This window comes from Chiloscyllium punctatum, chromosome 22 (genome assembly GCF_047496795.1).
Source record: "Chiloscyllium punctatum isolate Juve2018m chromosome 22, sChiPun1.3, whole genome shotgun sequence".
Taxonomy (NCBI): Eukaryota; Metazoa; Chordata; class Chondrichthyes; order Orectolobiformes; family Hemiscylliidae; genus Chiloscyllium; species Chiloscyllium punctatum.
The window spans coordinates 47,414,549-47,536,444 of NC_092760.1; the positions used below are offsets into that span (position 1 = coordinate 47,414,549).

The 121,896-nt window shown below is 39.5% G+C and overlaps 1 protein-coding gene across 1 annotated transcript; it reads left to right on the top strand.

Annotated features, from left to right (window-relative positions):
• The first annotated feature begins 28,314 nt into the window (after positions 1-28,314).
• On the top strand, positions 28,315-121,447 carry LOC140493612 (MOB kinase activator 2-like). The gene is given in 7 exon segments (XM_072592236.1): positions 28,315-29,100; positions 29,408-29,479; positions 29,482-29,527; positions 88,185-88,345; positions 93,084-93,177; positions 113,601-113,725; positions 119,904-121,447. Coding segments are annotated over 7 exon segments (789 nt in total). The 5' UTR covers positions 28,315-29,078; the 3' UTR covers positions 120,173-121,447.
• Positions 121,448-121,896: the final 449 nt, after the last annotated feature.

A 121,896-nucleotide genomic window follows, 5' to 3' on the forward strand; every position in this document is an offset into this window, starting at 1 on the left:
TGCAGACTATGTTGTTCACATAACTTTACAGGAAATATGACTTAGTGATACAACATGGAAACACACCCTTCGAGCCAACTCGTCTGCGCTGACCAGACATTCCATTCTGAGCTAGCCTCATTTGCCAATACTTGGTCCATATCCCTCAAAACTCTTGTAGCTGCCTCCACCACTTTCTCGTTCTAGACATGCAGCACCATCTGCATGAAAAAGTTACTTGTCAGATCCTTCATAAATCTTTCCCCCCTCACTTTAAACCTCTAGATTTGGACTCGACCTTAGCTATTCATCCTATCCATGCCCGTCATGATTTTATAAGCTTCTATAAGGTCTCCCCTCAGCCTCCGAAGCTCCAGGTCTCTCCCTATAGCTCAAAACAACCCCCTTCCCCCCCCCCCCCCCCCCCCCCCCCCACTCCCTGTCCCAACAACAACCTTCTAAATCTTTGCTGCACCCTGTCAAATTCAAAACCATCCTTGTAGAAGGGCAACCAGAATTGAATGCAGTATTCTAAACGTGACCTCACCAATGTCCTGTACAGCTGCAACATGATATCCCAACTCTTATACTCAATGTACTGACCAATGAAGGCAAGTATGCCATATGCTGCCATCACCACCCTGTCTGCCTGCAACTCCACTTTAAAGGTAGTATGCACCAGCCTTCCTTGGTCTTTTTGTTCAGCAACACTGCTCAGGTTGTACCGTTTGAATATATAAGTCCTTTTCTACTTTGCCTCACCAAAATGCAACACCTCACATTTATCTAAATTAAACTCTCACCTGCCACTCCTCGATCCATTGATCAAGGTTCTGTTGTACTCTTGAGATATTTTTCTTCACTGTCCGCTGCACCACTTAATTTGGTATCATCTGCAGACTCGCTAATCATTCCTCCTATGTTCACATCCAAATCATTTGTTTAAATGATGACAAGCAGCGGATTCAGCACCGATCTTGTGGCACACCATTTGTCACAGGCCTCCTGTCCAAAAAACAACCTTCTATCACCACTCTGTCTCCTTCCTTCAAGCTGATTTTTGTATCCAATTGGCTAACTCCCCTGGATATCATGTATCTAGCCTTTCGAACAAATCTACCATGCAGAACCTTGTCAAATGCTTAACTGAAGTCCATATAGACAACGTCTACCGCAATGCCTTCATCAATCTTTTTGCCACCATTTCAGCAAAATTCGGTCAAGTTAGTGAGGCACAATTTCCACGCACAAAACAATGTAGACTATCCCTGATCAATCCTTGCCTTTCCGAAAAGTGTGTAAATCCTGATCTTCAGAATCCCCTTCAACAATTTACCCCACCACTGACGTCAGGCTCACTGGTCTGTAGTTCCCTGGCTTTTCTTCACAGCCTTTCTTAAATAGTGGCACCACATGGCCAACTTCAAGTCTTACGTGGCTCAGCCATGACTGATGATAAAAATATCTCAGCAAGGGGCCCAGCAATCTCTTCCCTGGCTTCCCCACATAGTTCTGGGAAACACCCTGGTATGGTTCAGGGTATTTGTCTACCTTTTTGTATTTTAAAACCTCCAGCATTTCCTCTTCTGTAATATGGAACTCTTTTCAAAATATCACTTTTATTTCCCCAAGTAACTTAACTTCCATGCCCGTCTCTACAGTAAGTACTGAGAGGGAAAATTTGTTTAGTATCTCACCCATCTCCTGTGGTTCTGCATATGGGGGCCCATGCTGATGTTTAAGGGACTCTATTCTCTCCCGAGTTACTCTTTTGCCCCTAGAATATCTTGTAGAATATCTTTGGATACTCTTTGACTCTATTTGCCAAGGCTATCTCCTGTCTCTTTTTGTCCTCCTGATTTTCCTCTTAAGTATATTCTTACTTCCCTTTATCTCCTCGAGGGATTCACTCGATCCGAACTATCAATACATCTAATATATGTCTCCTTTTTCTTGACCAGAGCCTTAATTTCTCCAGTCATCCAGCATTCCCTAAACCTATCAGACTTTTCTTTACACTAACAAGAAAATATTGTGTCTCAGCTCTTGTTATCTCATTCTTAAAGGCCTCCCCCTTCCTAACTGTCCCTTTGCCTGTGAAGAGTCTCCCCAGTGAACTTTTGCAAGTTCCTGTCAAAATTGGCCTTCCTCCAATTTAGAATTTTAACTTTTTGATCAGTTCTATCCTTTCCATTATTTAAAAATTAATAAAATTAAGATATCTGGCCCAAAGTGCTCCCCCATTAAATCTTCAGCCACTTGCCCTACCTTATTTCCCAACAGAAGGTCGTGTTGGTCCTTCCCCAAAAGGTACATCGACATATTGAATAAGAGAGTTTTCTTGCAAACGTTTAACAAATTCCGCCCCATCCAAGCCCTTAACATTTAAAGCAGTGCCAGTCTATGTTTGCAAAGTTAAATCCCCTACCATTACAATCCTGATATTCTTACAGATATGAGACCTTCATACATATTTGCTTCAGTTTTCTACTAACTATTGGGGGGCCGAAAATACAATCCCAAAAAAGGTGATCAACCCTTTCGTATTTCTCAGTTCCACCTATACAACTTCACTGGGTGATCTCCCAGGAATATCTTCGCTTTGGCTGAAATGCATTTTGAGTAATACATATTTTGTTTACATGTAGTTAAAGCTGTGTAATTGTTGCATTTGAAAACCTGCCTGCAAAAATCTGTATCAAGATAGATCAATTGGTCTGAGGAGCAAATAGATCTGTGCCAAATGCTACTGATCCAAGTGAAGTTCTGTTGTCGCAAAGATCAGGGAGTCATTTGTGCCGTAATTGTTGGAAAGTGAATGTGACAAAATAGTTGACACTGAGAACTAAAATAGATGCAGGCCTTTTATTTACTTCATTTTGATGGCCAACGCTACGTGTCTTAATGTATCTCATCTTTTTGTTCTTGACAAGGACCTGCAATAACCAAAGTCTTACAAATTAGTGAACTGTTACTGTGAATTGCTTCTTTGTAGAGATCTCTGTACCACTGCAGTGGTATTTTTAAACTTATTCAGTGACTTGTAATTGTATGCTGTGGGAAGTGAGCACAAGGTGAATGTTGTAATTGACAAAGTGTGTCCATTTGAAACTATTTTGTAAGGTGCAAGCTGTGAAGAAGCAACTTAGAAGTGCCTCAAAATTGATTTGATATCAAGAAGTCTAAAGTTATAGATGTGGTCCATTTGATATAGTGGAAACTAGTTTTTGCTTAGTATTTTGTTCCCATGTCCCTGGTAGATACAGTTGAACACACTAAAATCAAAAATACCAATGTGTGCAGAATGTTCCAGAATAGTACAGAAGCTGCTGAAAGATGTGAGAGTTTTAGAATCATTGAATGCGTTGTTGTCAATATCACAGAAATCCTTGTGTGTAAGTATGTAGCTGCATATGAAGAATAACAGAAATATTATTTAACAACTGTAGTTACATCACATTTTTGACTGTTCCAATGAATAGGTGTCCAGATTTCACCCTGGAAATTTAAGAAGTTGGTTTCACTTTTTTTTAAAGATAAAACTTGACATAAGAGCTGGTGTCAGTAGACGTGACTGAGGTTGTGGTTGCGAAAACTGCCATCTTTTCTCAGTTTGTCCAAAAGGAAAAAGAACAACAGAAAATGCTGCAAGTATTCAATAGATCAGGCTGCATCTTTGGGGAGTGAAAGAGTTAACTTTCTGCCAAGTTATTGTCCTGAAACACTAAAATAGAAACAAAATAGGACTGCTGTCTCTCCACACTTGCTAATCAATCTGAGTATTTGTACAAATTTCTGTTTTTCTTTTGAATTCTCAGCACTTGCAATATTTTCCTTTTCTATTGGCCAACATACTATTCTGGTTGAATCTTTTGTGGTCTCTGAAAGAGCTGAGCAAACTGCACTGAATGGCAAATCACTGCAGACATTCGGGATGGTACACCACCACCACTCTGTCTAAAGATATTTTGGGACTGGAAATATATCTGGCTTGATCAGCAATATCAAAATCAAAACTAAGAAAAATAACTCTTTACTCTTGTTGATTATTTACTTGGAAGCTTGGTTTGGTGAGGGGCTGATGGAGTCTTTTATGGTGAAAATTGCCTGACTGCCATGCATGTTCAGTGCGCAAGTGTTTGTAACTCCTAGGTAGATCATACATTTTAGCTGAGGTTATTGATATATTTTGAAAAAAATAAGGGATCGATCCTGCTTGGTCAGATATTTTTGGCAGTTGGGGCAGCACTACAGGAATTAGATTTGCTGTTTGGCTGTATTAATAAAGTATTAGGAGATATAGATAGCAATGACCTATTGTTGTATAAGGCAGTTAGAATCTGAAAGGGTTAACTGAAATCACAAGTATTAGAATTATAAGAACTGTTTTGAGAAGGAACAAACTAGAGTTCTGTATCCTATAGGTTTTGCATTGTTCACCAAGGGTGAATAGTGCTACAGTGATTATTCTTATCACTTTAGTTACAAGCTATTACTGCTAGGGTGTACTACTTAAGCCTATAATGATCCTCTTGTGAGACTGTCATGTAATCCCAGATGTAATGTAACAACCCAAGTAATATGAAAAAATCATTTTTATTTCTCTCTTTAATATTGAACCTATCTTCTGCCAAAGGTTCATATGGGCATCCTTCCTCACAAGGTATCAGTTGCATGGACTGATATCAGCAAGAAGGACATGGTTGTGCTGAATTTACCCAGTGCATCCTAGATGGTTGTAGGGGAAGCCACCCAATCCAAGGTGCTTGTAGTGCTTGCATAAAGGTTTCAAAAGCAGGGAGAAAGTGTGGACCGTAGATGCTGGAGATTACAGTGAAAGAATATGGTGCTGGTAGCATCCAAGGAGAGTCAACGTTTCAAGCATAAGCTTTTCAACAGGAATGTGGCATACAATTTTATAATATGGTAGCGTTGGTGAGCACAGCCTGACTAACTCTCCCGTTTTTCAAAAATCACAGCAATCTGAGGAGAAGGTACAAGGGAGAAAAAATTCCAATTGGAAGACTGAGGGGATATCTTTAACTAATCATGAGTGTCAAAGCCACTCAAAGCCAATCAAACTAATCAAAGCCAGTCAATTTCTAAAAGCAATATCTGCTATTTTAAAAATTGTGGAAATTTTATTAGTACTAAATCTGCATCTAGAAATTTGAAACAGTTGCCAATAATGAAAAATATTGCAAGAGCTTGCAGAGACCATGGAGGCTTACCAGATCAGCATGGGGAAGAATCCACATCATAAGTACCGCACCTGAGAAGAAGGGTGACAATCCTCTTGGTTGAGAAAAAAAATTCTGAAACCAAAATATAAAGATAGGCTTAATTCATGACATTAAGCAAGCATTGTTGAAATTGTTTAGCATTGTTGGCAAAACCTGCAGAAAGAATATTTGCAAAACTGGATACTTGTTAAGAAAACCCTGAAAACAGAGTATAATTTGACCAATTAATGAAAAACTACGACAGAACATTTTAATAAAAATCAGCCATTTGAGGGAAAATATTTTTATAATTCAACTGAAGTTATAGCTTAAAGATGCAAGACTATTGCAACATCAGTTTTCAATTTAAACCAATGCATGAAGCTCTGCGAAAAAGCGCAAAGGGTGTGAGTCTTAAAATGGCATGAAAATCATTAAGCAGGAGAAAATGGTGTGTAATAGAAATCTTTCCTCTATCTTGGGGAGGGGCAATTTAAAACACAATGTTTCTTTATTTGAAGACATTTCAACGAATTTTAACTGCTTTAACTTTATTTCTCAGCAGGCAGAGGAAATAATCCTGAAATGCCTCAATTTTTCCACATTAATTGGAAATTAAATAAATTTCACGAGAGGGAAAATAAGATAGAGTTTATAGCTTTTATTAAAGCCACAAAACTTCACAATTACAAAGCTGTTAACAAATCTTCAGGATATGGCAATTAACAAATAACTGCAATATTTAGAAAAAAAATATTTTTTAAATGACAACATTATTGCTGCTGAATAATTGTGCAATTGAAAACACTGAACAGTGAAATTATCTACATTTATAAAAAAGTATTATGATGCTTTTCAAGTAAAGCAGTTGAAGAGGTGAAACCACAATAGTAGTTAAATTTAATGACAGTAGAGAAAGATATACCAATAAACAGATTTAAATAGACACAGAATTAAACTGGACTTTATGGAAGAGCCAATTCTTGTGCTATTGAATTACTTCAGGGTTATAAAAGATGTCCAGCAAAAAGCAAATGCAGACATTTCTTTAGTCTGATAACAGATCATGAGTTAAGAAGACAAAAATTGAGACATGCATTTGACAATATTATAATTTGACAATTCTTTTATGTCAAATATCCATCATATAATTGAAAAAGCAAGATTTAATTGAAGGCTATAGCTATTGGGAGAACCAGATGGAAACTTTATCAATGGTCTTTACACATTATGCACAAATTATGATGATATCGATTTACAGCCAGATGTATTTGAGGTGGAATTAGTCATAGAGCTGTGCAGCACAGAAACAGATCCTTTGGTCCAGCTCATCCATGCCAACCAGAGATCCTAAATTAATCTAGTCCCATTTGCCATCCTTTGGCCCATATCTCTCTCAACCCTTCCTATTCATATGTATATCCAGATGCCTTTTAAATGTTGTTCTTGTACCAGCCTCCTCTACTTCCTCTGGCAGCTCATTCCATACATGCACCACCACAATTTATTTCTGATCCATCTCTATCAGAAATGCTACAAACAAAAAAGAATCTTAAACTGGAAAGAAGTATCCACATACTGGTTGATCTAAAATCTGAAAGCAACAAACAAGAATGATGAGAACAAAGTTGACATTGCTGAAAATGTTCATCAAACTTTGACAACTTTCTAAGACACAATTGACCAACTCAATGTATTTTATGGATCCAGATGTGAAGTTAAAAATAAAAAAAAATTATAAAGTCTTGTCTTATCACACCGATGCTTGAAACTGGGACATTTCCAGAGAATGCAAAAATCAACAGCAACCAGTCAATTGTAGGACTGATCATACTTTCACACATGAAAGCTTTAGCATCCTAAAGCAAACCTCTTTGGAAGAAAACCCAGATACCAGGACTTACTTTCATTAGAATACACATCATGTTATTATGAAATGTCAGCTTTTAGAATGATATGAATCAAACTTCTCTTGGGCGAATAGGTGACTTACATGAATCAGATACAACACAGATCACTTAGGCTAGCAGTCTTCCAAATAATTTTCCAACTTGACTTGAGCAAGTGTTACTATATTATCTGAAATTTAGTTCCAGAAAATTAAATGGCAGTTTTCTGTTAGAGAACTGCATGGTGCAAGCAGAGTACTACTCAAAATTAAAGGAATGTTGTAAGTATTCTTAAAATATTGAGACCTTTGCTGTATGGAACAGGTGTCCATAATTATAAAAGCTGAAAATATGTTGCTGGAAAAGCGCAGCAGGTCAAGCAGCATCCAAGAAGCAGGAGAATCGACGTTTCGGGCATGAGCTCTTCTTCAGAAAGGAGGCTCATGCCCGAAACGTTGATTCTCCTGCTCCTTGGATGCTGCCTGACCTGCTGCGCTTTTCCAGCAACATATTTTCAGCTCTGATCTCCAGTATCTGCAGTCCTCACTTTTTCCCTTCCATAATTATAAAACAATGCGTCTCACTTCCAAACAGAAATTATTCACCTTCACCATATTGTAGAATTTTGATTAAACCTCATTCAGATCAGAAGTCAAATAATATTATCAATGTAACTCTACTCAACAATAAGACAGCTTTGTAACTCCAAGAAGAACTTCTGGAGAACATAAGAGAATGAATACAGAACTTGACAATAATGACATTGCACTAAACATTCTTGCCACCAAAAGATCGGAAGACACTGCCAACTTCACAGGTTTTTAGAGGAATTATTCAACGATCTTAACCACAGTTGATATCCTTGACATAAACCACCAAGATGTAAGACACTTGTTACAGTCAATTGAGTTGTTTAAAAGAAATGGTCAGATTTCCTGTTTATGATTGAACCTGATAAAATGGTGTTATCCAAAGTATACAAGAAAGAATGGACGGATTGTGCTTGTGTCTACCACATTAATGCATCAAGGTTTCTTCTTTCAGAGAAACAACTATGTTCTCTTCGAATGGAAATAAATGTTCACATCAGATACCAAAGCATCCTCCGTGAGAACGTCCAAGAAATCAAAGATCATCATGGTTGCAATGAAGCTACAAACCAAACCTGCAGCACCAAGGCTCTGGGATAGAAATTAACTAAAATTAAATGATCTGATTTTGAGCAACAGCCTTCAATCCAACCAAATTGTCACTTACTTGTAAAATCAAAAATCGCACAATACCAGATTATAGTCCAACAGGTTTATTTGGAAGCACTGGCTTTTGGAGCATTGCTCCTTCATCAGGTGGTTGTGGAGTGAAAGATCATAAGACACAGAAGTTATAGCAAAAACTTAGTACGTGATGTAACTGAAATTATACATTGAAAAAGACCAGGGTTGTTGAAGTCTCTCATCTTTTAGAATGACCATGTTGGTTTCAGTTTTTTCATATATAAGTCCTAGAACTTTTTAAAAATTACATTTTCAAGTGAACTTTAACAATTGGTGTGATGTCAATGTTCAGACTGATTCTAATCTTAAAAAAAAGGATTAACAGAATCTTAATGCACCTTCAGTGCATTATCTGGGCTGACATGACACCATTGTCAAGTGACCTTTACCAATGTAATTTTTAAAAAGTGCTGGGATTTACATATGAGAAAATTGAAACCAACATGTTCATTCTAAAACATGAGAGACTTAACAAACAATATATATAATTCAGTTACATCACACTGTAAACTTTTGCTATAAATTGTGTCTTATGATGTTATACTCCACAACCACCTGGTGAAGGAGCAGTGCTCCGAAAGCGAGTGCTTCCAAATAAACCTGTTTGACAATAACCTAGTGTCATGTGATTTGTCATTTTGTCCACCCCAGTCCAAAACCGGCACCTTCAAATCATGACTTGTAAAGTCAGTCACTTGGAAGGGGATATGAGGAGTTGTATGGGTATTTATGTAACTTAGTAACTCAAAAAGCTTAGAAGATGTTGTATAAGGTAATGAGTATTTGAGAGATTTAACTGAAGTTTATTGTAAGATAATCTCAATCCATAAACATATAATGTACTCCTCCTGAGAGGAGTACATCAGGATGTCTGTGTCCTAAGAGTTGTGTATATTTTGAGTAGTGGGTGGGTAGTAGGACGGTGATTGACTGTTCCTAGCATTAATAGTATGTAATTGAAATAGTGTGCTAAAGTTGAATCTGATTGATCTAGTATTATGTTTATTTTTGTCAAGATTGAGCTTGTGGAAGTGTTTGTGTGGACAATCTTACCCACATGGTATCAGTGGCTTAGACTGATGAGGGTTGGTGACGGTGAATGTAGTCGGTGCATCTCAGTTTTGGCAGGGTTAGGGTCGGCACGGTGGCTCAGTGCTTAGCACTGCTGCCTCACAGCACCAAGGTCCCAGGTTAGCTTCCAGCCTCCGGTGACTGTCAGTGTGGAGTTTGCACCTTCTCCTCGTGTCTGCGTGGGTTTCCTCCCACAGTCCAAAGATGTGTGGGTTAGGTGAATTGGTCATGCTAAATTGCCCAGAGTATTAAGGTGCATTAGTTAGAGGGAAAAGGGGTTTGGATTACTCTTCGGAGGGTCAGTGTGGACTTGTTGGGCTGAAGGACCTGTTTCCACACCGTAGGGAATCTAATCTAATCTAAAAATGTTGTTGTGGGATGTGGATCTGACCAGGTAGTCATGGATGGAGCGGTCTTTGCGGAAAGCGGATAGGGCTGAGGAGGGAAATATATTGCTGGTGGTGGGGTCAGTTTGTAAGTGGCAGAAATGTAAGCAAATGTGGCTGTGGTAATGAGTCTGTTGCAGGACATGGTTGAAGAGCTTCAGGGCAGAGGAGACGACCTGGCGGTTTAAGTGAGAGAGAGACTCGCTGAAAGAGAAGGAGAACGTCTTCAAGGTAGGCATCCTTGCAAGAGGGTTCGCAGTAAGGTTAAAATCAACTATGTGGAAGTGAGGATTACAGATTCTGGAGATTAGAGTCAAGATTAGAATGTTGCTGGAAAAGCACAGCAGGTCAGGCAGCAACTGAGGAGCAGGAAAATCGACGTTTTGTAAATCACTTGTCTACTGTGCGCATCTAGCTTATGTACTGTATCCTAGGTTGCGTGTTTTTGATATCGATTTTTGTCATCCTTAATCGGTATATTGACTATTGTACATTAGAATAATAACTGGTCTCTGAAAGAAAGGGCATGTTGTTATTTCCCCTGTGGATTTGAGGGGCTAATTGCAAAGAAAGAATGAGTAAAATAAATAAGCCACTCAAATGTTTTCTCAATGGGAAAATGCCATCTACGTAAGAATTAATGATGCAACACTAACTTGTCAAAGGTCTGTGGTACTTTTTTTTAGAAAATTGATATTTATAAAGGGCATGGTAATTCAAGGGTGGGTTGATGGGAGTCTGAAGGTTGTTCTTAACTGCACACTTATTTTGGAAGGTGGAGCAATAACCTGGGCGAGTTCTGTATTTGCTTTATTCTGTTATCATTGCTTGTACTTAATATTGGAATTCTGCTATTAATACATTGTGATTATGCAATAATGCTTTGACTTGTGAAATCCACCATTCCTATGTGCTACACTAAGCTAACAGAGCCTGAGTTTGTGCTCAAGGTGTTGGGAGCCATGTACAAAGTTTAACTGCTTAGCTATCTTTTAGGCATATATTTAAAACTAAATTGAAGCAAGGAGCTGCATATGAGTGGAAATGTCACGGCTTAGAGAGTGTAAGTTCTAAGGTTTTATTGCAGTGTGTGTGTATCTGTGTGTATTTCAAAAAAGTGATATTTCTGGATTTCAGAGCAATATAGTCAATTTATTGAGTTGTATTATGTGATTAACAGAATCATTATCTAGCACCAACATTCATAGTGTTCAGTACAGCACGAAGGAAAGGATATCAAACCCACCATTTGACATATATTCTTCACGCATCTTCTACACTGGGATGAGATAGTGGGGACATTATCTTTGTCTTAGCTTATTAATTCTTAACATGATAATGAAATAAGTACCTTTTTTTTGAGTTCATTTAAATTATAGGTATGTAAAGCACATGCAGCACTCAGATTATTTCAAGTATTTTTGTCTTTGTATTATATTTTTCATTGAAAAATACTAAAAGCTTTTCTTTGATAAGTATTTTTCTCATCTCCAGGAATCTTCACAATGGGCTGTTTAAGTGTCTAGCACCGAGATTTAATTGTGTAACCATTGTTAAGGCTATCTTAAATGATTCCCTCTCAACATGCATGAGGTTTTGCATGGATCTCAGGATAGTGCTGCGTGTGAAATAAACTGTTGATATACAATGCAAATGAAGGTAAAGTTTCACTTTGATATTTGAATGGAATCTATTTCTTAAGAGGTTATGTTACTTTGTGGGGTGACTGACTAAAGCCTTGTTTGCCTAACAGGGAGTAGGCTTTAAAAAACAATTTATTGGCAATTAAGTACTTTGAGAATTCACAAGAGCATAATAAGGTGCTTAAAGTCTTCACTCTTATAATATTCTAGTTCCCTTTCCTTGCAGAAATAATTTTCAGTCCAAGTTTTGAAGCAGCCAATATATTAAAACGGCTCAAAGCATGAAGAGCATTTAATCTTTTAATCCTAATAAACCACAATGTTCCCCACTTAATAACTTGCTATTTTTCAGATCATTTACTTACTATATCCATTTTGGCAGTTATCAAGATTATAATGTTACAAATTATTTATGTCTGCCTTGCATTGAGCAGAATTATTCAATTTTCTCCTTTACAATAAAACAAGAGCATGTCTATCAACTAACATCCTCCCAAAATAATTCTAACTTTCTGCTCTCAAACGTGAGAGCAGTCTGGGAGCAATGCCAGTGAATGTACCCAATCACTTTCAAGCCTCTCCAAAATCAATGTTATCTGCATCCAGATTGTTGATTGCATATCATTTAATTTTAAAACTAATTGCAACATAAATTCGTTTATCCAGAGTTGATATTAACTTAGCTTACACTTTAAACAGTATTCAAGAAAAAAAAGATCCACTGACTTAGATCAATATGTTGCAAATGAAATTGTTTTATTCATTTGAGTCTGGTGCTTCAAATGATAAGAGTAGGTCAAGACTTAAAAGGGTTGGTATAAATTGTTCAAAATAACAGCTAACCAAGAGATATGGGAAACAATTTGTTGACAGCTTTGAGTTTAGATAAACATTTTTAATAATGTTTGCTGTTCTGTTTTTTCCTAAATAGGATGTTGTGCTATATCTGTGCTTTTCTTGATAGCTGTTAACATTTTTCCCAATTATTAACCTAGTATTGATAATGTGATGCATATTTAGGTTTCAATATATTCAATAATACATTTCATAAACATTAAAGTGCAAAATAGTGAGATTTTTCTATTGCATTATCAGCAGCCAATGATCAAGTAATCAAGGAGGTATATTTTATTGATAAGGAATGGAGAACAATGATGAGCAGTTTAGTGATTCTGAATGTTCATTTAATGCTTGTTTGAATTTGGATTGATAGTGTTGATGGTGAAGTGCATGAGAAATGAGATGAACCCAAGGTTTGGAGAATTGATCAAGATAGAAAATAACTATAATCTGTGATCTTGATACAGAAGACCCTTGATTATCTGAATGAGATGGGCGGGCACTATTTCATTCAGATAATTGATTATTCGGATAATCGATTTTACCTTAAGCAAGGGAAACCATGCTGATCTAATGCTGTGCTCTACCAGAGAATTTATTTAAATCCATAATTTTAATGTATTGAGTACAAGAGGACACAGATTTCACACAGACTTGATGAACAAATGAAAGCAATGCTAACATGAGAAAGTTTTTTAAAAATGCAGCAGTAGTTACTATTTGGCAAGAAGTGGTGAAGACAGCATTAAGCAGCATTTTTCAGTTTCCAGGAATGCAGTCTCACAATAGAAAAACAAAAGCACCGCCTCACGTATGTGTTTACATTTTCAGACAATTTTTTTTTAAATGAATGGTCCCATAAAGTGACAGGAATACCTGTACAGTAATGTACAACTCTTACTTTTGTAAAGGGCTGTGTAATAACCCTTATCTAAAAAAAATCCAGTCGCTGATGCTTGAGCTGCTTGTGTTTTTGTTTTTGCCAGTGCTTGCGCATGTTCTTCAGTACAGGTAAATTGAATACACTTACCTCTTTGTAACATTTTTGCAGGGCCTTGAAATCATCTTCGGATTATCCGCAATTTGGATAATCGATATTCGGATAATCATGGTTCCTCTGTATGTGACAAATGTGTACACAATCAAATGTCTGGAAGCTAGAGATGTCTGATGTCCTCGTGTCTTTGCTTGCCCTAGTGCTCCTACACAATAACATCCCATAGTCTGCAACATGGCTGATGGAGACAGTGACTGTCACAGTGGGGAGGCTGTCGATTTGTTGGAGGACAGCTGGAAGCAGATTTCTGCAGGGGTGGCAGCAATTTGGGCTAGTTAGCTGATGTGCCACAGCAAGACTGCTGGAGAAGCAGTATTGGGCAAACAAATGGTATCCTGGGAGATGAAAGCTGTTTTGTGTTGTAAGGTGCCATTGTAGGCCCTCAGCAACTTATGTAATTTGTTGCAAGGCAGATTGCTGGACTGCTCTGAAACTGTACAAGTCACTTTGCAGTCGTACTTGTAGCATTCTGAATTTGCAAGGAAAACGTTAATCTTAAATGACAGAAGGGGGAATGGCTTCTGTGTGTTCTGTGATGAGACATTGTCCATCAGATGCTACATTATTTTTGAGTCCACAATTGTGTTCATGAACCTGGACACTACAGGCATGCTGGAAAGATGGCAATCTAGCTTTGCACAAGCCTTCTGTCAACGTAGGGCCAGATTGTGTTGTTGAAATTGCACTGAGGATTTCTGACAGCCATGGCAATGCACTAAGCATTTCATTGTATGTCCGTTTTCTTTTATAGCCTGCCCTGGTAAACTGTTAATCTGTATACTCAGCTTTACCCGTATAAAAGTTGACATCCTTGTTCTGACTCATACCTAGTGTCTCATTGCATGTAATTTGTGCTTTAAATTATGTATAGCATCCATAACAGAGCTGCCAGCTTTATGTGAGAAATTCAGAAACTGTTTCATTATCATTATCTCCTTATTATTCCAGCTACTGTCTTCTGTCACTATCTGAGTTACAATTCTTGGGTTTCTGAAGGGAAAAAAGATTCAAGCGTTAGGGTGTGGGAAGGGAAAACATAAGAAGTGCACCCTTATACTATATAGAGTTTATTAATCTGAAGAGATCTTGTGATCAAGAGGTGGTTGATGTGAGGAGGGGGATTGGAACACATTGTCACTTTTGCTGATTTAGATCTTGCTGGCCAAGACCCAATAATAGCCAGGATCATGCCTCCTAAATCTGTAGGTAATTAACCAAAATGACTTAATCCTCCTCTTCACACATTTTCCAGTATTGAAGACTCCAGTTATCAGCTGTCTTTTAGAAGCAAGAGCTTTGCAGTGGTTGCATTGCTGGTGCGGTAGTAGAATTCTTGCCTACCACATGGGAGGCCTGGGTTCAATTCCCGCCAATGCATGGTACTCTTCCTTCCCTACTTACCACACACTTTTTTGAGGGAGTCTTGTGGTGTAGTGGTCATGTTCCTACTCCCGGACCGAGAACCTGGGTTTGTGTCCCAGAGGTGTGGAATAACCTATCTGAACAGGTTGATTAGAAAAGAACTTGTGTGGAAATTGAGATTTAGGCCATGAGTAGTTGAAAGAGTGTAAGTGGAGAATGCATAGCTAGTGGAAATAGTATAAGAGTGATATAGGAATTCGAGAAGAAAAATAGTATTGCCAAGAAAGGAGTAAATAAAGACCCAGAAGCTGAGAGTGATACTTTGGGGTTGAGAATGAGAGGGGAGAAGCTAAGATAAGAGCATTGTCACAAGGGAAGAACAATGTGTTGGCATTAACTGGGACAAAAAAATGCAAAGCATAGGTACCAGCGTGAGCTCTGGGAATGAAGGAGAAAAGCCCCTTGAACAAGAGGGAAATCAGAAGAGGAGAAGAGTGTCAGAGTGAAAGAAGTATTGGAGAAAAGAATGTCTCAACTCGTGGCAAATTGCATATGGTGCAGTGTTTATCTGGAGAGAGTAGAATGCCTTTGTGATTGAGAGAGATGGCTGGAATAGATTTTAAAATTTTATTTGATGCTCCTGTCACCTTATTTAAGTATTAGGTATTTTTCATTCCTTAATTTAAAGTACAATGAAATATCTTCTCCAACTTAGGTGATTGTTTGATTTATTTATACGCCTCAACCCACTAGCTGCCAAGACATTTTTCCATACCTTTGTTACCTCCAGACACAACTATTACAATGTAATCCTGAAGTGAATTTATTGCCTTAACTCTTAGAGGCAATTTAGATCAGGAGTATTTCTCTGTACTTCTGTCTGCTGTGTTCAAACAGTCAATCCCACAAACATTTGATGTCTACTTCAACATTTTCTTTTCAGTGATTAAACTATTGTTTCTACCTCTTTGTTGTCTGTGCTGAGTACTATTTTGTGATATAATTAATAGCATGTGTTGCCTCCATGTCGTCTCCTAGAAATATCTTAATTTCAAAGCGAGCATTTCTAGCTTTTCTTGCCACCTGCAGTGCAGTCTTTAATGATTAATTCTTTTGTCGACATTAATTTTTATCTTTTAATATCTATGTGTGTCCTACCTAATTAGTTTTTTTTTTCAATAAAAGCTACATTTCTAACCAAATTTAGTGACATTACTCCAACCATCTTCTGTTTCCCACTATCCATAAACTTCAATTCATTCAACGTTTTGTGCCTTGGGTTAATACCCTACCAAGTACTGCTCACCCATCACCTCTGCGCTAACTGACTTAAGATAGCCCATTGTTCTCCAGTAGCCCTACCTTTGATTACTTTGTCCCTTCTCAGCTCTTTAACCCTATCTGGCAATACAGATGTTTTGAGAATTCTGCATTGTTCTAACACTGGCTTGTTGTGTATCCCTCACTCCCTTTGTCCCCCAATTCACAACCGTCAAAAAGTTTTGTTCTGGAATTCCCTCCCTAAACTAATTGATCCCTGCACATTTCTCCCTGTTGTTGAGACATATCCAAAGATGGACATCTTCGATCAAGCTTCTGATTATCTCTTGTAATTCTTATTAAGTCTCCCTTTGGTTGAATTATATTTGATTTAAGCATTTTGGATGCCCGTCTTGTTATACCACAAGTTGCTATAGAAATAGGATCTTTTTCCCCATTAAAAGCTTTTGCATTAACTAGTGCTATCATTTATATCTGATTTAATAATTTCATTGAATCCATTGTGCTATTTCTCACTGTTCTTCATTTAATTCAAAAAACCTATTTCTCTATTGATTTTTCTATCTTGCTTGGACGCTTATTTAGCTACCCTTTGGACACATTGGGTTTAGGTCAGTTGAAACTAACATAGTTTCCTACTACTTAGCATAGTCGTACACAAAGTTCTCGTAAGATCTACATCAGTATAGTTTTTACTCCTCTGTCTGTTAAGATATTAGCATAGTCCATCATTGTGCAGTTTGGATGACCAATTACTGGTACTGAGTCAGTTTTGGCTAGATCACTAATTACTGACTGCAAATGATTTATAGTGTTTCAAGTAATTTCATGACTTGCACAAATTGTAATTAAAGTGAATCTAAAAAGTCTTGTTTAGTAAAAATTCAGCCAAGTGCTGAAGTAAAATGTAGAACCAGCATTTTGCTGCTTAGTTTACATCCTTAGTTGTGGCTCTTTTCCTTGTAGTCTTTTTTTCCTGCCTTACTCCAACCTCTTCAATTATTTCCTAAATCACTTTTCAGTTTGGAGAAAGGAAGCAACTTGACTGTTGTCCAATACCAATTCCTTTGTTTCCATTCATAACCCAATGATAAGATGACTGATTTCAAACTTGACTGAGCTAGATGTTTGTTGGCAGCTATAGCACTGGAACAAGTTAAACCCTTCAAAAAGATGCTTGTTCATGAACTTGACTCTGACTTCCCCAAATGCATGATCATACTTCAGCTGAGAAGCAGTTTTCAGAGCCTCTATGACACAGCCTTTATGATTTTAAAAAAAAGCCAAGGACAGCATATTGTAGCAGGTGACCTTAACGTATAAAGGTCTAATCCTCCACCTTACCTCTGATCACTTGGGGCTCTAATAGAAGCATGCTACTCTGTTTTAACCTAATAACATTACATTATCCTGGATATTTGTGTGCCGGAGGAAAATAATGCTGTTACGTAGTTGTTGTATAAATGTCTATTGGATTCTTCACGAATCACTATATCCATTCATAGTTTCTTACATCAAGGGAGATAACTTAACTTAATTATTTCTATATTAGATACAACACCTTGTTGGAATTAGTGGGTTTGCTAACTTTAAAACCATCAAAGATTTATTCTTTGTGGTGGGAAAAGAAGCTATTGCGTTTGAAGTGCTGCCTGCATCAAAACGGAATGTTCCATGGAGTTTAGTGATGAAAGACAACAAAGACGAATACACTGTTCAAAATTTAAAGAGCAGAAAGAGCATTCAGCATGATAACAAACACAGAAGGATATCTTTTGTATCCTGTCCAGGCCAGTGTCCATTCTGTGCAAAGGCGATAAGATGGCTGCAGAGAATTAAGCATAATTAGTGCAACATTAAAGGACCAACAATATATCTTCAAGCAACAACTAGCACTTCTCTTTTCCAATTAGAGGATATTGCTACGTCTTCTAAAAGGCACTGTTTTGCTTTTGCTATTGCTATTGTCACCAAAAGTAGTTTTTCCATTTTTTATAAAACATAAAAGTATAAAGAAGGGGGAGCATTCTTGAGAACGACTATTTGAAATCACTTGAGATATGTCCCCATCGCCTTATGATACCAGCTTTGAATGGTCTTCATGGACTCCAGTTATTTTGTAAAATTTTTTAAATCATTTTTTAATGTACAAAAAATGTCAGTCATAAAGTCATTGAGTTGTACAGCATAGAAACAGACCTTTTTGTTCAACTGATCCATGCTGAGCAGATATGTTAAATTAATCTAGACTCATTTGCCAGAATTTGAACCATATCCCTCTAAACCCTTCCCGTTCACGTAACCATCCACATGCCTTTTAAATGTTGTCATTGTACCAGTCTCCACTACTTCCTCTAGCAACTCATTCCATACACACTACCCTCTGCATGAAAAAGTTGCCCCTTAGGTCCCTTTTAAATCTTTCCTCTCTCACCTTGAACTTCTGCCCTCTAGTTTTAGACTCCCCTACCAGGGAAAAAGACCTTGGCTATTTACCCTATCCATGCCCCTCATGATTTTATAAACTTCTATAAACTCACCCCTTTCAGCCTTTGATGTTCTAGGGTCAATCTTTAAAATTTATTGACCACAGATCACACTCTTGGTTTCAAGCAGTTCTAATCAGGCACTATAAATCAAGAATTGCCAGTTTTTAACTAATTCTATATGTAATGGTTTTGGATAACTAGCACATATATAACTTTGGGGTTATACTAAAGAGCTTTGTGAAGCACTGTTTAACAGTCATGCTTGACTGCCCTTTTAAGCTGATGGGATAATACATTGTGTTTTCTACTGTATTTCTACTCTCTCATGGTCTGCTCATCTACAAGTGCTTATGGGGTCAACTATGCATTTGCTTTCCTAAGAGCATACTAATTTCAAGTTGGAAAAGTCATTCAGCCCTTCAAACGTGTTCTGCTATTCAATCAAATCATGTTGATCCATTTGTGTTCCAAATTTCAGATTCATATCAGCTATTGATCGGTTTTTATTCCCTTGAATGACCAGAATATATCTAACTCTGCCTTAGAAATACTCGATGAACCTGCCTGTGCTACATTCTAAGGCAGAGGCCCAAAACCTCCCGGCCCTCAGAAATTAAATTTTCTAATATCTGTCCTAAAAGGGTCACTCATTAGAAGTGTTCCCTCATTCTGAACTCAGAAGTAAACATGTTTTCTGCATCTACCTTGTCAGGATCATTCAGCATTCTTTAAACTTCAATCAAACCCCCTTCACTCTTTTAAGCACCAGTTAAAACAAGCTCAGCCAGTCCAACCTATGCTCTAACGACAATCTCTCCTTCCAGGTGTCAATCTAGTAAACTCCCTCTGAACCAATTCTAACGCATTTGCATTCTTCCTTAAATAAAGACAACGAAAACTGCACACAGTCTTTGAGATGTGGTCTTGCCAGTGCCCTATATAATTGAAACAGACGTTAAAATGTTATGTTCAATTTCTTTCATAACTGTGTATAAAACATTCTATTTGCTGCCTTAATCACTTGTATCTGCATTTAAAATTTTGTCACTCATGCACTGGTACATTTCAGAATCCTGTAGTTCTTCTATATGTAAATAATATGGTCTTTATTCTTTTTGCCAATGTTTACATTACATTTGCTAGATTTTTGTTCATCAGAATTTATTCCTGATGAAGGGCTTTTGCCCGAAACGTCGATTTTGCTGCTTGTTGGATGCTGCCTGAACTGCTGTGCTCTTCCAGCACCACTAATCCAGAATTTGGTTTCCAGCATCTGCAGTTATTGTTTTTACCTCACACACACTTTCCTGCCTATCTTTGTCTCCACTGCAAATTTAACCACAATCAAGATCATTAACATAAATTGTATAAAGGGTCCAGCACAGACCACAATGGGACTTGCACGACACATCCTGCCAATTCAGGGAAGAGCCATTTATGCATACTGTTTTCTGCTAGCCAGCCAATCTTCTAGCCATGTTACTGTTACCCTTGCACCACGAACTGTGTGCAATAACATTTTATGAAACCTTGTCAAATGCCGACTGGAAATGCAAGTACAGTACATCAATGAGCTCCACTTTATCCACAGCACATGTTACTTCAAAGAATTGCAGCAAACCTGCTGAACACAGTTTCTCTTTCACAAAGCCATGCTGACTTTTCCTGATTAATTTGAGCTTTTCCAAGTGTCTGGTTGTAACTTTCTTAATCAATTTTAACATCTTCCCTATGACAACTTTAGGCTAACTATATTGTTTCCTGTTTTGTGCAAGCCTTCTTAATTAGATTTGTGACTAATCTAAGAATATTTTAAAAGGCAAACATAAAATAATTGTTCAGATATAATTGAAAATAAATACCCCAATATCTGATTATAATAATTTTTAGATTCAAACCAAATTAGTTACTAGCCTGTATGAGAAATTCTTCTCTAAGGTACCCAATTTCCACAAAGATCGGGGAGAGGGTGGGGGGAAGCTTTTATGTCCTGATCTAAATGAAGTTTTATCATGATAGAATGTTTGTAAATTTTATAGGGAAATTATTCTTCTTCCGTTAATTTGTAACTGAACATTTTGGGATATCTGTTATGGAAAAAAAATGAATGTTGTATAAACATGAAAAACGACACACACTTTAATCCATCCAATCTGGCCCAATTAATTGTGTTTCACCATACTATGGGGACTTAAGCCTGACTTGAAAGCTCTGATCTTTTTGGCAAAGTCAGCTGAGATAAACACATGCCAATTTGAGAAAACAATCCAGATAATTGCTCTCCATCCCCAACACATTGGTTGTGTATAAGACTCTCATTCATATTGATGTTATTTTCTGTACAAAGTGATTTGTAACATTGTTAGCACATGACATGCTGCTTTAGGGGAAAGGGAGCGGTGTCTATTGATACCGGTGTTCTGGGCAGTTTGTGTAACTTCCTTTAAAAGAAGAAATATCTTGTTGATGCTATTAAAATAATGAGGTTTATAAGATTACTGTGAGTCAGGATTGTTCTTTTTTAATTTAGAGTAAAATGAAGGGTTGCATCTGACTTGTTCTGAAGTCTGCCAGAAAATAAGCCTGGATGGTTTGATTGTTAGAGATCAAAGGAAGACTCAGATGGTTCTTTTGGAAAAAAGGTGCAAGATATTTATACTTGTAGACCATGGCAGAAGCCTTTGAGTTTACAATGGGTTTGTGTCTCCCAAAATCCTGGAATGGTGCTAAAGTTTGTAAGCAGCTTTGCTGCAATCTGTTCATTCAGTTCTAAGGTGTAAGAGAATTGGGGTCTTAAGGATAGTTAATCAATATATCTATCTAACAAGGCCAGTGTGTTTCACCTACTATTGGGAACAAGGCAGTGGATGCCATTTGAGATCAGATTACAGGCTTGCCTACAATTACACAAGTTCCAGACAGACAGGAATTCTGCATGATCATCAGAGAAAAGGGGGAAGTTATCATCTGTACATGGAAGGGACATGGTGTCTCATTCAAGAGAGACATCCTGCAGTCTCCTTGGAATTCCAGGAGATTTGTCCTGGCTGGGTTGATCCCTGGAATGACAGGTCTAGCATATGAGGAACGGCTGAGGATACTGGGATTGTATTCGTTGGAGTTTAGAAGATTAAGGGGAGATCTAATAGAGACGTACAAAATAATACATGGCTTGGAAAAGGTGGATGCTAGGAAATTGTTTCCGTTAGACGAGGAGACTAGGACCTGTGGACACAGCCTTAGAATTAGAGGGGGTCATTTCAGAACAGAAATGCGGAGACATTTCTTCAGCCAGAGAGTGGTGGGCCTGTGGAATTCATTGCCACAGAGTGCAGTGGAAGCCGGGACGCTAAATGTCTTCAAGGCCGAGATTGATAGATTCTTGTTGTCTAGAGGAATTAAGGGCTACGGGGAGAACGCTGGTAAGTGGAGCTGAAATGTGCATCAGCCATGATTGAATGGCGGAGTGGACTCGATGGGCCGAATGGCCTTACTTCCACTCCTATGTCTTATGGTCTTATGGCCATGGGGGTAGAAAAATCATTGGAGCAGGCTTTACTGTTGTTGGTGGAATAAAGAAATTCTGAAAACTGAGCAAAGTGCCTGGTGAGATTCATATTAAGTTCATGCTCACAAGTCTGGGATACATGTACCCATTGGAAGCCAGGAGCAACACCCCAAAAGGGCTGTGAAGAGTGTGACAGACAATGTGTATGAAAGGAGAAGTTACTTTCTACAGTTACAAAGTGCTTGCAAAAAAAAAGTTTATTTAAAGTATGAAATCTTGCTACAATGAAAGTTATTTTCAGTTAGCAACTGGAAGTCTAAATTTCTTTTGAAGAATCTAGTCTCTATGAAGATCATAACAAACGCTATCAGTAAAACAGCTCCATGGCTCTAATGTGAAAAGAAATGGTTTATGTTCACATTTTGCAACATTATATTACTAAAATAACGTAAGACCATAAGGTCTGGGAACAGAATAGGCCTTTCAGCCACTCAGGTCTGCTCCACCATGTGAACATGTTTGATATGTTTCTCAACTCCATGCTCCTCCCTGTAACTGTTGATCCCCTTACTAATCAAGAACCTATTTATTTTGTCTTAAATATGCTCAACAACTTGGCCCCCACAGCGTTCTGCAGCAATCAGATCCACAGATTATCAGATTTTGGCTGAAGAAATTTCTCCTCATCTCTTCACTTTGAGGCTGTGCCCATGGGTCTTAGTCTTTCCTGTTGATGGAAACATCTTCTTTACATCCACTCTGTCCAGGCCTCTCGGTATTCTCTAAGTTTCAATTAAATTCCTCACCTCATCCTTTTAAACTCTGTTCAGTAAAGACCCAGAGTCCTCATATGACAAGGCCTTCAACCCGACAATAATTCTTGTAAACCTCCTCTGGGACCCCGCCAGTGGCAGCACATCCTTCATTAGATATAGGGCCTAAAATTGCTCATATTATTCCAAATGTAGTCTGGCCAGAGCTTTATAAAATCTCAGCAGTGCATTTCTGGTCTTATTTTCCACTCCCCTTCAAATGAATGCTAATATTACATTTGTTTTCCTAATTGCCAACTCAACTCGCATGTTAACTTGAAGAGAATCCTGAATTGGGACTTTTCTGGCATGTCCAAGGAATCCTGCCCTGGGAATAGCGATGATCATGCCGATGAACCAGAAGGCCCAGGTTCTATGGCCACTGCCGACTTGCTGACCCTGCGATGTGTCCAGGTTCTGGGCATATACCAGCTAGGAGTCTCCACTCTGAGTACAGCTACTGTCAAGCATTCAGGTTGTGGGCCTGCTGCTGACAGGAGACTCCACTCTGAACACTACTACCGGCAAGAATCCAGGCTTCGGGCCTCCCCATCCCACCACTAAGAGACCAGGCTCTAGGCCTCACCGCCGCTGCCACCAAGAGTCTAGGCTCCAGCCCTGCCACTGCCACCAGAAATACATGGTCTAGGCCCCGCTGCCAGGAGTCCAAGCTTGGACCCTGCCACCATGGCTGCAGCCACCATCCTGCCATTACCACTCTGGTCTCAAAGTTGAAGAAGAAAAAGAAAAGGAGGCCAGAAGTGTAAGGAGAAAATATTGCTGGAGCACAAGGCTCTGACAAGCCAGAACACCACCTCCCGTGCCGGCGCTATATTGTAACATGACTGTTGGTGGATCTTGCATCATTCCTGAAATATCTTGTCATGAATAAATTAGGCCTTGCTTTTTCAGGAGTTTCACAAAAGTTAAAGAATTTTAAATGACAATACAAAATTTCCCAATTTTTGATTTTCAGATCCATGTTGACAGAAAGCATGGACCAGGTTTCTGTATTAACCATAAATGATTATTTATTAAAAGTAATTCATTTCTAGCTGTAAGTGAAGCATTATAAACCATTGGTATATAACACTACAGATTGAAACCCCTACCCTTTTATGAACTCGTCATTGCATACATGGACAGATAAGGCAAATAGCTTATGGATGAAGGAAAGCTGGACAGCAACTCCTATTCACAGGCTGCTGAGTTGATCCGCTTTATTCTTTTGCTGGTGAGAACGTGCTTTTCAGTTATCTATCTTTGGCTGCTTCCACTGGTTTGCAAGAGGCACAAGATATTTAGTTCACATATAAAAGGTTTCTGTCTTAGCAGTTAAAATTTACAGCTTACCATAACTGCTGAAGGAAAGATGAACTGGTTATCTTCAGGTTTAAAAAGTGTTTTGACTACAGGCAGTAGAACCACTTTGCTTTCTGTTGTGGTGGAGTACAAAACACTTTTCTCTATATTGTTCCCAGCCCCAAGCTGTTCAGCTACTGGGGAACCAATCTCACAGTTGGTGATGAGCAAAAAGCTATGATCATTATAACTAGTCACTAGTACATAGACCAATAAACTACTTGGTGCCAACCAGCCGCACCTGTATGCAGAAGCTCCAATTTGTCTGCAACCACTTGGACACTGTTTCTTCAAACAGCTAATTACACAATTCTTGGCATAGTGTCAGGTGACTTGCTTTACAAAACATACAGCAAACTTTTTAAAAACCGTTTTTCCCCATTTCAGTCCACAGTTTTCAAAAGAACAATTATTAAAAGACATAGTCTTTACATTTGTCACAATCTATATATAGTTAAATGATAATCTGATCCATACTCTTCCTCTGCAAATCTGCACTTTGTTAAAGGTGGTGGGACATGATATTCAAAATCTGAATGCATCCTAATTTTACATGGAATACTTAGCTTTCAAATAACAAAGATAGTTTTTTAATTTTTCCAATTTTATTTTGGGCCTGAGGTAAAGATCTCTCAAGGTTGAGAGATAAAGCTGATGCCAGCGATGGCGCTTAGGCTATCAAACCCTCAATGAGGATTATTTGAAGCTTGTAACCTATAACCTAGAAACGTGCTAGACTGGTGTGTGGCTCCCTCCAATGTTAAAGTTATATTGAAGTGGCATGCGATCCTTAAGAATGCATACAGTGACTCAGGTATTATCTCCTAAACACATAATTTTAATCTAGTTTATTGTTGAGAGAAATATAATAAGTTTAACTATTCAAAATATAAACCTTGTAAAATTCAATTTGGTAACATTAAAACTAAAAATCATCATATTGTATAAAAGTGTAATTGACCTCAAAATCTGAGACACTGCAGCAGTTTTAAACGTCACTCGAAACTAGTACAGATTGGAAAAATTGCTGAACACAGTTCAGTATTCCTTCCCAAATGCTAAATCTGGTGCTTGCTTGAAATTTTTAACCACTATTCTTCCTTCCTAGCAATTTTTTAAAAAGAAAATCGTAGCTTGCCCTGATGCAAATATCAAATAACTTGAGTTCAAGAAAACAAAATGCAAACTAACAATTGAAAATGCTGGAAACCGGAGTCAAAACCAGAAGTGTTGGTTCATTAGATTGTGAGGAGAGAACAAATAATTAATGTTCTAAAGTTTCAATGAAAGGATTGTACCTTAAATATTCATTCCAAGAACATGGTGTATTCAGAAAATTTGTTAAATTGCATTCCAAAACACTTGAACTTGAAAATTACAGAAAAAGAAAACAATTTCAGCTTGTCTCCATAAGTATGTTCCACTTAATGCAATTCTAATAATCATAACATTATTCCATGTCATAATCATTCCATGTCAAGCATACAGTCTGAGGGCAAAAAAAATCAAATTGCAAATTACAAGGAGTTGCAATAGAAATAAACTAGCCTCAATACAACTTCAATGCTCTTTATGTTCAAAAGTATAACAGGCATACAACCCCAAGGGGTCCTACAATCTCCAGCTCCATGGTGTAATATAGCTGAAAGGCTTTAAAGTGCAGTTTTGTCCAAATGTGCCATTGCAGCAACTGCCTTAAACTTTAGCTTATTCGTGAGCATGAAATGCTGGACTTTGGAATGTGCTAGTCCATATCTGGAAGAAAGGGCATCTCTCATTAGGTTAATGGCCCTTCAGCAACACTTGATGTTTAGTTGGTGTGCAACCGTGGGAAGAGTCTGTAAAGCATCTTGCCAGATGAACCTCAAACAGCACTGCATATCTCTCTAGAATTTCTTTGTCGGAGTGCATTCTACAGGAGGTGGTCAATTGTAGCTTCTTCACCAATGCAATCTCGAGGGCTCTGTGTGGAAGGGGTGAGCCTCTGGGCATGTGGAAAGGATGTGATCTGGAGTGCCTCTCTCTCACCATTGATGAAGCTACATTTTGGCGCTGCTTCGTAAGACATTCAGCCAAATGACAGAGGTCTGCTCAGGGATTATCTGACAGGGTCTACTCTCCGCATTTTTTTTTCTTTATTCATTCATGGGATGAGGGTGTCACTGGCTAGGCAGTATTTATTGCCCAGAGAGCAGTTAAGAGTCAACCACATTGCTGTGGGTCTGAAGTCACATGGAGATCAGACCAAGAAAGGATGGCAGTTTCCTTCCCTCAAGAACATTAGTGAACCAGGTGCCTTTTTTTTTCTGACAATCAACAACTGATTCATAGTCATCATTAGATTCTTAACTCCAGATACTTACTGGATTCAAATCCACCATCTGGTGTTATCTGGATCCCTGTATTAACAGTCCAGCGATAATACTAGGTCAGTGCCTCCTCTAACTTCTGTCAGCCTCTAGGTTGTTACGTACAGACTGCTATCTGATGGGCGTATGATGAAATGTGTTTTATCTACATAAAACTTTCCAAAACTGACCAGCATGAATAAAACTTTGGCATGTAATTATATTTTCCATTTGCATACTGAAGGTGGTTATCAAGTGAGGGTAATGTTTAGTTGCATTTTCTTCCTCCCTTTTATTTAGAGGTTTGTATAATGTGACCATATAAGTATGGTCTGTTTTCAACCACTAGATAAAACAGATGATCGCTCAAGTGATCACCATCACACAGAAATGAGAAAGGGTCAGACCAGTGTAAGTTATGGCAACAATCAGAGCGCTTCACACCAAAGTTCTACAATGTTCCTCAAGCACAAATTTTGTTTTTGTAGCTGTTTACCCCTTCCAGGATTTAGGGCCTGCCCGACAGCTGTTAACCATATCTCCAGCAACTTCACCTGATGGTGAATGGGACAAAGCATTGGTTAACCCAGATTCCAAAGAACATAGCCTTGCTATTGCCTTTATGTATCTTAATTTCCAAGATAAGTGACATGTAAAAACTCTACATAGTGTGGAGGCAAGCAATTTGGCTCATTGAGTCCACACCGGTCCTCCGAAGAAACTCCCATACAGTCCCACCGTATCCCTGTTACTCCGTATTTCCCATAGCTAACTCACCTAGCCTATGCATCCCTGAACACTATATAGGCAATTTATGGCCAATCCACCTAACTACCTTGAAGATTCTTCATTGATATGAACTGACCAACTAAATGTTGCCAGCATTTTCTGCTTCTCAGGGTAAATACTATTACCTAGTTGTAGATATTTGCCAGAAGCAAAAGAGCAAAGGCACATAGAAGTCAAAAGACCACATTATCTGAACAGTGGTGGAGGAAGAATTCTGTGGTGTTTTCTTTCTAGGAATTGCAGTACAATTTTTAAATGCTTTTTCATGAAAAAAAGACACATCTGTGCTGCATCAATTGGTAAAGTATCCAACAAGAATGAAATGTTCTTTAAAGAAGAGGAAAAACTGACTCGCCAGTCAAACTCCCAGACTGACGCCACCTGGCTCTGTTTATGGAAAGATAAAGCCAGGGAATCTTTTTTTCCCTGTTTTCCCCCTCCCCTTCTGTCTGGGAGGTTTCTATTGAAAAGATTTCTGTTTCATTCAAAAAAGTTTTAAGGTAATCCTGGCAAATATCAATTTTCAAAATGGAGCGTATTTTCTTCTGAACACGAATATGTTCTTGTTACTTTATTTAAACAAAGTTCTGAATATGCACTTAGCTTCAATGGATCTCAACTAGAGCCAGGAAGAGACATTTCAAATGAGGTTAATTAATGACTGCCAGCTGTTTGAAGTATATATAATGAAAGCTTCTTAAGAATGGTTAAACTATGTAATAGTCTATAAGGTTATAAGTTTAATAAATACTAGCTATGTAATAGTGTTAGGGCCTTACATTCTAGACCGTTTTACTTGGTTAGAGAAAGACATGAAACTTGAGATGGCCATATACAACAAGTCATTATTTATAGGCCCTGGGGTCTTAGGCCTTTGTATCTCATGAGGGGGTCTTAGGCTTTTGCCTGGTTTAAGATAAAACTTTATTTTACTCAGTTCTAAATTTGGTTCCTACACGATTATTCGCGACCTGAAAAGTCTGTCGACAGTTATTGACTTCCTTTAAAATGAAAATACTTTTTAAAAATTGTTTCCCCCGACCTGTTAAAATGCCCGTTGACAGTAAATTTCTTGTTTCAATCAGGATCCAAGTGGGCAGCTCCATTTGAGGGGATATTAAGTAGACAGGAAGGAAAACTGAACAGCTTAATCAGAAATCCTAAGCATCTGTGATTTATGCAGGGCAGCCTGCCCAGGGGAGAAAAAAAACAGTTCTAAGTCTGGGAACTTGTAACGGCGTTCAATGTTTCTTATTAGACCAAGAATTGTTAGTTCACAGGAACGCTGCTCCAAAATTGTTCTGTTCACCCAGAAGGCAGGCTGAAGATCTATCTTGCTGTTTTCCCTGGGAGTGCAGTGGAGCGATTTGCAGTTATTTTATGTCAAGTGGGATTCAGTGGCAGTGAGGAGGAGGTGATTTCGAAACAAGACCGAATCATTCAAGGGAACAGTCGTGGCGAGCTATCAATGCAAATCGGCTGGGAGGTTTTATTATTTTTATTTACCTGGCCTTTTGGTGTATTTGAAGGAAATTTTGGCCCATCACCCTCGGAGACAGATTCTGGGCTGGATTTGGTGTTTGTCTCCAGTAATTGTTTCTCACTTGTACTTAATTAACGTACTCGCCCTGTTTTTTTAAAAAAACTCCGCTCGTAAAAAGATTGCTAATTAACGTCAGCAAGGATTCCTTTTATCTATCTATTTGACAAAATCAGTCTGGATTTCATCCTAAGACTCCTGTCAGCAAATATGAGGCTGAAGAGGAATGGATCGTACACACTGCACAGGTACAGTTAATATTCCTGACCTCTGTCTCGGTGCCTTTAAAAGTAAACAGTGGTAGAAGGTGGGTGGAGGGGAAGAATGAAAACGCTGTTGGTTAGCGATTTGCATTTTGTTCTGATCGTCCTTGGCTCCGCTGCCAGCCTGGGTAAACACGCAGATGAGTGTTTGAACTCTGCGCAATTCCTGTCACTGTTGGGTTAAAGATTCTTCTCTTTCGGAAAGTTAACCGCTTGTGTGTATTTGTGAGAAATGTTTCTGTCTTTTCCTTCCCCACTGCATTCACCGGGGGTTGTACGATCCTCTGGGCAGAGCAGTCGAGGAGGAAGTTAGTGCAGATCTTGGGAACAGCATGTGAAGATCAAGAGGAAGCAAAGAGACCAGCTACAGCTCGATGGACATCCTGTTCTGCTTCGACTGCGTCTTGTTTAGGTACAATATGACGCTGCCACATGTATTTTATAACACCCCCCCCAACTCATTTTTCGCTTTTATCGGATCATCCATTGCCTTCGTTTTTGATTTTGTTCAAATTGTTGTTACATCGTGTGCCCAGACCGCATAATGGTAACGAGTTTAGTTTTAGTAACCGTCCTCACGTACATTGCAGATTCAAACCTCACTGGTTGTACATCATCATTGCTTTGGTTGCTTTGTTCACTGTTGCATTTTACTTAAGATTATTAAAAGTCTAAAGCTTTTTTATTGACATGATCGTTGCGTTCCGGCGATTTTACTTAAGATCTAACTGAGCACGAGTCAAGTTAGTTGACATCAGCTATGACATTAAAACTTTATATTCTCTACAGGTAATGATTAAAAGTGATAGAAAGTTGTCTGTTAATGATCCATACTAATGCAAAATTAGATTTTTCTGCTTTGAAACTCAGCTGTGTTAATGGTTGTTGACATTATTCCACCTTATTTGACCTGAACTGACTAATGTAGTACTAACACAATACTTGTTTAAAAACGCATTTATTTCGGGAGAGCATCAGCTAGTCATTTTTATTCACAACTGTACAAAATAAGTTTGGGTGGTTTCGAGAAAGGACGACGGTTGAAAGCAACTGAACATTACAGTTCGGCAGAAGGCGTTGCTGCAGCTACCTTGAAGATTTTATCCTTGGCCAACTTTTATGCCTATTTGAGAAAGATAATAGATAAAATAATACATAAGAATCAAACAAGGATAATTAACTGCTGTCTGTCATGATTTAGAATATATTTTACAGTAGCATGATTTGAAATACATTATTAATTTTGTCACAAAGGTCCTAATCTATATACTTTGATATATTTCATATTTGAAATTGGAAACAATGAATGATTCTTTCCCCTATCATATTCATTTTGTGTGTTCCTGTGTTTTTTTCAATCCATATGTTGAAAGTTAATATTTATTGCTGGTATAAAACTGCAATATGTAATGCAGTATTTTGTTTCCCCATAATGTCAGTGGGATCAGTAAGTTGCATTGACACTTTTTTTTCAAAATAAGACATAAGAGCAGGAGTAAACTATACAGCCTATTGAGTCTGCTCTGCCATTCAGTGAGATCATGGTTGATCTGATAAGCCTCGACTCGACTTCTGTCTTTTTCTCTCCACCCACCCCCACCCTCACCCCCACCCCCACCCCTACCCCCACCCCCAACTCTTGATTCTCATATGATTTAAAAGTACATGTATTTCAACATTCTCAATGACCCAACCTTAATGGTTCCATGTGAAATGAATTCCACAGATTCACTACACTCTGAGACAATAAATTCCTCCTCAGCTGTCTTAAATGAGTGATCCCTTGCACTGAGGTAATGGTTTTGGTCAGAGAGTCTCCCGCAAAGGGAAATGACCTCTTTACATCTACCCTGTCAGGCCCCCTTAAGACCAATATTGTTATAATTAGTTGAGAGTTGAATTATGCAGACATAGTCACCTACTTGGAATTCAAAACCATTGGTTTATTCAGTTGACACCTGTTGGAAGCTCTTGAACTAAAAACTAGGAAATCCTGTTCACTGCATTAAACTCAACACCTGACTATTGATGTCTTCAGTACTAGTTTCTGTTCGAAAGTCTATCTTCTTTGTATGTCACTTTTTCACTCTAAGAAATCTTTCAAGCACTAGATCAAATTGATTGCATTAGCTGTAAGTTGTGCACACGAGAGAAGGTGCAAAACTTGACCTAATCTTGGGAAATAAGGTAGGGCAGGTGACTGAGGTGTCAGTGGGGGAGCACTTTGGAGCCAGCGACCATGACTCTATTAGATTTAAAATAGTGATGGAAAAGGATAGACCAGATCTAAAAGTTGAAGTTCTAAATTGGAGAAAGGCAATTTTGACGGTATTAAGCAAGAACTTTCAAAAGCTGATTGGGGGTAGATATTCACAGGTAAAGAGACAGCTGGAAAATGGGAAGTCTTCAGAAATGAGATAACAAGAATCTAGAGAAAATATATTCCTGTTGGGTGAAAGGAAGGGCTGGAGGGTATGCTGGATGACTAAAGAAATTGAGGGTTTGGTTAAGAAAAAGAAGGAAGCCTATCTAAGGTATAGACAGGATAGATTGAGTGACTCCTTAGAGTATAAAGGTAGTAGGAGTATACTTGAGGGCAATCAGGACGGCAAAAAGGGGACATGAGATAGCTTTGGCAAATAGAATTAAGGAGAATCCACAGGGTTTTTACAAATATATTAAGGACAAAAGGGTAACTAGAAAGAGAATAGGGCCCCTCAAAGGTCAGCAAGGTGGCCTTTGTGTGCAGCCGCAGAAAATAGGGGAGATACTAAATGAATATTTTGCATCAGTATTTACCGTGGAAAAGGAGATGGAAGGTATGGAATGTAGGGAAATAGATGGTGACATCTTGAAAAATATCCATATTACAGAGGAGGAAGTGCTGGATGTCTTGAAATGTATAAAGGTGGATAACTCCCCAGTACCTGATCAGGCTTACCTTAGAACCCTGTGGGAAGCTAGAGAAGTGATTGCTGGACCTCTTGCTGAGATATTTGTATCATCGATAGTCACAGGTGAGGTGCTGGAAGACTGGAGGTTGGCTAATATGGTGCCATTATTTAAGAAAGGTGGTAAGGACAAGCCAGGGAACTATAGACCGGTGAGCCTGATGTTGGTGGTGGGCAAGTTGTTGGAGGGAATCCTGATGGACAGGATGTACATGTATTTGGAAAGGCAAGGGCTTATTAGGGATAGTTAACATGGCTTTATGCATGGGAAATCATGTCTCTCAAATTTGATTGAGTTTTTTGAAGAAGTAACAAAGGGGATTGATGATGGCAGAGTGGTAGATGTGATCTACATGGACTTCAGTAAGGCGTTCGATAAGGCTCCCCATGGGAGACTGGTTAGCAAGGTTAGGTCTCATGGAATGCAGGGAGAACTAGCATTTGTATACAGAACTGGCTCAAAGGTAGAAGACAGGATTGCTTTTCAAACTGGAGGCCTGTGACCAGTGGAGTGCCAAAAGAATCAGTGCTGGGTCCACTAGTTTTCATCTTTTATAGAGATTATTTAGGAATGAGCATAAGAGGTACAATTAGTAAGTTTGCAGATGACGCCAAAATTAGAGGTGTAGTGGACAGCGAAGAAGGTTACCTCATTTACAACAAGATCTTGAGATGGGCTGAGAAGTGGCAGTGGAGTTTAATTCCGATAAATGCGAGGTGCTGCATTTTGGGAAAGCAAATCTTAGCAGGACATATACACTTAATGGTAAGGTCCTAGGGAGTGTTGCTGAACAAAGAGACCTTGTAGTACAGGTTCATAGCTCCTTGAAAGTGGAGTCGCAGGTATATAGGATAGTGAAGAAGGCTGGAATGCTTTCCTTTATTGGTCAGATTATTGAGTACAGGAGTTGGGAGGTCATGTTGCGGCTGTACAGGACATTGGTTGAATCACTGTTGGAATATTGTGTGCAGTTCAGGTCTCCTTCATATCGGAAAGATGTTGTGAAACTTGAAAGGTTTCAGAAAAGATTTACAAGGATGTTGCCAGGGTTGGAGGATTTGAGCTATAGGGAGAAGTTGAACAAGCTGTGGCTGTTTTCCCTTGAGCATCGGAGGCTAAGGGGTAATCTTAGAGCTTTATAAAATTATGAGGGGCATGGATAGGATAAATAGGGAAAGTATTTTCCCTGGGGTTGGGGAGTCCAGAACTAGAGGGATAGGTTTAGGGTAAGAGGGGAAAGTTATAAAATAGACCTATGGGGCAATATTTTCATGCAGAAGGTGGTATGTGTATGGAATGAGTTGCCAGAGGAAGTGGTGGAGGCTAGTACAATTGCAACATTTAAAAGACATTTGGATGGAAATATGAATAAGGAGGGTTTAGAAGGATATGGGCCAGGTGCTGGCAGTTGGGACTAGATTGGATTGGGATATCTGGTCGTCATGAACATGTTGGACCAAAGGGTCAGTTTCCGTGCTGTACATCTCTATGACTTTATTTGAGTGCTGTTTGCATTTTTACTGAGCATTGTTCCAGGAAAAAGGAGGAAGCTGCTTGTAACTAAAGGCAGGGACTAGAATAACTCGTAGATTCTTAGCTTCTGAGTTCCATTTTGCACTTATAAGCCAAATAATTCATGGAGTGCAGCATGCAAAAGTCATTCTTGGAGCATTTAGTTTTCTCCAGAATCTCTATGAAAGTGTATTTATCTTTTTAACAACTAATCAATTTTTGTAAATATTACACTGTCAGTCAAACAACCAAAGGTGAACAGCAGTGGTAGCCTGGATACTTTTGAGAGTTTCTGGCAACAGCCAGTTCTAGAAGCAACTGGATAGCAAGTTGTATCAAACTTGGTATTGCATAATGAGACAGGATTAATAAATTACCTCAGAGTTAATTAACCTCTAGGTAGCAGTGACAATAGTATGATTGAATTTTCCATTCAGTCTGAAGAATGGAAATATATGTGTAAGATTGCTATTTTAAATTTAAATAAGAGTAATTATACGGGCATGAAAGCTGAACTAGCAAAATGAAATGTGATAGCTAGTATGAGAGAGATCAGAAGTGTGTCAGGGGCAGATACTTAAGGAGAACGCTTAATAAGTATATTTCTATGAAAAAAAACACTATCCATCATTACCTGAAACTTAAGAATAAGCTTATAATTAAGCAAAAATGGATGGGAGGTCAGATGATGGTGAGAATGTGAAGAATGGCAGAAAAGTATGCAGTAAGTCAGGAGGAAGTAATTAGTTTGAGAAGTGTGCTAAAATCGTAAACCCTCTAGCTAGTATTTTCAAAGTATCTAAAAACAAAAGAGTTAATAAAGTGAGATTTGGACTTGAAGATAAGCATTAGTAGTAGATACAATGGAAGTGGTAGGTGAAATGAGCAAATACTTTGATCCTGCCTTGACAATAGTGGTGACAAGAAAATGTCCCAGTAATAGATGTAAATCAGGAGAAGGAAAGAGGAAAACTTGATGAAATTAAAGGAAAGTAGTGCTGACAAATTCCCAGGTCCTGATGGACTTTCTCTAAGGATATTAAAATAGGTAACTCATGAGATAGTAGGTACGCTGGTGTAAATTTTGCAAACTTTGCAAGATTCAAGAAAGCATAGGCCAGTTGGCTTGATCTCTTTTGTGGACATAATGCCAGAATCGATCATTAAAAAGATTATAGCTGGAAAAGCCAGTCTTATTAGGGAGAGTCAGCTTGGTTTTGAGTGAAAAATTGTGTTTAACCAATTTATTGGAATTCTCTGAAGAAGAAAATGTTCTGTGGATAAGGGTGAGCCTATTAACATGGTGTAAGTCAAGATGATGGTGCCAGCACAATAGGTAGGTTCAGGCTCCTGCGCCTGTATGCTCCAGGATGACCACATTCTTTGTTCTTGCTCGCTCGTGCTGTCTCGCTTGCGCTCTCTCTCTCTCTCTCTCTCTCCTCTCTTCTGCAGCACCAGTTACTATGGTGGCATTACCTGAAGTGAGGACTCCTTGAGACGTGTTTGAAGACTCATTGTACAAAATATGAACTCTTTGTGTAATTTTAAAAATCTTTTTCTGTAACTCAAAGTGGCACTGAATTGTGGCAACAAAACACTTTTCATTGTCTCTTTCTAGATAATATGTGACAATCATGGTTGTGGGTAGATTCGCTGAGCTCGGAGGTTGATTTGCAGACATTTAATCCCCTGAGTCGGTGGCATCTTCAGTGTTTTGGAGCCTCCTATGAAGCGCTGCTGTACTGTCTTCTGGAATTCATGTGACAATAACTAACTCTCACTTGGATTTCCTGAAGAGATTTGACAAGATGTTGCACAAAAGGTCTGTGTTGGGGCCACACCTAGTCATGCTACACGCTAATGACATGGATAAAGGAACTGAAGACATTATTGTTTGGTTTGCACATGACCCAAATATAGATGGAGGGGGCAATTATTATTGAGGAAACGGAGGCTGTAAAAGGTCTTGGACATGCTGGGCAAAGAAGTGACATATGGAATACAATGTAGGAAAATGTGAGGCTATGAACTTTGGTAGGAAGCATAGAGGTACAGTCAGTTTTCTAAACTAGGGAAGGCTTTGGAAATCTGAAGCACAAAATAACTGAAGAGTCCCAGTTCAGGATTCTGTTAAGGTTAACGTGCTGGTTCATTTGGCAGTAAGGGAGGCAAATGCAATGTTAGCGTTCACTTACAGAGCTGAGATGTACTGTTGAGGCTGTATAAGGCTGTGGTCAAATCACATTTGGAATATTGTGAGCAGTTTTGAACCCCATATCTGAGGAAGGATGTGCTAGTGTTTGTGGCGATACAGAGCAGAGTTACAAGAATGATCCTGGAAATGAAGGGCTAGACATATGAGGAGCAGTTGAGGACTTTAGCTCTGCACTCAATGAAGGGTGAGAGGGAATTTGAAACTTAGAGAATACTGAGAGGCCTAGATAGAGTGGACGTGGAGGAAATGTTTCCATCAGTAGGAGAGACTCTGGCCCAAGGGCACAGCCTCAAAGTGTGGGGATGATGCTTTAGAATGAGATGTGGAGGAGTTTCTCCAGCCAGATAATGTATAATCTGTGGAACTCATTGATATAAGGTCAGGTTATTGAATGTATTTAAGACAGAAGTAAATTGGTGCTTAATTAGTAAGGGGATCAAGGGTCAGAGGGAGAAAGCAGAAGAATGGGGTTGAGACACACATCAGCCATGATCAAATGGTAGAGCAGACTTGATGGGCCAAATGGCCTAATTCTGCTTTTGTGGCTTTTGGCAGGAGTATTACCTCAAACAGAGGACACCTGCAGAATTTCAAGGTGCAGAGGGATCTAGGTATTGTAGTGCATGAATTATAAAAAGTCAATTTGCAAGTACAAAGATAGAGGATTATTTTTTATACTGGAGGCCTGTGACCAGCGGTGTGCCAAAAGGACCGGTGCTGCGTCCACTGCTTTTCATCATTTATATGGATGATAAGAGGCATGATTATTAAGTTTGCAACTGACACCGAAATTGGTGATGTAGTTCACAGTGAAGAAGGTTATTTCCAAGTAAAATGGGACCATGATCTGTTGGGTCATATAAGGAGTGGCAGATGGAGCTTAATTTAGATGAATATGAGGTGCTGCGCTTTGGTAAGGCAAGCCAGGCCAGGATTTATACTATTAATGATAGGGCTTTGGGGAGTGTTGCCAAACAGAGACCTAGGAGTGCATGCATAGTTCTTTGAAAGTGGAGTCGCAGGTAGATAGGATGGTGAAGAGGGCATTTGGCACGCTTGCCTTCATTGGTCAATGCATTGAGCATAGGAGTTAGAATGTCATGCTGTGGCTGTACCGGAAATTTGTCAGGCCATTTTTAAAATACTGCATAGAATTCAGGTTGCCCTTCTATAGGAATAATGTTGTTAAACTTGAGGTTGCAGAAAAGATTTACAGGATTTTGCTGGAGTTGGCGATTTGAGTTATCGGGAGAGGGTGAATAGGGTGGAGTTTTTTACTCTGGAGTGTCTCAAGCTGACAAGTAACTTTATAGAAGTTTATAAACTCATGAGGGGCATGGAAAGGGTGAATAGCCAAGGTCTTTTCCCCAGGTGAGTGGACTCCAAAAGTAGACAGCATATATTTATGGTGAGAGGGAAAAGATTTAAAAAGGACCTGAGGTATCTTTTACACGCAGAGGCTGGTGCATGTATAGAATGAGAAAGCGGTGCAGGCTGGTACAATTATAATATTTAAAAGACATCTGAATAGAGATATGAATAAGAAGAGTTTAGAGCAATCTGGGGCCGAATGCTGGCAAATGGGTCTCTGTCAAATAGCGATGTCTGGTTGGCACAGATGACTTGAACTAAAGTGTCTGTTTCCATGGTGTATGACTCTGACTCTTAATTGATCAAGAAGGTTTATTGAATATTATCCTTCTTACAAGAGGAATTATACACAAAAGTAAGAATGCTGTTTCATTTGTGCAGGGCTTTGAGGCCACATCACAAAAATCTTTGTTCTTTAAACGTTTAAAGGAAATCAAAAATGCACAAGATATATGTATTGGGGATGGTTTAGAAGTGATTTACTGTATTGGAAGCTGGAATAAGCATCTTTGCATATGAGGAAAGATTGTGCCAACTAGGCTTGCTCTCATTGGAGTTTAGAAGAGTCAAAGGTGATTTAATTTCAACGTCCATGATGTCCGGACAAGGTAGACTTCGAAATTATGTTTACTCTTGTAGGTGAGTAAAGAATGGGGGCATTGACTTAAAATTAGCGATTACCCTTTAAATTCAGAGATTAAACATTCTTATCTTCTGAGCAACTTTGGAACTCTCTTCATCAAAAGGTGATGGCAGTAGGGTCCTTGAATATTTCTAATGCTGAGATTGATTCCATTGTATAACAAAAATTTAAGGTTATTGAGAGTAAAAGGGAATTCAGAACACAAATCAACCAGATCTTAATGAATGCAAATAATCAAAGAACTGCAGACACTGGAAATCAGAAACAAAAAGAAAGCTTCTGGAAAATCTCAGCAGGCCTGATAGCATCTGTATAGAGAAAACAGAATTAACAGATCCAGTGACCTTTCTTCAGAAACTGACACATTAGTGAAGAGAGAGTTAACGATGGAAACATGGCTCAGAGATGGGCAGGACTGGCAGCTTTATGTTCCAGGATCCAAATGCTACAAGGAGGATAGAAGGGGAGGTAAGACAGGAGGGGGAATGGTATTTTTGATAAGGGATAGCATTACAGCTGTGCTGAGGGAGGATATTCCCAGAAACACATCCAGGGAAGTTATTTGGGTGGAACTGAGAAATAAGAAAGGGATGATCACCTTATAGGGATTGTATTATAGACCCGCCAATAGTCAGAGGGAAATTGAGAAACAAACTTGTAAGAAGATCTCAGCTATCTGTAAGAATAATAGGGTAGTTATGGTAGGGGAGTTTAATTATCCAAACGTCAACTGGGACTGCCATAGTGTTAAAGGTTTAGATGGAGAGGAATTTCTTACGTGTGTACAAGACAATTTTCTGATTCAGTATGTGGATGTACCTACTAGAGAAGGTGCAAAACTTGACCTACTTTTGGGACATAAGGCTGGGCAGGTGACTGAGGTGCCAGTGGGGGAGCACTTTGGGGCCAGCAACCAAAATTCTATTCATTTTAAAATAGTGATGGAAAAGGATAGACCAGATCTAAAAGTTGAAGTTCTAAATCGGAGAGAGGCCAATTTTGACGGTATTAGGCAAGAACTTTCAAAAGCTGATTGGAGGCAGATGCTCACAGGTAAAGGGACGGCTGGAAAATGGGAAGCCTTCAGAAATGAGATAACAAGAATCCAGAGAAAGTATATTCCTGTCAGGGTGAAAGGGAAGGCAGGTAGATATAGGGAATGTTGGATGGCTAAAGAAATTGAGGGTTTGGTTAAGAAAAATAAGGAAGCATATGTCAAGTATAGACAGGATAGATCGAGTGAATCCTTCGAAGAGTATAAAGAACGTAGAAGTATACTTAAGAGGGAAATCAGGAGGGCAAAACGGGGATGTGAGATAGCTTTGGCAAATTAGAATTAAGGAGAATCCAAAGGGTTTTTACAAATATGTGTAGGACAAAAGGGTAACTAGGTAGAAAATAGGGCCCCTCAAAGATCAGCAAGGCGGCTTTTGTGTGGAGCCACAAAAAATGGGGAGGATACTAAATGAATATTTTGCATCAGTATTTACTGTGTAAAAGGATATGGAAGATATAGACTCTAGGGAAATAGATGGTGACATCTTGAAAAATGTCCAGATTACAGAGGAAGAAGTGCATAAACATGGATTAATCCCCAGGACTTGATCAGGTGTACCCGAGAACTCTGTGGGAAGCTAGAGAAGTGATTGCTGGGTTTCTTACTGAGATATTTGTATCATCGATAGTCACAGGTGAGGTGCTGGGAGACTGGAGGTTGGCAAACGTGGTGCCACTGTTTAAGAAGGGCGGTAAAGACAAGCCAGGGAACTATAGACCAGTGAGCCTGACGGTGGTGGGCAAGTTGTTGGAGGGAATCCTGAGGGACAGGTTATGTACATGTATTTGGAAAGGCAAGGACTTACTAGGGATAGTCAACATGGCTTTGTGTGTGGGAAATCATGTATCACAAACTTGATTGAGTTTTTTGAAGAAGTAACAAAGAAGATTGATGAGGGCAGAGCAGTAGATGTGATATATATGGACTTCAGTAAGGCGTTCGATAAGGTTCCCCATGGGAGACTGATTAGCAAGGTTAGATCTCATGGAATACTGGGAGAACTAGCCATTTGCATACAGAACTGGCTCAAAGGTAGAAGACAGAGGGTGGTGGTGAGGGTTGTTTTTCAGACTGGAGGCCTGTGACCAGTGGAGTGCCACAAGGATCGGTGGTGGGCCCTCTACTTTTTGTCATTTACATAAATGATTTGGATGCAAGCATAAGAGGTACAGTTAGTAAGTTTGCAGATGGCACTGAAATTTGAGGTGTAGTGGATAGCGAAGAGGGTTACCTCAGATTACAACAGGATCTGGACCAGATGGGCCAATGGGCTGAGAAGTGGCAGATGGAGTTTAATTCCGATAAATGCAAGATGCTGCATTTTGGGAAAGCAAATCTTTGCAGGACTTATACACTTAATGGGAAGGTCCTAGGGAGTGTTGCTGAACAAAGAGACCTTGGTGTGCAGGTTCATAGCTGCTTGAAAGTGGAGTCACAGGTAGATAGGATAGTGAAGGCAGCATTTGGTATGCTTTCCTTTATTGGTTAGAGTATTGAGTATAGGAGTTGGTAGGTCATGTTACGGCTGTACAGGACATTGGTCAGGCCACTGTTGGAATATTGCATGCAATTCTGGTCTCCTTCCTATCAGAAAGATGTTGTGAAACTTGAAAGGGTTCAGAAAAGATTTACAAGGATGTTGCCAGGGTTGGAGGATCTGAGCTACAGGGAGAGGCTGAACAGGCTGGGGCAGTTTTCCCTGGAGCGTCGGAGGCTGAGGAGTGGCCTTATAGAGGTTTACAAAATTGAGGGGCATGGATAGAATAAATAGACCAAGTCTTTTCCCTGGGATCAGGGAGTCTAGAATGAGAGGGCATAGGTTTAGGGTGGGGGGTTGGGGAAGATATAAAAGAGACCTAAGGGGCAACTTTTTCACGCAGAGGGTGGTACGTGTATGGAATGAGCTGCCAGAGAATGTGGTGGAGGCTGGTACAATTGCAACATTTTAAGAGGCATTTGGATGGGTATATGAATAGGAAGGATTTGGAGGGATATGGGCCAGGTGCTGGCAGGTGGGACTAGATTGGGTTGGGATATCTGGTCAGCTGGGTGGGTTGGACTGAAGGGTCTGTTTCCATGCTGTACATCTCTATGACTCTATAATGACAGACCTGAGTTTTTCTAGCAATTGTATTCTTATGGTTACATTGAATGTTTGACTTCGTTCGTGGTGATCAGAATTTCTTAGTGACATTTAGTCAGCATATAGCTTGAGTAGCAGACAGCAATATGAAAACAGACAATACTATGCTGATTGTGTATAGATGTTGGTCAGCATTATCGTAGATTCTGTTTCATTTTCAAAGTGTTACGGAATGTTGTGAAGTCATTACGTTGCATGAGGATGTTGTGTGACATTGCATTTATATTGCAAGTTTAATCACTTACAATATTCGGAAACATATCATTTGAATAGATGGAACTTAAAATCCTGTTCTGACCGAAAACTATTTGTGTTGCAAATACCAAAAACTATAGTAACTGAACTTGTAAGCCTAGAAGGTAAATTTGAAAGACAGTTGAGTCCTTAGTGAGTAAATTCTCTACCTCGGGCATTTGGTATTGAAGTTTCCATGCGACTGTAGGGCAGTGGGTAAGGGAACTCTAAAGAGATAGAGGGGAGATTTGTCATTCCATTTCAGTGTCGCAGGGCCAGAATGATAAAAGGCAAGGATTTGCAAAGTCTGTCGTCTTTGTTAGAAAATGTGTATGTTAGGGAACCACATTTTACTGGCTTGTTGGGATCAGAATACTGATATAAGAATAACGGTTGGCAAGTAATTGCAGGGTGGTGCGAGATTGCTATATTCTCGAGGAGGATGAGGGAAGATTGGAGAAATTTGCATTCAGTTACTTGGCTTACCTTTTTTACATCTATGTTCATGTTTGATCTAAATTTTTACTTTTTGATTTGGATCACCATGCAACTAGCAGCTCAGTATTAGAATGTTCCACGCAACTAAAATGTCAGTTCATGTTATATAAATGTAACCTTTCATCACACAGGCACCTTCTGGCTGACTGTGAAAGAATGTACAGTTCCTTCCACCTTCTTACTCTTCTGCTTTTCACAAGAAATGAAATAGACTGATGTAAGATTGGCTCCATACTTTTTTTTCATCCACACATTGATTCATGATGACATCATCCAGTCATTTGGTCAAACTCCAGATGAATAATAATGACATCTGGTTCAATCTCTGCAACACTTCTCGCTGACCTCACATCCATCTTCATACTATCAGCAGACCTGTCAGATAATTCATGGATGGAATTCTTTATTTACTTATGTTGAACAGACTTTTCAAAAACATCTTACCCAAGCTTTTGGTCAAAACCTGTGCTTTGCTTTATACATTAAAGATATCATATAAAATGCACGTTGGTGCTGTAATTTAACGGACTTTTAAAAAATGTCAGTTTATGTAATTTGGAAGGACAACGTTTGTTTCTAAGTGTCTCTTTTGTCACTAAAATAAAACTTATTTAATGGAGAAAATTGTGTTTTTTCCTGGATTTGAACTAGCTACATTGTTTTATTATCTTTGTGCTTAACCACTGCAGTTCAAGCTCAGTATGAAGCTCTTGAAAATTTAGTGAAATATTTATGTAAAACCAATAAGTTGCAATATTTCTTGCACTAATGATGTAAGTAAAATTCATAAAAATATGTATAGTTCTGGTCCCCATATTTCGGGAAGGACGTGGAAGCATTGGAAAAGGTTCAGAGGAGATTTACCAGGATGTTGCCTGGTCTGGAGGGAAGGTCTTATGAGGAAAGGCTGAGAGACTTGAACCTGTTCTCATTGGAAAGAAGAAGGCTAAGAGGGGATTTGATAGAGACATAAAGGATGATCAGAGGATTAGTTAGGGTAGACAGACAGTCAAAGTCTTTTTCCTAGGATGGTGACGTCAGCTTGTACGAGGGGGCATAACTACAAATTGAGGGGTGATAGATTTAAGACAGATGTCAGAGGCAGGTTCTTTACGCAGAGAGTGGTAAGGGTGTGGAATGCCCTACCTGCTCATTTAGTCAACTCAGCCACATTAGGGAGATTTAAACAATCCTTGGATAAGCACATGGATGATTTTGGGATAGTGTCGGGAGACGAGCTGAGAATAGTTCACAGGTCGGTGCAACCTCGAGGGCCAAAGGGCCTGTTCTGCGTTGTATTGTTCTATGAGGAGAATGCACTGACCAGGTTTTGAGTCTCATTTCTGCTGAGCCGGTGATTTTCTAATGGCAATTTTTGTTCAATTGTTTGGCATAAACAGGACTCTTTTCTGACCCTTCCAAATGTGAAATTACATTTTTAAACAGAGTGGGGACTTTCAAACAGCACATTTATTTAGGAAAGCTTTAATGGCCTTTCATCTTCTACTTTACATCTTCATTATAAAGGTATAGTTGAGAGGTGAATAAAAAAATAATTTATAGCTATGGATTGACATATGTACATGTTTTTATGAGTGCTTTATATTTAGAAGTTGCTGATGTATTTCCTTGCAGTCATGAAGGGGAAGGGCGGTGTATGTGGAAGTCTGCCTCTCCCTGGAGATTTGTGGTTGTATGGAATGTATGGCTGTCTACATCTGTTTTACAAGATCTACCGTGGCCTGTATATGCTCAACTATGAAGTTATTTTGTCTGCTTCCCAAAAGAGGCCATGCTTAAGTTTTTTTTTGTTTAAGTGTGCATGTTTTAAAGTCTAGCTGGTTTAATTTTGAAGGTAAATACCCTGTTCTGTTTCTTTTACTCTTTTTCTCCCTGGTGTGGTCACCAGAATTCTTGTAGGCGCATGATTTTTATTGCTTTCCTGAACTGTACTTTGATGCGAAGAGTCGAAGACATATTGCACCATATTACAGCATAACTTCTGAATAGTGAATTCAGTAGACACAATGTTATCTTTATGCACCAGAAAGTTCCTGTAACTAGGCTGAGAGGAGGAAGGAGACTCAATGGAACACTGAGTTAGAATACAGCCCTTTTCATTTTTGTCATCTGTGATGGAAGTCCCGTGCATTTAAAATGAAAGTCTTCTGACTCTCAACCACAAAGGTCCTTTCTGTTTCTGCTTGCTTTAAGTATTCCTCAGTAAAATTACGTAGACACCCTTAGTAGCAAACATTTTTAGAACCTTCAATTGTTTTAAAATAATTCTTGCTTTCACTATTATTGCATTGACAGGCGCAATGTTAATATGCCAATTTTTCTTCAGGTGGATGCCATTCTTCATAACTTCATCAGATCCAAAACATTTCTAACATGTTTATATATGTGCTGAATTTTGTTCTTTCTTCCGGGCTCTACGTTCAGAATAAGGAAATCTATGTGGTTCAAATAATTCGCAATCATTTGTTCTTGTATCTTTAAGAAGTAATTTTTTTTATCACCATGCTTTTGTTCATGAGATGTGGACGTCAATGGCAAGATAGTTGTTGATTGGTCTTCGGTTGGAACATGTAAATAATGTTGTTTGTAGATGTTAGAGGCCAATCTTCTCAGCTCGAGAACATTACTGCAGGAGTTCCTCAGCCATGACCTAGGCCCAAACATGTTCCACTGCTTTACCAATAGCCTTCCCTCCACTTTAAAGTCAGTCATGTTTGTGCTGATTGCACCATGTTCAGCATCATTTGTGATTCTTCAGGTACTGAAGCAACCATGTCCTTCTGCAGCAAGACCTGGTCAGTGTCCAGGGTTGGGATGGTAAGTGACAAGTAATACTTGTGCCAAACAAGTGCCAGGTACTGACCATCCCCAACATCAATGAATCTAACAATCTCTCCTTGGAATTCAGTAGAATGATAATTGCTGAATCTCCTAATATCAACACCTTGAGAGTTACATTGAACTGTACCAACTTACAACAGCTCATCAGAAGCAAGGAATTCTGTTAGAAGTAACAGCTGCAGATTCCCACAAACCTGTCCACCATCTAGAAGGCACAAGTCAGGGGTGTAATGAAATTCCCTCCATTTGCCAGGATGGGTGCAGTTCCAGCAAAAGCAGCCTGTATGATTCGCACCCCATTCACCGTGTTAAACATTCACTTTCTCCTCCACATTGCACTGTGTATCGCCTAGGGAATGCTCTGCTGCAACCCCTTTGACAGCACCTTCCAAACTCTCAACCTCGCTGAAAGTCAACCGGAGAAAGTAAGGACTGCAGATGCTGGAGGTCAGAGTCAAAAAATGTGGCGCTGGAAAAGCACAGCTGCCAGGCAGCAACTGGGGAACAGGGGAATCGGCGATTCGATTTAGAGCTTATGCTTGAAACATCGACTGCCCTGCTCCTCTGATGCTGCCTGGCTGGCTTTGCTTTCCCAGTGCAACACTTTTGACTTAAAAGCAACACTCCAAGCTTAATGCCACCCCGAATTGGAACGATATTGTTCCTCCATTGTCACTGGGTTAAAATCCTCAAACTACCTTCTTCACAGCACTGACCCTCTATGGACTGCAATGATTCAAGAAGGCACCTTTTCAAGGATAGTTAACCATGTGTAATAGAAGGGCAGCCTAACCAATGATCCTACATTCCATTAACAAACTTTTTTAAAAAAACCCTTCAGTGAATATATCTGGTCAGCTTTACCATTGGCTGCTTAATGGAAGAGAATATGGTGTTTGCTGTTGGGCAAACAAAATGTTATTAAGTTTTATTTTATATGCTGTGCCCTCTTGCGGTTGAGGGACAGTTTATTCGCAGCAGAGTCGATGGAACTTGGATGTGCAAAAATTGTAATTCTTCTGAACTAACTTCTTTCGGCTTGATATGTTCAGTCAAACTTGAAAACTTTTTTTCTCCTTTTAAATAATTGCTTGAAAAATAAATTAACCTGATTGACTTTTACATTTTTGTTTTTAACAAAGAGGAATCCATTCATACTCCATAAAATTCTAAGAATATTGTTATATTATGAACATGGTGAATAGAATGCTGATTTTACTATGCCATGAATTAATATAAAATCGACGTTTACGTCACATGGCTTAAAACACTTCCTTGATGCTATCATCAGTTATTTGTGGTCACTGTTTGACTGTTTATAAATTCAATACAAAGAATACGTGAGGCAGGTGGGCAATGTTACCCATATTGAGATAAGCAAAGCATTCCTTTGCTACAAATTTCCCAATGCTGCAAATAATTATTTTTGGCAACCCATGGTCAGTTCATCAGACTTTGCTATTTGCTAATGGAGACACAATGTTGATAAAGGCAAATTCTTCATCTGATGTTGCAACTCAACTGACTTCTAATGTAAATGATGCGCAGGTCGAATTCCTGCCTGGAATGGTAATTCACCCCCAGCTGTGATACTATGTACATTGGCATTTCCCATATGAGGAGGCACTCTTTTAGAGATGGTACAGATTTTAAGTTCACCTGATTGAAGTTTCGTTTAAGGGAACTGATAGAATTGATGTCAGCAATTGTGAAGGGTTCAAATACTGAGGAAAATCAAATTGCTTGTGTTTTAAAATGGAAGGTTTACTCCATGTTAATATAAACTTGGGCTGTATGAGAAGGCAGTTGTAGTAACTTTCTTCTCCCCTCACCTCCATGCACTTTTTGAGTACTGGAAATCCTATATGTGTGCAAACTGAAAAATGCTGTACTCAAGTAAAATCCAACCATCAGAGCAAATTTTCACTTAAAACTCAGTGAGATTTTAAATCTCATTTATTTCATATGAATTTTTCTATGTATTTTGACCTCGACAAATTGGTGTTGCAAAGCATTTTAGAATAATCTAAGAAATTTGAAGTGAAGTCACAGTTGTACTGTAGGAACTGTGGCAACCAATGTGTATTTGACAAGCTTGCACAAACAGCAAAGGAAGAATGACAATATAATCTGTTTCTTGTGATATTGATTTGAGGGATAAATATTGGCCTAGACATCATGAATAGCTCAAAAACAATTCAGAAATGTCTCTACTGGCTAAGCAAGTATGAAGAAATTTAAATTTAAAACCATGACTGTTTTCCATTTAACTTTGAATATTGGAAATAAAGCTTTCACAAATGAAGCAGGCATAGGATCCCTACAGTGTGAAACAGGCCCTTTGGCCCAACAACTCCCCAATGTCTCTTTGAAGAGTAACCCATCCAGACCCATTCACCTACTACTCTACATTTACTCCCGACTAGTCCACCTAACCTACACATCCCTGAGCACTGAGGGCAGTTTAGAATGGCCAATTCACCTAACCTGCACATCTTAGGATTGTGGGAGGAAACCCACGCAGACACTGGGAGAATGTGCAAACTCCACACAGACAGTCACCTGAGGCTAGAATCAAACCTGGGTCCTTGGTGCTGTGAGGCAGCAGTGCTAACCACTAAGCCACCATGCCACCCATAAGAAGAACTTAAATCCATGACGCAAAAAGACTTTCAGCATTTTAAGGGGTGAAATATTGCCTTCACTCCCCTATCTTCCCAAAATGGTGGCAGTGGACCAAGGTGAAAACTTTTTAAGAGTAATTTCTTGAAGTAAGGGCAAACAGTTGGGCAAGGTTTGTCCCCCCTGTTACTTATGATTTTGGGAACAATGTAGAAGGTTACTGTAAGAGGTCAATGGGATAAAGAAATAGGAGGGTTAAGAAAAAGAAGAAAGCATATGTCAGGTATAGACAGGATAGATCGAGTGAATGCTTAGAGTATAAAGGAAGTAGGAGTATACTAAAGAGGGAAATCAGGAGGGCAAAACGGGGACATGAGATAGCTTTGGCAAATAGAATTAAGGAGAATCCACAGGGTTTTTACAAATACATTAAGGACAAAAGGGTAACTAGGGAGAGAATAGGGCCCCTCAAAGATCAGCAAGTCAGCCTTTGTGCGGAGTCACAGAAAATGGGGGAGAAACTAAATGAATATTTTGCATCAGTATTTACTGTGGAAAAGGATATGGAAGATATAGACTGTAGGGAAATAGATGGTGACATCTTGCAAAATGTCCAGATTACAGAGGAGGAAGTGCTGGATGTCTTGAAACGGTTAAAAGTGGATTAATCCCCAGGACCTGATCAGGTATACCCAAGAACTCTGTGGGAAGCTAAGAAAGTGATTGCTGGGCCTCTTGCTGAGATATTTGTATCATCAATAGTCACAGGTGAGGTGCCAGAAGACTGGAGGTTGGCAAATGTGGCGCTACTGTTGAAGAGGGGCGGTAAGGACAAACCGGTGAACTATAGACCGGTGAGCCTGACCTTGGTGGTGGGCAAGTTGTTGGAGTTTATCTAGAGGGACAGGATGTACATGTATTTGGAAAGGCAAGGACTGGTTAAGGAAAGTCAACATGGCTTTATGCGTGGGAAATCATGTCTCTCAAACTTGATTGAGCTTTTTGAAGAAGTAACATAGAGAATTGCTGAGGGCACAGTGGTAGATGTGATCTATATGGACTTCAGTAAGGTGTTCGACAGGGTTCCTCATGGGAGACTGGTTAGCAAGGTTAGATCTCACAGAATACAGGGAGAGCTAGCCATTTGGATACAGAACTGGCTCAAAGGTAGAAGAGAGAGGATGATGGTGGAGGGTTGTTTTTCAGACTGGAGGCCTGTGATCAGTGGAGTGCAACAAGGAAAAGATTTACAAGGATGTTGCCAGGGTTAGAGGATCTGAGCTACAGAGAGAGGCTGAACAGGCTGGAGCTGTTTTCCTGGAGCGTTGGAGGCTGAGGGGTGACCTTATAGAGGTTTACAAAATTATGAGGGCCATGGATAGGATAAATAGACCAAATCTTTTCCCTGGGGTGGGGGAGTCTAGAACTAGAGGGCATAGGTTTAGGGTGAGCGGGAAAAGATATAAAAGAGACCCAAGGGGCAATTGTTTCATGCAGAGGGTGGTATGTGTATGGAATGAACTGCCAGAGGATGCGGTGGAGGCTGGTACAATTGCAACATTTAAGAGGCATTTGGATGGGTATATGAACAGGAAGGGTTTGGAGGGATATTGGCCGGGTGCTGGGAGGTGGGACTAGATTGGGTTGGGACATCTGGTTGGCATGGACGGATTGGACTGAACGGTCTGTTTCCATGCTGTACATCTCTGACTCTAAATGGAAATGAATTATGGGCTACATGAAGGACAAAGAGAATCAATGTTTTGACAGTCAAAGCGGAGGGCAGTCTCTGCTGAAATTAGATAACTAGCTGGTGAAATGAGGAATGAGGGGTGACCCCTGGGCAGTGTATGAAGGGGCTTGTTATAGGAGGGACACTGAATTGTGGAGGTGAAGGAATTAAAAGCTGTTGCCCTGGATAAGTAGTGCATGACTTTCTGTATGACGTAGATGAGCAGGATTAGAGATATCAATGGAATGCTTTCACCCAAACAGATTCCAATAGCTTTCGCAATGAAGGTAAACTTCGATTAACTCCTTTTGAAGGTTTGATTTGACTTTTCTAATGGTGGCTTTACCACCTTGTTCATCATCTGTGAGACTGCTTTCGCAGTGGTTTAGTTAACAAAAGGATCTTGTGATCATAAAATTTTATTTATTAATTCAAGGTTTGAATTAACCTGTAGCAATGTTAATCCACTACTAACTGTTAAGAATAATACATGTTTGAACAGCAAGTGTTAGTTTTAATGACATGACTGACAGTATACTGAAATATATTACAGAAATCTCCTGGTCACTGGTACGTTAGTGAACTTGGAAAGCAATGTAAATTTGAAAACAAAAACAAAGCCAACAGGTCTGGCATCTGTGGAGAGAAATCCGAATTAATCTTTTGGGTCCCATGACTCTTTCTGAGGTAGCTAGGAAAAAGTTAGTTTTTATGCAGAACATAAGGTTGGGGGGGGTGGGGGGGGGAGGGGGGGGGCGGAAGAGATAGAGTAAACAAGAGGTGGAGATAGAGCCCAAAGCGAGAGAAGAAAAATTGGACAGGCAAAGGAGTGGAAAACAATCAGCCTACAAAATGAATAGCAGCTAATGGGAATAACTAGTGGCTACCATTGGGTAGTGTGAAATAGCAGACCATGTGATGGTAACACTTGGTGTGTGGCCGTTGGGGTAAGGACATGGGAGAAGATGCCTCAACCCTAAAATTGTTGAATTAGAGATTAGTCCAAAAGGCTTTAGAGTTCCCAAGCAAAAAATGAGGTGCTGTTCTTACAACTTGTGCTGTGTTTCACTGGAACACTGCAACAAGCCGGAGACAGATGTTGACCAGGGAACAAGACAGCATGTTGAAGTGCCATGCAACTGAAAGCTCAGCGTCTTTTTTTTGTGTGGGCAGAATATAGAAGCAGTCTATGCTTCACTCAGTCTATGCTTCGTATTCCCAGTGTGGAGGCAATCACATTGTGAAAAGCAAATGCAGTAAAAATGGTGGAATGAAGTGCTGGTAAAATGCTGCTTCACCTTGAAGATGTGTTTGGGTCATTTGATATTGAGGAGGGAGGAAGTAAATGGGTAGATGTTACAGCTTCTGCAGTTGCAAGGGAAGGTGCCATGGGGCTGTGGGAATGTGATGGGAGAGGAAGAAGAGTGGACCAGGGTGTCCTGGAGGGAATGTTCCTTGCAGAAAACTGACCAGGGGAATATGTGTCTTGTGGTGCTATCCTGCTGGTGGTGGCGGAAATGGTAGCTAATTATCCTCTGGATGTGGTTGCTCGTGGAACAGTAGGTGAAGTGGGAGGACACCGAGGAGGTGAGGGCTAAAGTGCAGGAGGTGGGTCAGACAATGAAGGCCCTGTCAACTATAGAGCTGAGGAATCCTCTGTTGAAGAAGTAGGATGTTTTGGATGCCCACATTTGTTGAAGTTGGCATCCTCAGAACAGATATGGTGGAGTTGGAGGAACTAGAGGAATGGAATAGAGTCTGAAAGGAAGTAGGGTGTGAGCATGTATGGTCAGGGTAAACATCGAGGTTCGTGGGTTTATAGTGGATGTTGGTGGCCAGTCCATCCCCAGAAATGGAAACAGATGTTGAGGAAAGGAAGGGAGGTGTCAGATGAGCCCGGTGAAGGTGAGAGCAGGATGAAATTGGAAGCAAAATTGATAAAACATTTCCAATTCTGGAAGAGAGATGGAAGCAGCACAGATGATATCAAAATACTAGAGAAGAGTTGTGGTTGGGGGCCAGAATAGGACTGGACAAGGAATGCTCCTTGCTTCCCACAAAGAGACAGGCTTAACTGAGGCCCATGCCGGTACCCTTGGCCCCTCCTTTTGACCTGAAGAAAGTGAGAGCAGTTAGAAGAGAAGTTGTTCAGGGTGAGGATGAGCTTAGCCAGGTGGAGGGTGGTGGTGGTGGTAGATGGGGACAGTTCAGACCTTTTTCTGAGAAAGAAGCAGAGACCCCCTGAGACCACCCTGATGCAGAGGGACATGTAAAGGGATTGTACATCCACAGTAAACAGGAGGCAGCTGGAGCCTGCAAACTGGAAATTCTGAAACTGATATCAGGAGTCAGAGGAATTGCACATGTAAAGGACTGGACAAGTGGAGGAAGAAAATAGAGTTGAGGTAGGAAGAGATGAGTTCTGTGGGCAGGAGCAGGCAGAAACAATGGGTCTGCCCATACTGTCCTGTTTGTGAATTTTGGGAAGGAGGTAGAAGTGAGCTGTGTGGGGTTGGGAGACTGAGCTTGGAGGCAATGTGGGGGAGGTTACCAGATGAAACGAGATTAATGACCATAGAGGACACATTCCTGATGAAGAGTTTATGCTCAATGTCTACTCTCCTGCTTGGATGCTGCCTGATCTGCTGTGCTTTTCCAGCACCTCATTATTTTTTTTTTACTCTGATCTCCAGCATCTGCAGTCCTCGCTTTCTCATAGTGGACACAGTGGTCTGATAATCCAAGCGGGGCTCATGGTCCGGTGGAAGTCGGTCTGTCAGACAACAGCAGCATCACCCTTGTCAGCAGGCTAATTACAAAATTAGAGCAATGCCCAGCAAAACGAAGCTCAAGCTGGAAGAACAGCAGCTTATTTTCCACTTGACGGTTTTCTAGACTCAATATTGAGCTCAACAATTTTAGGGCTTGAAGCACTTTCGCCTGTGTCCTGACCCCAATGTCCATATACCAGGTCTTTTTAACACATGGTCAGATATTACACACAACCTATTGTTAGTCACGCTGAGGAGACAGGGACCATAATATGAGAGAATTTACTCTGCAGTTTGAGAGGGAGAAGGTGGACTCAGATGTTACAGTACTACAATTGAGTAGACAAATGAGGGAGCAGCTGACTAGAATTGACAAGGAGAGGAGCTTAGCAAGAAAAACAGTAGAGCAACAATGGCAGGAGTTTCTGGAAGTATAATTCGAGAGAGACAGCAAAACTTCATCCTGAGGATAAAGAAGCATACCAAAGGGAGGATGAGGCAACCATAGCTGACCAGGGAAGTCAAGGACAGCATAAAAGCAAAACAGAGAGCATGCGAAGGGCAGAGGGACCCAGAAGATTGGGAAGCTTACAAAGACCAACAGAAGGCTACAAAGAAAGAAATAAGAAAAGAGAAGATTAATTATGAGGTTAAGCAAGCTGGTAATACCAGGAAAGATTGCAAAAGTTTCTTTAGATATCTAAAGGGCAAAAGAGAGGCAAAAGTGAACATTGGGCCGCTGGAGGAGTAATGGGGAACAAAGAAATGGCTGAGGAATTGAATAAGTACTTTGCGTCAGTCTTCACGGTGGAAGACACGAGTAATATCCCAAAAATTCAAGAGTTGGAGAGCAGAGATGAGTACGTTGACCGTCACCAAGGAGAAGGTGCAAGAAAAACTGAAGGGTCTGAAAGTGGATAAATCACCTGGACCAGATGGGCTACACCCCAGAGTTCTGAAGGGGAGACTTTAGTAGTGATCTTTCGGGTATCACTGGAGTCAAGGAAGGTCGCAGAGGACTGGAAAATCGCTCATGTGACCCCCCTTAAGAAGGGAGCAAGCCAAAAGACGGGATATTATAGGCTGATTAGCTTGACCTCAGTTGTTGATAAGATTTTGGAGTCCATTGTGAAGGATAAGATTTCTGAGTACTTGGAAGTGTGTTAAAATGGGGCGAAGCCAGCATAGTTCCATCAAGGGGAAGTCATGCCTGACAAATCTATTAGAATTCTTTGACAAGGTAACAAGCAGGTTAGAACAAGGAAAGCCAATGGAATTTGTCTATCTGGACTTCCAGAAGACCTTTGAGGTCCCGCACAGGAGATTACTGTATCAGGTAAGGGCCCATGATGTTAGAGACCAGGTCCTAGCTAATCTTCTGTCTATGCTATCTGGCAGAAAGCAGAGAGTGGGGATAAAAGGGTCCTTCTCCAGATGGAAGCTGGTGCCTAGTGGTGTTCCGCAAGGGTCGGTGTAGGTCTAAACACAGGGACTACAACTTTTCACTTCATGCATTAATGATCCGGATGAAGGACCTGAGGGCATTCTGACTAAGTTTGCAGATGATACAAATTTAGGTGGAGGGGAATGTAGAATTGAGGAGGTGGGGAGGTTGCAGAAAGATTTAAGTGAAAGTAAGGACTGCAGATGCTGAAGATCAGAGTCCAGATTAGAGCACAGCAGGCCAGGCAGCATCTGAGGAGCAGGAAAATCAACATTTTGGGCAGGACCCTTTCGTCAGGAAGATTTAGGCAGTTTAGAATGAACAAAGAATATGTAGATGAAATACAATGTGGGAAAGTGTAAGGTCATGCACTTTGGGAGGCAGTATAGAGGCGTGGACTATTTTCTAAATGGTGAGAAAGTTCAGAAGTATGAAGTACAAAGGGACTTGGGAGTCCTAGTCCATGTTTCTCTGAAGGTGAACTTGCAAGTTGAGTCAGCAGTTAGGAAGGCAAATACACTGTTGTCATTCATCTCGAGAGGACTAGAATATAAAAGCAAGGTTGTATTTCTGAGGTCTATAAGGGTCTGGTCAGACCAGATTTAGAATAATACCTCAGGTAAGATGTAATAGCCCTGGAGCATGTTCAGTGGAGGTTCACAAGAATAATCCCAGGAATGAACACCTTAATATATGAGGAGCATTTGAGGACTCTGGGACAATACTCGACGGAGTTGAGAAGGATGAGGGGGATCTGATTGAAACTTTCAGAATATGGAATGGTCAGGACAGAGTAGATGTTGGGAAGATGTTTCTGTTGGCAGGAGAGATGAGGACCCAAGGTTCAGAGTAAAAAGAAGACCTTTTTGAATGGAGATAAGGAGAAATGTCTTCAGCCAGCGAATGATGAATCAGTGGAATTTATTGCCACAGAAGGCTGTGGAGGCCAGGTCATTTAGTATATTTAAAACAGAGAAAGATACATTCTTAAGTATCAAGGGAATCAAAGGTTATGGGGAAAACGTGGGAAAATGGGGTTGAAAAACCAATCAGCCATGATTGAATGGCGGGGCAGACTCGATGGGCCAAACAACCTAATTTCTGCTCCTATGTCTTATGGTCTTGCTAATTGTCTCCATTAGCAGCCATTCATTTTCTTAGACTGATTGTTATCCACTCCTTTGTATGTCCAACTGTTCTCTCTCTTTTGGCTCCATCTCCACCTATTGTTTACTCTTCCCCCCCACATTGTAATAATCAACCTTTTCCTAGCTGAACCCAAAGTGTTAACTCTGATTTCTATCAACAAATGTTGCCAGATTTGCTGAGCTTTTCTGATCATTTTGTTTTTGTTTCTAAATTCCAGAATTTGCAGTTCTTTTGGTTTTTATTTCATAACATAAATTTGAAGTTCAGAAATTCCTGCTGAGTTCTTGGGAGAGAAGTTAAATGGTTTGTGCTGACATTTGTTACTTTGTAACTACCTTTTCCACCCACTTGCCATATTCCTTCCAAATTGTACAGGAACTTGCTGGCATTTAATGTTTGCTGTCTTGTGTATGCATCTCCATATGACACACTGACATTCTTTTTGGACTTTCTAGAATATAAAAACAGAATTTTTGGAGTCTAATTATTAAGATGTTTCAGCATCTTCCCAATTTTTCTGTTTTCAATGTGTGTTTCCTATCAATACTCAACACCAGTTTTGAAATTGTGAAACTTTCCAGTTTGAATTGAAATTGACCTGGCATGTCAGATTTCAATATTAAAATCTGCTTGACATACCTGGTGTTGGGTATATGATGGTGATTCTTTGCTTCATTTGTCACTTTTAAACAGAATGTTCTGTTTGCAAACAAAATTTATTAAATGCAAGGCATTTATTTTATGTAGCCAGCCTTCTCCTTGCATTAAGTATTTTTTGTCAAGGGTTGCAGGACCAGCATTGGCTTGGCGACTGTTTTGGAGAACACCTTCATTTTCTTTTATAAGAATGACCTGTGCTTCTAGTTGCTTGCCATTGCAATATGCCATCTTGCTCTCATACCAGCATTTATGAACTAGGCCTAGTCTTCCAGAAAAAGAACAATATAAATTCTCCTCGCCTACTGTTAGTATTCCTTCTATATTTGGTTCAGGCGTCCTCACCATCTTTCCCACTTATTCCCCTTCCCCCTTTTGTTAACTGCATTAAAAAACAGCCGCTTCAGTTTCAAGGAAGAATGGTTGGACTTAAAACATCAATTCTGTTTCTCTCTTCACAAATGTTGCCATAACTGCTGAGTTTCTGTAGCACTTTGTTTTTATTTCATATCTCCAGCTTCTTTGCCTTTATTAGTATTCCTTTTTCTGTGAAGCAACGTGTTTGGATGCTAATGCAGTTGCAGGGAAAATTGATTTTTGAAGGCAGATTGCAGTGGCATTGACTCCTGTTTCTGTACTAATAAACTTTCCCTGGTCAAAACTCAGTCTTGCAAATTTTTAATTTTGACTAATGTATTGTATTTTTTCTTTTATGCATAAGTATTTATATTTGACAGTTGTGGCAGAATTCTTTCACTAATGTAAACAGGTTAAACAGTTGTGACCATTGAAAATTGTGGGAGCATTGTAAATGACATGCTGCACTTAACATAGGAACCTGTTCAGTTATGTAGAAATGATCAGTGAATGTTGATCAACAATACCAAGGGCAAGATGAAAGCATCCCTTCTAGAGAGTAGCTTCTTTGAAGAATTCCCATACTGTATTGTCACTTTAAGTCCATTAATTTTTAATGACCTAGCATTCCAAGTATCTAATTGTATGACTGTATCTGTATCTGGTAACTGCTAAAATGGAAATTTTCAGGAAGCCAATATTACATGTATTTTGCTTGGTTCCCCTTACACACTCACTAGTCATTAAGTTGAATAATAAGATCTGTGACTCTTCCCATTTCTGGTGTAAACACAATTGCTGAGAGTTGTGTTGGGGCATTCAAATTTGACTTTAGTACTCCAGCTTCTTGCTATCCTTTCTCACCTGTCCTTGATCTAAATAATGTGAAATTGTATAGCTGGGATCAGCAAGTTACTGTTGAATGGGTGTGTCACTGAAACATCTATTTCTCACAGGTTTGCCAAGATGAGAGTCCATGAGGAGATCCAGGTATTGAACAGTCATTACATTTCGTCTATTTGTTACTTGATAATCTCTTTGTCAGTGTGTACTGTTGAACTGTAGCATTTGTACTGTTTGAAAATAAGTGTCTTCCATAATATGTAAACATAAATTGTTTGTGACAGCTGAGAACCTAAAGTTTAATGGGCATTGGTTTCATTTGTTTGCTAACCATTGTTTATTTTAATTTAGAGGGACAAGGAGAATATTATGATTGCATTAGGGAGGAAATGATAAAGTTATAAGACCATAAGACATAGGAGTGGAAGTAAGGCCATTCGGCCCATCGAGTTCACGCTGCCATTTAATCATGGCTGATAGGCATTTCAACTCCATTTACCTGCACACTCTCTGTAGATCTTAATTCGTTGCAAGATCAAGAATTTATCAATCTCTGCCTTGAAGACATCTAACATCCCGGCCTCTACTGCACTCTGGCAATGAATTCCACAAGCCCACCACACACTGGCTAAAGAACTGTCTCCTCATTTCCGTTCTAAATTGATCCCCTCTAATTCTAAGGCTATAGTTGGTACCAATAGAACTTCAAACAATCTGGCCACAATAAAGCACAGAACACTATCCAAACCATTTGCAATATAGTTTAAAGTTACACGAGTTTACAGAATCCATTATCTGTTTTGCTGAACTTTGTCTAGGAGAATGCTAATTTCTGTGCCTTGTTTGAAAACTAAGTGAATGGCAAAGCTATTTGAAAGATTTTGCTAAAATCTCATATAAGAGATCAGTGTGCAAAATCAAAATACATGGGACTGTCGATAATATTTTGGCACGGATTGAGAATTGATTAGCAAATAGTAGGAATAAATGGGTTATTTCAGAGTGGACTGCAATGACAGTTGGGGCACTGGAGAGATCAGTGCTTGGACCCCATACTGTATTCTTCAGAATATATACCAACAACTTGAATGGGTATTCTGTCAAATAATATTTCCAAGTTTTCTAATGACATAAAGCTTGATGGAAGTGAAAATGGTGAAGAGGATGTAAAGAGGTTTCAAGTTAACTTAGTTAGACAAGCTGAGTAAGTAGGCAAATGCATTGCTGTTGCAGCATAATATGGGTAAGTATGAAGTTGCCAGGTTCGGTAGGAAAGTAGTTTTCAAATGGTGATATTTTGGAAAAGATTAATGTTCAAGGAGACTTTGTCTTCACACACTGGTCATTGGAAGCAAGCATATAAGTGAAGCAAACAGTTAGGAAGCCAACTCATATTGGCACTCTTTGCTAGAGGGTTTGAGTATGGGAGCAAAAAAAGTCTGCAGCTAAAAAGATGATTATGCAGCAGCAGCTGAAATACTGTCTGCAGTTTTGGTCTCCTTGCTGAAGAGAAGATGTATTTGCCTTAGAGGGACTGTAGCTAAGCTTCCTCAGAGTTAATCCAAAAATGGCAGGTCTGTTTGTTTTAGCAGAGATTGGGTCGACCTGGCCTGAATTCAACGAGTTGAGAAGAATAATAGGGGATATCATTGGAGAACACACATTTCTGACAGGATGTACAGATGTGAATCAGGAATGATGTTTCCGCTGGTTGAAGAGTTTGAAAGCAAGGAGCCATGGCGCAAGGCTATTTCAGACTGAGATGAGGAGAAATTTGTTCAGTGGAGTCAGATGAACCTATTGAATTTTTGTCCACAGAATGCTGTGGAAGTCAAGTCATTGAATATGTTTAAGAAATATAGATATATCGAGGCTAAAGGTGTCCAAAGGTTTGGGGAAGAACAGATGTGTGGTATTAAGTTAGAAGGAGAAAGTGAGAACTGCAGATGCTGGAGATCAGAGTCTAAAAGTGTGGAGTTGGAAAAGCGCAACCGGTCAGACAGTGTCCGAAGAGCAGGAAAGTCCACGTTTTGGGCATAAGCCCTTCATCAGGAATTTAAAAATTGACCATGATTGTGTTGAGTGGTAAAGCAGACTTGATGGGCCAAATGGTTGAATCTGCTCCTATTTTCTATGTTTCACTGATATCACTCATGGCTTCAAGAAAAATATCATTTTCAGTTTTTAGCATTATGCACATTGTTCCATTATAATGTGACAGTTGAGCTCCTCTGCAACCTTGTGCTGTATAAGATCATGCTGTGGAAAACCCACTATACCCGTTCTATCTATACGTTTCATCTTAATCAGTGTTTCTGTATTAGCGTACAGTATTCTCCCACCCCCAATACCCACGGGGGATACATTCCAAGACCTACTGAGGAAGCCTGAAATTGCAGATAGGAGCAAACCCATTCATTTGAATGGGAATCTTACCTGCCTGGCAGCCCCCAGTGCCTGATTCTGGAATGTTCCCTCAAACATGTTTGGGCCACGGTAAACCGCAAGTAACTGAAACAGTGGAAAACTGTTCCACAGATACAGTGGTTGCCCTGTATTTTCATAGGGTGTGGGCATTGCTGGCAATTTTGGCATTCATTGCCTCTGCTCAGTTGACCTCAAGGTGGTATAAGTGCTGCTACTTGGGAAATTCCAGGATTTTTGCCCAGTGATGTCATAGTGATGTGGATCTGCAAAATAGTTGTCCAAGGAAGTAGAGATTGCTGGTTTAAAAGATGCTGTTGAAGAAGCCTTGTTCTGCTGCTCTAATGGATCTTTTAGATAGTACAAACTATATTCATGGTACATTGGTGGTGGGGAGTTTGAGGTGCTTCAGGTGATTAAACAAGTGCCAGCCGGAGGACTTGTTTGTTCAGAGTTGTCAAGTTTCCTGCTTGTTGGGGCTGCATTATCCAGGCAGGTGGAAAATATTCCATCACAATCTGACTTGTGCCTTGTAGGTGGTGCATAGGTTTTGGGGAATCAGAAGGTGACCTGCCCAGAATACCTAGACTCTAGTTTGTTTTTGTTTTGAAAATGTTAATATGATGCAAACATTGATGACAATATCATTGTATGGCAGGCAGGGTAGTTAGATGCACTCATTTTGGTGATGATAGTCTTTGTTTCCCCACATGTATCTACCCATATATGTTCACACCATGGTCAAGCAATCTAAAAGTATTCACACTGTCAGGTTCTTACTTTGGCTGTCTCCACTTTACATCTTAAGACTAAGAGAAGATCATTGAAGCCGTTGAAGATGGTTGGGCCTGCCATAAGGAATTTATCTTAAACAATCTCGGCCATTTTATATTGGGTATGTTTTCTTCTAGGGGAGAAACTTCTGACTGTTTACTATTGACTTCCATGTTACAGGGCTCCTTTGAGATACCTTAATGTTGTGGATGCTCACTCTTACATCTGGAATTCAATCCTTTTGTCTGTTTTGGAGCAAAGCTGTAATGAGGTTTAAAACTTAATGATTCTGATCGGACTCAAATGGAACATAAGTACACCTTGAATGAACTGTTGGTGATGCCTTCCGTCATTATGATGATTGAGAGCAGATTTTTATGTAGTAATTGGAACGATTGAAATTGTTCTGATTTTTGTAGACAAAGCATGGTTATTGAAGTTCCTCATCGAAAGTGTGTCCTGTACCCTTGCAGTCCATGTTGTTGGTTTTTATTCATTCATAAGATGTCGGCTTCACTGGCTAAGCCAGTATTTATAACCTGCATTTGCAACTCTCCTGAAAAAGGTAGTTAGCTTCTGCCTTGAACCATTGCAGTCCTTGGAGTGCAGGGACACCCACAGTGCTGTTTGGAAGGCATTTCCAGGACATGAACCTAATGACAGTCAAGGATAAAGCTTAAAGTCAGGCTGGTGTGTGGCTTGGAGGGGAACTTTACAAAATTTGGTGGTGTCTGCTTGTTCCTGTAGGCAATAATGGATGTAGATTTGGAAGTTGCTATTGGAGCAACCTGGCTAGTGAAAGTGGTATTTGACAGGTTGTACTGATTCATCAGTTGTGGGAAAGCGATAGATAGTATGTGAAGGCTGACGAGTGTGAGCTGTTTTGGGGTGATCTGCTAATATTTATTAGTCAGTAAGAATGTATCTTTCAGAGATGAAACACAAAAATTGCGTACGTGCAGTGAAATCACATTAATGTTTACACAAATTGAAATCCAAATCTGGTCTGTCTTTTTTCAAGCGTTGTGTAACATTAGAATTCATGCAACAGGATAGTTGCAGACTTTGCATAACATGCACAGCCAAAAAAGCCTTGATTAAATCTAGACAGATTATTGCAGTGAAGAAAAGGTATATATCTCAACCTGTTTAAAAATTCAGCAACTTAAAAATGAAAATTGGCAGATGGGAAAGCTTAACATTTCCCTGTTTAAAAAATAAAATTATTTATTATTTCCAAGTCTCGAGCATTCAGCTGTTTTGTTTCAGAAAGTATAAACACCTCTAAACTTATGTGATCTTAATTTTTTTTTCTCTAGTATGTCTTGGCTTTATTATTCCATTGGTCCTGTGTGTCGCCTCTACCACCTCAGCTGGCAGTTCTTCTGCTTCACTGTTTAAGTTATGAATGACAATTTTTGAATTCTACATCATTTGAAGGGGTATAATTGCTGATCCATAAAATTTGGATATTCAGTTTTAGAAGTATTATATTTTTGGAGTATTTTATTTATTTCAAAGTATGAATGCAGAGACCTGAATAACATTGAATCTTTTAACTAGAATCCAGTTCTTTGTGAACAGAGAGGTGTTGGGTTTGTATATGTGGGCAAATATCCTCTTGGTTTTCAGAGTTGAAACCAAGCTGACTGCATAGCACGCACACAACTACTCGGGCTAGAGTTGGTAAATTGGTAAGTTAAGCTATACAATGGAGACCACTGTTAGTCTGCGACAGGTTAAACTGAAAGCGCTGAACTCATTTCCTGCAAAACCCTATCTTCTGCCAGCTTTACAGCCAACAATAGGTCTTTCAAATTATAGCTTTTAAAACTAATGTTCTCACTGTTTGTTTTTGGCGCTTTCATTAGTCGCCTCTTTTACTGCTAAATTCATTGCAACCGCCCAATTGTCTAGGAGCCATATGTTGAAATATTGTGGGGAATTCTAACATATAAAGCTAATTTGCTAAAATAAGCGTGGTAGCAGTGATTGTATTATTTTTCCTGAGATTAAGGACACTAGAATTCTTGAAGTTTTTTGAATAGATTATTGTGTTAAAATTTAATAACTTTCCAAGAACTGATGTAATGCCTTTTGAATTTGATTATGTCCTCTTCTCAAAAACAGGCATGCAACCCACTTTTGGTAAAGTCACCTATAAGTATCTTGTGCTGGAACACTACTGTACACTGTATCTCACAAATTAATGCTTCAAATGCATTTCACTCTAGGCACTTTAGACCTTGTAGATTTATTTCTTTATGTCACATCTTGTATTGTCCAAAATACCTCAAATAGGCTTGGTATGTACTTGATTGGATGATTGCTCTACGTGCATGTCTTACCTGATATTAGAACATAGAACAAAATTAGAACATAGAACAATTCAGTGCAGGAAAGGCCCTTCGGCCCTCGATGTTGCGCCGACCTGTTAACTATTCTTAGCTCGTCCCCCTACACTATCCCCTCATCATCCATGTGCTTATCCAAGGATTGTTTAAATGCCGTCAATGTGGCTGAGTTAACTACATTGGCAGGTAGGGCATTCCACACCCTTACCATTCTGAGTAAAGAACCTGCCTCTGACATCTGTCTTAAATCTATCACCCCTCAATTTGTAGGTATGCCCCCTTGTGCAAGCTGACGTCATCATCCTCTGAAAACGACTTTCACTGTCTGCCCTATCTAATCCTCTGATCATCTTTTATGTCTCTATCAAACCCCCTCGTAGCCACCTTCTTTCCAATGAGAACCGACTCTAATCTCTCAGCCTTTCCTCATAAGACCTTCCCTCCAGACCAGGCAACATTCTAGTAAATCTCCTCTGCACTTTTTCCAATGCTACCACATCCTTCTCAATATATGGCGACCAGAACTGTACACAATATTCCAAGTCTGGCCACACTTGCACTTTGTCTAGTTGCAGCATGATATTGTGGCTCCAGAACTCAATCCCTCTACCAGTGAAACCTAACACACCGTATGCCGCCTTAATGGCACTATCAATCTGGGTGGCAACTTTCAGGGATCTATGTACATGGACTCCAAGATCCCCCTGCACATCCACACTACCAAGAATCTTTCCATCGACCTAGTACTCTGCCTTCCTTTTGTTCTTCCCAAAGTGCATCACCTCACATTTAGCTGCATTGAACTCCATTTGCCACCTCTCAGCCCAATTCTGCAGTTTATCCAAATCCCCCTGCAACCTGTAATAGTAATATTCTTCCAAACTGTCCACTACTCCACCGACTTTAGTGTCATCTGCAAATTTATTAATCCATCCACCTATAGCTGCATCTAAATCATTTATAAAAATGATAAACAGCAGTGGTCCCAAAACCGATCCTTGTGGCACACTCACTAGTAACGGAACTCCAGGCTGAATATTTCCATCAACCACCACTCTCTGCCTTCTTTCAGAAAGCCAGTTTCTAATCCAAACTGCTAAATCACCCTCAATCCTATGCCTCTGTATTTTCTCCAACAGCCTACCATGTGGAACCTTATCAAAGACTTTTCTGAAGTCCATGTATAGCACATCAACTGCCTACCCTCATCTACATGCTTGGTCACCTTCTCAAAAAACTCAGAGGTTTGTGATTAACCACCTGCCCTTGATGAAACCATGATGACTATCTGAAATCAAATTGTTGCTTGTTAGATGATTATAAATCTTATCTCTTATAATCCTTTCCTACAACAGAGGTAAGGCTGATCAAGTTTAATTCAGATAAATGCGAGGTGCAGCATTTTGGCAAAGCAAATCTTAGCAGGACGTGCACACTTAATGGTAAGGTCCTAGGGAGTGTTGCTGAACAAAGAGTCCTTGTAGTACAGGTTCATAGCTCCTTGAAAGTGGAGTCGCAGGTAGATAGGACAGTGAAGGCGGCATTTGGTATGCTTTCCTTTATTGGTCAGAGTATTGAGTATAGGAGTTGGGAGGTCGTGTTATGGCTGTACAGGACATTGGTCAGGCTCCTGTTGGAATATTGCATGCAGTTCTGGTCTCCTTCCTATTGGAAAGATGTTGTGAAACTTGAAAGGGTTCAGAAAAGATTTATGAGGGTGTTGCCAGGGTTGGAGGATTTGAGCTACAAGGAGAGGCTGAACAGGCTGGGGCTGTTTTCCCTGGAGCGTCAGAGGCTGAGGGGTGACCTTGTAGAAGTTTACAAAATTGAGGGGCATGGAAAGGATAAATAGACAAAGTCTTTTCCCTGAGGTCGGGGAGTCAAGAACTAGAGGGTATAGGTTTAGGGTGAGAGGGGAAAGATATAAAAATGACCTAAGGGGCAGCTTTTTCACACAGAGGAAGTGGTGGAGGCTGGTACAGTTGCAACATTTAAGAGGCATTTGGATGGGTATATGAATAGGAAGGGTTTGGAGGGATATGGGCCGGGTGCTGGCAAGTGGGATTAGATTGGGTTGGTATATCTGGTCAGCCTGGATGGGTTGGACCGACGGGTCTGTTTCCATGCTTTACATCTCTATGACTCTTAAGTTCATTCCATACATGCACCACACTCAATGTGAAAAAGTTGCCCCTCAAATCTTTTACATCTTTCCCCTCCCACCATTAAACTTATGCCTTCTACTTTTAGACACCCCTACCCTCGGAAAAATGACCTTGGCTGTTCATCCTATCAATTCCATGCCCTTAAATATTTTGTAAACCTCAGTAAGGTCACCCCTCCGCCTCCGCCCTCCAGGGAAAACAGCCCCAGCCTGAATGCAGTATTCCAAAATTGGCTTCACCCATGACCGTAATACTTAATGCATTGACCAATAAAGGCAAGCATAACAAACACCATCTGACAAAGGATCACTTGACCCAAAACATTAACTCTGATTTCTCTACACAGATGCTACCAGACCTGCTAATCTTTTCCATTAATTTCTGCTTTTGTTGCCTCCTTCACTGCCCTGTCCACCTGTCACTCCACCTTTCAGGAGCTATGAACCTGTACTCCATGGTCTTTTTTTGTTCAGCAACACTTCCCAGGACCCTATCATTAAGTCCTGCCATCATTTGCCTTACCAAAATGAAGCACCCCTCCTGTCTGTAAATTAAACTGCATCTACTCCCCTTGACCCATCAGCCCATCTGATCAAGGTTGTATTATGCTCTGTAATGTCTGTGTGGGTGAGGGCTTAGGATCAATTATTGATAGTATAGAAACTATCAGCAATTCTAATCTGCCAGTCATCCTTTGTCATAAGGCCAGAATTTTGCCAAGGACAACCAAAGATGAGAGGTGCCCCTTTTGTTTAACAGGGTAAGCAGTCAGTGTGCAAAGTTTCCCATGATGTTTAACAGTACAAACTTAAGACTAGAAGGAAGCTGATTACAAGTGTTTGTTTATGCAGTGTTTGAAGTTGAGGTTGGACAAGAGCTCAATGAAAGCGATGCATGCAGTGAGAACTATAAATGGGCATGTAGTTTATGCAGACAGAATTCAAGGTTTTATCCAACTGCCTGGCACCAAGGACCACATTCAATTTCCTTTCCTTCTGGAAGTAATTTTGCTCCTTTTAGTAGATTATAATCTCATCTCAAATTCTAATAGGTTTTCCAGCAGCAATGAACCATAACACAAAAGTCAGCATTAATTATGATCTCAATTAATTCCAGGAAAAGGAGAGCCCCTCCCAATTCATCTTATTAACCTTAGGAACTGACAATGTTTTGTGTGCTTATTTGCCCCACCCTTCTTAAAATGTGCCAGTGTACAAATAGTTTTGATATCAAAAACTATATGTTAGATGAATTATTTTTGGAAAATCAATTTTTTTTTCAGAATTATGATATCATTAGATAAAAATAGATTGTTGTGATTTGACTGCTTTGGCTGTACCTGGGAGGAAAACATTGCCTCAATGTTTACATCACAGATCTGGAATGGAGAACCCAGACTGAGCATTGGCAAGCTAACTAAGGCTGTGTTATGTGCCATTTGATTGCACTAACTGAGACCTTCTATTACTTCTATGATTAAGGCACAATTGATAGGACAATAATTGGCTGCTTTGGATTTATCCTGCTTCTCATCGACAAGACATTACTGTGTAGTTTCATGGTTGTTTAAATGACGACAGTACACAACAGCTTGGCTGGGGGCTCGCCTATTTCTGGGGCACAAGTCTTCACTACTACTACTACTACTACTACCGGAATGTTGTCGAGGCCCACAGGCTTTGCTATTAGCAGTTTTTTGACAACACATGGAATTAAATTAATTAACGCTGGGCTTCCTCATTTAGAGCCTTGGAGATGTACAGCACGGAAACAGACCCTTCGGTCCAACCTGTCCATGCCGACCAGATATACCAACCCAATCTAGTCCCACCTGTCAGCACCCAGCCCATATCCCTCCAAACCCTTCCTATTCATATACCCATTTATAGAATTTCCTCAGCTGTTTAATTGTCTACCATTCATCAGTAAACATGACAGGACTGCAGTGCTTGGACTGATCTGTTGGTTGAGAGATAGTTTAATTCTGTCTGTTAAATGCTGCTTCCCCCTTCTTAGCAGGCATGTATACAGATAAATGTAGCTTTACCATATTAACATCTCAAATTTAGACATACCTGCTGCTGCTCCTGGCATTCTCTCGTACACTCACTGAGCCAGGATTGGTTCCCTAGTTTGATGGTGGTGGTAACGTGAGAGATGTTGGGCTGGGCTGTTATGGTAGAGATTGTGATTAAATAAAATTCTGATTCTGGAAATGGGCCACAGCACTTCCCTGCCACATTGGTTTTGAATCCCTCTTATTTACCATTCTGAAGTACCACGCAACACAATGCTCAGTGTCCTCTATATGAAGACAGGACTTTGTGCAGCAGCCTTTCCTTTGCAGCGTGTCTTTTGTGAGTGGTGGTAAATGTGGAGGAATTCTGAAAAAAGAACTCCAAGAACTGCGGATGTTGGAAATCAGAAACAAAAACATGTTGGGAAAGCTCAGCAGGTCTGGCAGCATCTGTGGAGAGAAAGCAGAGTTCAGATTTTGGGTCCACTGTCCCTTCTTCAGAACTTAAGAGGAGTAATGGAGAAGTGCTAATTTATCAGCTGAGGAAGGCAGTAAGTTGTTTTCAGCAGTGAGTTTCCTTGCCCATGTCAGACTTGAAACCATGAGACATTATGGGTCCCAGAGTTTGTCCTAGGACAAATCTTGGCTTCCCCACCTCCCCCCAAGAAAGCCAATTAGTTAGCTTCAAAACACAGCAAACCCAGGCAACATTTAGATTTATGTTAATAGGTGAAAGGTAACATTCGAGCCACGTAAGTGCTAAGCAGTGTCCATTTCCAACAATAGAAAATCTAACCATCTCCTTTTGACATTGCTGAAATCCCCACCACACACGTTCTGTCAGTTACTACTCAGCTGAAGCTGAAAAACAAGACCACCTATTTTAAAAGCTGTAGCTGTAAAGGCAGTTCTTTGACTGGAATGCTATAGTGAGTTACTTGCTTTCTGACTTCTCAAAGCCTGCCCACTATTCAGTAGACATGAGTCAGGTGTCTGTTGGATTGCATGGATAAATACAGCTCCAGATTAGGTTAGGATATCTGGTCAGCATGGTCAAGTTGGACCGAAGGGTCTGTTTCTCTGCTGTATATCACTATGACAATGATATTAAAAAAAATGACAGCATCCCTTTCACTACCTTAAACATTTGCTCTCAGTTGCAAAGGAAAATTCTGCTGCTGATCATAGCGAAGACTTAATGTGAGAAGTGGCCTTGTCAGACCAATACTGCTGCATTAACAATGAGTGGTGTGCTGGGGTTGAAGTTTGATTACTGTGAAATGAAATGTATTGATAAAAGACTAGCAAGAAGTGATGCCTGGAAGTAAAACTGGTAAAGACAACTTAATGCTTTAGGTTTACTGTAAAAATAATAATATAAACACAACTGTTTTAATCTAATTTAAAATTGAACTGAATTTATCAAAGGCCAATATTATTGCATAAATCCTCATGGCACATATATTTAAAATAAAGTATCACAGATGCTGGAGATTTAAAATAATAAAAACAAAATGGTACTGGAGAAACCAGCAGGTTTAGCAGCATCTGGAGACTTTATTTAAAGTTAATGTTTCAATTCCGATGTTACCCTTCTTTAGACCTGAATTTGTTATGTTTGGAGTTTTTATGATACTATTAAAACCCTATTGGTAAACAGTGTACAGTAACAAACACCAAAGCTTAGACAGAAACAGAAACTAGAGTGAAACTGGCAGGTCTGGCAGCAGAGCGTCCTAGAGATATACAGCACGGAAGCAGATTCTTCTGTCCAAATTGTCCATGCTGTCTCGATACCCTAAATTAATCTAGTCCCATTTGCCAGCATTTTGCCCATATTCCTCTAAACCTGTCCTATTCATATGCCCATCCAGATGCCTTTTAAATATTGTAATTGTGCCAGCCTCCTCTACTTGCTGTGGCAGCTAATTCCATACACTCACCACCCACTGCATGAAAAGGTTGTCCCTTAGTTTCCTTTTAAATCTTTCCCCTCTCATCTTAAGCCCATGCCCTCTAGTTATGGACTCCACTACCCTGAGGGAAAAAAAACTTGGCTATTCACCCTATGCATGCCCTTCACGATTTTATAAACCTCTATAAGGTCATCCCTCCACCTCCGACGCTCCAGGGGAAATAGCTCAGCCTATTTAGCCCCCCTCTATAGCTCAAACCCTCCAACCCTGGCATTATCCTTGTAAATCTTCTCCAAACCCTTTCAAGTTTCACAACATTCTTCCTACAGAAGGGAGACCAGAACTGATTGCAGTATTCCAAAATGGCCTAACCAACGTCCTATAGAGCAGCAGCATGACATCCCAACTCCTATACTGAGTGCAATGATAAATAAAGGCAGCCATACTAAACGCCGGCTTCACTATCATGTCTACTTGTGATTGTAGGTTCAAGGAACTATAAACTTGCACTACAAAATCTCTTCGTTCAGCACACTCTCCAGGACCTTACCTTTTAAGTGTGTAAGTCCTGCACCAGTGGAGAGAGATCAAAGCTGACATTTTGAATCAGTTCTGATGAAGTCATTGGACTCAAAACATTAGCTGTGCTTTCCACAGATGCTGACAAACATGCTGAGTTTCACCAGCAATTTTTGCTTGTGCTGCAGATCTCTAGCATCCACAATTCTTTGTTTTATTTTAGCAAAACTTAGAGTTGGTACAAATGTATTCAAGTAATTTCTGGAATCCTTTGGTTTAAAACTAATTTTGTTTCATACAGTGCTTGGGACATCCACATGTTGGCAGTGATATTTGCTTCACTAATTTTCTTTGTGATTTTATTTGTATCTGTGTTGAATGCAGTAATCTGTTTTGTTAATTTACCTCCCCAGGGTAGTGGAGCCCAAAACTAGAGGACGTAGGCTTAAGATAAGAGGCGAAAGATTTAAAAGGGACCGAATTAGCTGCTGCAGGAAGTGGAGGAGGCTGACACAATTGCAACATTAAAAGGCAATTGGATGGCTATATGAATAGGATGAGGTTAGAAGGATATGGCCAAAATGCTGGCAAATGGGACCAGATTAATCTAAGGTATCGAGAATGCATGGGCAACAAGATGAAACACCTAAGTTTTTAAAAAGTAACTAAGGCACATTTATTTGGTAGCTGGCACTTAGTCATAGAGATGTACAGCACGGAAACAGACCCTTTGGTCCAACCAGATGTCCCAGCACTTGTACGTTCAGAGAAAATGTCCAGTTGGAGACAAGGAACTCTTGATGTGCATGTGAAGCATGTTTGTTGGTGAAGTTATGGCATGTTTATAACTCAGAGGAATGATATGTACTTTGATACCAACTTGTGATGAAGTGTCTTTAGCACTGAAAGAAATTTTGAGTTGTGCAAAAGTTCCCTTATCTTTACCTTATTGAACAAAGAACAAAAAGTAGCACAGCACAGGAACAGGCCCTTCGACCCTCCAAGCCTGTGCCAATCATCAGGCCTGAGCTGAATGACAAAATAAACCTTCTGTCCTTATTTGGTCAGTATCCCTCTCTTCCCTCCTATTCATGTAATCATTCATTTGCCTCTTAAATGTTGCCACTGTGCTTGCTTCCACCACCTCTTCTGGCAGTATGTTCTGACAGGTTGTTACCACTCTCTGCTTGAAAAACCTCCCGCACACATCCCCTTGAACTGTGTCCCCTTGTAATTGAAACTTCAACCCTGGGGAAAAGGCTCTGACCATCTACCCTATCTGTGCCTGTCATAATTTTGTAGACTTCTATCATGTCTTCTCTTAGCTGCCATCCTGCCAGTGAAAACAATTCTAATTATTTTAACCTTTCCTCATAGGCAGTGCCTACCCTGGTGAACTTTCTCTGCACACTCTCCAAACCTTCCACATTCTTCTGCTGGTGTGGCACCCAAAACTGCATGCAATATTCCAAATGTGGTCTAATAAGGGTATTATTTAGCTGCAGCATCATTTGCCAACTCTTGTGCTCCATGTTCTGGCCAATTAAGGCAAGTATGCCAAATGCAGCCTTAATCGCCTTGGCTACCTGTGTTATTTTTAGGGAATTGCAGACCTGCATACCCAGATCAGTCTGCATGTTAATGTTCCTAAGGGTTCTGTCATTTACAGTATAATTTCTACCTACATTTGATTCTCCAAAATAGATCACTTCGCATTTGTCTCAATTAAACTCCAGAAGACAGACTGTCTCTAAGTTAATGTTGTTACTTAATATTGATTATTCTACCTTCTATATTCAGTGGGTTGTTATTCTCGCAGTAGCAGCAATTCCATCATGATTCTTTGCTACTGAGCCTAACCCACTTCCTTGCCCATTGTCATCCTTAGCATGTTCCATAACGTAAAGGAGTGTTTTGGTAGGTGTCCTTCTTTTAATCCTTTTATAAAAAGTTTTATTCTTTTTTCTGCACTTTGCAAAATTTAGTCTTAAATATTTATATATTAAATAGGATTTCAAAGCATTGTAATCAATGCAACTGATGAGAAATTATTACGCTAATCAAATTCATTATACCATTGAATATTGGGTAGTGTGTTCACTTAATTTATTGCCTTTTCAGGCTTCAGCAACTCCGAAAAATTGGACTAGTGCACATAGAAGATTTTTCTGTGGAGGCAGTGAAGCTCCAACAGTAATTAGTTTGTAAGGCTATGGGAAACTGAAATATAATCTTACTGAAGTAACAGAAATGCTATGTATTACAAAAAAAAGACTCAATAATACAGAACTTGTTCTGTACATTGAATGTTATTGATAACATTTTTTGACCTTACTAACTGCAACATGAAGTATGCCATTTGTACAGTAATTGGTTCTGTATGTTACAGCAAATGAAATTTTCTACTTGCCTCATGGTAGTAAACTTGTTTTTACCTAGTTGACAAAATCTGGCATGTGCCAGATATTTGGAGCAATTATACCCCATATGACAAACATGCTCTTTCAAACTGTGCATCAGCTATAACGAACCTGTTTCTATCCAAACATCCTTACCCTAAGATGCTGAACTTGTTTTATTTCTGATGACAAAATGTGCAAATTCATATTTGGAAGTGTCATCAATGTTGCTGTATCAATCCCAACCGGCTAAACAAAATATGTTGAGGAAACTCCGACATAAGTGGTTTTACTTTCTTCAACCACATGTAAACCTATCAACACTTAAAGACAAGCCAGTGCTTGCCCAGAAAGTTTTATATAAATTGAACATTTTGTTGATAGAAAATGAGCTATATAGCACATTGTAAAATAAATAGCTATCCCTTTGGGGGAAAGATACTTTTTAATTATTTTGGTTTTAAGTCAAGTATCCTTAAAGGTTGCAGGTTGAAGATGGAGAGAAAGTGTTTTCAAAGTTATGTAAACTATGCTTCTGCTGTCCAGAGTTACACATTAGAAGTTGCTCGTTTGAGTATGATATGTTAGTAGGTCAAGCACTAGAGGTAACATTTTTTTGAGTGGCAGGAAAGTTGTTTTCAATTAAGTGAGGATTTGAGGCAGTCCTGTTAGCACTCCTGCCCCTTACCCTGGAAAGGTCTGCAAATGCCATTTACCAGTTCCTGGAAAGGTAATGTGATGTCTTTTTAGTCTTATTTGACATCGTGTTCTTTTATAGCTAATAAGTGAAAGTCAACATGATGTGTTGAAGGCAAGCAGTATTGATTAACTTGATTTGATTTGAATGAAAAGAGGGTAGATTAGGATACTGTGGTTAATGCGTGTAAGGATTGTCCAAAGGTGTTTGACAACAATTTTTTTTATGTAGTTGTTGAATGGTATGAAATTCTTGAAATTAACTATCACCGTCAGCCCAGCTAAGGAACAGCGAGTGTAGTGTTGGGGTAGTTGGTTTTCAGACTGTTGAATATGCAGTGGTCTTCCGTAGAGACCAGAATTAAGAACACTACTGATTTTGATATGTTTATGACCTGAATTTATATGTGCAGGGCATAATTTTAAAGTTTGCTGACACCACTAAACTCAGCAATGCACCAAACAACAATGAGGATGCCAATAAACATCAGGTGAATGTTGATGGTCAGATACATGACAATTGAAATTTGACTCATGATCTAATTTTGATCAGAATAAGTTGAGGCAAAATGAACTGGTCCAACTTTGAATGAGGGTTTATTTTGATTGGAATTTAGGAACCAAAACACTTGGGTGTTTATGTAAATCCTCTTGTGGCAGGGCATGTTGAGAAGGCAGCTTCTGAAAAATTAATACATGTGGCATTCTTCAGTTTATTAATGATTTCAAAGGTGCTAAGGCAAATAGGGTTTCTGAAATGTTTTCTAAAAGACTGGTTGGGGAAAATCAGGAGTATTACTTTCCAAGTATTACTTTCAAGGGTTTGGAGAGCAAGTAGAATAGTACAAGAGATGAAGAACTTCAGTGATGTGGAGAGATTGGAAAACCTAAGATCATTTCTTCTCCTTTGAGAAGGTCACCAAGAGTTTTCATAGAGATGTTCAAAATCATGACTGGCTTCAATGGATTAAGAGGAATCTTGTTTCAGTGGAAGAATCATAATCAGAAAAGATAGATGTAAGGTGATAAGGCAAATAAGCTAGAGGTGACACAGAGTCATTGAGATGTACAGAACTGAAACAGCCCCCTACGTCCAACTTGTCCATGCCTACCTCGTGGCCTAAATTAATCTAGTCCCATTTGCCTGTACTTGCCCCATATCCCTCTAAATCCTTACTATTCCTATACCCATCCAGATGCTTTTTGAATGTTGTAATTGTACTAGCCTCCACCACTTTGTCTGGCAGTTCTTCCCATATATGCACCACCTCCTGTGAAAAAAATTGCACCTTAGGTACCTTTAACTTCTTTCCCCTCTCACCCTAAACCTATGTCCTCTAATTCTGGGCTCCCCACCCCAGGGAAAACCTGATTTTTCTTGACAACATTGTTGTGATTTAGGGCACATTGCCTAAAAAGGTGGTGAAAGTAGATTGAACAGTTATTTATTCAATTCACTTTTGAAGATGCTGGGCAGGAAAAAAAGAACCATGCAGGGTGATGGAGGCAGAGTTGGGAGTGAAACTAAGTTGATGGCTCTTTCAAAAAATAGAGGGGTACAATGAGCCAAATATTTGTCCCCCTTCCGTATTCTATCGCTCTAAGGTTTTGTATTCATTTTATCTAAAAGTGCATCTTCATTTAAGATTGAAATAGAAGCATGTAGATGGTTAGGCAGTTTTAGGTCATAGGCAAAAGTGAGGACTGCAGATGCTGGATATTAGAGTCAAGATTAGAGTGGTGCTGGAAACTCAAAGCAGGTCAGGCAGCATCCAAGGAGCCGGAAAATTGACGTTTTGGGCAAAAACCCTTCATCAGCAATGAGGTTGGAAGCCTCCGGGATGGAGAGATAAACGGGAGAGGATGGGGCTGGGGAGAAGGTAGTTGAGAGTGCAATAGATGGATGGAGGAAGGGGCAAAAGTGATAGGTCAGAGAGGAGGATGGAGTGGATGGGTGGGAAGGAAGATTGACAGGTGGGATAGGTCATGGTGCTGAGCTGGAAGCTTGGAACTGGGGTAAGGTGGTGGTGGGGGAATGGCGGGAGGGGAAATGAGGAAACTGGTGAAGACCTCATTGATGTCCTGGGGTTGAAGAGTTCCGAGGTGGAAGATGAGGTGTTCTTCCTCCAGGCATCGGGTGGTGAGGGAGTGGCAGTAGAGGAGACCCAGGACCTGCATGTCCTCGGCAGAGTGGGAGGGGGAGTTAAAATGTTCGGCCATGGGGTGGTGGGGCTGATTGGTGTGAGTGTCCCGGAGGTGTTCCCCAAAACCCTTTGCGAGAAGGCATCCAGTCTCCCCAATGTAGAGGAGACCGCATCGGGTGCAACGGATGCAATAAATGACATTTGTGGAAGTGCAGGTGAAACTTTGATGGATGTGGAAGGCTCCTTTAGGGCCTTGGCTGGAGGTGAGGGGGGAGGTGTGGGCGAGGTTTTGTAATTCCTGCAGTGGCAAGAGAAGGTGCCAGGCGGGGAGGGTAAGTTGTTGGGGGTGGGGGTGGGGGGGCGGTGTGGACCTGACCAGGTTGTCATGGTGGGAACTGTCTTTGCAGAAAGTGGATCGGGGTGGGGAGGGAAATATAGTTTTGGAGTTTGAGTGTAGTGTAATGTTATCAATCGTGCTACTCACTTCCCACAGCTTCCTGAAAATATTTTATTTGAATTCCAAAAGCTGCAGAGTAGCACACTTAGACTATTATGCTGCTTGTGGTATTTGCTTCATTTTTATGTTTACATGGTTTCTATCCATTTGCCTTAACTTTCGACCACTGTGTTGCCTTGAGCAAGTTTCTACTGGTTGTGTTTACACAGGGAGAAAATGCTGAAAGAAGCCAGTTCATGCATGGTTTTCTATTAAATGCATGTTTTTAAAAAAAATCTATTTCTGTTTAAGCCTGTCTGGTCGAGTAGTTTAGACAGATGTGAGCTTGAGCATGTCCTGGCATGACTGTACTATGCACACTCTGTTCTTCACAGAAAATGCACTGTTCGTGACTCAGTGCAGAAAATGGGAGTTATCGTGAATGAAACCGTCCTGTTGAACTGAAATCCTAGTAGAATGATGATATGTATCCTTTTGCACATAGCGATACATATTCCACAAATACTTTCCTGACTAATAAAATACACAGTGTATAGTGAACTGAAGAATGGAGAAATTAGGACAAATGACTAAATGTTTGGTCAAATAAATGTTTCAAGGAGTGTCTCAACTGAGTACAGAGGTGGGGTACCATTTCCTGTGTTTGGTGCTAAGGGGCCATGCATCTATGAAGCCACGAAGGTTTGGTTGCCAAAAACTTTAGAGACCAGGGTCAGAGGTGCATTGATATGATTTTCTTTGCCTTTTGCTCACAAAACTTTTTGAAGTACCCAAACAAATTTGCTTTGGAAGAGAAAATTGCTTGTAATTTGGAAGTGTTGAAATCATCATCTTTAAGGAAAAGAGTTTTCTATTTTTGGTCCTGAGCTGATTTGCATTCATTTCTATTTGAGTACCAGTGCCTGTTCATATACTGTATGATCTTTCTGTTTCAGTGAAAATTATTGGAGAGCTTATAATGGAAACTTGATTGATGTGCTGTCACATACACTGAGAAGTTATGTGCTTCCCTTCCCATATAATTCACAAAAGATGTATTGTAATTAAAACATAGTGCTGTGCATACACTTAGTTGTAAAATGCTTTTTTTTCAAGATACTTTTTCTGAAGAAGATTGATCATGTCATCTGCATAATATTTTCTCAGTTTGATCTCTAAAATTCACATGGAGTTGAAGTTTACTGTGTTTTTTTCTGTTAACTGACAGTTTCAAACATCTGTTTTGTTTCAAATGCATGTATGTTCATAAATTAGAAATCCATGTGTGTATTCTTAAGTATAATTTGAAAAAGTTATTTCAAAGATTTTTTTTTAGTTTGTCATTTACAAGCTACAAATGGTATTAGTCACCAGTCCATGCAGTCTCCCGTTCAAGCCAGGAGTTTGGGACTGTTGGTTGGAGCACTTGTACTGAAAGCAAATCTACCACTTGATTTTGAGTTGCTGTTTGGTTTGTGTTTGGAATAAAACCAGTTTCAGTAGCTAATGTTGGATTCCAAATTGAAATTCATTCAAATGTTTGAAAATACTAGACTTTTGAAGTAACACTGTTCGCTTCATGGCAATTGTGCAAGACTTGCCCATATTCCAGAGCATAGTTGCACTTTCATTAATTAATTTGTTATTCAGTTGAATGTTTTCGAGTAATGTTACTTAGTGAGTTTACAATTTAGTTATGAACCATTTTAGATATTTTCTGGTCTCCTATTCAGATGTATCATTACACATCTCTGGAACAGGTGGGACTTGAACCTGTGTCTCCTGGCACAAAGGAAGGTACGGTACTATTACACCATAAGACTTGGCATGTAGAACAAAGTAACAATTCAAAGTTTACCAACATCCCATGGGGAGCTAAGATACTGAATAGAGGTTGATTTGTACAACGTCTGTATGTTGAGGCATATCTGATGTGGAAATTATTACGCACTATGCTTTGATTACAGATTGACATTAGTGCAAGGAAGCTTATTCACCTTTTTTGATGATTGAAAGTAGAAATGAGAGTAGAAATGGACTAAAAAGATGAGGGCAGAGAATGAGAAACCTTTGTTGGAAAAGTATCTTATCCAATAACAAAATGAGCAGTATCAAATGTGGGAAAGATACTGAAACAATAATTAGTATTTTTCCAGTATCTTTCAAAACAGCTGCTGTACATTTAAATCCTACATCCTAAAGTTTTTCTTTGTTTGTAGACGCTCCCTAGATTTATGGCCTGAGATTTTGATGAAATCAGTGGATTGCTTGTGCTTTCATGCCAAGCCCAGGCTGATTGGCTGAAAGCAAAGGTTGTTTGAAGCTCAGTGCTGATGTGAATGTGGTTTGACTAGTTTGAGCTGTACACAGACAAAGGAAGTCTGAAGGCTGAGAAACTACGATGGTTGGAGATTATTTAAACCATCGTGAAGATAGGTCATTACTTTGACAACAGAAAACCGGAGTGTGTTACAAGATGGTTCTACAAGCCATGGGAAAAGTCCTGAGGTAGAGATAGTTTAGTGAAATATTAAGGGCTTGGATATGGAGAAAATTGGTTAAAATGTTTAGACTTTGCCATTTCACATCTGTTAACTTAGTAACTTAAGCAAGTAACTAGATATTACTCTCTCAATTGATTTGCTTAAATTCTTGCGCGCACTCAAACGGACTGCCACCTTCCATGTAATTAATTTGCAAACAATAAAATTTGGAATGATATGCATGGATGAATACTTAACAAAGTCTATCATATTTTTAAGTTTATCGAAAGATGTAAGCATCAAAATATAAATGTTAGCTGTTGCAGTGTGCTGGCTACATGTCAGTATGCAATGCATTTTTGTTTGCACCCAAAATAAAATTGCTTCCGAAACCATTCATTTGGTTGGCAGAATGGAAAATTGTTAACTGACAAAAAAGGGGGAAAATAGTTAAATGGTACAGTAAATATTTAACTTCTCCACTGAATGTAGCTTGTTATAAGTTGTCAATTCATTAAGTTGTCATACCAGGGTTTTAGTGTTTCACTCTAGTTTGGATACTAATTTTGAGCCTGTACCTGCAGCAGTATGACTTAATGTCTGACCAGAATATGTTAATAGCCATAAAGCCTGCACACTGCATGGTTAGCATTTATTTATTGATGCTCTGGAAAGTGGCAAACTGAAATTCAGTTTTCAGTTTGTGCACTTGACCTAAGTTAAAATCTTCAGAATCGATTGAGCTTGATCTTAGGTAGTTGAATTCATGGTGAATGGTTACACATGATTTTGTGTAACTTATTTTGTTGCATAAGCTATTATATCTCACCACCTCAAAATTTATTGCAGTCCAGCATTTCTATAGAACTAACCTTGGGTCAATGAAAGTATGTTAGGCCGGATCAGTTTGGAAGTAGTTTTGCTTTATTATATCATATTGTTAACAGTTAAGTATTTGATTCCTGCTGCTCAAGTTAGAAAGCTTGAAACTGTACAAAATTTGGTGTAGAGATTAGTGTTCATGAACCAAAGGTTACTAAGGACGTTTGCAAGGGACTGGGACAAATGACTACACTGCAAGAATTTCAGTTTTCTGATTGTACCTGAAAACAATCTTGAGTTTTTGTGTGCCTTTTATAGTAGGCTAACAGATCACAATGACTGCATTATTTTCACTAAAACCACCCAATTCTCCTCCTTGAGTTAAGCTTCAGTCTGTTGCATTTACTGTGAATTCTCTCCTCCTGAATCTTCCAAGTGGGCAAAATATTATTCCCAAACTTATTCAGAACAACTCAGGCTGTGCCACAAATAAACTGAACGCAGAAGTACAGGTACTGTAAATGTAACTTTAAAACTTTGTATCACAGTAGTTTGTACATGGGCCATATTTCTCAGTAGTGGGGAGGATTAATTAATATAAGATTAAGTTTGGAAGATTATGGTTCTATTAATCGGTCTGAGCCGTAGGGAAGATTTAGACAGACAAATTTACCTAATTCTAAGCTTATTGTCCAGCTTGAATACCTGTCATATGCATTTGTAGATGCTCTTATTGTCCAGTACTAGGGTTAATGGAATTGGGACACATGGAAACTTTCTCAGTATCATTTGTACATATAAAATTTCAAATTCTTCAGAATTCATTTCATTTTAATTCTGATGAAGCCTTCCCTTTTCTTATTTAATAAACAAATCTTACAGGTACAGATACAGTTCTGAGCAGCTGCCTTCCCACCTCAGTATGTGGAGGGCAAAGTTTGTTTGATTACAACATTTATTGCCCCTATGGAATTTGGTGCTCAGGCTACCATTATGAAAGCTCACTGTGACTGGTTTAATAGACTAATAAAATATACTATCAGTAATTATCTTGGCATACATGGTGTGCAGTCAAGACTGTTACAACATTATATAAATACTTGCACTGAATAGATGTTTAGAGTTGATAAAATATTCACTTTCTTAAAATTATTTGGGTTATTCAAAAAAAGAGAGAAAATGGATGTTGGTAGAATACCATATATAGAATGTCACTTTAGGAGCATTATTTTTATTCCTCCGTGCTGCAATATGTTCGATGGTGCAAAATGCGTTTAAGGCATGTTACATTTCCACATTTGAGTATATTGATATGTTTTGTATAATGTACTTCTCAAAGCTGCACATCTTAGCCAGACGTAATGTTTCATACCAGGTAGATATTTGTAGCAAGATAAACTGGAGCCATGCTTTGAATTTTTAAATTTATCTGAAGAGTACTAAAATAAAAGCAAAGTTCTAGAGAAACTCAGCAGGGATGATGACGTGGGGATAGAGAAACCAAGTTAATATCATGAGTCCAATTTGACTTCTCCAGAACCGAAGGAAACTAGAAAAGACTGAGGTTTTATGCTGTAGAAAAAGTGGAGAGGAGGAGCAGTTGGGACAGATGGTAAAGATAGAGTAGAAGGTAATGGGAGCACTGACAGTAATCGTGAAATGATATAGAAGAAGATGAGGTGTTAATAGCAGAAAATAGGCCAGTTCTCCCGAGAACCAACCTGTGAACTAAAATGTAAGTTAGACATTCAAAGTTTGGGAGAAGATTTGTAGCTCGGGTGCTAGTTGTGGTTCTGTTCGCCGAGCTGGGAATTTGTCTTGCAAACGTTTCGTCCCCTGTCTAGGTGACATCCTCAGTGCTTGGGAGCCTCCTGTGAAGCGCTTCTGTGCTGTTTTCTCTGGACTGTTCACCTCCATCGACAAAACCCTAGCCAAAGAAACCACAGCTAGCCTGCTGGACAGACATAACAGACAAGAGGACGTTGAACCTATCAACAAAGACGGCATACTTAAACTACTGGACTTGTGCCTCACAACACACTTCACATTCAACAACCAAATATACGATCAAATCAACGGAACACCCATGGGCTCACCGATCTCTGGACTCATAGCAGAAGCAGTAATGCAAAGGTTAGAACAAACAGTCTTACCACAAATTCAACCCAAACTCTGGGTCAGATACGTGGATGACACCTTTGTAATAATTAAAAACACAAATAGAGAACACACACCAGATCATCAACGCCACACTCACACAGTATTCCGATTCACTAGAGAGGAAGAAAAGGACAACCAACTCCCATTCCTAGACGTGATGGTACAGAGAACACCGAACGGAGAATTTACCACAAAGGTTTACAGGAAAGCCACACACACAGACCAAGTCCTAAACTATGAAAGCAACCACCCCAACACACACAAATGAAGTTGCATCAGGACACTATTCAAAAGGGCCACAACACACTGCAGCACACCAGAACTGCAAAAAGAGGAAGAGGAACACCTATAAAAGGTATTCGCCAAAAACGGATACCCTCGCAATTTCATCAACAGATGCCTAAGGGAGAGACAACGGAACGAGGACATGCTGCAACCCAAAGGACTAGCCACACTACCATACATCAGGAGCATTTCTGAACTGACAGCCAGACTACTGCAACCACTAGGACTCATAACAGCACACAAACCAACAGCCACGCTCAGACAACAACTCACCAGAACAAAGGACCCGATACCCAACATGAGCAAAACCAATGTAGTGTCCAAAATCCCATGCAAGGACTGCAGAAAACACTACATCGGACAAACAGGAAGACAGTTAACGATCCATATCCATGAACGCCAACGAGCCACGAAACGACACGACCAGCTATCCTTAGTAGCCACACACACAGACGACAAGCAACATGAATTCGACTGGGACAACACTACCATTATAGGGCAAGCCAAACAGAGAACAGCCAGGGACTTCCTAGAGGCATGGCACTCATCCACAGACTCCATCAACAAACACATCGACCTGGACCCCATATACCGGCCACTACAGCGGACAGCTCGAACTGACAACCGGAAGCGGCAGAGACAGGCCACTATAAATGCCGGAGAAAACAGCACAGAAGCGCTTCACAGGAGGCTCCCAAGCACTGAGGATGTCACCCAGACAGGGGACGAAACGTTTGCAAGACAAATTCCCAGCTCGGCGAACAGAACCACAACAGTAAGTTAGACATTTTCTGTCCAAACCTGTGATTTATGAAGTTGCTTGGGTTGGCACGAAAGCAACTGCATTGAGTACAATGCTGAAACTGCTGTACAGTCTGTAGAACTAGTCAAGGCCATGACATCATCCTTACACTAGTTTTTAAAAAAAAGAAATCCAATCCTTCAGGTTCCACTGAATTTGTCCTGCTATCGTTATCAGGCATTTTTGCTGGATTCAGGTTATGGTTCTCTTGTAAGTATAGCATCAGTACAAAATTGTTGATGTTGCACCAATTCTAGAATTGCAATATGAATATATTCAGCAACACTTGGGTTTACCTTGTACGTTCATTCCTTTCACACAAAGTACCTAATTACTCAAATGTGGCAGAATGGAGCACTTAACCGTAAACAAACATCAAGTTGCCAAAAATAAATAAACTGTATATAAATACATTCTTTCATAATCAGAATTCAGCCTGCTGTCTATTTGTTTTCTTTAAATGATAAAGTACTAAGCCAGGAGAAAGCATTCTAAAGAATGCACAATGCTGTTCTTTGACTGACTGGCACTGAATCACTTAAATGCAAGTTGACTTCATTTGTATCAAAAACAAAGTAGCATCGTTGCCTGAATGAAAAGACTCAGCAGACAACCAAAGATAGCTTAATGGGTGCAATATTGTATGGTCAAGTGTTATGAATGTTTGCAAGAAGTTATGGTGACATAACTTTATAATAATTCAAACAAACATTCTAGAGAAACCAGTTGCATCAAAAATAAACTGCTTGTCAAAGGATGGCATACATCCTTGAGCTCTTCTATACTGGTTTACAATCCTGGTTGCAAATGGAAAATTTGCATTTGAATACAAGTAAGGTTAAACATCAATGCCATATGACCTGGTAGCATTGTGCTTAGCTGCCTACCTTTTCAACCTGAATGCTGTGTGACTTGCTGACAACTGCAGCTTCTTCCCTAGGTTGGTAAGCTTATTTCAAAAATTCAAATTGACCCTATCCTTGCTTCATTCCCCTCCCAGTTTTTTTTTGAGGATTTGTTTGCTGTTGCATTTGTGGTTGCACTTTCAAGATTTGATATTGAGCTGAAATAGACTTTAGTTAATCTTGTAATGCTATGATAAACACTCTGTAAACCTCCTCTAAGGATTATATAGGATAAGACGCAGATGGCTGCGATTTACAAAGCAGTTTATGAAGATCCACAAAACTGCTTTACGTATTCTGAAACAGATGCCAAACATGGGTTGTTGCATCCTTGTGGTTAAGTATGCTGTTTTATTATTGTTATAAAAAATAGGTTTGCAGTGCAAATATGTTGGATATATCGGAACTGAAAGTGTGTCTCCAGTTGTTAGAGACTGAGTGAAAAATCTTTGCAGCATCTGCCATGTTTCCATTGGTGCATTGTAGATTGTTTCGCAGGAATTTGAAGCATTCGCTTCTTGAATTGATCTTAAACAGTTGGCCCGTTGTAGTTCTTCAGAAATATGTGAATTCTAGTACTTTCCACCTATCAATATTGATGGAGTTACAGCTGCATATTAAAATGACTACTTTCTGTCTCTACAGCATGTCTATGCCTCTGCATCAACTCAAGATTTGATTTGCCTCATCCATGGCAGACCCTGGAAATGTTAAACAGAGATTACCTATTAAGGAAAAGATTTTGGTGAGAATAGGGTGAAAAAGGCATCTGGCAGTATTACTTTTTTTTTTCCTTGTGTAAACTGAACAGGAAAACAGTGTGCATTGCCAGAAAAATGTTATTCCCAAAAATGCTGATGCCTGGTATGAACAACTGGATGGTGTCCAAAATGTCATACAATGGCAAGTAGACTAATGAAGATTAGCTGCAGATAGATTTTTTTGAGTTAATTAGTACTGTATTTGATTATGGTTGGGAACCCCTTCAAGATGCTAGCATCCATAACCTCAAGAGCATACATTACATCCATTATACACGTCAATTTCTTCCTCACCTTCTGCACTTTATTCAGAAGTAAGACGTGACTTCTTCCTCACCATATGAATATCCACTTCTCCCATCACACCACCATATTTTCAGGATTCATCGAATGAACAGCAACTTTGCGTTTCCTGTCTGGCTGGTTCTGTGATGAAGTGTAAGGTATTTGCTGAGGGTTTAGGCCACCTCACTAAACATAGGACCATACAACGCAGAACAGGCCCTTTGGCCCTTGATGTTGCACCGACCTGTGAACTATTCTCAGCTCGTCCCCCGACACTATCCCAAAATCATCCATGTGCTTATCCAAGGATTGTTTAAATCTCCCTAATGTGGCTGAGTTGACTACATTAGCAGGTAGGGCATTCCATGCCCTTACCACTCTGAGTAAAGAACCTACCTCTGACATCTGTCTTAAATCTATCACTCCTCAATTTGTAGTTATGCCCCCTCGTACAAGCTGACGTCACCATCCTAGGAAAAAGACTTTCACTGTCTACCCTAACTAATCCTCTGATCATCCTTTATGTCTCTATCAAATCCCCTCTTAGCCTTCTTCTTTCCAATGAGAACAGGTTCAAGTCTCTCAGCCTTTCCTCATAAGACCTGCCCTCCAGACCAGGCAACATCCTGGTAAATCTCCTCTGAACCTTTTCCAATGCTTCCACGTCCTTTCCGAAATATGGGGACCAGAACTATACATATTTTTATGAATTTTACTTACATCATTAGTGCAAGAAATATTGCAACTTATTGGTTTTACATAAATATTTCACTAAATTTTCAAGAGCTTCATACTGAGCTTGAACTGCAGTGGTTAAGCACAAAGATAATAAAACAATGTAGCTAGTTCAAATCCAGGAAAAAACACAATCTTTTTCCATTAAATAAGTTTTATTTTAGTGACAATAAAGACACTTAGAAACAAACGTTGTCCTTCCAAATTACATAAACTGACTTTTTTTTTAAAAGTCCGTTAAATTACAGCACCAACGTGCATTTTATATAATATCTTTAATGTATAAGGCAAAGCACAGGTTTTGACCAAAAGCTTGGGTAAGATGTTTTTTGAAAAGTCTGTTCAACATAAGTAAATAAAGAATTCCATCCATGAATTATCTGACAGGTCTTCTAATAGTATGAAGATGGATGTGAGGTCAGCGAGAAGTGTTGCAGAGATTGAACCAGATGTCATTATTATTCATCTGGAGTTTGACCAAATGACTGGATGATGTCATCATGAATCAATGTGTGGATGAAAAAAAAGTATGGAGCCAATCTTACATCAGTCTATTTCATTTCTTGTGAAAAAAACAAGAGTAAGAAGGTGGAAGGAACTGTGTACTGTACAGTCAGCCAGAAGGGGCCTGTGCGATGGAAGGTTACATTTATATAACATGAACTGACATTTTAGTTGCGTGGAACATTCTAATACTGAGCTGCTAGTTGCATGGTGATCCAAATCAAAAAGTAAAAATTTAGATCAAACATGAACATAGATGTAAAAAAGGTAAGCCAAGTAACTGAATGCAAATTTCTCCAATCTTCCCTCATCCTCCTCGAGAATGTAGCAATCTCGCACCACCCTGCAATTACTTGCCAACCGTTATTCTTATATCAGTATTCTGATCCCAACAAGCCAGTAAAATGTGGTTCCCTAACACACACATTTTCTAACAAAGACGACAGACTTTGCAAATCCTTGCCTTTTATCATTCTGGCCCTGATAGGAAGGAGACCAGAATTGCATGCAATATTCCAACAGTAGCCTGACCAATGTCCTGTACAGCCATAACGCGACCTCCCAACTCCTATACTCAATACTCTGACCAATAAAGGAAAGCATACCAAACGCCGCCTTCACTGTCCTATCTACCTGCGACTCCACTTTCAAGGAGCTATGAACCTGTACTACAAGGTCTCTTTGTTCAGCAACACTCCCGAGGACCTTCCCATTAAGTGTATAAGTCCTGCTAAGATTTGCTTTCCCAAAATGCAGCACCTTGCTTTTATCTGAATTAAACTCCATCTAGCACTTCTCAGCCCATTGGCCCATCTGTTGTAATCTGAGGTAACCCTCTTCGCTGTCCACTACACCTCTAATTTCAGTGTCATCTGCAAACTTACTAACTGTATCTCTTATGCTCGCATCCAAATCATTTATGTAAATGACAAAATTTAGAGGGCCCAGCACCGATCCTTGTGGCACACTACTCGTCACAGGCCTCCAGTCTGAAAAACAACCCTCCATCATTATCCTCTGTCTTCTACCTTTGAGCCAGTTCTGTATCCAAATGGCTGGTTCTCCCTGTATTCCAGGAGATCTAACCTTGCTAATCCATGGGGAACCTTGTCAAATGCCTTACTGAAGTCCATATATGTCACATCTACTGTTCCACCATCATCAATCTTCTTTGTTACTTCAAAATACTCAATCAAGTTTGTGAGACATGATTTCCCACGCACAAATCCTTGTTGACTATCCCTAATCAGTCCTTGCCTTTCCAAATACATGTACATAACCTGTCCCTCAGGATTCCCTCCAACAACTTGTCCACCACCAACGTCAGGCTCACTGGTCTATAGTTCCCTGGCTTGTCTTTACCGCCCTTCTTCAACAATGGCACCAGATTTGCCAACCTCCAGTCTTCCAGCACCTCACCTGTGACTATCGATGATACAAATATCTCAGCAAGAGACCCAGCAACCACTTCTCTAGCTTCCCACAGCGTTCTCAGGTGCACATGATGAGGTCCTGGGGATTTATCCACCTTTTAACCGTTTCAAGACATCCAGTACTTCCTCCTCTGTAATCTGGACATTTTGCAAGATGTCACCATCTATTTCCCTACAGTCTATACCTTCCATATCCTTTTTCACAGTAAATACTGATGCAAAATATTCACTTCGTATCTCCCCCATTTTCTGTGGCTCCACACAAAGGCCGCCTTGCTGATCTTTGAGGGGCCCTATTTTCTCCCTAGTTACCCTTTTGTCCTTCACATATTTGTAAAACCCTTTGGATTCTCCTTAATTCTATTTGCCAAAGCTATCTCACGTCCCCGTTTTGCCCTCCTGATTTCCCTCTTTAGTATACTTCTACTTTCTTTACACTCTAAGGATTCACTCAATCTATCCTGCCTAAACCTTACATATGCTTCCTCCTTTTTCTTAACCAAACCCTCAATTTCTTTACTGGATTAGTGGTGCTGGAAGAGCACAGCAGTTCAGGCAGCATCCAACGAGCAGCGAAATCGACGTTTCGGGCAAAAGCCCTTCATCAGGAAAATTCTTTAGTCATCCAACATTCCCTATACTTACCTGCCTTCCCTTTCACCCTGACAGGAATATAGTTTCTCTGGATTCTTGTTATCTCCTTTCTTAAAGCTTCCCATTTTCCAGCCGTCCCTTTACCTGGGGTGCACTTATTCAACAGATATTATTAAAACTTGACAATAGTTTTGTTTCTGATTCTAATAAGTACTAAAGCATCTATATTGAAAAGGTATCTCCATATTGCGCGTTTACATTTTAGAATTCCGTAAACTTCACCTTTACTGGATGTGATTGAAATAAGTCCAGAAAGTTCCACCAAACTTGCTTTAGACTCTGAGGTGGTAGGTTCAGTTTCAACACTGGTTGATAATGCAGTTTAGTATGAAAGAGGGCGACATTGTTGAAGATGCTGTCCTTCCAAAGAAATGTGAAGCAAGGACCCATCTGTTCCTTTTTTGGGTTCAGATGAATGCATTCAAAAGTAGGTATTCTTTTCCTGTATCCTGGCCAACATTCTACTCCCAAAGTGATCAAACATGCTGTTTAATCACTTACTATACGGGGCAACATGCTATCAAAATGGCATATGAAGCACTTCAGCATCCTTTGAAATCCAATATAATTCACAAATAAAATCTTGTTTCGTTGGCAAAGGCACTTATCCTTTCCAATTTACCATTTGCAGAATAGTTTCCAGTCCATTTTAAATTCAGTAACTTAATTTTAATTGTCTTAGTCTGTGGAAAAAGCTGCCATTGCTATATGAGTAACTTGGTTAATCATACCACTAAATAAATTTTTACAGCAAAGTATTTGCCTTAAGTTAATAGATTCTAATCCCTATGAAATATGATGAGATAAAATTGCAGAGGTGCACGGGGGTTTTTCTCTGGTTGGATGGAGAGAACTGATAATGGTTTAACCTGAGGGTCACCAGGCGAGGGGAGAAGCTGAGAACGAGACACTCTCATTGTAATGTTAACAGGTTATGGGAGTTGAGCCCTTGCTGTTGGTGTCACTGTGTTGTAAAGTAGCTGTCCAGCCAAATTAGCTGCAAATGGGATGAAATTCTGAGGATACCATTGGATATATGTGATTCTAAATATGGTGGGCTCCTCATCTTTGTTTAGTTCTTGGGGAGAGTCAGGACAAAGAGAATGGGTCTAACTGAGGAAAGAGTAAGGACTGCAGATGCTGGAGGTCAGAGTCGGGAGTGTGGTGCTGGAAAAGCACAGCAGGTCAGGCACCATCCGAGGAACAGGAGAATCAACATTTTGGGGAAGGGCTTATGCCTGAAACATCAATTCTCCTGCTCCTCTGATGCTGCCTAATGTCTAATGTCCTATTCACCTGGCAGTTGGTTCATGCAGCAGCCAAGGAACTCCAGCAATAAGCTGAGCTCTGCTGTCAGGGAATTGCGTGAAGTGAGATGCATAGTTAATTAAATAGGACGTTAGGATTGAGTAATTCGGGATTGAAGTTGAGCAATGTGCTCTTGTTCTGTACGTTTAAACATTTCTCAGCTGTCTGTGCCTTCGTCTTTTATAGATCAATTTTAGTGAGATCAGTACCAGACCTTTTCCTTTGCTTGACTTTAATTGTTCATAACTAAAAGAAAAATGAAAATAATTTAGTTTAAATATGAAAGTTTCAGATGAAGTCACCTGTAAAACCGTTTTACATTGCATCTTGGGCAATTTTCTGTATCTCAATAGGAAGAGATTGATTGAGGTAAAATTCACATAATCAGTTGGACTTTGCATGATTATGGAGGAATAACATGATTTGGCTACACTAAGGTAATTTGAGTTTAAAGTAACTGCAGTACTTCACTAATGCATTCTTACTCAAAGAACATTACATCATTAGCGTCATTCTTGTGAACTGGGCATCTGTGCTGTACAGCAGGTTAAGGCTAAATAACATGGTCAAAATGCTGAATTTTATTTGTTGTTTAAGGATTGGTGCAGTGCTGACATTTAATGTAGTGTACAGCTCTAACTCTACAGTTTTCTTTGGCTGTTTTAAAAAGAAAGCATTTCTATTTTGCTGCTCACTCACATTATCAGGAAGAACAGCCTTTCCATTTGAATTACAATAAAACAGGAAGTAGAGAGGGGGAAGACATCTTGATGTATGTGTGATGATTGTTATTTGGTATTTTCTGGCATGGAATAATATCTTGGCATTGCTCCCCATTCCCATGCTCATTTTGTTTTTGTTAAAATTTCATTGTCTTGCACAACATACTGCATGTTGAATTTCCTTTTGCGATAGTCATGTAAAAATTATGAATGTTTGAGACTACAGACAAAGTAGTACATATTTGGAATTGAAACCTATCCAATCCAGTCCCATTCAATTAATCTCTTGTTTATTTTCTTTTAGGAAGTCAAAGACTAAGCCAAACGGTAAAAAAACAGGAGCAGAGGAGAAGAAATTATATTTGGAGCCTGAATATACCAAAGCAAGAATAATAGATTTCAACTTTAAGGAATTGGTGACTTTACCACGTGAGATTGACCTGAATGAATGGCTAGCTAGCAATAGTAAGTTCCTCTTCAGTTTGTTGCACTAAATTCTGGTCTCTCTCCGACAGGAAGGATGTTGTGAACTTGAAAGGGTTCAGAAAAGATTTACAAGGATGTGCCAGTGTTGAAGAGTTTGGGATATAGAATGAAGTTGAAAAGGCTGGGGATGTTTTCCCTGGAGCATTAGAGGCTGAGGGGTGACCTTATACAGGTTGATAAAGTCATGAGGGGCATGGATAGGGTAAATAGACAAGGCTTTTTTTTTCCCTTGGGGTGGGGAGTCCAGAACTAGAGGACATAGATTTAGGGTGAGAGGGAAAAGATTTATTAAAGGAAAGGGTTTTTACAAATGCATTAGGGGCAAAAGGGTAACCAGGGAGAGAATAGGGCCCCTCAAAGGTCAGCAAGGCAACCTTTGTGTGGAATCACAGGAGATGAGGGAGATACTAAAGTATTTTGCATCCGTATTCACTGTGGAAAAGGGCATGGAAGATATAGAATGTAGGAAAATAGATAGTGACATCTTGAAAAATGTCCATACTACAGAGGAGGAAGTGCTGGATGTCTTGAAACACATTAAAAGTGGATAAATTCCCAGGACCTGATCAGGTGTACCCTAGAACTCTGTGGGAAGCTAGGGAAGTTTTTGCTGGGCCTCTTGCTGAGATATTTGTATCAATAGTAGTCGTAGGTGAAGTGCTGGAGGTTGGCTAACATGGTGCCACTGTTTAAGAAGAGTGGTAAGGGCAAGTTAGGGAACTATAGACCAGTGAGCCTGACATCTGTTGTGGGCAACTTGTTGGAGGGAATCCTGAGGGACAGGATGTACGTGTATTTGGAAAGGCAAGGATTGATTAGGGAATGCTTTATGTGTGGGAAATCATGTCTCACAAACTTGATTGACTTTTTTTGAAGTAACAAAGAAGATTGAGGGCAGAGCAGTAGATGTGATCTCTATGGACTACAGTAAAGCGTTCAACAAGGTTTCCCATGGGAGACTGGCTAGCAAGGTTAGGTCTCATGGAATACAGGGAGAACTAGCCATTTGGATACAGAACTGGCTCAAAGGTGGAAGACAGAGGGTAGTGGTGGAGGGTTGTTTTTCATACTGGAGGCCTGTGAACAGTGGAGTGCCACTACTTTTCTTCATTTTATATAAATGATTTGGATGTGAGCATAAGTGGTACAGTTAGTGAGTTTGCAGATGACACCAAAATTGGAGGTGTAGTGGACAGCAAAGAAGGTTACTTCAGATTGCAGCGGGATCTTGATGAGATGGGCCAGTGGGCTGAGAAGTGGCACATGGAGTTTAATGTGAGTTGCTGCATTTTGGGAAAACAAATCTTAGCAGGACTTGTACACTTTATGGTAAGGTCCTCAGGAGTGTTGCTTAACAAAGAGTAGTGAAGCAGGTGTTTGGTATGCTTTCCTTTGTTGGTCAGAGTATTGAGTACAGCACATTGATTAGGCCACTGTTGGAATATTGCATGCAATTCTGGCCTCCTTCCTATTGGAAAGATGTTGTGAAACTTGAAAGGGTTCAAAAAAGATTTACAAGGATGTTGCCAGGGTTGGAGGATTTGAGCTATAAGGAAAGGTTGAATAGGCTAGGGCTGTTTTCCCTGCAGTGTTGGAGGCTGAGGGGTGACTGTAGAGGTTTATAAAATCACGAGGGGCATGGATAGGATAAATAGACAAAGTCTTTTCCCTGGGGTAGGAGGGAGTTCAGAACTAGAGGGCATAGGTTTAGGGTGAGGGGGGAAAGATATAAAAGACACCAAAGGGGCAACCGTTTCATGCAGAGTGTGGTACATATATGGAATGAGCTGCCAGAGGAAGTGGTGGAGGCTCGAGTCATTGAATGAATGCGTGCAGTTTATTTAACTTAATGAATGGGTGATGTATTGCAGTTTGATTCATTGAAAGAGTGAGTGAAATTTGAGCACTGAAGTTAATGAAGTGGTTTGATTAATTGAATGAAGGCATCTGGATAGGTATGTGAATAGAAAGGGTTTGGAGGGATATAGGCCAGGTGCTGGCAGGTGGAACTAGATTGGGTTGGGATATCTGGTCAGCATGGATGAGTTGGACCGAAGGGTCTGTTTCCGTGCTGTACTTCTCTGTGACTCTATGACTTTTTCCCAGATTGCCACAGGAGGTGGTTTTGAGGAACATAAACTTTGGTGGGGAAAGCCCAAATGATCTGTTTATGTGCCATTTATTTTATATGTGAGAGATGGATTATGTTCAGAAACCCAACCAAAACGTGAATATAATTTGACGTACACAATTAGGACTTGTCCTGATGCATTTTGAACCTCAGATTGCTAAAATCAACTGATTCAGTAAATTTAACCTTGGTGACAGTGTTAAATACCTTTTGGAAATTCAAGAGCGTCCCTGATCTACGAATGTCCAATGTAGGAACAATTGTACTTAGGAATTTGATTGCATACATGTTTTTAATTTTAAAGATCTGACATACAAACTTTTCCTCTACTTATGAACAGCTGCTTTCTATTGTACTGCATTGTGCTCTGCCTTGCAGACTTAATCAATTTGTGAACAGACACCCGACAGAACCCTTTTGCAACCTGGGAACTGCCTGTAGCAAGTATACCACATCTGACTGGTTCCCCTTTATGTATCCTACTATATAATATTTTTGAAAAACTGTAATATGCCAATTAAATTCACCTTTCATTAACCATGTTGTCCAGTGTTCCCACTGCTGCTGAAGATGTGTAAATATTATGCCTACCTCTGCTGGTAATTACATTGTCTGATGACTGACTATTTACAGACTTATAACATCATTGCCGCATAGAGTCGTAGAGTCATAGAGATGTACAGAGCGGAATCAGACCATTCGGTCCAACTCGCCCATGCTGACCAGGTATCCCACTTTCTAGCACCCAGCCCCTATCCCTCCAAACCCTTCCTATTCATATACCCATCCAGATGCCTTTTAAAAGCTGCAATTGTACAAGCCTCTACCACTTCCTCTGGCAGCTCATTCCATATATGTACCACCCTCTGCGTGAAAAAATTGCTCCTTAGGTCTCTTTTATATCTTTCCCCTTTCATCAATCCTGTTTGTTACTTCAAAAAACTCAGTCAAGTTTGTGAGACATTATTTCCCACGCACAAAACCATGTTGACTATTCCTAATCAGTCCTTGCTTGTCCAAGTACATTCTGCCCCTCAGGATTCCCTCCAACAACTTGCCCACCACTGAAGTCAGGCTCACCGGTCTTTCATTCCCTGGCTTGTCCTTACCACCTTTCTTAAATAATGGTACCACGTTAGCCAACCTCCAGTCTTCTGGCACCTCACCTGTGACTATCGATGATACAAATATCTCAGCAAAGGGCCCAGAAATTACTTCTCTAGCTTTCCACAGACTTCTAGAGTACACCTGATCAGGTCCTGGGAATTTATCCACTTTTATGCATTTCAAGACATCCAGCACTTCCTCCTCTGTAATATGGACATTTTTCAAGATGTCACCATCTATTTCCCTACATTCTGTATCTTCCCTGACCACCTCCACAGTAATCACTGATGCAAAATACTTGTTTAATATCTCCCCCATCACCTGTGGCTCTACACAAAAGACCGCCTTGCTGATTTTTGAGGGGTCCTATTCTCTCCCTAGTTACCCTTTTGTCCTTAATGTATTTGTAAAAACCTTTTGTATTCTCCTTAACCCTATTTGCCAAAACTACCTCATGTCTCCTTTTTGCCCTCCTGATTTCCTTTTTGTATGCTCCTACCACCTTTATACTCTTCTAAGGATTCATTCGATGTCTCCTGTCTATACCTGACATATGCTTCCCTTGTTTTCTTAATGAAACCCTCAATTTCTCTAGTCATCCAGCATTCCCTACACCTACCAGCCTTTCCTTTCATTCTAACAGGAATATACAGTCTCTGGACTCTTGTTATCTCACTTCTGAAGGCTTCCCATTTTCCAGCCGTCCCTTTACCTGTGAACATCCACCCCCCCAATTAGCTTTTGAAAGTTCTTGTAGTACTGTCAAAATTAGCCTTTCTCCAATTTAGAGCTTCAGCTTTTAGATCTGGTCTATCCTTTTCCTTCACTATTTCAGAACTAATAGTTATGATCGCTGGCCCCCAAGTGCTCCCCCATTAGGTACAGTACTAGTGGGTGCCCAGTACCCTCCTCCAGCAAACAGTCTACCCTTAGGATGAAGTGAAGAAAGCTAGCAAGGAAAAGTTCCCCATATGAAGATGCTGTAGTACTAGACAGTGCCATGGTATTATAACTTCACAGTGCAAGAATCCATTGGAGGACATGGAAGTGCCCACCTACATAAAGTTCACTCATTTATTCTACCTTTCCCTGCCACCTTTTACATTTTTTTAAGCACCTTCCCTAAATTACATTTTTGATTCAATGTTTATTAAAATATCTGCCTTGAATCAGAATTTTATGAAAAGAATATGTAGTTTGTACATTCTTGAGCCAAATTAATTTAGAGACCTTGCACCTTGATAAATTTAACTCTTTGCGAAGAGTTCAGTGTTCACTGAAGGTATTTGACTATTGCACATCAATTAGGAGGTAATGATGAAATCTTAAAGCCAGATGGCCCTTCATCTGATCATATTTTTTACTGTGTTCAATATAAAGTACCTTGTACAATTGATTTACAATCATTTTCATAAATGTGCCTTGTGATGTCAGTCATAAATGCTGTAATGTAACATTTTTATTTTCCTCCTTTTTTAGCAACAACGTTCTTCAACCATATAAACTTACAGTACAGCACCATCTCTGAGTTCTGCACTGGTGACACTTGTCAAACGATGACTGTGTGCAATACGTAAGTATAATGTGTGACAGGACAGACTATAAACCCCATTGAAATATTTGTATGTGTGTTGATCCTCAAAAATCTCTAAGGTGCATGAATATTCAATAACATTTTTTTATTTGCCATCCAATTACCTGAATCACTATGTATTTGATTTTAAAAGGCTATGGTAGTACAGTAGATCCTAGTATTAACTGGTGCGGGTGGAAACTTTTTGTTATTCAACAACAATTTCAATGAATACAAATATTCTTCAGTACAATCAAATAGTTAATTATAGTTGTAATAGTTGATTAAAGATTCTTTACATTGTGAATAAGTAACTTTTGATTAGAATGTGAGCTTAAGGCCTGTAAGTACCTGTGTTTTGTGAATGTAATTTGTGAGACAATATGCAACATCATATTTACATTTTGTAAAATCAACTTGAGAAAAGGAATGGAAAATATTCTTCTTAAGGGGGAGAAAGATTATCATGGGTGTTCACGGCTACTTAGACGTGATCTTATTGAATGACCAAGCAAACGTGAGAGGCCATGTGGTTTACTCCTGCTCCTGATTTGTCTGTTTGTATTTCCAACAATAACTATCAAGGTTGTTATAAAATTATGACATATATTAGTTTTGCTAGGTACTGGTCCTGTTTATATTGTAAAACAGTGGATGATTATTCAAAGGGGAATTTACTTCCTAATATTCTAACTTAGCCATACAAGGGCAATTAATTCGCTCCTTGTAATTGGTAGAATATGTGAAGGTTTAGCAACAGTTGTTACTCAGTCGCACATACCAAGGAAGAGTGCAAATATGTGAAGACAGTTGTGGCCTTTCGTGAGATTTTTGGAGGAAATGAACTGGGTCATTTAAAGCAATAAATTAGCTCAGTACTTCCTGCTGTCATGGTCTATATGACTTCCTTTATTTCTTTGTGGCCGCAGTTATTTGTAATTGCATCAGTTCCACTTATTCTCAACCCCATCAAGATCACCTCAGTTTGGTTTTATTAATGAGTACTTTTTTTTAAATGTTATTATATTGGTGATTATAGGATGGGGAGAAAAAAAGCAGCAAAATATTTTTGTGTCCCTGCTTTGCAATCGACTCTTAGTCATGCCTTTCCTTGGCTTTTGTTGCTTTTGGGGATGTACACATTAAGATGGCTCCGTTCTGTGCAATATTCTGGAATTTTCATTCGAATATACGATTTAGCTATCAGGTGCCTTACTTTTCATAAAAATAGAAAATGCTTGAAAAGATCAGCAGAATCTATTTTTGTGATCTTGCTATCTTACTTTACAATTTGATGCAATGGCGCAGGATATATCTCTGTATTTGTGTTTGGATGAGAGTGATAACTTGAAACTAAAACAAACTTGGAAAATCTCAGCCGGTCTGGTGGCATCTGTGGCGAGAGATCAGTCAACTTACCTTTATTTTTATCATTTTGTGGTATGTGGGTGTCGCTGGTTGACCAGCATTTATTGCCTGTTCCTAGTTGCTCTTGAGAAGGTGGTGATGAGCTGCCTTCTTGAACCACTGCCATCCGCCTGCTGTCAGTTGACCCACAATGCCATTAGGGAGGGAATTCCAGGATTTTGACCCAGCGACAGTGAAGGAACGGTGATATATTTCCAAGTCAGGATGGTGAGTGACTTGGAGGGTATCTTGCAGGTGGTTGAGTTCCCATATATCTGCTGCTCTTGTCCTTCTCGATGGAAGTGGTCATAAGTTTGAAAGGTGCTGTCTGAAGGTCTTTGCTGAATTTCTGCAGTGCATCTTGTAGGTAGTACACATGGATGCTACTGAGCGCTAGTGGTGGAGGGATTGGATGCATGTGGATATAGTGCCAATCAAGCGGCTGCTTTGTCCTGGATGGTGTCAAGCTTCTTAAGTTTTGTTGGGCCAACACTCATTGAGGCAAGAGTAGAGTATTCCAACACACTCCTGACCTGTGTCTTGTAGATGATGGACAGGCTTTGAGGAGTCAGGAGTAGTATTCTGAGCTTCTGACCTGCTCTTGTAGCCACTTCGTTTATGTGGCAAGTCCAGTTGAGTTTCTGGTTAATAATAACCTCTAGGATGTTATGTGATGACACTGGGTAAACCCCTTTGCTAATTTTAAACCCAACACCTAGAGAAGCTCATCTCGTGCCATAATCTGTTAAATTTCGAGAGGCAAAGAACTATCCCAGATTTCACTCTTTTTAAAGTAAAAATTAACAGTTTTATTCTTTCAGTTCAACAGAGAACATTTAGAATCACGGTTTACAACTCCTTTCTCTTACACCTATCTTTTACCCCTCACTCCACAATACGGTTCCAATTTTGAAAAGTAAACCCAATTAAGATTTACAAACAATAAAATCATGTTTGAAAACCAGTCAGCTTTGTCGATTCTCCTTGGTCGTCTCTTCTTCGGTCTTCTGCTGCACAATGTTTCTTATGTACAGGTACTTTTTAGAGAGTTATTTGGCTAGCAGTATGTACTCATTGGTATGCTGAGGAACTCTTGCAGAGATGTCCTGGAGCTGAGATGACGACCCCTAACAAAAACTGCCATCTTCCTATTTTCATATATGACTCCAACCCCCGGAGAGTTTGCCCCTTGATACCCAATGGTTCCAGTTTTGCCAGGACTCCTTTATGCCACACCCGGTCAAATGCAGCCTTGCTGTCTAGGGCTGTCACTCTCACCTCACCTCTGGAATTCAACACTTTGTCCAAGTTTGGACCAAGGCTGTAATGAGGTCAGGAGTGGCCCTGGCAGAACTCAAACTGGGCATCACTGCGCAGGTTATTACCGAGTAGGGGTTGTTTGATAGCACTGTTGATGACACCTTCCATCACTTTACTGATCGAGAGTTGACTGATGGGTTGATAATTGAGTGAATTGGATTTGTCCTGCTTTTAATGTTCAAGATAAACGTGGGCAATTTTCCATGTTGGCTAAATACCAGTGTTGTAACTGTACTGGAAGAGCTTGGTTGAGTGAGTGGCAAGTTCTGGAGCACAAGTCTTTGGGACTATTGCCGGAATGTTGTCAGGGCCCATAGCTTTTTGCATTATGCAGTATCTCAAACCATTACTTGATATCACATGGAGTGAATTGAATTAGCTGAAGACTGGTATCTGTCATGCTGGTGACCACTGGAGGAAGCTGAGATGGATCATCCACTTGACACTTCTGGCTGAAGATTGTTGTGTATGATTCAGCCTTATCTTCTGCACGATTGTGCTGGGCTCTTCCACATTGAGGATGGGGATATTTATGGAGCTGCCTCTTCTCGTGACTTCTGGATTAGTTGTGTTGGAAGAGCACAGCAGTTCAGGCAGCATCCAAGTAGCTTCGAAATCGACGTTTCGGGCAAAAGCCTTCTCGTGACTTCCCTGATTGTTCACTGGATGTGGCAGAACTGCAGAACTTAGATCTGATTTGTTGTTTGTGCGATCGCACAACTCTGTCTCCACTTGCTGCTTATGTTATTTGACATATATGTAGTCCTGTTTGGTGGCTTCACCGGGTTGACACCTCCTCTTCAGGTATGCCTGGTGCTGCTCCTGACATGCCCTCCTGCACTCTCCATTGAACCAGGGTTGATCCCCTGGCTTAATGATGATGGTTGAGTGGGGGACATCCCAAGCCATGAGGTTATACATTATGCTGGAGTACACTTTTGTTCCTGTTGCTCGTCCATAGCATTTTCATTCTTGAGTGGTTAGATCTGATTAAAGTCTGTCCCATTTAGCACAGTGCCACAGTACACAACAGACATTATTCTCAATGGGAAGGCAGGAGTTCATTTCCACAATAATCTGTGGTAGTCACTCTTAGTGATACCTTCATGTACAGATGCATCTGTGGCTGGCAGGTTGGTAAGGTCAAGTATGTTTTTCCTTCGATTCCCTCACCACTTGCTGAAGAGTCACTCTAACAGCTATATCCATTAGGACCCAACCAACTCGATCTGCAGTACTGCTGCTGAGCCACTCTTGGTGGTGGACATTGCAAAGGAGCGGCACGTTGGCTCAGTGGTTAGCACTGCTGCCTCACGGCACTGAGGTCCCAGGGTCAATTCCAGCCTTGGGTGACTGTCTGTGTGGAGTGTGCACATTCTCCCCATGTCTGCGGGGGTTTCCTCCCACAGTCCAAAGATGTGCGGGTCAGGAGAATTGGCTATGCTAAATTGCCCGTAGTGTTAGGTGCATTAGTTGGAGGGAAATGAGTCTGGGTGGGTTACTCTTTAGAGGGTCATTGTGGACTGGTTGAGCCGAAGGGCCTGTTTCCATACTGTAGGGAATCTTTAAAAAAAATCTTTCACCCAGAGTACATTTTGTGCCTTTGCCATCCTCCATGCTGCCTCTAAGTATTGTTCAACATGGAGGAGTACTGATTCATCTGCTGAGGGAGGACCATATGTGATCATCAACAGGAGATTTTCTTGTCCATATTTAACCTGAAGCCATGTGACTTTATAGGGTCAGGAGTCAATGTTGAGGACTCCCAGAGCAATTCCCTCCCAACAGTATCCCACTGTGCTGCCACTTCTGTTGGGTCTCTCCTGCCAATGGGACAGGACATATCTAGGGATGGGGATGGTGGTGTCTGGGACATTGTAAGAATGGTTCTGATATCAGGTGACTGGACCCTAAACGTTAACTCTGATTCTCCCTCCATATATGCTACCAGACCTGCTGAGATTTTCCAGCAATTTGATTCGTTTCAGATTTTAAGCATATGCATTTCTTTTGTTTTTGTTTGTTTTGTGATAAATTTATATGCTTACGTAACAGCATTGATTCTGATTTTTTGAAGTATATTAAGGTTACATATGGAGATTGATGTTAGATATTTGTAACACAAGAAAAATAACTTGGTCTCAAGTTATTGTGCAAGCTCTCAACTAGTTTAACAGAGCAATGGGCTGATTCTTTCTTAAATCTGGAATTCTAAAATATTCATTTCATATTTTCATTATCCAGCTGTAAATATTAGATTTCGCATGTGCTCAAGTTCATTTTTGTGTTGGACTTTAATGCACTTGCCTTTCTTAATGTTTTTGTTGAGAATTCCACAAATGTTGTTTTGCTGTTTCTGCCTCTCTCCAGCCCTATCTTTACTGATTAATCTACACATTGGGATTTCTATAGTTGAACATGGTACCAGATTGACATTATCAGCACTTCTGTAATTAAGGCCTTATCCATTTGCTAACCTTGATGCTCAATAGAGCACATCAAAACTATTTGGCAGAATACTGACTATCCTGATTTAGACCATCATTCACTCTGTCATGCATATACTTCCAAATAGATCAAAGGATACTGCTTTCAAATCTGAAAGCCCCTGATGCATCTATTACTCTGGAAATGATTGCTAATTGCTCTGCACTCTTAACCAATTTAAGATAAAGTTAAAAATCACAACATCAGGTTATAGTCCAACAGGTTTATTTGGAAGCACTAGCTTTTGGAGTGCTGCTCCTTCATCACAGGGTTGTGGAGAATGAGACCCTGAGACACAGAATTTATAGCAAAAGATTACAGTGTCGTGCAACTGAAATGATATAATGAACAAATCTGGATTGTTGTTATTTCAACTTTTAGAATGGGCTGCAGCTTTCTGTTCAGTATTATGTAAATCCAAGAGTCTCTTTAAAGTCACCTTCTCGAGATAACTGGAAAGTTTAAAAACAAAAGGTGATATCTCAGCTGAGACAATGCATTGAAGGTGTGAAGTTAGAGTCTGGCTGTATCCCAATCTTTCTATTTCCAAAATGGAATGTACAAAATATTGCATGTATTGACTGCCTGCTGATTGTGCATTGTTTTGAGCAAACTAGAATGTATCTGCAAATATAATTCTGAAAGTATACATCCATCCCACAGACTTGTGCATGTGCATGAGAGTGTGTGTGCGTGTGAGAGAGTGTATTTGTGTGTGTGTGAAAGCTTGGTAAAGTGTGTGTGGGTGTGATGGAGTATAAGCCTATGAGAGGATGTGTGTATGTGTGTCTGTGCATGAGAGAGGGTCTGCATATGTATATGTAAGAAGAGTGTGTGTGTGTGTGTGTGTGTGTATGTATGAGAGAATGTATAGTGTAGTGGGGTCACCTATAGTGTGACATCCACATCAATTTAAGATAATTAGTCAAGCTTAAAAGTGACACATTTCCATTATATATTGGGTCCTGTTTTAAAATAAAAGACGTTTTCAAAGCTTGAGTCTCTTCTTGAATTATCTCAGAGTTTGGTGGGGTTTCCTATTGTTGCCATGGAGAAAGCAATTAGAATTGACTTCCCTACCAAACTTATGCATGCATTTAGGTGTGTGTTGCTCCTTTAAGGCAGTCAGTCAGGTGACCCAGAGATAAGTGTTGGGGAGGCAGTCTAAAGACTAGCTGAGACATGCAATGAAATATCCCCTTTTCAAGTCCACCCTCAGTCTTTCTCATGTTCTATTTTTGGCTCTAGTATACCACATGCTTAATATAATCAAACATAACTCCCCCATCCCCCAATTCTTAGTTTGAAATTGCTTTGATTATTTTTTTTTCTGGCATTTTACCTGGTGATTGCAAGGTCATGAACATACTGCTACATTCCATATTGCCACAATTCCATATTTGAATTGTTAAAATCAACTTTACCTTTGATATAGCACTGAAACAGACCTAGTCATCAAGAAGTGACATCCTCTATGATTATGATTCTCCTAATCCCCTGTTAGTCTCCCTTCTTCTGGAGCTCTCTGTATGGCTTGGTTTGTGTCTCTGTCTCTCAGTCCAATACACAGCACTCCAACTGTACCATGAATAGGGCAAGGAGGTAAGTCCCAAATCCACTGCAGCTGGAATGGGTATTGATTCCAATTGCATGGGATTCAATCTGATCCACAGCAGCCATTAATCCAACTCGTTTCCCAAGTTACTGTGTGAACACATTTTCGTGTGTTGTATAGCTTGAAGCTGTGGATAGAGATGTTAGAGGCTTCACTTTCTTTCCATTATATGGTTGACTAGAAATCTCTCTCATGCTAGCCATTGCCAACAGCATATATTGGAAAGATTTACAAGGTACACTTAATCTATTTGGAATCATTTTAAGTCCAGTTTCTTTGACCATCAAGACTTGGAGTTAGACATGAAGCGAGAATTTCTGATTCAGAATTAAGGTACTACCCACTGCACAAGACCTGCAGTAATCACCCAGTGCCCCAGTGTAAACTTTTTCTGGTCTCCAATCCCTTTATGGCCTTCTACCCCAATTTTTGTTCCTCATCCTTTAGTTCCTTTAGTTATATGCTTCATTGTATTCTCCATTCCAATGTCTTTATCTTCTGATTCATGTCTCCACTACACATCATCTCCCTTCTTCCTTTTACCTTTTCTATTTTGTTGTATAGGTGCTGCACTTTAATTTCTCCCTAAATAATTCTAACTCTAGTCCTCTGCCTGATTGCAACTGAGTTGTGAGGGTACACTGTTTCTTTTCTATTCTACCCCTCCACTGGTCAGTTTAGCTCGGTTGTGGACATGACCAGTTGGTTGTGAGACTGTGTCAGGGTCACTATTAAGGATAACTCAGTCAGGTTTTTAGTCAATAACAAATAACTGCTTTACTAACAAAAGGAAATTTAAAGATGCCAAGTTTATTGGCAAATATTTTGTGCTATGGGAGGATATTTACCCTTTTATTGAGAGAAAAAAGGCTCAAAAGTCTGAGAAACAGGAAATGAAAACTCTGCAGCATATTCAAAGTAATCAATAATCTCATGGAAAAAGGATAACTTGTGCATTCACCCAAATGGTGATCTGATTCCAAAGTTATACACACAGCTGTTGGCGTTGTTCTCATGGAAGTGTTGTAGCCGGCTAAATTCCCTTTGCTTCAGGCAGTGAGGTAGATTTCAAGGAAATCTCTTCAGGAACTCTTCCCCAAGTAAAAAGGATTTCTTTTGCTGAGTGGAGTTACAAAGAAAGAGATGGAATGAAGATATATTCTCTCTCTGGTCTCATGTTGAGAGTTCAAAATTACAGTATGTCTTATTCCATTCCCAAGCTGGGCCATGTGACCTATTTTTAAAAAATTCTGCATACTGCATGACTGCATCCAAGCTCCTGCTTCCTGAGAGATGCAACATTGTTGGTGTTGTATTAGTGCATATTCCTTAGCAAAGTGTCCTTTGTTTAAAAGATCAAGGTATATTTATATTGTTCCATATAATCTTTCAAAATATTTGGATTACACCTCTTCATAACACCCTGAAATCTGTTTATTTGTCTGAATGCTTATCATCCCTCAGCTCTGCTGCATTGGTGTAGTGCCCAGTTTTCCTACCTCTAAGAGTGCTGGGAATCGTGTATGTTAAAACATTGTTTGAATGTAAATTGTTGACAATATGCCTTGAATCAGATATTGATGTTTGCTTCTACACTAGATCCTTTTGAAGTAAAGATCTAAACTGCTTGCTTTGTTATCAGTAATGTTCTGTACCAGCTTGGCACTAATTCTTTTAAACAGCTCTCTCCTGCAGAGTTCATTTTTCCAGTCAGGAAGGAAAAATCTGAGCATTGTAGCAAACTCTTGGCCTCATTTTGTTCCTGTTCAGTTTTAACTAGCCATAAATCTGGGTCACCATAAAATCAGGAAGAAGAGAAATTCTGCAGTGTTCTGGCATATTCCACAATGGTGCATGCCTCATGTTTATTGGGACATTAACAATTACTAAGCACTGGAGTTTGAGTATTGGGTTTTGCCTAACTGTACTTTGGCCCCAGTAAGCGTTACAGTAATTGCTTATGCGCATCAAATACATTTTATTTCCTGCTATTTAATCAAAATCATCCTTCATGATATTTATAATTGTCAATACTGTTTTCACCTGGATTTGCTCCTTTGGAGCATTATAACTGAGGAGAGAGTGAGGACTGCAGATGCTGGAGATCAGAGCTGAAAATGTGTTGCTGGAAAAGCGCAGCAGGTCAGGCAGCATCCAAGGAGCAGGAGAATCGACGTTTCGGGCATAAGCCCTTCTTCAGGAATGAGGAAAGTGTGTCCAGCAGGCTAAGATAAAAGGTAGGGAGGAGGGACTTGGGGAGGGGTGTTGGAAATGCGATTGGTGGAAGGAGGTCAAGGTGAGGGTGATAGGCCGGAGTGGGGTGGGGGCGGAGAGGTCAGGAAAAGATTGCAGGTTAGGAAGGCGGTGCTGAGTTTGAGGGATTTGACTGAGACCAGGATCCCTTGTGGTTGGAGGATTCCTAGGCGGAAGATGAGGCGCTCTTCCTCCAACCGTCGTGTTGCTATGGTTTGGCGATGGAGGAGTCCAAGGACCTGCATGTCCTTTGGTGGAGTGGGAGTAGGAGGGGCAGTTGAAGTGTTGATCTATGGGGATTTCTCCAGTTTCCTCATTTCCCCTCCCCCCACCTTGTCTCAGTCAAATCCCTCAAACTCAGCACCGCCTTCCTAACTTGCAATCTTCTTCCCGACCTCTCCGCCCCCATCCCACTCCGGCCTATCGCCCTCACCTTGACCTCCTTCCACCAATCGCATTTCCAATGCCCCTCCCCCAAGTCCCTCCTCCCTCCTTTTATCTTAGCCTGTTGGACACACTTTCTTCATTCCTGAAGAAGGGCTTATGCCCGAAACGTCGATTCTCCTGTTCCTTGGATGCTGCCTGACCTGCGCTTTTCCAGCAACACATTTTCAGCATTATAACTGAAACCTATGTTATAACTGTAAACTGTACTGGAAGAGGAGATTCATGCATGTGAAAGAATTGTTTCTAAGTTGGAGCAGTTTGGAAATTGGTGTAGTGGTGTGCCTAAAATGTTGCATGAAACTGGATGCAGGTTAGTTGAGATAAATAATGCCCAATGAGGACACCTCAGTCCCCTGAGATTCTAATTAAATAAAAGCAGCCCAATCTTGATTTAATTTTGATGTCATTGAAGCCTCCAAGCTTGCAGTTTTAAGTTCTCATGTGTTCTCATCTTTCTGTAAAGAGTCACACGTAAGTTGATGCTCTTCGTACTTGCATATCCGCCTTGAATAGTTTTTCATTGAGATTCTGCACAAAGTAATTGTTCTAATGAGTGCAGATCAATGATGTGCGAAAGTTAGTTAAACCTAATGGACACCATATAACTTACTGTCTGTAGAATTTGTCTCATGAAGTGGTGAATGTTTTTTAAAAAAAGTATGTGTAGCCCTGTCTAAATTAGATAAGAACCTATCTTTTGTTTAATGGACCTTGTTTGTAATCTGTGATTCATGGAAGCTTCTGCACTATCTCATAGTGTTTAAAACCTGCAATTTAATGTGAACAAGCTGGGTGCCTACATTGATTGAATATCTGGTATTTTGCTAAACAAGAGTCAGTTAATTGGTATTGGTGACTAGGTATTGATTTGGGGCAAGTAGCAGGTTCTGTAGGAGAAGCAAATCAATCTATTTTGGGTCTCTCATTTTACTGTTCTCTCTGCTCTTGTTCTCTTCTCTTGCTTGATCTGTATGTTATTTATGTGACAAGCTAAGCAGATGACCAGTTCTTTACAGATATATCTTTACCTGACCAGCAGTGAAGAGTGGTGGCAATTTACGTGATCAGACTTGTCCTCCTTTGAGGAAGTTCATGAACTGTTCAGCTAAGACTTGCAAATGTTGAGGATTAAAGGTAAATCTGTGTCTTAGATCTTTATTGTTGCGATGTGCCCTCTATTTTGAGATGTTGTTATTTGCCAAGGATTGTTTAGATACTGGATGGAAGAATTATTATTCACTTCAGGTAATTTTCAAATTGTTAAAATAACAAAAACCCTAAAAGTAACTGGAAGCATCAGTATTGCATGAGAAAAAGCAAGAGAAGTGTTTGCTCCACTATTCAATATGACTGTAATGTTATCCCCATACCTCTTGATTCTCTTTGTGTCCAAATATCTGTCAATGTGTCTTGATGACGCTCAGTGAATACCCATAGCCCTTGAGTAGATAATTGCAAAGATCCACAACTCTTGAAATGAAATTTCTCCTCATTCTAATCCTACATGGCTAATGCCTTTGTCTGACACTGAGCCTTGTTTTAGGATGCATTGTGATTTTTTTTTAAACGGTGAATTCAGGCTATCTTTAATATTTTGAGTAGATTAACCAAAAAATTGATGATCATGCAAACTGAAGCGATGATTTTAATGATTCTTGTTTTGGCATCATTTCTTTCCTGGCTAGGCAGTCAGGCTAAACTAAAGTATAAGCAGTTTACTTTTCTTAACCAAGTGAAGACTGAGATCCAATCAGTACAGTTATGTAAATGACCATTGTTGTTTGTGGTTGTTTGAGTTAATGATGCCATGGGTACTTTCATGTCAGCTGGAATTTTTTACATTATGCCATTCTGGATTCCCAGTTACTGCTTCCTCTGAGCTTTTAAATGACATTCAACAGTATATAAGGCCCTGTTAGGGGAGAGCTCCCCAAATAGTGACATTCTGGACATGACCTTCTATTAATATATCATTATGAAACCTCCCAAGGTGTTTCACAGAATCTTTATAAAACCAAATATTACTCTAAACCACATAAGGAGACTAAGTCAAGTTGAAGTTCGCATCATCAGAACAGATGCGATGGAGATAGGGGAATTGGGAGAATGGATTAGAATCTTTAGAGGAAGCAGGGTGTAAGAATGTATAATCAAGGGTAACTGTGGGAGTTGTTGGTTTGTAGTGGATATTGGTGGCCAATCTATCCCCAGAAAAGGAAACTGATGTCAAGGAAGGGAAGGACAGAGTCAAAGGTAGACGAAGTGTAATTGAGAATGGGTGGAAATTGGAAGTGAAATTGGTAAACTTTTTCATTTCTGGATGAGAGGGGAAAGCAGGCACTGATGATATCATCAAAATACCAGAGAAATAATTGAGTGAGGTCTAGAATAGAACTGGAATAAGGAATGTTCCACGTACTCCACAAAGTGACAGGCATAACTGGGGATACTCCAGGCAAACCCTTTGACCTGAAGAAAGTGAGAGGAGTTAAAAGGGAAGTTGTTCAGGGTGGGGATCAGCTTAACCAGGCAAGAAGAGTGAGGGTAGATGGGGTTGGTTCAGGCCTTTTGTCAGGAAATGGAGAGCTCTGAGACCATCCTAAGCAGGGGGGGGTGGGGGGTGGGTTGGTTCAGGCCTTTTGTCAGGAAGAAATGGAGAGCTCTGAGACCATCCTAAGGGGGGTGGGGTGGGCATGTAAAGGAATTGCACATCTGTGATAAGGAGAAGGCAGTTGGTGCCCGCAAACTGGAAATTCTGAAACTGACATGAAGCATTAGAGGAATCGCAGGTGTACGTGGGAAGGGCCTGGGCAAGAGGTGGAAAAAAATCAAGCCAAGGTAGGAAGTGCTAAGTTCTGTGGCGCAGGAGCAGGCAGAAGCAATGGGTCTGCCTGGGCAATCCTGTTGATGGATTTTGGGAAGGAGACCGAAGTGAGCTGTGTGGAATTGGGAGACGATAAGCTTGGAGGTAGTTGCAGGGGCGATCACCAGAACAAATGAGATTAGTGACCTTAGTCTACTCAACGTCCTGATGTTCCATGTTGGAGTCATGGTCAAGGAAGACAGGAGGAGGTGTCTGAGAGCTGGTGCTCAGCCTCTGCAATGTAGATGTCAATCCACCAGACGATAATGGCACTGCCCTTGCACATAAGTCTAAATTACAAACTCAGGATTGGATCTGAGAGCACAGATTGCAGTCAGTTCATTGGGGTGGGGGGTATAGAGAAATTGAGACGACTAGTGTCATACTGACAGTTCTTGAACAGGTCAAGTGCAGGTAAAAGGCCAGAGGGAAGGGTCCAAGTGGCAGAACATTGTTGGAGGTAGATGATGGAGGGGCTCTTGTCCAAAGAAATGGATATTTGGTTCTCAATTATGTTGATGACAAGATAAATTTGAGCCAGGACATAGTCGCTACGTCACGCACTACTCTCAGCCATGCTTATTGAAATTGATTTTTAACTCTTTAATGGATGAGCAACACTGATTTGGTTCAGGATTTATTGCCCATTCCTTGTTGTCCTTAAGTTACTGGTGTACTGCTGCAGTCCTTGAGATGTAAGGACAAACAGTGCTGTTGGTTAGAGGGTTTCTGGGATTTTGACTCTGTGACCATGAGGAGCAACAATCTTGTTCCAAATCAGGATGGTGGATGGCTTGGAGGGGATCTTGCAGTCGCAGTGTCCCTATACATTTGGTGCTGTTCCCCTTCTAAATGGTAGAATTCACAAAGTCACAGGTTTGGTGCTATGGAATTTCTTCTTTCAGTCTGTGGGATCGCAGAAACCACTTCCGTTCAACAAATTAGCCAAAAGATGGAAGGTGCAGATAGCATCTGCTTAGTACTGCAGTCAAGTGTCATGATGTGCTTAAATTTTCTGTGTTATCATCTAAATATTTTCTCGCTGTTCATTGTGACAATAACTTATCTGCTGTTTAGGACTTGAATCCATTAACTCCACATTGAGTACTATACACAGTCCAGGCTGGTGCTTTACTATGATGAAAAGTTGACCTGTAAATTGAAAACAAAATCACAGAAACTAAGTTCTAATGTCTGAACGCTACTTGATAAATTTGCTGATTTATAAGCAGCACAATATGATGCAGCAATTAATATTTGACAGGGAAAGCTGATTGCATCACTGTTGTTGTAACTTATACCTCTCCTTAAGCTCCCCACTTTGTTGATTTCTGTCCTCTTCATCTGTTTACAGAGGTTTCTGCAGAATCTTTGCCAAATAAGGGGAAATTTTGTGTTGTGTGCTTTCACAAGACAGCTGTGTGTATCCTAGGACCCTTCTATGGTTAAAGTATGTTTTTATAAGTGCTTGTTCTCTACAACATTGTTATGAAGCTTCCTTTTTAGGTCTAGTGATCTGTTGTGAACTTATTGTGTTGCTACCCAGAAATGCCAGACTTCTTCCCTTTACCCATGCCAGTTCTTTCATAAAGTGGTGTCTGTCATAATAGTTTTTCACAAACAAAATTCAGAACAAAGCCAAAGTGTGGAAGCTTAAAAAAAAGTAATTGCTTTCATAACTAAAACAATAAAAGTAGAATATTGTTTTTAAATTGTCATCTTATTCTATTGAAGGAAAGGTTAGATGCTCTTATTATGTTCAATATTTTCAGTGGTTTGATTGGCCATTGTATTTGATGTTCTTGTGCAATCTTTGACATTTCTAGTTACAACCTTTTCAAGAGAATTAAATCAAATATATGGAGATTTTAGTCAATGTTCAAATCGAGTTATATTTTGTATCCATAATGGGCATTGTTTCAGTGTTTCAGTTTGTAGCAATTCTTGTACGTAGTGTAGAAACTTGATAAATCTTGAAAGCCGTGTGTTCGTGAGCCACATGGATATATTAAATGAGTAAAGCTGAGAGAAATGGTTGCAGTAATTTTAGAAATTGAGTGAGATGGCAAGATGAGGAAACTTAACAGAATGGAATACAATTTGGGTTGGATCTTAAGCAGTAAAATAGATGAATTAAAGGCAACAATATTGAGGAGGTGACAGAAAACAGTATTGCTCCTGGACTGGGTGAGCTAGATTTCAATTCATTAGGGTGCCAAGGTTACATCCTTCTTGATTGTGCTGAGATGACAGCAGGGAAGAAGTTGAAACTAAAAACAGAAGCACTGGTTAGTTTCAGTATTTTCAGTCCCTGGCTCTTTAAGATCCACAGCAACAGCAGCTGAGTTTTAATTTGATAGGCGAGTATTTCTAGTTTAAACCTGTTGTTGCCTGGGGCTAAATATTTTCTTGCTAATGGTTGCAAGCCTGCACTTGTGAAATGCATACTACCATGCGCAAAGAGTTGGGATATAAATTAATGGGCGGAGAAGGGTAATTGGTATTCAAGTATTTTTTTCTATGTGGAATTTAATATTAAAAATATTTGTGGTGAGTTTTGATTGTTAAATACTTTAACAATAGGATTCATTACCTAGCTTTGTAAATGTTCTGTTTAATTAAATTAGTCATTAATATAGTAAACGTGTAAGCACCTATGTTTGATCTTTATAAAGTGTCTAGTTTCTCTATCCCCCAAGTCAAATCTTTTGCTTCAAACTGAATTTAATTGCATTTAATTGAGAATCAGTTTCTTTTTTTCCACTGAATCATGTGGTAGAATTATAGTAATCTTTGCAGTAAAGTGAGTGCAATAAGCTTGAGTTCAACTAATTGGTAAATGTTCATGCAGCAGTTTTAGAAAATGCAATTATCTCTGTATAGTGCTGTCATGTGATTTTGAGATCATTTGTCCATTTAATGGCATATTCATTGAGCTTATCCAGGCAGTTATTCAGAGTTCTGAAAAGACGCTACTTACTTAATGCATTCAAATATTTCAGTCAGTGTAAACTTTGGGTTGGGTGACAAAGAATTAATTGAAGCTAGGAACTCTGCCAAAAGGAGTACTTGTCTAAGTTTTAATGCTTTCAAATAAAGTCTGATTTATCGAACAGTATAAGAAGGTCCCAGAGGTTAGCCCAGATCAAAGGCTACCACTGCAGTTGTGATTTACTCCAGGTATCTGCTTAAAAAAACCTTTTGTAAGTAGTCTGCATTTCAGATCTATAAAAGAAAGGAGAAATTGATAGAAATTACACAGCCTTGGAAGTTGAGTTGATGGTTAAATTACACCTGGCTGTGTTAATAATTGATTTTCTTTGTTTATGTCTATCTTGATGTACTCTCCAAGTGTACAAGCATATGATTTAGGAATAGAACTCTTCAGTTTGCTCTGCTGTTCAATAAGATCATGGCTTATCTGTCAGGGTTTCAAATTCCACATTCCCGTCTACTTCTTCGATTCCCTTTCCTAAGAAGAATCTTATCTACCTGAGTCTTAAAAATATTCAATGACTTCATGAGGCAGAGAATTCCAAGTTTCACAACCTTCCCAGAAAAATTTGTCCTGGTCCCTTTCCCAAAAGGACAACCACTAATTTTAAAACCGTGCCCTCCAACCCTCATTTTGGACTCGCCTGCAAGAGAAAATATTTTTTCCATGTCCATCTTATAGACCATTCAAGATCTTAAATACTTCAGTCAAGTCACTTTTCACTCTTCTATACATTTGCTACATCACAGTCTGATAGAACTTTTCCAGAATCTAGGGCATTTTGGAAAATGCATTTCTTAAACGTTTCAAAACTGCATTTACTACCTCATTAGCCACCTCTTCAAAGATGCCACAGTGAAGTCCATCTGAATGTGGGCACTTGCCTGCTTGGAGCTTCATTACGTTATTTCACTATGATTGCAATTTCATCATTACTTATTTTTACTAAATTATATTTTTTCTTTAAGTTTGCTGCTTTTCAACTTCCTTAGTTTACCCCAAATGGTGGGTCCCTTTTAGAATTTTGTTTTATAGCTAGAATATATTTATTCTGAGTATTCTGAAATTTTCCCTTATGGGTGTGCCATTTCAACTGATATATCCCCTGGCTAATATGTCATTCACTTCAGATATCTCGATTTTAATGCCATGTAGTTACCCTTAATTGAGTCTAAAATACTAGTTTTAGATTCACCTGTAGTTGTTTAACTAGAGCTGTTTTTATTCTGAAGTCATTAATTCTGTGACATCACACAATACTGAGTCAAGTATAAACTGTTGACTGGTTGGTTCCAAAATGTGATTTCACCTGACAGTGTTCTGAAGGTTTGTGATTTCTAATAAACCAGTTTGAATACAACCTGGTGTCATGTGACTTTTACCCCAGTCCAACACTGGCACCTCCACATCATGGCTGCTCCTTTTTAAAAGAACTATCTCAAAAGCATTCTAGAACTCCTTAACTGAGCTGCTATGTCTAGTTAGATTTTTCACACATATATGCAAGTTAGTCCTCCAGGATTATTGCTATCACTTTATCGGAAGCACTCAATATTTCTTTGTGTACACTTCACTCTTCAGTGTGGCTCCTGTTAGAGGGCCTGTAAACCACTCTGTTTAGTGAATTCCTTTCCCTACCATTCTTCATCTCCACCCAAACCAATTCTATGTTTTGATCTCCTGAATCAAAGTCATTAACTATTGCACAAATACTGTTTGTGATTGACAATGCTATTCCATCTTTTACAGAGATTCCTATTCTTATTGGATGTAATTTACCCCTCAAAATGCACGTCTCAATCTTTGTTAGCCATATCTCCTAATGCCTGTCAGATCATATTTATTAATTTAAATCCACATTATCCATCCATTTACTTTGTTAGGAAAGCTATGTGTATTCAGGTGCAGATCCTTTTGGTTTTGTCTTTTTTAAACTTTGTAACATTTAGTTTTGATTATTGGTGCATTCTTGTTTTTTTCTCTTTATGCTTTAATATCATTCTCTGGCATTTATTTTCCATATTACTGTTTTTTGGTCTTACCTTCTCTATACTCTTTGATTTTCCACATTTGATCCTTTACACCTCTATTTCCCTAGTTATGTGTTTTGCAAGAACACTGGTGCACAGTTCAGGTGGAGACTATGCCAGTTCTGATGCCAGTATCCCACAAAACGGAACCCACCTCTTCCACACCAGTCTTTGAGTTATGTATTCCTCTCTCTAATGTTTTGTACCATTGGTTTTTGCACCCAGCTCATCTAATAATCCAGAGGTCATAAACTTTGAGGATCTGCTTTTTAATTTAGTCTCTAGTGCTCTGTTTGAACTAGATATGAAAAAGTTATTTGTTCATTGATCTCTAATATATCAGATCTTTTTATTGGAGGGAATTGAGTGTTTCCTGAAAAGTCTACAGAATTGTCACTGTGACCTTGGGATATAAAACACCTGTCACCATCAGAAATATGAGAACAGTTGTAGGCTATCTAGCCTGTTGATCCATGGCTGATCAAATATTTCAATGCCTTTTACCCACACTATCCCCATAATAATTTACGCTATTGATAATTAGTAATGTATTGATCTCTAACCATAGTCGGACTGCGCCTACATAGCCCTTGGGACTAGAGAATTCCAAAGATACACACCCCACAGATTTTTTAAAAGAATTCCCTCGTCTCAATAAGTTGTTTGCAAACACCCAAAGTTGTTATTGATATTATTCACATACTATTTGCATGCTTTAATTATTTAAATTGTTCATTTTATCCTGAACGGTACTTTTGGTGTTCATATTTTGTGTTCACATGAGGTTTACTGAACCCAAACTCCACTCATCCCACAGCAGATCGGCTTTGTGCTAAGTCCTTCAGGTTATTGTCATTCAAACAAATGCTTTTAAATTATACATTGCCGTATCACTCATAATGCTTTGTACTCAGTCACAGACACTGTGTGCTTTGGGGCCTATTGTTATTTATGTGTGTTATGTTCACATAGTCAGTCAAATACAGGGAGTATCTTGTGTAATAAAGCCGATCTGATGCTTTCACTCCACATTGTTTACTAGCAGTAAGTGCAAATAGTACTGCAAGAATGTCTGGGTTTTTCCTTCTGCTGTTTATTGACTGCTCAGAATATAACTCTTAAAGGTGTTTTTACACTGAATGGCAACGTAAGCAGAGGCTAACAGCTGGACGTGGTTGAAGAATTAATCAGTGAGGTGTGTTTTCAGCACCTCACGCTGCTGTTTGGTCTCGGGGAAAAATGTTGCTCTGAAGTATTCACCTCCATTATATTGTTTTACACCTTTGGCAGCAGAGTGCTATGTCGCCGCTTCAAAGGCACAGTAACAGAAATGTGCCTAAAGTGTAGTTTTTAAACATTAAGTTGTCTTCTATGTGAAGGATTTGAAATATACAGCATATTTGTAAAATTAAGCCAGACTGAATACCATTCAGACTCTAACAATCACAATTTACTATTTAATATTTTTACTGCCTTGACCTACAAACTATGGCGAGTGCACAGCCACTCTCCAAATGTATATTTTTAAAATTGGTGTGCAGTATGTACGAAATTAAATAAATTGACAGAACATTAGATACTAACTTGTCCCAAGTAATGCAATTGTAATTGAAAACCCACTGATTAGTAGGCTTAAATTTGTTGCTAACATTGAATCATCTTTATCGCTATTTTACTGTGGTGATCATTTCACATTTTAATGTGAATAATAAATATAACAAACCTTGTTCAACATTATTTTTATTTATTTACTTATTGTCTTTACACAGTTCATGAGAATATCTGGTGAATATTCTTAGTTGAGTTTTGATTTGTAGAATTAACTATTATAAAATTTATTTAATTTTCCCTTCTGTTTTTACCAATGAGTTCTGAGAAACTGATAGTGAAAATACAACATTTTAAATGGCACATTATAACTGTGAAATTAATGATTTCCATATTTTTAAAGTAGAAAACTGGATCATCTAAGTTTTCCCCCATATGTTTTATTTGCAGAAATCCAAATGAGGTTATTTGATTGTGTAACACCTTTTGTACTTGAGATATCACAAAGTGCATCACTTAAGTTGCTCTCCATAGAAAGTAATTTATGGAGGCACTGTAGCAATTAATTTACACACACCATAACTCATCTAACAACTAAACTGTTATAAGCAGAGCAGGCAGCGGCCTAGTGGTATTATCACTGGACTGTTCATCCAAAGAGTCTAGATTAGACCGGTGCTGGAAAAGTGCAGCAGGTCAGGCAACATTCGAGGAACAGGAAAATTGACCTTTCGGAGGAAAATCAGAATTGCACACAATATTCCAAAAGTCGCCTAACCAATCTCCTGTACAGCCACAACAAGCCTTCGCAACTCCTACATTAGATTCTCTACAGTGTGGAAACAAGCCCTTCGACCCAACAAGTCCACACCGCCCCTCCAAAGAGAAACCCAAACCCATTCCCCTACCCTATATTTACCCCTGACTAAACACTGTGGGCAATTTAGCATGGCCACTTCACCTGACCTGGACATCTTTTGATTTGTGGGAGGAAACCGGAGCACCTGGAGGAAACCCACGCAGACACGGGGAGAATGTGCAAACTCCACACAGACAGGCGGGAATCGAACCCAGCGCCCTGATGATGTGAGGCAGCGGTGTTAATCGCTGAGCTACAGTGCCGTCCATATACTCAATGTTCTAACCAAAAAAGGAAAGCATACCAAACACCACCTTCACTATCCTATCTACTTACGACACTACTTTCAAAGAACTATGTACCTGCACTCCAAGATCTATTCAATATGAGTTGTCTAAATAGTCAAATTTAATTTGACAGAAACTTTGTTAAACTCTTATTTCCAAAATCATTTTGGTTGAATTGGAGTAATTGTTCATTAACCAAGTGAAAGTGGGAAAAGATATTTTGTATTTGAGTGAAGCACATGACTTGGAAATTGTTCCCTCTCCCTGCTGCTATCATTAGTTGAAGTAAATTGCTTTTGTTTTTATCATCAGGCAATATTACTGGTATGATGAAAGGGGAAAGAAAATCAAATGCACAGCCCCGCAATATGTGGACTTTGTCATGACTTCCGTACAAAAGTTTGTGACAGATGAAGATATTTTTCCAACAAAATATGGTAGGTTTATTTTTACATATATATATATATATATATTATATTTGGTTTGGGTGTTTTAATATCTAAAGAATTAGTTTGGCTGTCAAATAAGGTATCAACCTTGTAATCAGATTGAGGTCAAGCTATATTGAATATTGCATTAAGCAGCACAATACAATTAAAACTGTCACACATTTGAGGAGTTTTTGTTTTAACTTTTTGTTTACCCTGTTAAGTGATGTAGACTTCCATGTTTTTGGGTTAATCTCAGGATTTATAAGGAAATGCTTGTCCAAGCTCTCTTTTTTTTTTTACTCCTCTTCTACTTCCTACATCCTTTGCTGTTTTAAGTTTGTTTAATAGACATCAGACAGAAATCCAAAAAGAGGATAAAACTGGCACTCCCAAGACCAGGCGGGTATTCTTCTATTTTTTTTTATCCATGGCACTTGCAGAGTTTGACAGTTCGTTTAATCTTGCCCAGCCTTCTGCACTACCCAATTATAATCCTGATTGTTGGTTACCGGACAACTCCGATTTCGAGAGTGAAACTCTGAAGAACATAGGCTGAATGGCCACTACTGTTTCTAAGTTTGTTTTTGCAATTTGGTCACCACAGTGGTCAGTCATTCAGCATATACAGATGAGGTTCTCGGTGTATTTGTTAACAAAACAACATAAGTTTGTTGCATTAAGAAAAGCTGTCTATATAATATAATCTATTATAATATAATCTATATTATAATAGATTTTATAAACAGCAAAAAGGAAGATTCAACCCTTTTATCCCCAACAGAGACTCAACCCCAGTGAATTATCAGTCCTATCTTGACTTTAACATTTCATGTGATTGTTACAGTCTCTTTCCGAAGACCAATATGTAGGCTAACCGTTTTTCTCTGGCTTTACTTTGAAGCCAGTAAAACAGCCTGAGACTTCCACAAACTGAATTGCTGTTCTGAATTCAACCTGCTTGTGACCCCTGTCTGTCTGTCTCTGGACGTCTTCAAAGTTTCACTTTGTAAACACCCAAGCCATTATGTCACAGGGTAGCTTATCTTATAATTAGCTTACATCGGATGATATTTTAGGATTTCTTGAGCTTACTGTTCCAATGAATTTCTTACCCTTTTAAAAAAAAATCAGCCCCTCACCGCATTGGAAACCAAAAACCTATTTAGCTCCACTTTACAAGTTTCCAAACAGTAGTAATAGGTTAAACATTTATCACAGTCCAAATATGAAAGCACCTATTTCCTTAGATTGTTAATGTTTAATGTCCTTATTGTATAGCAGACCATACCATCCTCACCACACCCTCGTACTTAAAATGCAGAATAAAATTTCTAACATGACCTAAGTTCATGGAATCATAAAATCCCTCCAGTGCAGGAAGAGGCAGTTCAGCCCATCACGTCTGTACTGGCTCTCTATAGAGCATCCCGCCTATTAATAGGACACTACACATTGAGGCAGACAGTCTTAAGACTGTTTTCTGTTTCTGTCCCCAGTTTTGCTGTTGTGCAACATGATTCAGTAATCAGTTCCAGGTACTGAGACATTTGCACTTTCTTGAAAGTGACTCTGTTACAAAGAAGGTTTACAAAGTGACTCTGTTACAAAGATGCATCCCGGATCTTATGGAGTTACAGTTGCCCTCCAGACAAATGATAGATATTATTGTGTTTATTCTATTTCTATACATTTTCCTTGATTTCTGGGTGTGATTGGTGTCCACAGATTGGTCTTGATACAAGAATTTTTTTTTTTAAAAGGAGTTGAGTAATATGGTTACAGAGGTTGAGAGTGAGCATACTCAGATTTGAATGTAAGGGTTTTAAGGTCAGCGAGAAGAGCACATGAAAATAGCTGAGGATTGTGCTGTTGACGGGAGCATGGCTTTGTTAGGTGTAAGTTACAGACTAGAGAATCGCATTGTATGAATCTGAAATGCCTTGCAGGAAACAGTTGGTGAATTAAACCTTGAGATGAGAAGCTGAGAACCTACAGTAATGTGCAACCTGGCAGTGATTGTAAATGGAAGCAAGCAACATGGCAATGTGTTAAATGTTTCCTCAGCTTGATGTTAAGAGTAAACAGGCTTTTCCATGTGCAGGTTCAGTCTGAATGGCAATTGATTAGAATGACTTCAGTATTTCCAGGTGTTCATTTGAGAACAGTTCTTGCTGATCCAAATTCAACATCAGGCAGTTAGCAATGCAGTCTGTGGAATTAAGGGTGTTAGAATTGACTGTTGCCACCATATGTATAAAAGGCATCTCTTAGAAGGAGCAGCAAGGATAGCAGTGTCACTTTTGGTTTAAGTGATATGGACAGAACACAAACTAGACTTGAACAATGAGTGGTGTTCGGGGGTCTTCACTTTGATCTAACCTTTTTGTTTGAAAAGCCTGTTTTCCTTGTAGCAGACATGTACATGTTGAAAGATGGGAGATTCTCTAATTGTCATAGTTTCTGTTTATAGTACTGCTGAATTGCACATTACCTTTTTTTAAAAAGTACAAATTCGTGACTATAGTATGACAGGATGTGACGCGCGTGATACATTATTGAGATGGTTACGTAAAATGGAACCACAGTCGCAAAATATTTGAACAGACTTGTAGTTTTCAGTGACTCACGTAGAATAAGTCATGATACAAACAGCTAATTATTGCTGGTGTTAGAAAGTATTACCAGAATTGCTGTATTGAAAATATACATAGAGGGTGTGGAGCAAGTTTATAGAACAGGCTTCAGTTGCTTTGATCCATAAAGTATCCTGACATTTTGAAATATTGCACTATTCTATTTTGCCTTCACAAATAACATTACTTTGCAGATTATTTTCCTGAGTTTTGTGGATAATAGAGACCGGCTGAAACTTGTTAGACATATGTTTCTTCGGATTTGTTCAGTAGATTACATTAAATTGCTAGGTGAAAGCAAGCAAGGAAGGTTTTGGCAACTTCTCAGGAGTTTTAAAAATTTAATTATAAGATAGTGTATCATTTATAAAGGGAGATTGGGGTGCAACACGGAACATTTTCTGTTGTGCATAATGAAAATCTGTCCTGCTGTTACAAATATTGGAAAAGCTATTGTACACTGGTTTGTGGCTCCCTCTAGTGGCACTTATTCTGATTCAATACATGTGAAGTAGGGAGTTGTGTAAACTATCTGCAACCCACAAATTTTAAGTTAAATTTTGGTTAAGTGTATGTTTACTTAGTGTGTACTAAATAATTAGTCAGTATTTTTCAAAGGTAGTAGGCTACAAGTTTGATGGATTGCTCGTAAATGTTGGTTTATTACAAACTCCTTTAACACAATAAATCATTGCAAGGCATTTCATAGCAACATTACAAAACAAAATATGGTCTACATAGGGGATATTAGGTTAGATGACAAAAAGCTTTGTCAAAGAAGTGAGCAAAGGAATGTTTTAAAGGAGGAAAGTGAGGTGGAGAAACAGACAGGTGTAGGGAGGGCAATGGAGAAGATGTTGCCTTGGCACCTATTTAAAACTGAAAATAATTAAGAGGCCAGAATTAGGGAAGTGCTCATATCGGAGAGGGTTGTGTGACTGGAGGAGATTAGCGGGATTGGGAAAGATGAGGCCATGTAAGGTTTTGAAAACAAGGATGAGAACTTTTAAAAAGGTTTCCTCCAGCACCATTTTCTTACTAATACTGATTTCCTTCCATTCTGTCCTCTCATTTGGTAGATAATGAGAATCGAAAGAGATTCTACAAGTATATTAAGGGCAAAAGAGTAACTAGTGAGAGAATAGGGCTCTTTAAATATCAAGAGGCTATCTATCTGTAGAACCGCAGAAGATGGGTGAGATCCTAAACAAATATTTTGTTAGTATTTACTGTGGAGAAAGACTTGGAAGCTAGGGAACTCTGAAATTAATAGTGATCTTTTGAAAAGAGTCCACATTACATAGGAGGAGGTGGTACTGGAGGTCTTAAAATGTATAAAGATAGATAAACCTTCTAGACCTGATCAGTGGTGTCCCAGGACATTGTGGGAAGCTAGGGAAGAAATTGGTGGGGAGCCTAACAGAGCTATTTGTATCATTGACAGCCATGAATGAGATGCCTGAAGAGTGGTGGTTGGTTAACATTGTGCCATTATTTAGGAAAGGCTGCAGGAAAAATGAGGGAACTGAGTTGAAAAAGTGTGGCGCTGGAAAAAGCACAGCAGGTCAGGCAGCATCCGAGGAGTAAGAAAGTCGACGTGCACCATAGTTAAAATACAGACAAAATAATATATTTTTTAAAACTACTACTCATCAACTTATCCAATATAGCAGCATTCAACATATGCACCCTTAGCAAAGGCAAATTCAGCAAAACAGATTTTCCTCACTTGCAATCATCTTCATTCCAGAAGAAGGAACACCAAAAGAAGGAATCTAGCAGCAGAAAAATGCTCTCTCAACAGCTTCAACTTCGAAACCCAGTGTCGACAAGTGAAAGCAAAACTAAAACTCTGAAAACAGGCTTGACTCTGTTTTGCTTCCCATAGAGCAGTCACCTCAGCATCAGGTTTATAACACACCCCTTAACAGAACCAAGACAGACAAAACCCTCCTAAAGGCACATATTGTCATGATAGACAACCCCCAATCTATTTTATGCCAATTGCCTGTTCCTTATCTGTCTGCATACAGATTCCATATCATGATTCTCCAAGTCCGTCCTTCCAACTATTGCCTCTAGTAACCATGCTACTGTACCTTCCCCTTTTCTTCCTTGTCTCTCCTTGCTATATAATGAATACCCATGGATCTTCAGTTTTTATCCTTCGTCACCATGCAGCCATGTCTCTATCATAACTTGCACTGCTAATTCATCTACCTGGAATAATCAAGGAGGCAAGTGAATGCTAAGTTGGCTGGTTGGAAGGCTGCTTTCTGTTCCGATGGCTTCAATCCAGTTTCATAACAAGCTGTTTGGCCGCCTTTCCTTTCCTCGTTGCCCACTTAGCCCATGGCCATTCATATACCCGTGCAACCTCCAAGGCCACTCACGATATCTAATATGGACACACCTCAGGAGATTTTACAAATTCATACAATCTGAGAGAGTACTCATTCATATACGCTTGATCCAGAAAACAATGCGCTCATTCAAAAATTTTAATCTCTGCCATGACCAATCTGTCACAAAAATGAAATGTTGTAACATGAAAAACAAGTACTCTTGTAATGGCCTCTTAACACCTTATGTTAAAATGTGAACTTTGGCCCCTTCTGTAATGAGTAGTTTTGTAGCTAACTCAGCCACGTATTTATGGGCTAACTGTAATAATAGCTGTTTAAAAATGTCAATAATGAAATCTGCAGAAAGAGCAGGAACAGAATCCTCCTTTCCGAAGCTGCAGCCTCTTTTTCCACTCTAGCAACAACTTCACATATTTATATTTAAAAGGCTGAGAATCGAAGCTGAGCTTAGGTCTGGATGTGTAACAGACCTTTTTGCTATCTCACAGGTGTATTTATGTCTCCACCTTAAATTTGTGACTCCTATTCTGCAGATTAAAGACCTTGCAATAGTAGAAATGGAGTCTGTTTGAACTCAGCATTAATTTCAACCCCGCTGAGTTCAGATTTTCACACCTGAGGGATTCAAACTCTGAACCCATCTCTTGCTGACAAAATGAGATATGCCAGAAATGGAGGTGGAACCTTTCATCTTTTGTCCTTTTTAAAAAGGCCTCTGAAGTTTGTTCAGTTGTAAAAATTTTGTCCTTTTAGGTTGTTGCACCTGTCTGAGGATTATCCTCATGATTAGCCACTGCTAGGTATAGTGGATGATGTGGACAAATGGCCTACTTCTCCTGTACCTTCATTTTTATGGCTGGGGAGTGTAGAACGTGGTTTTGGCCTTAGTAAGGATTTAAGGCTGAGATGAGGCCAGTTACTTTATCAAGAGCATTGTGAATCTTTAGTCCTGTGTCCCCCATAATGGCTGTTGAGTAATATTTAAGGGTGAGATTGACAGCTTTTTCAACACCTGGGGAATATCGAAAAATGGGCCATGGGCGAGAAGTGGAGTTGAAGAGAAAGATCAGCCAAGATTGTTGTGAATAGTGTGGCACTCGAGGCACTGTAGATTCAATGCCTAATTTCTTAAAAATAAAGACTAATTAAATAAAGGTTCTAATCTGTTTCTCTTTCTCCTTGCAGGCAAAGAATTTCCAAATACTTTTGAGTCTTTAGTTAAAAAGATCTGCAGGTATCTGTTCCATGTACTGACTCACATCTACTGGGCTCATTTCAAGGAGACTGTTGCATTGGAACTGCACGGACACTTAAATGCACTGTATATGCATTTCATGTTATTTATAAGAGAATTCAATTTGGTAGATCCCAAGGAAACACTTGTCATGGATGACCTGACTGAAATCCTCTACAGCAATGCAGCCGCAGCACAGAACCATGTCAAAGAAAGATGAGCCACATGCAGAGGAAAGACATTTCATCACGAAGATTGTGGGACTTATCTGAAATGTGCAGAATCAAGTGTGGATTTCATTTCACACTCTAAAATGCAGTGTTTACTTTTAGGAAAGAACCACGCTTGACATGGGAAGATGTTTTCTAGAATGGTGGTACTGCCATTTTTAATATATAAATGTTATTAAAAGATGACTAACTTTGAAGTGGCATGCTGGCAAACATGCTCTGTTTACTGCTTCTCCCCTACTGAGTAGGAATGAAATGGGTAAGCCTTGGTTTTGACCCAGGAAGAGATAGAGGTTGGAATTTGTGTGGTTATAATCTTGGAATGCTGGAGCTATCATGTTGCTCTGACACCTAATCAAGTACCTCTCAATATTATCAGCTTGGACCAGTTGCGCACGACAGAAATAATGTTTCTTAGCACATTCTATGTGCAAGCTCCATAGCTATACTTTTTTAAAAAAAAACTTAATCTGCAGCTTAAAACAATATTTTGGCTTGCATTCAAACCTGTGGGATGAAAAGTATTTTTCCCTCATTAAGCAATTCTATATTCAGTTAACCTTGCAGATTAGCCTCATTCTAGATAAATAGTCAAAGGCAGTGCTGCTGGGGAGCAAATAGCATGCAAAGGTGGACCCTGCAGTCTGGCCTGGTTCAATACCACAGGAGGGTCTCCACTCTGGCATATTAATGGTGAGCTCTTGTTGCTTTTTACCCTTGCTCAACTACCTGGAAGATTTTCCTGATTGGGCAGAAAGGAGAAAGTCAGTCTGATGTTCCTGCGAAGATAGCCACTTCAGAGTGTACACAGATTTTGTAAATACTGTTTAAAGTTAAGGTTGGTGTGCTGTATGTGAATGCAAATAGCAACCTAAGTTTTTCTATCAGTTCATTATTGATTTATGGTTATTTTCGTTTTCTGTTATAATGCATCTTCTAAGTTCAGCCAAGTAGCTCACCCTCATGTTTGTTAGGAATAAAAAAAAGAGGGACAGTGGGGATCAATACACAGATTGCCCAAACTCAGTTGCTTCATTTTTGATTTTAAACTGAGGGAACAGCACGCAATATTTCATTTTAATTATCATTTTATTTAGAAGTATAGGGTTTTTTTTTGCTGTTTGTTTCTCTTATGTTGGAACATGTTGCACTTGAACCTTGTTCATTGTAGTCAACCTTGGTTTCCAGGTGTGTTTTCAAGCAAATTTATTTTGTTTTTGGCTTCATTAAAATAAAATTACAAATAAAAGTGATTATAAAACACTGCTGTAACAAAATGTTTATGTGACTGTCTCAAATTTCACAGTCAAAGATGTATCAGTTTCAGTATTGTACTCACTATAGTGCTACACACTAAAATTTGAGTATCCATTCTGTGCAGGGATCAATGAAGATTATACTCTTTGTTTCAGTTGTCACTAATTATAAGGTATGTACAGGGACTCTGTGGCACACTGAATTAATGCTGGAACTTAAAGACAAGTATAAAAGGAAGTCATGACATAACAGCAGTAGTCTGGGGAAAAAAGTTATCAAGACTAATATTTCTTTAGGACTTAGTATTACTATGTGTTCCTAATTAAGACACTTCCCAAACATTTACAGAAACTGCCTGCAAGTATCCTGTCTCAAATAATCAGTCCCATCTGGATTTAGCATCCACAAATGGACTCACCCAAGCAACTGACATTTCAAGGAAATCATGCACTGACAT